We start from the raw sequence: 144,179 nt of genomic DNA, 5'->3' as shown, positions 1-144,179 counted from the left end.
CTCACAGGCTTAGCAGCCCTGTTTTCAAAATCAAGACACATGGTGGTTAAACAGTTTAATCATCTTTTGCCAGTGCTACCCCTAAACAGCCAAATTAATCTCCCCAAAGTATTTCTCATAAAATTTGGTCTGGTAGCTATAAAATCTTCAACATCTCTTATGGGTCTGCTGAATGGACTACAAGTAGCATAGTTCATCTTCACATTTCAAGTCCTTTTGAGAAGCACAGCCAAGTGACTTTGCAACGCTTTCCAACTCCACTCTCTAAATACACCTTACATACTACAGCCCTGCCATACCCTTATTTTTTTCTTTTTGTTCCAAGGCTCAGTCCCCCTCCAAAAGAAGCTCTGTCCATCACCATCTTTAACAGTTCTTACTATCCTTTCAAACACAACTCAAATGCCTTTATTTGACAGTCCAATTACCTCTCATTTTATGGACTAGATATTTTGTGGGAAGTGGGAACAGTGGCCTGCGGGCTCCTGATAACCTTTCCTCATCCCCGAATTCCAGTAAAATGTACGGGTTAATATGTCGGAGATAGATCTACACTGCCTGGGTTTAAATTCCAAATGCACCATTTACTAGCTTTGTGCTTTAGGGTAAGTTATTTAACCTCTTGTTACCTATCTTAATTTGCAGCTGCTTTAACAAAATACCAAGACTGTGTAATACCCAGTTCTGGAGGATGGAAGTCCCAGGTCATGGTACCAGCATGGCTGAATGAGGTCACACTTCCTCGTTCATTGCTAGACCCGTTTTGCTGTGTCCTCACATGGAAAGGGCCAGGGAGTTCTGAGGGTTTAACTTTGTAGTTATGGGTAACGACCACATGACAGCAGCTCTTCCTCCTGCCCAGCTCTGGTTCCTGGTGCCACCAGAGCCTGAGGGAAAGTGGGGTTATGTGGTTTGAAGTGAGAGTGGAGTGTGCCAGCAGAAACGCCCCAGGGCTTGTGTCTCATTTCTTCTTCCCCCGTACCCTTCAGACTCAAGACAAACGGCAACCTCTGCCAAACCTCGATGCTGCGGCTGCCACCTCAGGAGTGCAGGGCGATCTGAGGAAGGAGGCTGGAGGTGGGAACCCTGCCACCGCGAGACCTGGGGACATTTCAAAGCTAATCCCACCCAGAGGCTGCACCCTCCTTTGGGTGCGCTAGGCTTGCTTTAGCTGTAGGAGGGCCATCTGGATCTGGAGATTATGTTGCCAGCCAGAGGGGAGCAGGCACTCCAGGTCCAGTGGGGGCTCATTGCTGGCACGTTCTCCGCAGCTCCCTTAGCCCCAAGACCATCAACTCGTAGACCTCAAGTTTACTCAGGCTCCAGGGAAATGATATCAGCCCAGATTTTCGAGGCCAGAGGGGAACAGGGTCAGCATTTCTTTTTTTAATTAATTTTTTTTGGGGGGGGGCGTTATTCTACAATCGATTTCTAACGTTGTTTTAGTTCATGGTTCACAGCAACGTGATTCCCTTCTATACATACAGCTATCTATTATTTTTCACAATCTTTTCCCATATAGATTAATACAAAGTGATGAGTAGACTTCCCTGTGCTCTGCAGTAGGTCCTTGTTGCTTATCTATGTCATATATGTTTATGTGTATATGTTAATCCCAGCCTCCTGATTTATCCTCTCCCCACACCGTCCTTTCTTTCATGACCATAAGTCTTTTTTCTAAGTCTGTAAGGCAGTCTGTGTCTTGTAACTTAGCTTCTTCGACTCAATTTTTTTTTTTTTTTTTTCTTTTTGCGGTATGCGGGCCTCTCACTGTTGTGGCCTCTCCCGTTGCGGAGCACAGGCTCCGGATGCGCAGGCCCAGCGGCCATGGCTCACGGGCCCAGCCGCTCCGCGGCATATGGGATCCTCCCAGACTGGGGCACGAACCCGTATCCCCTGCATCGGCAGGCGGACTCTCAACCACCGCGCCACCAGGGAGGCCCTCGACTCAATTTTTGATTCCACCTATAAGTGATACGCGATGCTATTTTTCTGTGCCTGTCTGTCTTACATCACTTAGCCCTTGGTCTTCCTAGATCCATCCATGCATTGCAAATGGCAATACTGCTTGCTATTTTATAGCTGAGTAATATTTTTTTGTGTATATGTACCACATCTTCTTTAGGCCATCCTCTATCCATGGATATTTTGGTTGCTTCTGTGTCTTAGCTATTGTAAATAGTGCTGCAATGAACAATGGTGTGCGCGAATCTGTGCGAATTACTGTTTTGCGTGCATATACGCCCAGGTATGGGATTGCTGGATTATGTGATAGGTCACTTCTTAGTATTTTAAAGAACCTCCGTACTGTTCTGCGTAGTGGCTGTACCAATTTCCATTTCACCCAACACGGAAGGAATGCTCCCTTTCTTCCTGGGCCTCTCTAGCACTTATTGTATGTAGACCTTTTGATGATGGCCACTCTGACTGGTTTGAGGGGATCCCTCGTTTTCGTTTTTATCTCCGTTGCTCTAAGCTTAGCGATTTTGAGCATCTTTTCTTGGGTTTTCTTTTTTTAAACGGTTTGACTACAATGTACCTGTTGAAATGGGCTTCTTGAAAGTCGGCCCCCTTTTGAACTCCTTTTCGACTGCCTACCCCAGGGAATATATTGGCACCAGGTGTTGTTTACAGCCCTGCAAGCCTTGTGAATGAATATTCAGTGCCAAGATGCAGGGGTTTTCACGTTGTAGTTACTGGAAATGCCCACAAGATGGCAGCACTGGATCCTACCCTACCAGGTTCTTGCTGCCACCAGAACCTTTGAGGAAGTCTGGTGTTAGGGTTGTATTGGGTTGGCCAAATGTGTCATTCGTTTTTTCCCCTAAGATGGCTCTAGTAGCAGTTAGTTGTCTTTAATTTTATTAGAAACAATTTTGTTAGATTGTATGTGACAGCTGTCATATCAGCGTGCATTTAAAGAAGAACGTATCAAAACTGGTGACGTTTTGTGTAGCCGTTTTAATATTGAAGATAAAAAAGCAGCATTTTTGACATAGTGTGCTTTATTATTTCAAGAAAGGTTAAAACGCAACTGAAACACACAAAAATTTTGTGCAGTGTGTGCAGAAGTTGCTGTGACTGACCAAACAGGTCAAAAGTTGCAAAGTTTCTTCCTGGAGATTTCTCGCTGGACGATGCTTTACGGTTGGGTAGACCAGTTGAAGTTGATAGTGATCAAATTGAAACCGTAATTGAGAACAATCAACGTTATACACATGGGAGACAGCCAACATACTTAAAATATCCAAATCCAGCGGTGAAAATCATTTGTCCCAACTTGGTTATGTGAATCGCTTTGATGTTTGGGTTCCACATAAGTTAAGTGAAAAAAACCTTCTTGACCGTATTTCTGTATGCCATTCTGTACTGAAATGTAATGAAGACGTTCCCTTTTAAATACTGATTGTGACAGGCGTTGAGAAGTGGATACTGTAAAACAATGTGGAACAGAAGAGATCTTCTGGAAAAAAGCGAACGAACATTTTGGCCAACCCCATACACATATCTCTTCTTCTTTTTTTTTTTTTTTTTTTTTTGCATTACGTGGGCTTCTCACTGCTGTGGCCTCTCCTGTTGCGGAGCACAGGCTCTGGACGCGCAGGCCCAGCAGCCATGGCTCACGGGCCTAGCCGCTCCGCGGCATGTGGGATCTTCCCAGACCGGGGCACGAACCCGTGTCCCCTGCATCGGCAGGCGGACTCTCAACCACTGCGCCACCAGGGAAGCCCCACATATGTCTTCTTTTTCCGAATTTTTTCCCATGTAGATTTTGACAGGGTTGAGTAGACTTCTTTGTGCTCTATGGAAGGTCCTTGTTGATATTTTATTCCATATATATTTGTGTGTATATGTTTATCCCAACCTTCTTATTTATCCTTCCCCCACTCCCCAGTCTCCTATTTGGTAACCGTAAGTCTGTTTTCTCAGTCTGTGAGTCTGTTTCTCTTTTGTAAAGTAGTTTGTATCTCCATTGCTCTAATAGTGATTTTGAGCCTCTTTCCATGTTTTTTTCCTTTTTTTAAAGCAGTTTGACTACAATATCCCTGTTGAAATGGGCTTCTTGAAAGTCTGCCCTGTTTTGAACTCCTTTTTGACTGCCTACCCCAGGGAATTTATTAGGGTCAGGTGTTGTTTACAGCCCCGCAGGCCTTGTGAATATTCAGTGCCAAGAAGCAGGGGTTTTAACATTGCAGTTATGGGAAATGGCCACAAGATGGCAGCACTTCCTCCTGCCCATCTCTGGTTCGTGGTGCCCCCAGAGCCGGAGGGAAAGTGGGTTTTTGTGGTTTGAAGTTAGAGTGGCGTGTACCAGCAGAAACACCCCGGGGCTTGTATCTCATTACTTCTTCCCTGTTACCCTTCACTACCCAGGCAAATCTTAACCCTTCCAGAACCTCAATGCTGAGGGTGCCATCTTATGTGGGTGGGGTGACTCAGGAAGGAGGCTGGAGGTGGAAACCCCACAACTAGGAGATGCTGAGACCAGGGAACATTTCAAAGTTAATCCAACCCAGAGACTGCACCCTCCTTTGGGTGCACTAGGCTTGCTTTAGCTGTAGGAGGGCTTATCTGGATCTGGAGATTGTGGTGCCAGCCAGAGGGAAGCAGACACTCCAGTTCCAAGGGGGGCTCATTGCTGGCACATCCTCCCCAGCTCCCTTGGCCCCAGGGGAGTCCAGCCTTAGGACCCAAGCCTGGTCAGGCTCCAGGGGTGTGGCACCAGCCCCATTTCCCCTGGGCTGAGGGTAATAGAGTAGGTATACCTTTTTTTTCTAATTTAAATTTTTTTTGGAGTAGAGTTGATTTACAATGCTGTTTATTTGAGGTGTACAGCAACATGATTTAGTTCTATATATACATGTACCTGCTCTTTTTCAGAGTGATTTCCCGTGTAGATTATGACAGTATTGAGTAGAGTTCTTTGTGCTCTATGGTTGGTCCTTGCTGGTTTTCTAATTCATATATATGTATTGTATATGTTAATCCCAAACTCCTAATTTATCCTTCCCTCTCACTTCCTCTCCTAACGCTAATCCTCCTATCTGTCTTGTTGTGGTTACTTGCTTTGTGGTTTTTTAAAATTTTATTCATTTTTTGGCTGTATTGAGTCTTCGTTGCTGCGTGAGGGCTTTCTCTAGTTGAAGCAAGTAGGGTCTGCTCTTCCTTGTGGTGCGCAAGCTTCTCACTTCCGTAGCTTCTCTTGTTGTGGAGCATGGGCTCTAGACACGTGGGCTCAGTAGTTGTGGCCCGCGGGCCCTAGAGCGCACGGGCTTCAGTTGTTGCAGGGCATGGGCTCAGTAGTTGCAGCACGTGGGCTCTAGAGCACAGGCTCAGTAGCTGTGGCACACAGGATCTAGATCACAAGCTCAGTAGTTGTGGTGCACGGGCTTAGTTGCTCCGTGGCAGGTGGGATCTTCCCAGACCAGGGATCAAAGCCGTGTCCCCTGCATGGGCGGGCGGATTCTTAACCACTGTGCCACCAGGGAAGTCCTAGTGGCTACTTTTTTATGTCTTTATTTGTAGAAGTTCTTTTTTGCTCGGTTCCTGTCTCTTTCCTCAATGGTTGTTTTACAAATCGTTGTGTTTTTGGTGTCCAATGAGAGAAGATAACCTCATAGTCATTCTACTTCACCATCTTAGCTGATCTCCTGCTGAGTTCCTCTTCCTGGCTGTTCTCTTGCTACCTCTGGAGGTGTTAGGCAACTCCCTCTTTGGTCCTGGATCCTAGCTGTGCAGTTTTTACATTGTGAGCTTTCAGGCTGTTTGAGCATTTCTTTACCCAGACTGGGTCCAAAACTCCTGAACTGGCAACACTGATTCCAGGGTTACTGCATGTCTCTTAGAACACACACTTCAATAATATCCATAGTAACTCAATTTCTTCAGGAAGAAAGATATTCTGGGTCGTTTTCTCCCATATGGGGTTTTTTAGTCCAGGATCAATAATCTGGATGTTAATATGCTGTCGGGCCTTTGGAAGATTTTGAGCAGGAGAGTGATATGGTCCAGTTAATGGTTTCTTTTTGGTTTTTTGTTAGTTTGTTTTTGCAATACGCAGGCCTCTCACTGTTGTGGCCTCTCCCGTTGCGGAGCACAGGCTCCGGAACCACAGGCTCAGCGGCCATGGCTCATGGGCCCAGCCACTCCGTGGCATGTGGGATCTTCCCGGACTGGGGCACGAACCTGTGTCCCCTGCATCGGCAGGCGGACTCTCAACCACTGCGTCACCAGGGAAGCCCCTAGTTAATGTTTTTAAAAGTTCACCATGGGTCACTTTGCAAGTTAAGCCAAGGGGACTGCAGTGGCATGGTAGTGGGTAAGAGGAAAACCATTAGAGCGTGATGTCCTGGAAGGCAAAGAAAGAAAATAATTTTCGCCATTGTGATTACTCCTGAGAGGTCTAGGAAGGGCAGCGGCCTGCCCATTGGGTTTGGAAACATTAATGGCATTAATTATATTGGAAGCAAGTTTTGAGCAGTGGTAGGTATTTGAAGGATGACCGGAGTTGGAAGGTGATGAAGAAATTGAGAAAGTAAATATAGACAGCTATATTAAGAAGTATGGCTTTGAGAGTAGGTGAAGTTGGAAGCCCAAGGATGGAGTGTGGTTTTGCGTATGATATCAGTTAAGCCTGGCAAAGTTATGTTGACGTAACAAACAACCCTGCTGCTCAGTAGTTTAACGCAACCCTTATTTTTCTCCCATGCTATAAACCTAATCAAATTTTGCAATGGGCTTTGCTTATCATTCTCACTCAGGGACCTAGGCTGGTGAAGGCTCTACATTTGATGCCATGAACACCTGGAGTGAGGCAGAAAATGTGAAAAGTCCTGACCTTGCTTTTAGACTGGAAGCTCTAAAAGTGGTAGGTGACTGACTGTAGCAAGCCCTATGTCTGCAGCTAACTTAAAAAAGCATGAAAAGTACACTCCTAACATGTGTTTGCAAGGAGAAAGAAATGCTTGAAAATATACAGAAAGGAGCCTTAAAAACATCTGTAAGAACTTCTGTCATGAAATATTAGTTTCACAAATTCTACAACACAACTGCCCCAAGTAGTGAGAAAGAGAAATGGGTGATACAGGACAAAGGGGAATGGTGAAGATGGAAGAGGATGATACTCCATGTTCAAACTGAGAAAATATCCTTAATTCAATATAAGCAGAGATATTTGCTCTATTGTAACTATTGTAACAGAAGGCAATGCAGAAAGTTTGGAGAGATTGGTATATTTGATGGGACTATTTAAATAAACAATAGGACATCACCATGCTGACCTTATAAAAATGGATGAAGTTTATATATATTGATGAAGACAGTTATCTAAAAGATAAGCGTTACTGGAAAAAGAGTTGCATAAGACACTTACAAAATAAAATATTCTGTAAGAGGGCTTCCCTGGTAGCTCAGTGGTTGAGAGTCCGCCTGCCGATGCAGGCAGACACGGGTTCGTGCCCCGGTCCGGGAAGATCCCACATGCCGCCGAGCGGCTGGGCCCATGAGCCATGGCCACTGGGCCTGCGCATCCGGAGCCTGTGCTCCACAGCGGGAGAGGCCGCAACAGTGAGAGGCCCGCGTACCTCAAAAAATAATAATAAAAAAATAAAGAATAAAGCTAAATTTTGTCTTCCCCTCACTTTTACGTACCTCCTTATTTCACAGTGTTTGGAAATTGCTTTGCTTTCAAATTCCTTTTTCTGCCCTTATGATTTGGGATTTCCTTGACCAATTACTTCTTTCTCCATTTGTTTCTTTCTTGAGGCAGATATTTCCCCTTAGCAAATAATGTACAACACATGACTGTCTAAGCATTTTTTTCACAAATGACTTTTCTTTGTACTTGGAATTTTGCTATTTAGCTTTGGCGTGGAGACCCGTGTCTAAACAGTGTCTCTTAAATCATATGGAGAAATAGAAACATTTAAATTAGAAAGCCAAAATAGCTGTTACAGAGGTCACTCAATATTGACCTCCCACACATAATATTCATCGAGTATGAATAAATTTTTTTATAGGAAGGTTATAAAGTGGAATTATTGGTAAAATTCACAGATACACGATGTTGGAGCTGTGTTAGTCGTGAAGTCGGACAGGTTGGTGTGGATGAACTAATAGGGTGGGTGCTAGGACATGAAACATGAAAAGTTTTCACAGTGGGTTCTAGCGTGTAATTTTATTCAAAGAGATTCTGTGAATGTAACGACTAAAATGTTGTACACTAAAGTCACCATTGTATAATCTTGCCAGTTATTCTAAGGAAAGTTAAACTGATAGTATTTGGTCTTTTAGTATCCATGATTTACATCCTCTTACGGACTAAATGTCGATCTAAGAAAGAAAAGGAAAATTTTGTTTGACCCAAAGTTTGAGGATTGTAACCCAGAAAGAGCCATCTCAGAAAGCTCTGAGAACTGTCCCACCCATTAGAAGTCAAGGCACACTTACACAAGTTTTTTGAGACAGAGGGCTATACGCTAAATGACATATTATTGACAGTTTACACAATCCAAATCATCGTGGCCCCTTAAGAGATCAAGAAGAAATGTTACCTTTTAAGGAGTTGTCTTGTTGATGCTGGGAGAATGTTGCTCTTTATGGTTGAGCAGATATTCCTGCCAATGGAGGAGATTTGGTTGATGCATAATGCAGACACACAAGGCACCGTAGGGGAGAGAGGAGGCCAAAGGGCAGAGGAAAATGTTTATGTTTAAATTTTTCTTGTCTGGCCATAAAATTTGAATTTTATTTCACATGTATATGTCCCCTGAGAATTCCTGTGTTGCAACCCTCACCCCCAGGGTGACTGTATTTGGAGATAAGACCTATGAGGAAGTAATCAAAGTTAAATGAGGTCCTGAGGGTAGGGCCCTCATCTTACAGAATTAAAAGAAGACACATCAGAAAGTGCTCGCTAGTTCGTGCTCTCGCTCGCGCTCTCTCTCTCTCTCTCTCTTCTCTCTTCTCTCTTTCTCTGTCTCTGCCAGGGGAGGACACAGGAAGAATGCTGCCAGCTACAAGCCAGAGAGAGAGTCCTCACTAGGGACTGAATAAGCCAGCACCCTGGTTTTGGACTTTCCAACCTCTCGAGCTGTGAGAAATAACTTTCTGTTGTTTACCGCTCAGTCTGTTGTATTTTGTTAGCACAGCCCAAGCCAACTACGACACCCAGGAAGTAGTATTGTATCTATTAATGTTCACAGGGATGAGTACATCAATTAATGTGGGTAAGGCCACACATTAGTCTTGTTGAATTGTAGCATTAAATAAAACTGATAGGTTGATAATTTTGGAAAATTAGTTGTAGACCTATTCTAATATAAAGTTACTTTTGACTCTATAGCATAGATTGGTGCTTCCCTACGTACAGATATTCATGGTGACAATGTTGAATTTTACCTTAGCCCTGTGCTTCTGGAAAAAGCCAGGACTCAGAGATCCTCCCACCACTTTGTGTTCTGGAAAATGGCTACTGCAAAAAACACCTTTCCCCAAATGACTTAGGTAAGAATCAAGATACCCACCCCCCAATTTACATATGACAAGGCTAGAGACAGACGCCCCAAATTCCCATTCTTTGCCTTTTAAATGATTGGCTGAATCATTTTTTGTTCCCACTGACCAAGATAACAAGATACTTGTTAGAACTTGGTACAATATAGCTCAGTTTTCAGGTCTACAGAAGGTGCTGAACAACAAGAAACTTTATTAAAATACATAGAATTGGATTAGATAGAAACTTCTCTCCTTCCCCCAGGACTCAGTTTTGACCCATGCTCAGCCAGTGCCAGCATACAGTCCCTCCTTAAAGGCCCTTCCAGGGAATAGGCAGGAGGAGATATTAGGACAAAATATTCTTCTCAGTTATCCTACTTCCCCAAGCCTGGTGTTGCCTGAAAACTGGCTTCGCCAAAAGACACAACCAAGCCAAAAGGGGGGAAGGAAGGATTTATTAATTGTAGCAAGTCAGGAGACCACCAGGGATCTTTCCCAAAGCTGTGTCTCCCCTACCACAAAACTGGGGCAGTTTTAAGCTAAGGGTACATGCATGTTCATGAAGGAGCTTGGGGGCGTAGGCAGAGTCCAAGCTTTAGTTGATTGAAGTCATGAGGGTCAGAAAAGGTCAACACCATCCCTTGGGTTCCAGTTGATCTGGTGGTTAAGGGCCTGAGGGGGGATTTAAATTCTGTAAAACAGCTTTGTCATGGTCCAAAAGGCGGGTTGGAAAAGAATTTCCAGACACAAGGCAGAATGTAAAGAAGATAGAATTTATTAGAGAGAAGGGTCACTGCCAGAACAGCGGGACAGCTTTCTAGTAGCCTGGGAGAGTCGATCCGGAACATGTGCTATTGATCAGTTTGTATAGCCAGAAAGCAAAGGAATGGTCCGAGGTGAAAATTTTGTTTACTGACTGATCTAGGCACATATACCTCCCTTCTATAAGGTGGGAGTGGGCCGGACCAGATGCCTTTCCTTATTTGGGAGAGGTCTCCTCGTCGCCCAGGTGGGCTCAGGAATTTCATAACCATCTCAACCGTGGTAGGGAGGGCCATTAACAGTCCGGTAGGGGGTGTAACGCTGAACATTTTTCAGGCAGGGTCGTCCTTTGTCCTTGAAGCACCATTGTCCTTGGAGCACCACAAGCTTAAGACAGTGCTTTAGGCTTATCTTTGCCATTGAAACAGGAGGGAGAGTCTTTACAACTGCTTTGTTATTTTCGCTGTTGTTATTTTTCTTGCCTGGTAAGTTTGTCCTTTTGTTCTCTTAAGCTTTTGTTAGTACTGAGACCTGTTTAAGCACTGTGGGCCTGTTTAGATCACAAAATGACTTAAGCCAAAAATGGCTTCTCTTACATCAAGAAAGCCGTGCCTGATTCTCCTTCTCCAGAGACACCCCCCCACCCCCCTCCACCCCCCTCGAGCTTACACTGGTACTTCCTAGTCTTGTTTACTTGTCCTGAGAAAAGCTGCTTTTGCCTAACCTCTGAGACACCGGCTGATCTTGTGATGCCAGTACCTCCCCCACTGCAATAGTCCCATTCACCCCTCTTGTAATAATCCTTTAGAACAATCTCTTTACATCCAGATTTATCTTGCATTTGACGAAGGAAATACAGTTTTGTCAGAAGGCTCTGGGAACCTTAGATTATCCAACTCCTCAGACTGTTCTCTCTCCTTTCCCAGTGACTACCACTGTTTTGGTTTCTGCTCCTATAATTGAACATTGATGGGTAAAATAAAGTAATACATGACCAAACTGGGGGGTTTCACCTTCCTTTTGGGAAGATCTCCTCTAGAATATTTTCTGTCTCATCCAATTCTACATACTGGAATAAAGATTTTTGTTGTTCAGCACCTTTTGTAGACCTGAAAACTGAGCTATTGTACCAAGTTAGTTTTAGGGGATTTTTATAAGATACATTAGAAAATTTAAACCACCTTTCCTCTAGAGAGCGATGGATATGATTAATAGTCCTGTAATGTTCTGATCAAAAGGTTTGCCTATTGAAATGATGGGGGTTCTCTCTAGGAGCGATATGTTCTGCTTAGAAGTAAGTTGGGCTTGGATTTGCCACGTCCTGAGAAGAACTGTGGTTTAGAATCATGCAGAATTTGGCCCCAAGTTCAGTCTGCTGTTTTGTAGCAGCTGACTGACTTAGGATCTCAACTGTTTCATCTGAAAATCAGAAGAAAAAAAAAAAAACAAAAAACTCACATGGTTGTTGGGATGATTCATTGTGGGCAAAGTGCTTAGCACAGTGCCTGGGACCAGTTAAATAAAGAAATACTATTATTATTAATAAGGTACTTTTTTTTAGTCCTCCTTTGCTCAATGGAGGAAGTTCTCTTCCTGTCTCTGGCTGAAACATTAGGCAGTTCTATGACTCTTCTGGTCCATTTTAATATCTTCAAAGTCCTTTGTTAGTTTAAGTTGCAAGACACATCCTCGGTTTGGAAACTAGAATGTCTAGGTCCAGAAAATCCTGATTGTAAAGTAAGCCAGCGTATGGGGTCTGAATAAAGGATAGGTATGTACGTGGGATATCTGATTTGTGTCCACCTCTAATCCTGGCAGGTGTTTTTTGAAGATTCTTTCTCTCCTGGAGGATTTTGTTGGTTCTTTGGGGACCAACCCCATCCTATTGTTGGGGAACTCTTCCTCCAGCTCCATTGACTGGGGCAAATGGATTTTCATTTCTGCTGGTCACTTCCTTCTGTAGCAGTTCCTTTAGAAACCAGAAGTCTACTACTAGCTTTTCTCTGCTGTAGTTATTCCTCCTCCAGGAAAATCTTCTTGGATAAGATTTGACCACTAACCACTGACCCTCCACCCCACGCTGGATCTCACTCCCTCATGGTCCTCACAGGAAAGACCTGCCCATCCTTGCCCCAACAGACACTTGTAATACAAGGTGATTCCCAAGTGGCTCTCTCTTTTCCAGCTTCTATGCCCTAAATTATCCATCTTTTGCTGTTCAGATTTCAGATAGAAGTCAAGCACTAGTCTCGTCTCCTGTGTCCTTTCAACCTCAGGTGACCCATTTCAAGGTTTCTGTGTGATTCTGTTGAAGTTATTTTCTCTAAAGCAAAGGGAGAAACCCTTCCCTCAATGTTGGTGATCTATGCAGAGACATATAACTGGTTCTTGGCCATCTAAAGCTTGCAAGTTCCACCAGGCAGGCTCTTGTACAGCACTCTTAGATATCTGCTATCTGATATCTTATAGATTTGAGTCCATTTTAACACCCTCTTCCATTATTATTATTGGTTTATTAAGGCTCTTCAGCTCAAATTCATAGGTTATATGTGTAATTAACATGAGCTTAGCACTAGAAATGATTCACTCCCTCTCCAAGTACAGAAACCTTGGGCAGGTGATCTAAGAAACTTCCAAAAGGCTCAGGAGGGAAAGTAAATAAATGAAAAGAAAAGAAAAGGATGAGTTTTAATATTCAGCCCAAATTTCATGCCAACAGCAGCAGATGGGTGTTAGTGAAGTGCGTGGTACCAGCTTTAGTGGACATTTTAGCTTCCTTCTCAATTCATAGCCTCCCTGATAGAATAAAAACAGTAGCTACTATTTCAGTGGGCTTTATTAGCAGGCATTGTGCTAAACACTTTTCTATATTTTTTATGTCATTTAATCCTCAATGTCATTCAGAATGCCAGAAGAATTTAATAATGTGTCCAAGATCACATGATTAACAAACACAGAGGTATAAAGTTCATACCAGCTCTGTCTGGATCCATAACCTGAGCTCTTAGACACTGTACTCGTTGATGTTATTCCAGACCCTTTCCTAGGTTTTGCAGAAAATTTGTCCAAGATCTTGTGTCACAATCATGCCCTGGGCAGGCTCATTCTGTGAGGAGGAAAACATGTTCTGAGAGTTTATTCAATATTTTTCCTTGAGTTTGGCTGGAGAAGTATCCTGCCACGTATCAGTTTAGAGAGCTGTGTTTTCTTTAAGTTTCCAGATGGTCCACCAGCGACAATCAAAATCAATAATAATGGATTCAAAAGGTGCATTTTGTATGCATAAACAATAGAAAATGATGTCTTATTTCTTCTTTGGGAAATACCAGACAGCCTAATGTTAGCTAGAGGGGTAGAGATTATGCAATGAATGTATATACATCTGTTTATAGAAAGAAAAAGAAAGAGGGAGGAAGGGAGGGAGGAAGGAAGGAAGGAAGGAAAAGAGAAAGGGAGGGATGGAAAGGTGGGGGGGAGGAGAGAGAGAGAGAGTTGGAGAGGAAATGATTGAGATCATTAGTTCCTGAACTCTGTTTTTCACAATGTTAATGCAGATTCTGTGATAGAGTTCTAAGAACATGCACGTTTGTGAAACACTGGATTAAACAGGCTTCCATCCTACATTTTCTCGGTCTTTAACACATGTTTCAACTCTCTAAGAAGGGGACACAGTTGACCGTAGTTTCACACTCCTTTGATCATAGAAGCCTTTGTTCCCTCCATCCACCCACCTCTCAGAAGAAACAAATATTACAAAGTGTCAGTGCTCCAGGGAGGTTTCTTTGAGAAAGGATCGTCTTGGTGGTCACAGGAAGGAAGCCACTGCTCTAATCAAGTGTGATTATTGGAAGAGAAATAGAATCAGAATTGCAGGGGTCTTTTCTCCTAAAGAAACAAAGTCAAAATGGTTTTCTGGTGAGAAGGAAAGTGTCCAAGTCAGATGTTTCAGCAGTGGGAACACAGCGTAATGAGGCTGCACATTCAACGCCACCATCTGATGCACGTTCCCTGCGATGGATGGCAAGACAGGCTTCTCTTTGAAAATTTTAAGTGATAAATGCTTATTTTTGGCGCCAAATGTCACGGTCTTTCTTAGAGACTGATTTCCCTGCTGAAATAATTCATCATAATGATGTGCACAGACTGTACACTACAGATAAACTTCCTTCTGCTATCTGCAAATGGAACATAAACAGTAGGAGGGCCCCAAGGCTACAATATGCAGCTTCTTTTAGTAAAAACCAGAGAAGAGCAGATGTTAGTAAGGGGAATGTTACAGGGCTTTCTAATTTATTTACTATTTTACATCACACAGTGTTAAAGGAGTCATATTAACCTCATTTTGCATTAGAGGAATAGGAAGTAAGCTTTTCTGGTAGAAGGAAGTTATCCATGCTACTTTGGAAAACAGTGTAATGAAGATATCATTCACAGAAACTGACTTTACTGGATTCCAAGCCTTTCTTTGCTACTAGACCCTCTTTCCACATGGCTGAACCCAGCAAAATTGTCACCCATCGAGGATTCATGTTGACAGCTCAGAGACTGAACAGCCTTTTGCTGTGAACCTTATAAGCTAGCTCTGAAGTCACTTGGCCATTCCCCATCTTCTTGGAGAACCCCACTATTTTACCAAACCCTGCAACCATTACCTTTCAAATCTCTTCTTAATTCTGTATGAAAGTAGTTGCTGGGATTTCTTGAGAGCATAAATTCTTCACCCCTGAATCTAAGAGATTCCAAGCAAAGGAATTATGAGGTTATGTTTAAATTAGTAATTATATAGTCTGAAATAAGTGAGAAGATATTAACTCTGGTAATCTCAGATATTGGGTAAATGGGTGTGTGGTATTCCTTGTTGTTTCTGAATTTTTTAATGACATTAAAAGTCCATATTTTTACATATGTATAGAACTTTTTAATTTAGAAATTACCTTTGCTTGCAGTATCACAGATAAATCTTACGACAAGTTGGTGAGGAAGATGGAGTAAGAATTTGAAGCCCAGCCACGTGATTGGCCCAGGAGCACTGGCGAAAATGGGTCCCCCTTGATGCCATGATGTTTCAAAGGTCAGCTCACCCTCCTCTATGCACAGTGTCTCCTGCAAAGATTATGTTTGAGACGTTTAGTTTTGAACTTGTTTGAAAGGCATAAATTTGGGGGGGGGTTAGGAGGACAGATAAGGGATTGCTGTGTATTCTTTTTTTTTTTAATACAGCAGGTTCTTATTAGTTATCTATTTCATACAAATTAGTGTATACATGTCAATCCCAATCTCCCAATTCATCCCACCCCATCCCCCCTGCTGCTCTCCCCACTTGGTGTCCCTAGGTTTGTTCTCTACTTCTGTGTCTCTATTTCTGCCTTGCAAACCAGTTCATCTGTACCGTTTTTCTAGATTCCACATATATGCATTAATATACGATATTTGTTTTTCTCTTTCTGACTTACTTCACTCTGTAGGACAGTCTCTAGGTCCATCCAGGTGTCTACAAATGACCCAGTTTCGTTCCTTTTTATGGCCGAGTAATATTCCATTGTATATATGTACCACATCTTCTTTATCCGTTCGTCTGTCGATGGGCATTTAGGTTGCTTCCATGACCTGGCTATTGTAAATAGTGCTGCAATGAACATAGGGGTGCATGTGTCTTGCTGAATTATGGTTTTCTCTGGGTATATGCCCAGGAGTGGGATTGCTAGGTCATATGGTAATTCTATTTTTAGTTTTTTAAAGGAATCTCTGTACTGTTCTCCCTAGTGGCTGTATCAATTTACATTCCCACCAACAGTGCAAGAGGGTTCCCTTTTCTCCACACCCTCTCCAGCATTTGTTGTTTATAGATTTTCTGATGGTGCCCATTCTAACTGGTGTGAGGTGATACCTCATTGTAGTTTTGATTTGCATTTCTCTAATAATTACTGACGTTGAGCAGCTTTTCATGTGCTTCTTGCCCATCTGTATGTCTTCTTTGGAGAAATGTCTATTGAGGTCTTCTGTCCATTTTTTGATGGGGTCATTTGCTTTTTTAATCTTGAGCTGCATGAGCTGTTTATATATTTTGGAGATAAATCCTTTGTCTGTTGATTCATTGGCAAATATTTTCTCCCATTCTGAGGGTTCTCTTTTCGTCTTATTTATAGTTTCCTGTGCTGTGAAAAAGCTTTTAAGTTTCATTAGGTCCCATCTGTTTATTTTTGTTTTTATTTCTATTACTCTGGGAAGTGGGTCAAAATAGACCTTGCTGTGATTTATGTCAAAGAGTGTTCTTCCTATGTTTTCCTCTAGGAGTTTTATAGTGTCCGGTCTTACATTTAGGTCTTTAATCCATTCTGAGTTTATTTTTGTGTATGGTGTTAGGGAGTGTTCTAATTTCATTCTTTTACATGGAGCTGTCCAGTTTTCCCAGCACCACTTATTGAAGACACTGTCTTTTTTCCATTGTATATCCTTGCCTCCTTTGTCATAGATTAGTTGTCAGTAGGTGCATGAGTTTATCTCTGGGCTTTCTATCCTGTTCCATTGATCTGTATTTCTATTTTGGTGCCAGTACCATATTGTCTTAATTACTGTAGCTTTGTACTATAGTCTGAACTCAGGAAGTCTGATTCCTCCAGCTCCATTTTTTTCCCTCAAGATTGCTTTGGCTATTCGGGGTCTTTTGTGTCTCCATACAAAGTTTAAGATTTCTTTGTTCTCGTTTGTAAAAAATGCCATTGGTAATTTGATAGGGATTGCACTGAATCTGTAGATTGCTTTGGATACTATAGTCATTTTCTCAATATTCGTTCTTCCCATCCAAGAACATGGTATATCTCTCCATCTGTTTGTGTCATTTTTGATTTCTTTCATCAGTGTCTTATAGTTTTCTGAGTAGAGGTCTTTTACCTCCTTAGGTAGGTTTATTCCTAGGTATTTTATTCTTTTTGTTGCAGTGGTGAATGGGATTGTTTCCTTAATTTCTCTTTCTCTTTCTAATCTTTCGTTGTTAGTGTATAGGAATGCAAGAGATTTCTGTGCATTAATTTTGTATCCTGCTACTTTACTGGTTTCATTGCTTAGCTCTAGTTGTTTTCTGGTGGTGTCTTTAGGATTTTTTATGTATAGTATCATGTGATCTGCAAACAGTGACAATTTTACTTCTTCTTTTCCAATTTGTATTCCTTTTATTTCTTTTTCTTCTCTGATTGCTGTGGCTAGGACTTCCAAAACTATTTGAATAATAGTGGCAAGAGTGGACATCCTTGTCTTGTTCCTGAAGTTGAGGAAATCCGTTCAGTTTTTCACCATTGAGAATGGTGTTTGCTATGGGTTTGTTATATATGGCCTCTATTATGTGGAGGTAGGTTCCCTCTGTGCCCACTTTCTGGAGAGTTTTTATCATAACTGGGTGTTGAATTTTGTCAAAAGCTTTTTCTGCATCTATTGAGATGATCCTATTGTTCTTAGTCTTCAATTTGTTAATATGGTGTATTGCATTATGTGATTTGCATATACTGAAGAATCCTTGCATCCCTGGGATAAATCCCACTTGCTCATGGTGTATGATCCTTTTAATGTGTTGTTGGATTCTGTTTGCTAGTATTTTGTTGAGAATTTTTGCATCTATGTTCATCAGTGATATTGGTATGTAATTTTCTTTTTTTGTAGTATCTTTGTCAGGTTATGGTATCAGGGTGATGGAGGCCTTGCAGAATGAGTTTAGGAGTGTTCCTTCCTCTGCAATTTTCTGGAAGAGTTTGAGAAGGATAGGTGTTAGCTCTTCTCTAAATGTTTGATAGAATTCACCTGTGAAGCCATCTGGTCTTGGACTTTTGTTTTTTGGAAGATTTTTAATCACAGTTTCAATTTCATTACTTGTGACTGGTCTGTTCATATTTTCTATTCTTTCCTGGTTTAGTCTTGGAAGTTTATACCTTTCTAAGAAATTGTCCATTTCTTCCAGATTGTCCATTTTATTGACATAGAGTTGCTTGTAGTAATCTCTTATGATGCTTTGTATTTCTGTGGTGTCCATTGTAACTTCTCCTTTTTCATTTCTAATTTTATTGATTAGAGCCTTTTCCCTTTTTTCTTGATGAGCCTGGCTAAAGGTTTATCAATTTTATCTTCTCAAAGAACCAGTTTTTAGTTTCATTGATCTTTGCTATTGTTTTCTTTGTTTCTATTTCATTTATTTCTGTTCTGATCTTTATGATTTCTTTCCTTCTACTAAGTTTGGGTTTTGTTTGTTTTTCTTTCTCTAGTTCCTTTAGGTGTTTCTTCTTTCTTGAGGTATGATTGTATTGCTATAAACTTCTGTCTTAGAACTGCTTTTGCTGCATCCCATAGGTTTTGGATCATCAGGTTTTTGTTGTCATTTGTCTCTAGGTAATTTTTGATTTCCTCTTTGCTTTCTTCAGTGATCTCTTGGTTATTTAGTAATGTACAGTTTAGCCTCTGTGTGTTTGTATTTTTTACATTTTCTTCCCTGTAATATACTTCTAACCTCATAGCGCTGTGGTTGGAAAAGATGCTTGATATGATTTCAATTTTCTTAAATTTACTGTGGCTTGCTTTGTGACCCAAAATGTGATCTATCCTGGAGAATGTTCCATGTGCACCTGAGAAGAAAGTGTAATATGCTGTTTTCAGATGGAATGTCCTATAAATATCAATTAAATCTATCTGGTCTATTGTGCCATTTAAAGTTTGTGTTTCCTTATTAATTTCTGTCTGGATGATCTGTACATTGGTGTAAGTGAGGTGTTAAGGTCCCTCACTATTATTGTGTTACTTTCGTTTTCCTCTTTTCTAGCTGTTAGCAGTTGCCTTATGTATTGAGGTGCTTCTATGTTGGGTGCATATATATTTATAATTGTTGTATCTTCCTCTTGGACTGATCCCTTGATCATTATGTAGTGTCCTTCCTTGTCTCTTGTAACATTTTTTTTAATTTTACAGTCTATTATATCTGATATGAGAATTGCTACTCCAGCTTTATTTTGATTTCCATTTGCATGGAGTATCTTTTTGCATCCCCTCACTTTCCATCTGAATGTGTCCCTAGGTCTGAAGTGGGTTTCTTGTAGACATCATATATATGGGTCTTGTTTTTGTATCCATTCAGCCAGTCTGTGTCTTTTGGTTGGAGCATTTAATCCATTCACCTTCAAGGTAATTATCAATATGTATGTTCCTATTAGCATTTTCTTAATTGTTTTTGGTTTTTGTAGATTCTTTTCTTCTCTTGTGTTTCCCACTTAGAGAAGTTCCTTTAGCATTTGTTGTAGAGCTGGTTTGGTGGTGCTGAATTCTCTTAGCTTTTGTTTGTCTGTAAAGCTTTTGATTTCTCCATCGAATCTGAATGAGATCCTTTCCAGGTAGAGTAATTTTGTTGTAGGTTCTTCCCTTTCATCACTTTAAATATATTGTGCCACTCCCTTCTGGCTTGTAGAGTTTCTGCTGAGAAATCAGCTGTTAACCTTATGGGAATTCCCTTGTATGTTATTTTTTGTTTTTCCCTTGTTGCTTTCAATAATTTTTCTTTGTCTTTAATTTTTGTCAATTTGATTGTACCTCGGCATGTTTCTGCTTGGGTTTATCCTGCCTGGGACTCTCTGTGTTTCCTAGATTTGGGTGGCTATTTCCTTTCCTATGTTAGGGAAGTTTTTGACTATAATCTCTGCAAACATTTTCTTGGGTCCTTTCTCTCTCTCTTCTCCTTCTGGGGCCTCCATACTGCAAATGTTGGTGTGTTTAGTGTTGTCCCAGACGTCTGTTAGGCTGTCTTCATTTATTTTCATTCTTTTTATTTATTCTGTTCTGTGGCAGTGAATTCCACCATTCTGTTTTCCAGGTCACTTATCTGTTCTTCTTCCTCAGTTATTCTGCTATTGATTCCTTCTAGTGTATTTTTCATTTCAGTTATTGTATTGTTCATCTCTGTTTATTTGTTCTTTAATTCTTCTGGGTGTCTGTTCTTTAATTCTTCTAGGTCTTTGTTAAACATTTCTTGCATGTTCTTGCTCTTTGCCTCCAATCATTTTCTGAGGTCCTGGATCATCTTCACTCTCATTCTGAATTCTTTTTCTGGAAGGTTGCCTATCTCCACTTCATTTAGTTGTTTTTCTGGGGTTTTATCTTGTTCCTTCATCTAGTACATGGTCCTCTGTCTTTTCATTTTGTTTATCTTTCTGTGAATGTGGTTTTTGTTCCACAGGCTGCAGGATTGTAGTTCTTCTTGCTTCTGCTGTCTGCCCTCTGGTGGATGAGTCTCTTCAAACTCCAGAACTCCACACTCTGGAGGCCCGCTTTGGACGTGCTGCCTCTCCCCTTCTGCACAGACCTGTGAATTCTTAATATCTTTGCTGTCTCGTTACTTTTTCAGTGTGTGAGGAACCTGAGATAATGTTCTTCTTTAAAATATCATTAGTAGAAGTAGTAATAGTACTGCCTAATTTTATTGACTACATAGCTGTATGCCTGGTACCACTTTACATGCATTTAAAAATCATAACCATCAAGACAGAGACTGAGGTAGGAAGAGAGAGGGAGAAAGAGAGAGAATATTAGTTTCCTCAGTTACACTTGATGAAACTGAGTGATACAGACTCTGAGAGATTAAATAACTCCCTGGAAGCCATTTACTTAACTGGTTACTTAGCTGGTAAGTGGTGATGCCAGACAGTAAATCCAGGAATGTCTGACTCTGAAAACCTAGGGTTCATAACCACAAACCCAGGAAAGGCAAATACCCTGTGTATGTGCTGCCAGTCCCTATTCCTATGTCCATGGCAGACATTATTAATCGATTCTGGCACTTTCTGTTGAACTACCTTAGTATGCCTTCCTTCCCCACAGAGCTCTGCCAATAGCCACTACTATGTGATTGGAGCTGGCGTGTAACATGAGTTGCCATTCTTTCATCAACTATACTGACTTAAAAATTCATACTCTCAATCACTAAGATACACTTTGAGGAAAAAAGTAGCTAACTCATCAATTATTATCACACTGTCTGTAGTAATATCACATAGGCATGGTTATATATCTATTTTAGTTGATGACAGGTCGGAAAAGAAGTGAAGGATTGTTAATTTGGACTGCAGTGCATGCAGCCAAAGAGTGATGATCACAGACTTTGTTTGATATGGAATATGCATTTTTAATTATTTAGGCAAGTGACTCGTTGTTACTAGTTCCAAAGTATAAATAACACTTTAGAGACCATGTGTCCAACCATCTGCAGGATTCCAGTATAATGTGTGTTCTAATGAACTTAACTATACAATTGGGAGCTGTGCAAGCAATTAGTTGCTTTCTCTTTGTCCTCTGATTTCACCAAGGCCGGCAGAGAAAGGAAGAATTTTGTAAGGAAAAAGAATAAAGACAAATAAATACTTTTAATGGGTGGGGGGTCATGAATGCTATGGCCATTTTTGCATAGTCCCAAAGAAAGTATAAGGGTCCTGAAATCCTTAAAAGCAGGTTAAGGTCTTCTGTGTTACATTAGTTTCCTGAAAATCCTCAGACTATAGAAAATGGAGAACTACCCACTCAAGGGAAGCCCAGCAGTGGGCTACAATTAGAAGTGAGTCCATAGAATTTTTCACTACTTGTTTCAATTATAACAAGTCCCATACATTTTTCTGAGAAAGGCTGCAGACAATGATCATTTTTGATGTGATGATTTCAGCAAGAGGATGGAGAAATCCATGATGGCTGTTACAGAAGCTTAACGTCTAGCAGAGTAGAAAGATGCAAGACCTCTGGTGAGATGAAAAACTCAATAGTTCCTACTCAAAAGCTCTTTTCCTATAACTTGTGGTACAGATAGTAGTTAAGACATTAAGATAGTTTATAAAAATCCATAACATAAATTATAAGGGATTTTATATTTTATGTAAGCAGTTATGGGTGTTTTCATATCGACGATCATAGTCATTATCTTACTTGCTTTCACACATGAAAATCATTATATCTTACAAATACTTACATTTGGCTTAAAGTGTCCAGCAACTATTTGGCAAGAACCTATTTTGCTCCTTGTTAATTTACTTAAAATTTTCTTACTCGTTCCTACCCACAAACCTGAAAGGTATCATCACAGATGAGAAAACTGAATTTTGAGGGGCTTGCTAGGTCATACAACTGGAAAGTTGGGGAGCCAGCCTTTGAAATCTGAAATATTGGGTGCATATCTACCTAAAATACTGAAGGCTACCTTTTGGATTTCATCACTACAGATAAGCAATGTGACCTTAGGCAAGTCCCTTTTTCTGAATTCATCATATAAAATAATGATGTTAAACTAGATATCCTATTTTTTTCTGCCAAGGGATTCTAATGCTGAACAATGACAAATGTAAAAGCACAAACATCAAAGCACATTACAGAGGTTATACATACACACACACATTATATCCATATTTGCATACATATTATTAAATACAGATATATTTAAATACAGATATATATAGATATATGTATATAGATAGATGGTTCTAAACATAGATAAGAAACTATGCTATATCTATATACTTTTTCTTTCTTTCTTTCTTTTTTTTTTTTTTTTGTTAACTTTTTTGCTGCAACATGCAGCATGTGGGATCTTAGTTCCCTGATCAGGCATCAAACCCATGCCCTCTGCAGTGGAAGCATGGAGTCTTAACTGCTGGATGGCTGTGGAAGTCCCTATATCTATATACTTTAACCACATGCTATAACGAGCAGTGACTTCGTCAAACTTTTTTTTTTAACATCTTTATTGCAGTATAATTGCTTTACAATGGTGTGTTAGTTTCTGCTTTATAACAGAGTGAATCAGTTATACATATACATATGTCCACAAATCTCTTGCCTCTTGCATCTCCCTCCCTCCCACCCTCCCTATCCCACCCCTCTAGGTTGTCACAAAGCACCGAGCTGATCTCCCTGTGCTATGAGGCTGCTTCCCACTAGCTATCTATTTTACGTTTGGTAGTGTATATATGTCCATGCCACTCTCTTACTTTGTCCCAGCTTACCCTTCCCCCTCCCCATATCCTCAAGTCCATTCTCTAGGTGGTCTGCATCTTTATTCTCGTCTTGTCCCTAGATTCTTCATGACAATTTTTTTTTAGGTTCCATATATATGTTAGCATGCAGTATTGGTTTTTCTCTTTCAGACTTACTTCACTCTGTATGACAGACTCTAGGTCCATCCACCTCACTAAAAATAACTCAGTTTCGTTTCTTTTTATGGCTGAGTAATATTCCATTATATATATATGTGCCACATCTTCTTATTCATTCATCTGTCGATGGACACTTAGGCTGCTTCCATGTCCTGGCTATTGTAAATAGAGCTGCAATGAATATTTTGGTACATGACTCTTTTTGCATTATGGTTTTCTCAGGGTATATGCCCAGTAGTAGGATTGCTGGGTCGTATGGTAGTTGTATTTTTAGTTTTTTAAGGAACCTCCATACTGTTCTCCATAGTGGCTGTATCAATTTACATTCCTACCAACAGTGCAAAAGGGCTCCCTTTTCTCCACACCTTCTCCAGCATTTATTGTTTGTAGATTTTTTGATGATGGCCATTCTGACTGGTGTGAGATGATATCTCATTGTAGTTTTGATTTGCATTTCTCTAACGATTAATGATGTTGATCATTCTTTCATGTGTTTGTTGGCAATCTGTATTCTTCTTTGGAGAAATGTCTATTTAGGTCTTCTGCCCATTTTTGGATTGGGTTGTTTCTTTTTATGATATTGAGCTCCTTGCAAATTTGGAGATTAATCCTTTGTCAGTTGCTTCATTTGCAAATGTTTCTCCCATTCTGAGGGTTGTATTTTCATCTAGTTTATGGTTTCCTTTGCCGTGCAAAAGCTTTGAAGTTTCATTAGGTCCCATTTGTTTATTTTTGTTTTTATTTCCATTTTTCTAGGAGGTGGGTCAAAAAGGATCTTGCTGTGATTTATGTCAAAGAGTGTTCTGCCTGTGTTTTCCTCTAAGAGTTTGATAGTGTCTGGCCTTACATTTAGGTCTCTAATCCATTTTGAGTTTATTTTTGTGTATGGTGTTACAGAGTGTTCTAATTTCATTATTTTACATGTAGCTGTCCAGTTTTCCCAGGACCACTTATTGAAGAGGCTGTCTTTTCTCCACTGTATATTCTTGCCTCCTTTATCAAAGATAAACCCACGCACATATTGTCACCTTATCTCTGGGCTTTCTATCCTGTTCCATTGATCTATATTTCTGTTTTCGTGCCAGTACCATACTATCTTGATTATTGAAGCTTTGTAGTATAGTCTCAAGTCAGGGAGCCTGATTCCTCCAGCTCCATTTTTCTTTCTCAAGATTGCTTTGGCTATTCGGGGTCTTTTGTGTTTCCATACAAATTGTGAATTTTTTTGTTCTAGTTCTGTGGAAAATGCCAGTGGTAGTTTGATAGGGATTGCATTGAATCTGTAGATTGCTTTGGGTAGTAGAGTCATTTTCACAGTGTTGATTCTTCTAATCCAAGAATGTAGTATATCTCTCCATCTATTTGTATCATCTTAAATTTCTTTCATCAGTGTCTTATAATTTTCTGCATACAGGTCTTTTGTCTCCTTAGGTAGGTTTATTCCTAGATATTTTATTCTTTTTGTTGCAATGGTAAATGGAAGTGTTTTCTTAATTTCACATTCAGATTTTTCATCGTTAGTGTATAGGAATGCAAGAGATGTCTGTGCATTAATTTTGTACCCTGCTACTTTACCAAATTCATTGATTAGCTCTAGTAGTTTTCTGCTAGCATCTTTAGGATTATCTATGTATAGTATCATGTCATCTGCAAACAGTGACAGCTTTACTTCTTCTTTTCCGATTTGGATTCCTTTTATTTCTTTTTCTTCTCTGATTGCTATGGCTAAAACTTCCAAAACTATGTTGAATACTAGTGGTGAGAGTGGGCAACCTTGTCTGGTTCCTGATCTTAGTGGAAATGGTTTCAGTTTTTCACCATTGAGGATGATGTTGGCTGTGGGTTTGTCATATATGGCCTTTATTATGTTGGGGAAAATTCCCTCTCTGCCTACTTTCTGGAGGGTTTTTATCATAAATGGGTGTTGAATTTTGTCGAAAGCTTTCTCTGCATCTATTGAGATGATCATATGGTTTTTCTTCTTCAATTTGTTAATATGGTGTATCACATTGATTGATTTGCATATGTTGAAGAATCCTTGCATTCCTGGGATAAACCCCACTTGATCATGGTGTATGATCCTTTTAATGTGCTGTTGGATTCTGTTTGCTAGTATTTTGTTGAGGATTTTTGCATGTATGTGCATCAGTGATATTGGCCTGTAGTTTTCTTTCTTTGTGACATCTTTGTCTGGTTTTGGTATCAGGGTGATGGTGGCCTTGTAGAATGAGTTTGGGAGTGTTCCTCCCTCTGTTATATTTTGGAAGAGTTTGCGAAGGATAGGTGTTAGCACTTCTCTAAATGTTTGATATAATTCGCCTGTGAAGCCATCTGGTCCTGGGCTTTTGTTTGTTGGAAGATTTTTAATCACAGTTTCAGTTTCAGTGCTTGTGATTGGTCTGTTCATATTTTCTATTTCTTCCTGCTTCAGTCTCAGAACGTTGTGCATTTCTAAGAATTTGTCCATTTCTTCCAGGTTATCCATTTTATTCGCATATAGTTGCTTGTAGTAATCTCTCATGATCCTTTATATTCCTCCAGTGTCAGTTGTTACTTCTCCTTTTTCATTTCTACTTCGATTGATTTGAGTCTTCTCCTTTTTTCTTGATGAGTCTGGCTAATGGTTTATCAATTTTGTTTATCTTCTCAAAGAACCAGCTTTTAGTTTTATTGATCTTTGCTATCATTTGCTTCATTTCTTTTTCATTTATTTCTGATCTGATCTTTATGATTTCTTTCCTTCTGCTAAATTTGCAGGGGTTTTGTTCTTCTTTCTCTAATTGCTTTAGGTGTAAGGTTAGGTGGTTTATTTGAGATGTTTCTTGTTTCTTAAGGTAGGATTGTATTGCTATGAACTTCCCTCTTAGAACTCCTTTTGCGGCATCCTATAGGTTTTGGGTCATCGTGTTTTCATTGTCATTTGTTTCTAGGTATTTTTTGATTTCCTCTTTGATTTCTTCATGATCTCCTGGTTATTAAGTAGTGTATTGTTTAGCCTCCAATGTGTTTGTATTTTTACAGATTTTTTCCTGTATTGATATCTAGTCTTATAGCATTGTTGTCAGAAAAGATACTTGATACGATTTCAATTTTCCTAAATTTACCAAGGCTTGATATGTGACCCAAGATATGTTCTATCCTGGAAAACGTTCCACGAGCATTTGAGAAGAATGTGTATTCTGTTGTTTTTGGATGGAATGTCCTATAAATATCAATTAAGTCCATCTTGTTTAATGTATCATTTAAAGCTTGTATTTCCTTATTTATTTTCATTTTGGATGATCTGTCCATTGGTGAAAGTGGGGTGTTAAAATCCCCTACTATGATTGTGTTACTGTTGATTAACCCTTTTATGGCTGTTAGTATTTGCCTTATGTATTGAGGTGCTCCCATGTTGGTGCATAAATATTTACAATTGTTATATCTTCTTCTTGGATTGATCCCTTGATCATTATGTAGTGTCCTTCTTTGTCTCTTGTAATAGTCTTTGGGGTTTTTTTTGTTTTTGTTTTTTGTTTTTGTGGTACACGGGCCTCTCACTGCCATGGCCTCTTCTGCCGTGGCGCACAGGCTCCGGATGCGCAAGCCTAGCAGCCATGGCTCACGGGGCCAGCTGCTCCGCGGTATGTGGGATCTTCCCGGACTGGGACATGAACCCGTGTCCCCTGTATCAGCAGGTGGACTCTCAACCACTGCGCCACCAGGGAAGCCCCTAATAGTCTTTGTTTTAAAGTCTACTTTGTCTGATATGGGAATTGCTACTCCCGCTTTCTTTTGATTTCCATTTGCATGGAATATCTTTTTCCATCCCCTCACTTTCCGTCTGTAAGTGTCCCTAGGTCTGAAGTGGGTCATTTATTGACAGCATATATACACGTCTTGTTTTTCTAACCATTCAGCCAGTCTACATCTTTTGGTTGGAGCATTTAAACCATCTACATTTAAGGTAATTATCCATATGTATGTTCCTATTACCATTTTCTTAATTGTTTTGGGTTTGTTATCGTAGGTCTTTTCCTTCTCTTGTGTTTCCTGACTAGAGAAGTTCCTTCAGCATTTGTTGTAAAGCTGGTTTGGTGTTGCTGAATTCTCTTAGCTTTTGCTTGTCTGTAAAGGTTTTAATTCCTCCCTCGAATCTGAATGAGATCCTTGCTGGGTAGAGTAATCTTGGTTGTAGGTTTTTCTCCTTCATCACTTTAAATATGTCCTGCCACCTCCTTCTGCCTTGTAGAGTTTCTGCTGAAAGATCAGCTGTTAACCTTATGGGGAATCCCTTGTGTGTTATTTGTTGTTTTTCCCTTCCTGCTTTTAATACTTTATTTTTGTATTTAATATTTGATAGTTTGATTAATATGTGTCTTGGCATGTTTCTCCTTGGATTTATCCTGTATGGGACTCTCTGTGCTTCCTGGACTTGATTAACTATTTCCTTTCCCATATTAAGGAAATTTTCAACTATAATCTCTTCAAATATGTTCTCAGTCCCTTTCTTTTTCTCTTCTTCTTCTTGAACCCCTATAATTCGAATGTTGGCATGTTTAATGTTTTCCCAGAGGTCTCTGAGACTGTCCTCAATTCTTTTCATTCTTTATTCTGGTCTGCAATAGTTATTTCCACTATTTTATCTTCCAGGTCACTTATCGTTTTTCTGCCTCAGTTATTGTGCTATTGTTCCCTTCTAGAGAAGCTTTAATTTCATTTATTGTGCTGTTCATCATTGTTTGTTTGCTCTTTAGTTCTTCTAGGTCCTTGTTAAACGTTTCTTGTATTTTCTCCATTCTGTTTCCAAGATATTGGATCGTCTTTACTATCATTATTTTGAATTCTTTTTCAGGTAGACTGTCTACTTCCTCTTCATTTGTTAGGTCTGGTGGGTTTTGCCTCGCTCCTTCATCTGCTGTGTGTTTCTCTGTCTTCTCATTTTGCTTAACTTACTGTGTTTGGGGTCTCCTTTTTGCAGGCTGCAGGTTCATAGTTCCCCTTGTTTTTGTTGTCTGTCCCCAGTGGCTAAGGTTGGTTCAGTGGGTTGTGTAGGCTTCCTGGTGGAGGGGACTAGTGCCTGTGTTCTGGTGGATGAGGCTGGATCTTGTCTTTCTGGTGGCCAGGTCCACGTCTGGTGGTGTGTTTTGGGGTGTCTTTGGCCTTATTATGATTTTAGGCAGCCTCTCTGCTAATGGATGGAGTTGTGTTCCTGTCTTGCTAGTTGTTTGTCCGTTGGTGTCCAGCAGTGTAGCTTGCTGGTCATTGAGTGGAGCTGGGTCTTGGCGTTGAGATGGAGATCTCTGGGAGATTTTCGCCGTTTGATATTACGTGGAGCTGAGAGGTCTTTTGTGGACCAGTGTCCTGAACTTGGCTCTCCCACCTCAGAGGCACAGCCCTGACGCCTGGCTCGAGCACCAAGAGCCTGTCAACTACACAGCTTTAGAGTTGTGTTGAGTGACTGGGCACATGTAGTTCAGTTGAAGGATATTTTATCTGTGTGCTGCTGTAACCTTTAGTGGGTCCAGTCTCAGTCCTGTAGACATTTCTGAATCCCAGGGTAAAAGTCACTTGCAGTGGTCAGGTAGGGATCCATGCCATGTTGGCCAGGAAAAGGCCCTGACCTTCAACCCGGACTCCATCCAGGCTCTCCTACTCCCTTCTGGCTGCCATGCCCCGCTCCTCCTCAAACATTTTTTTTAGACCTCAGTTTCTTCTTAAATTAAACTTGGGGGTGACTAGATCAGGAGTTTCTAAGAAAGATGAATAAACTGGGCTTCAGCAAATTCTCCAAACCCCTGTTTAAATGGAAAATTGTGCATATGAGCAGCTTTGGGAATCTGATGAAAGCTATTACAGATTTTTCCCAGGAAATAGACATGTGCAAATAGATTCCAGGCTTATATATAGGCCAGAATAGTAACTCCTGGACTATGAACTCCAAAAGTTTTCATTGTGACATTCTATCACTATAAAGTGCTATCTTCATAACAGGTTTACTTGAAAATGACCGCTTTTAAATTTTGAGTTGTATTGCTATTTTTTCCCTTACAGTTGAATATAAATTGTAGGAAATACAGTGTTCTTAATTATATTTCTAGAGTATATTTTGGGACTTCTTCTACATTTTGATACATACTGCCAAATTGCTCTTTTAAAATGTTTTACCAATTAGTGTTACCAGGAGTTATCAGCAGTTGACCATCTATCTCCCTTACTAACCCTAAATACTATGATCATTCTTCCTCTTTACCTATCCTGTGAAGACTAATTGTGCTCTTTCTTTAAGTTTTAATTTTACTGTTACATTTTTTACACCCTGTTTGCGTGTCTCAGATTTGAATTTGCCACAGCAACAACCTTGGTTGTAAATATTTCTAACATCACGGCAAAACCTGAGAATGAAAAATGTTACCCTCTGAACAGTTATAGTTTCAGGAAGAAGTACGAACATAGATGCTTTCTCTCTGGAGTAGTGTGTTCTTGTGTAACTCTAGGAACGTTCAGTGTTGGTATAATCTGCATGTTTATTTCACCATGTACACTAGGCGTCCCCATTAACTAAAAAACTTTCTAAAGATCTGTGAAGCAGAGGCTTGGAGGATCCTGGGAAGTAGGATAATTTCGAAATGGTTTACAGTAATCTGTTGTAGGCATGCACTTCTGCAGCTGCTGGGAAGATAAAAAAAATGGCCGAGAGAGTGGGGTAGAAACTGATTAAAGGTTTTGAAGGATTTAAGAAGTGTTGCTTATTCCAGTGCAAAGAGACTTTCTGCTCAGACTTGGAGAGAACCAAGAACTGTGAGATTGCTCTGCTGCAGAACCAGAACAGACGCCGAAGCAATTTTCCAACCATTTCATAACTTCTCAGAGTCCCTCAAGAGTAGCTGTTTCATCTGCTTAATTAAAAAAATATATATATAGGGACTCCCCTGGTGGCGCAGTGGTTAAGAACGTGCATGCCAGGGCTTCCCTGGTGGCGCAGTGGTTGAGAGTCCGCCTGCCGATGCAGGGGACACGGGTTCGTGCCCCGGTCTGGGAAGATCCCACATGCCGCGGAGCGGCTGGACCCGTGAGCCATGGCCGCTGAGCCTGTGCATCCGGAGCCTGTGCTCTGCAACGGGAGAGGCCACAACAGTGAGGGGCCCGCATACCACAAACAAAACAAAACAAAACAAAACAAACAAACAAATAAAAAGAATCTGCATGCCAAGGCAGGGGACATGGGTTCAAGCCCTGGTCTGGGAAGATCCCACATGCCGTGGAGCAGCTAAGCTCACACGCCTAGAGCCTGTGCTCTGCAACAAGAGAAGTCACCACAATGAGAAGCCCACTCACCGCAACGATGAGTAGTCCCTGCGCTGCAACTGGAGAAAGCCTGCAGGTAGCAACAAAGATCCAACACAGCCAAAAGTAAATAAAACAAATTAATTAAGTAAAAAAAAATATATATATATATATATATATATATATAAAATAGGAAGTTGTGCAATTTATCCTAGAGCAGCATTTCTTGGGGTAAAAAATAAAACATCTGTCAGCTATCCCAAAACATTGAAGATTAATATTACTTTGTTGTGGATTTTAGTCTGTAAATCATCAAGGGGATACGCTATTACTTATCATTCTGGAAGTTAATTTACTACTTCTGTGAAAAGAATATTCAGAGAACTGATGGAATATAACTTTGTCCTTTCTAAATTTTTCTTTATTTTAATGGATTGCTTTCAAATATCGGCATTGTTGTAGGTCAGTTGTTCTCCAGGTGCCATCACCTGACCAGCAGGGGAAGCAGCAACATCTGGGAACTTTTAAACATGCAAATTCTTGGGTGCAACCCCAGATCTACAGAACCAGAAATTCGGGATGGAATCCAGCATTCTTGTGCTAACAAGCCCTTCAGGAGTTGCTGACAGTGCCAAAGTTAACTTTTATGTGAAGTGAAAGTTCAACTTGAATTTGAAGTTAATGTTTTATTTGTATTAGATGTCAACTCAGATTTCACCTCGTCACTTTTCTTAACAAAATAGTTTGCTTCAAATGGCACACTATCTTTTACTGCAGAATGATCAACATGATTATAACTACATCTTTTCAGTTAACAGTTTTTAAAAAGTGTTTCATTAATAATGGCATAATGTGTGATTAGCACTTTGCATATGGCTGAGTTATTCACATATTTGAACTCATTTTCATCTTTACAACAGGCTGATGATACATAGCTATTAATTTAGCTATGCAGATGTTCAGCAGAAAATATTGTATCCTTGTACCTATTGTATTTATAAATTACAGAAAAAAGGAAGGGGCTTCCCTGGTGGCACAGTGGCTGGGAGTCTGCTTGCCGATGCAGGGAACACGGGTTCGTGCCCCGGTCCGGGAAGATCCCACATGCCGCGGAGTGGCTGGGCCCGTGATCCATGGCCGCTGAGCCTGCGCATCCAGAGCCTGTGCTGCACAACGGGAGAGGCCACAACAGTGAGAGGCCCACGTACCGCAAAAAAAAAAAAAAAAAAAAAAGGAAGAATTATCAATTTGCTTAGAAATAGATAATAATATAAACAAATTGGAGGTCACTTCTGTTTCTACCAGAAAGGAAAAGTCGAAAAAGAATATATATTTTTTCATGTCCTAAGTATTACAACACTATTTCATCGTATATTAAGAGTTGAAAAATCCGGATCCCTTAGAAAAGACCTGTATAATTGACAAAACTTGAATTAATGAAGTTCAATAATGACCACAACTTAAGAAGTGAAAGAGTAAGAGTAAAAATCTCTAAGTGATATATACACGATACATGCTTCAATCTTGAAAACTGCCTTCAAGGAGGAAGACACCTTGACTGTAGAATGCTTTCTACAAAGGGTATATAATATTGTGAAACACTCCCATCTGGTGGTTGACTCTTGTAATTACATTTTTATTAAAATAGCAAAATTATAAGATACTTCTACTCTTTAACTTCATCAAAGAGGCATGTGTTGGTATTTTAAAAATTAATTGTAAAACATAGTAAATTTTTATACTCTATGATGAAATATATTATCTTCGAAGTATTTGCCCTGTGAAATTATAAACATAAATTATAAATATTTAATCATCAAAATCATTCTAATATACATTGTATTACAGTTAAGTTCTTTGTATGTAACTTGCTGAAATTTACCTCCCCCCCAAAAAAATGTGTATTGAATCTCATAAGTGCTTTCACTGAGTTAATTACTGAGTTACATAGTTGTTTTACAAAACATTAAAAACAACTTCTCCTGAAAGCAGAAGAGAGGGCTTGGCATCAGCTTTGAAAAAAAATTGTTTTTCCATGATTAGGCCTGCTGTATGTAGTTTTGTATTTTTATTGAGGCACCTGTATATTCTTTTTTAAAACTGAGATATAATTGACATACGACATTATATTATTTTCACATATACAACATCTGACTTGATCTTTATATATATTTTGAAATGATCATCAAAATAAGTCTAATATAGTCTAAATATATGAATACTTATAAAATGCAAAATTCAGGTCGAGGTTTTCTTTGAAGTATAGTTTTTTTTGAAGTATACAATATTAGTTAAGTTACAGGTATACAACATAGTTATTCACAATGTTTAAAGGTTAAACACCATTTATAGTTATTATAAAACATTGGTTATATTCCCTGTGTTGTATAATATATCCTCAAAGCTTATTTATTTTGTAAATAATAGTTTGTACCTCTGAATCCCCTACTCCTATCTTGCCCCTCCTCCCTTCCCTTTCCCCAAGGTAACCACTAGTATGTTTTCTGTATCTGTGAGTCTGTTTCTTTTTTGGTATATTTACTAATTTGTTTTATTTTATAGATTCCACATATAAATAATACCATACAGGATTTGTCTTTCTCTGCCTGACTCATTTCACTTAGCATAATGCCCTCCAAGTCTGTACATGTTGCTGCAAATGGCAAAATTTTGTTCTTGATTTTTTTTGTGTGGTTTTATGGTGGTGGTTTTTTTTTTGGCTGAGTAGTATTCCATTGTATACGTATACCACATCTTCTTTAACCATTCATTTCTTGATAAACACTTAGGTTGCTTCCCTATCTTGGCAGTTGTAAATAATGCAGCTACAAACATTGTATGTATCCTTTCGATTTAGTGTTTTTGTTTTTCTCAGCTATATACCCAGGAGTGGAATTGCTGGGTCATATGGTAGTTCTACTTTTGTTTTCTTTGAGAAACCTCCGTACTGTTTTTCACAGTGGTTGCACCAATTTACATTCCCAAGAAGAGTTAGGGTTTTCTCCACATCCTCTCCAATATTTATTATTTGTGTTCTTTCTGAGGATAGCCATTCTGATAGGTTTGAGGTAGTTTAGATCTGCATCTCCCTGATGATTAGCGATGTTAAACATCTTTTCATATACCTGTTGGCCAGAGTATTTCCTCTTTGGAAAAATGTCTATTTAGTTCTTCTGCCCATTTTTTAATTGTTTTTTTTTCTTTTATCTTGACTTATATGACCTGTTTATATATTTTGGATATTAACCCCTTATCAATGATATAATTAGGAAATCTTTTCTGTATTCTGTAGGTGTCTTTTCGTTTTGTCAGTAGTTTCCTTTTCTGTGCAAAAGCTTTTAAGTTTAATTGGGTCCCATTTGTTTCTTTTTGCTTTTATTTCCTGTGCTTTAGGAGACCGTTCCAGAGAAAGATCGCTGAGATTTATGTTTAAGAGTGTTCTGCCTGGGCCTCCCTGGTGGCGCAGTGGTTGGGAGTCCGCCTGCCGATGCAGGGGATACGGGTTCGTGCCCCGGTCTGGGAGGATCCCATATGCCGCGGAGCGGCTGGGCCCGTGAGCCATGGCCGCTGGGCCTGCGCATCCGGAGCCTGTACTCCGCAACGGGAGAGGCCACAACAGTGAGAGGCCCGCATACCGCAAAAAGAAAAAAAAAAAAAAAAAAAAAGAGTGTTCTGCCTATGTTTTCCTCTAGGTGCTGTATAGTTTCCAGTCGTACTTTAGGTCTTTAATCCATTTTGAGTTTATTTTTGTATATGGTGTGATCAAATGTTCTAGTTTAATTTTTTACATGTAGTTGTCTAGTTTTCTCAGCACTACATATTGAAGAGACTGTCTTTTCTCCATTGTATATTCTTGCCTCCTTTGTCATAGATAATTGACCGTAAGTGCATGGGTTTAGTACTGGGCCCTCTATCCTGTTCCATTGATCTGTGTGTCTGTTTTTGTGTCAACTTTGTAGTATACTCTGAAGTCAGGGGGTGTGATTCCTCCAGCTCTGTTCTTTCCTGGTATTGTTTTCTATTCAGAGTCTTTTGTGTGTCCATACACATTTTAAAATGATTTGTTCTAACTCTGTGAAAAATGCCATTGTTATTTTGATAGGGATTGCTTTGACTCTGTAAAATGCCTTGGGTGGTATCATCCTTTTAACAGTATTAATTCTTCCAATCTATAAACATGGTATATCTTTCCATCTCTTTGTGTCATCTTCAGTTTCTTTCATCAGTGTCTTACAGTTTTTGGAGTACAGGTCTTTTGCCTACTTAGGTAGGTTTATTCCTAGGTATTTTATTCTATTGGATGTGATGTTAAATGAGATTGTTTCCTTAATTTCTCTTTCTGATATTTCATTGTTACTGTATAGAAATACAACAGACTTCTTTATATTAATTTTGTATCCTGCAACTGTACCAAAATCATTTATGAACTCTAGTAGTTTTCTGGTGGTATCTTTAGGATTTTATATGTGCAGTATCATGTCACCTGCAAACAGTGACAGTTTTACTTCTTCCTTTTCACTTTGGATTCCTTTTATTTCTTTTTCCTGTCTGATTTCTGTGGCTAGAACTTCCAGTACTATGTTGAATAAAACTGGTGAGAAAGGACATCCTTGTCTTGTTCCTGATGTTAGAGGAAATGTTTTCAGCTTTTCACTGTTGAGTATGATGTTAGATGTGTTTGTCATATATGCCCTTTATTATGTTCAGATGTGTTCCCTCTATGCCCACCTTCTGGAGAGTTTTTATCATCAATGGATGGTCAATTTTATCAAAAGCTTTTCTGCATCTATTGAGATGATCATATGGTTTTTATTTTTCACTTTGTTAACATGGTGTATCTCATCACTTGATTTGTAGATATGGCAAAATCCTTGCATCCCTGGGATAAACCCCATTCGGTCATGGTGTATGATCCTTTTAATGTGTTGTTGGATTCAGTTTGCTAATATTTTGTTGAGAATTTTTGCATCTATGTTCATCATTGATATTGGCCTATAATTTTTGTGTGTTATACTTTTGTCTGGTTTTGGTATTAGGATGATGGTGGCCTCATAGAATGAATTTGTAAGTGTTCCTTCCTCTGCAACTTTCTGGAATAGTTTGAGGAGGATAGGTGTTAGGTCTTCTCTATGTCTTTGGTAGAATTCACCTGTGAAGCCATCTGGTCCTGGACTTTTGTTTGTTGGGAGCTTTTAAATTACTGATTTAATTTCTGTACTGGTAATTGGTCTGTTCATATTTTCCATTTCTTCCTGGTTTAGTCTTGGGAGATTGTACCTTTCTAAGAATTTGTCCATTTCTTCTAGGTCATGTATTTTATTGGCATATAGTTGTTTGTAGTAGTCTCTTATTATCTTTTGTATTTCTGTGGTGTCAGTTGTGACTTCTTTTCCATTTCTGACTTTGATTTGGGCCCTCTCTTTTTTTCTGTGTGTGATGAGTCTGGCTAAAGATTTATCAATTTTTTTTTTACAGGTTTCCTTGATTGATTGATTGATTGATTGATTGGCTGCATTGTATCTTCATTGCTGCATGTGGGCTTTCTCTAGTTGTGGTGAGCGGGGGCTACTCTTCGTTGTGGTGCGCAGGCTTCTCATTGCAGTGGCTTCTCTTGTTGTGGAGCACAGGCTCTAGGCACACGGGCTTCAGTAGTTGTGGCTCACGGGCTTTAGAGAGCAGGCTCAGTAGTTGCGGCGCATGGGCTTAGTTGCTCCACAGCATGTGGGATCTTCCTGTACCAGGGCTCGAACCTGTGTCCCGTGCATTGGCAGGTGGATTCTTAACCACTGCGCCACCAGGGAAGTCCCAGGTTTATGCATTTCGTTTATCTTTTTAAAGAACCATCTCTTAGTTTCATTGATCTTTTCTGTCGTTGTTGTTTTCTGTCTCTATTCCATTAATTTTGCTCTGATCTTTATGGTGTCTTCTACTAACTTTGGGTTTTGTTTGTTCCCCTTGCTCTCGTTCCTTTAGGTGTAAGGTTATGGTGTTTATTTGAAATTTTTCTTGTTTTTCTGATAAGCTTGCATTGGTATGAAGTTCCCTCTTAGAACTGCTTTTTTGTAAGATTCTGGGTTGTTGTGTTTTCATTTGTCTTCAGGCTTTTTTTTATTTCCTCTGTGATTTCTTCAGTGGTCCATTGGTTGTTTAGCCTCCATGTCTGTGTTTTTTGCAGTTTTCTTCCTTGTAGTTGATTTCTAGTCTCATAGTGTTGTGGTTGGAAAAGAGGCTTGCTATGATTTCAATGTTTTTAAATTTATAGAGGCTTGTTTTGTGGCCTAGCATGCGATCTGTCCTTGAGAATATTCCATGTTCACTGGAAAAGAATGTGTATTCTGCTGCTTTTGGATGGAATGTCCTATATGTATCTATTAAGTCCACTTGATATAATGATCCATTTAAGGCCAGTGTTTTCTTATTGATTTTCTGTCTGGATGATCTGGTCCATTGATATAAGTGAGATGTTAAAAATTCTCTACTATTACTGTGTTACTGGTGTTTTTCCCTTTATGCCCATTAATATTTGCCTTATGTATTTATGTGGTCCTGTGTTTTTAGATGGTCCAAGATAGCTGACTGCAGAACCCCAAGGAGCCCCAAGGCTAGTGCTCGCTCACTCGTGGTGGACAGAGTCACGGTCCAGAAGACTCCGGTGCAGTTGCCAGCCCAATGGTATGTAAAGCCAGGTCCTAGGGTTAGCACTGGCCTACTAGTGGGCAGAGCTGGGTCCTGGAGTCTGGTTGCAGGGCGCAGAGGTCCCAGAGCTGATGTCTAATTGCTGGGAGGGGGGTCAGTTCCTGACACAGTTGGTATGGGGCCTGGGGTGTCTCAAAGCTTGTGCTGGCCCGCTAGTAATGAGGGTCAGGGCCCAGCTGGTCCCAGGGCAGGGTCTGGCCTGCTGGTGGGCATGCTGTGCCACTTGCTGCAGGATTGTGGTTTTCTTATGTCTGCTGTCTGCCCCCTGGTGGTTGAAGCCGGTCCAGAGGCTAAAGCAGGCTTCCTGGAGGGCAGGGTGAGGGCCCAGGGGTTCTGGGGCTGGTGCTTGCCCTCTGGTGGGTGGAGCTGATTCCTGGGCTCTTGGGTGTCCAGAGGCAGCTCAGTGGGTCTTAAGGCAGCCTGCCTGCTTATGGGTGGGGCTGTGTTCCTGCCCAGTTATTTGCTTGGCCTGATGTATCCCAGCACTGGTGGCCTATAGGCTATTGGGCCAAGGTAGGGCTGGATCCTGGGGCTAAAATGCTACAGCAAGGATTCCACGATGGTGCTTGCCAACACCAGTATCCACATGGTAGAAGGAGCTCCCAAGAACGGTTCGCACAGGGTCTTTGTCGCCAGGGTGAGCCACATCTGTACCCTATCTCTCCACGAGACTCTCCAGGATCACCAGGTAGGTCTGATCCAGGCTCCTATCTATTTACTGCTTCTGCCCTGGGTTCCGGAGTACAGGAGAATTTGTGCGCACCCTTTAAGAATGAAGTCTCTATTCCCCCAGCCCTCTCGTTTTTCCAGAAGCAAGCCCCACCGGGCTTCAAAGCAAAATGCTCTGGAGGCTCTGCTTCCTGGTCCAGGACCCTTAGGCTGGGGAGCCTGATATGGGGTTCAAATGATTCACTCCTTTGGGAGAAGCTGTGCAATGTAATTATTCTCCAGTTTGTGGATTGCCCACTCAGGGATATGGGACTTGAGTATATCACCAGTCTACCCCTCCTACCTGTCTCCTTGAGGTTTGTACTTTAGTAGAAAGTCTTTTCTGGTAGTTTCCAGTCTTGCATCAAGGGAAGTTCTGCGAATATTTGTGATTTTGATGTGCCCTTGGGAGAAGGTGAGCTCAGGGTCTTACTACTCTGCCATCTTGTTTGATCTCTCCAAGGTCAGTAGGTTTTAATAAGCAGACTAATTTGGTTTTTCCCTTACTGTTATTTGTTGTTTCCCATTTGGTGCCTTAGCTCATTCATTTACCCAACAATTATCTTTTTGAGATCTATTACATGCTGGGGCTAATTCTGGGTGTCAGAGCAGGGAACAAGATAGGCAAAGTTGCTTTTCTCATGGAGCTTACATTGTAGTAGGAGCAGAGACGAAAAAAAATGACACAAGGATATAAATTAATACAGTAATGACTGCTTTGAAGAAAGAAAAGAATAAAGTAGCAGCCCGTGACTATTTTAGAGTTGATAGTCAGAAACATCTTGTGTAAAGAAGTGACCTTTAAATGGCCTATGAGCCAGTTTATATAAGATTTGGGAGAACATTTCAGACAGAAAAACAGCAATTGCAAATGTCATTAGGTAGAAATGAGTTTTCCTGGGCTCTAGAAACACAGAGAAGGTCAGAGTGGCCAAAGCATCGCTCTCTACAGAAAGAGAGTATGAGATATAGTCAGTATGGTGGGCAGGTCACTAAGATAGCTTGTATGCTCATGTGGTTAGGAATTTGGAATTTTGGCTAAGTTCACTGAGAAACCATTAATATAATCTGATTTATACTTTGTAAAGCTCCCTGGGATTGTTTATGGATTGAAGAGGAGGACAAAAATGAAACAAGAAAACCAGCCCTAGGGAAAAGATGTCTTTTGCTTGGTTTAGGATGGTAGTAAAAGTGGTGAAGAACTATGAAAGGGTTTAAAATGTATTTTGGAGGTGATAGGAGGTGATGTGAAACAATGAGAGAATGAGTGGATCCAGGAATGACTTTCAGGCTTTTGGCCTGAGTCATCCAGTGGATACTGGGGTCATTTATGAAGACAGAAAACCCGGGGAAAGAACAGTTTAGGGGTGCTAATGGAGATTCTTTCATGTTTCTGGACTCGCATTTTTCTCAAGTGCATTCATTAGTTGGGATATCTCCTTGTGATTCTCATTCTTTTATTTATTTAACAAATATTTAACAAATGTCCATCAGATGTCCTACGCTATACGAGACAGTTGATGTTTCCAGTAAAAAAGAAGATGCAGCCCCTACCCTTATAGAACTTCTAGACTAATCAGAGAAATAGACATGGTAGTTAAATAGCCATACTATACAAGTAAGACTGCAACAGTATTAGTGCAAAACATGAGAGGTAAGTAATGTTGTGATACGCTAAAATAGCATGACAACCTAGTTATAGTAGTCTTGGGAGGTCTCTCTTAAGAAGTGACATTAAACTTGAAAACAGATCAGTGATCTTGTGAAGAAGAAATAAGAACTGTAAGGGGCTCATGACAGGAGGAAATTGACCAAATACTTGGAGCTGATAAAATATGAGTCTTAGCCTGAATTCCTTAACAGCAGAGCCTGCAGCAGTCAGGATATGGGCTACTAATTTATTAGGGAGTACAGTCCTCATAAATTAGTATTAGGCATTAAGGGAAAGGGAGACTGAGGCAGGGAAAAAGTGAGCAACTATTAATAGAGGATGCGCTATTCCACTGGTCACTGTTAAATGCAAATGGCTGCTGTAGTCCGTGGGACCATCCTGTAAAAGGGAGGGGGGAGGGGACATGGGAAAAGAGAGGAGGTTGGAATCTATCCACCAGTTTCCCTGTCTTACTGTGTAAACCTTTTCTCCATGGGGTGTTACTTCCTCCACGAGCAGGGTTCCGTGGCATCTCATGCCATAGTAGCAAGGGAAAAAGCCTGCCGGCAGAGTTTCGTCATGAGCACCCCACCACCCCGCCCTTAATCTCCACCTGGTTTTAGTCAGCTCTAGTCCATGCAGAGCCGCTCACTCCAGCAGCAGTTGCTACAAGGCAGACAGCACCTATCCAGATACAGACAGCACAGTATCCAGAGTGGGGCATAAGAGGCATTTGATACAATCACTGTAAGGGAAGAATGGTATATGATGGGATCTGGGAGCTTAGGAGGAGTCTGACCATGCTGGATATTGAAGAACAATTAAAGATTTTTGTCCCTCTCTTAAGGGCACTGGAAAGTCATTTTGGGGGATCAGAACAGGGATGAAAGTCGTCCAGCTAACGTGTTCACAGGGCAGAGCAGTGGGCTGATCCAGGAGATACACAGGCAACAATCTCAAGAGAATTTAGTGTAGGTTGAGTATGGGGGACAGGAGAAAGCTGGGTATGAAGGATGATGTCTGGGTTTGTGGCTTGAGTACTTGGATGGATGCTGTTGCTTCAAATCACTGAACTGTACAGTTGCGGGGGGGGGGGCGCAGGGGGGAGGTGGGTGGGAGCTGAACAGCTTTGGAAGGGGGCAATTGGCTTTCGCTTTTGAAACACTTCTCCCCCAGTCATCAGAGAGCAGACATCAAAACTTCAGATATAAGAATTCTGGGATAAATATACCTTGAAGTCACTGGCCTGCACGTGACAATCAAAGCCTTGGATGGATGTGACACTTCAGGGAGACAACAGAGTGGGAAAGAGACTTGGAATTGAGTCTACCAAGAACTTCAGGATCCAGTAAGTTTGGATGTCATATTTTCTTCCTGGAGAATTGCAATGTAGTAAATTTATCATTCCATTTCAATTACTGCTTTTTAGGTTGTTCAGTGAGCCTTTTTCTAGATACAGTTTGCCTTGTTTTCCCCCATTATATGTTCTGACCACATTATCTTAAAACCAAGCAGTTTCTAAACACGATCAATAAGTCAGCTTTAAACTCAACCTCACCTTTCTAAAGCATTCCTAAGAGGAGTGAGGGAATAAGAAATATATACTGTATGTAAACTGCTTCGTACACAGAAAACACTTTTAAAACTCACAGTTGTCCATAGATTGTCTGCTGAGCCACAGGCAGTGCCCCAATTACCCACTAGCCTTATTTGAAAGTATAGCATATTGGATGTTTTCTTGCAAAGCAACACTTCTACATTGTTCTAAAAACCATCAGATGAATATACATTCATCTTAATTTTACATTATCACAGAGTTTATTGGCATATTAGTTTGTAGATGTGCATGATGTTTGATGGTCTATTTGTAAATATAGTCATTCAAATCAAAATACTTTATACCTCATTTACACTCTACTAATTTATACTTCATTTATAGATATCCCAGGATCAGAGGCAACTGAAGTTAAGGTTGGTATGTAAATTCTGATTCTTCATATCTGGGTAGAAAAGCATACAAACGTTTTTAGAGTACATGAAGGCGAATGTTTATTCAGAAAGTTGAATTTCTTGTATACTGAAAATATTGTTTTAAACCATACATATTCATAAGTGTAATACAAACACCACCAACAATACAAACACATTTTAAGCAAGTTCTACTATGAATATTAATCTAAGCCAACAGAAAATCAGGTAAACCAGTTTCTACATACCTTTTATCTGTTCTGGTGTTGTAATCAAACAATTTAAGATATAAAGAAAGCTTTGGCTCAACCCTACTTATTTCACTATGGGCACACTAGGATAGAGACGACCACAGATTACAAACCCAATCCCTTTATAATCAATGCAAAATTGTTACAAGAATCATATCTTAATGACATGTAAACATTTTTAGGGTTTCAATTGACAATTATGTTTTAAATGCTTAGAAAATCACACCAACATTTCTCATTTTTGTTCTCTCTTGAGCTCATCTCTTCCATGAATATAAAGTAGGAAAAATATTATTTGAGAATTCCAGCATAATTTCATTGTGCTTTTACACTTTTATAAACATGGATACATCTAAAATATCAGATGCCTTTACACCAACAGAATAAATCCCCCAAGTTCACATTTTCTTATAAATACACATGCAAAATTAGTGAAAAACACTTTTGTATAGCAAAGACCCTGCTTAATTATCTTCGGATTAATAATTTTTGATGGCATGTGCAAATCATACTGCTCATTGAACAGTAGATTTATTTCCTGCAGATTTGTTTTTCTATAAAAATATATTTATGTGTTCACAGGAAAAAAGTTGAGTTGGTATGTGTGGGGTGATTTTCGACATATCATTAGGTTATAGGTTTATGAAGTTAAAAGGCATCTTAGCTTTTATCATTTTCAAATTTTTCTTCATAAAAAAGAACACCCTGTGACAGAGAGAAGGTAACTGAGATCATCATTAGCACTTTAGAGACAGTTTGAAGCAAACGGGTCAAGCAACTTGTCTACGGTTTATGTACAAAATCAGTGCTGGAACCAGGAAGAGGACTTGGATTTTCCCAACCCTTGGACAGCTCTCTAGGAACTGTTCCCCACCCACAGTGCTTGAGATTATATACAACCTATTACATTGAAATCCCATTGACAGCAGACTAGAGAAAGTTAGTCATGGACCTGTTCCTTCTGTGAAGCTTCCCGGTAGAAACCACATGCTATTGAGAAAAGGTAATAGAGAGTGATAGCACAAGGCAGTCTGAAAGCAATCTCATTTTTCAAATCCATAAGTTTTGGCCATTCAGAAAATAGGAGCAGGAACATCCTTACTACTCACACAGTTAACAGAGAACTCTACGATCTAGGAAAAGCAAACATTTCATTATTTGTGTTTCCTTCTAACTTACAGGTAATTAAATTGATAATAAATCTAATCCTAATGCACTTCTGAGATTATGTCCATCCTGCACGATTCCGTTAAAACCTTGTTTAGCTGATGACAAAGAAGAGCAAGTGGAATACTAGTGGGACTAAACTCAGAAGTCCTACCCTTGGCCTCATCGATAGCTGAGTACCCGAAATTCCTCCCAGGTAAGTCAAAACACGATGATTCTTCCTTGAGAAAAGTTGTGCCTTAAAATTAGATGGGGATAAAGCTCAAGGGGCTGGATGGGTGGGTGCGTGCACCCTCAGAGTCAGGGTGAGGCACAGTGCCTTCCCACTTTGGGAATTCTTACCTCAGGGGTGTGGTCAAGTCCTGAGCCCACAAAGTATTGTTTTAAGTAAGACCTTCTTTTGCTGCCCATCCCTTTTGGAGGACAGACAGGGTTTAAAACGATAATTAGGTATTCCGTGGGGATTATTGCATTGACCATTATACACACTCCCTCATTTTGGTCCACAAGAAAGAGGGGGCTACATACATCAAAGTCAAGGGTTTAACAATATACACCGATGGGTACAGTTCAAAAAATAAAGTAAAATCTGTGAGTCAATTTCACTTAAACATAATTAAGAAATACACTTAAGAAGAATGTTGAGGTAAGGTTAAATTTTTTTTCCATAAAATGAGAAGCTCCACACTGAATTTTACTGACATGCATGCACCATCCTTCATAGTATTTCTAAACCGTTTCCATGTATAATTTTAGAAGGACTAGGAGCTCATGTGCCAGGAAATAAATTCCCTGAATTTGTACTGGATTTGACAGAAGGGGAACATAGAAAACTATCCCACCCTGAAGATGTTTAAAGTGTGACACAGGAAAAACCTATGTATAGGAATTTCTACTGTAAACAGTTTTTCTTTTGGGGGGCTGGGGTAGGAGTACACTCAACAACAAAAATTTACTTTGAAAAATATGGAATCATTCCCCTCAATATTTATATGAGGATATTTTATTTTGAGACAGTGGGAAAAGCACATAAGAACAACATCCAAATGCTTTGTACAAAGTCTTCAGTTTGGGAACCTCATGTGATTGGTTGGAGCTTTGGAATGATGAAACATGGTGTATTACTATATACTCCAGCTATACAGACATGCCTGTTAATGTTCTTTTTCTCACTCCAAAATAAAACAATCTCTATTTTAAATTGTGTAAATATTAACATAATATTTACAATGCATTCATGAAATATATGGAACATACCATTATACAAACAGAGAAAAGGTACAAGCAGTCAGTTTAGAAATGGAGCTATTAAATAGATACCAGTTATTAGACCACAGCATCACGGACACCTCCTGCCTGTTCTTTCATAAGATAACCTTCTGACCACTGCTTCTTTTGCAGCTGAATTGAGTCCAAAAAAACACAAAAAACAAAGATGTTTGTTTGTAGATGTCATAAGTGATAGAAATTACAAATTCACTTTGAAACTGAAAAAGGTAGAATTCTGTTTAAGCATGGCCGTCTCTGGGCAAAGAGTTAGGAGCTCAATAAATACTAGTTGATCATTCACCTAAGACTTCTACTACTTAATTTTTAAATAATAAATTTAGACTGTATATATTCAACGAACTGTTTAAGTAAGACATTCATTCTCTTTACATTTTAAATAACCAGTTTGCTTACCATCTTTTAACCTGTCAGGAAGCGAAGTCACTAAGACAGTTCTCCGAGACGGAATACACATGTGCATACACAGAAAACCCACAAGGTAGCAACATCTCTGCAAACACAGTGAAGAGTAAAAACCAGGCAAATATGGAGTTCACTGGATGGATACTTTGGATTCAGGTGAGGTGCATCTAAATTCAGGATTTGTTTTGTGTTCTGCATTTTGAGCACCTGAAAAAAAAAAACACAGACGTGTAGTGGTAGGTATTTTACTTTTTCAAGGCAGTGCTATAAGGCAGTGCTATTGTTCTCAACACAGCTGCAGGAAGTTCAGATTCTGGATAAAAAGTCTTTTGCCACAATGTTTCTATTCCTATAGGAAAAGTTCTTGCTCCCTTGAAGCAGATAAATATGGAAGGTTGGTGTACACCGCTGATGTGTTTCTATGCTCTGCGTTTACGCTCGGAGTGGAAATGGTGCTGTAGAACTTCCATTGCTTTCCACCGATCCTTTCTCCTTAGATCCAGCATAGGCTCCAATAAATGACCCATCCTCACTGAATAGACCATGGTCACCTTCTCCATACTCGACTAAGCTGTCGGCACTTTCTGTGGCCTGCATATCCCTGTTAAGGGAGCGAAGGCTTCCTTTGAGAGGTTTTTCATCGCTGTCACTAGAAAATAAAAAAGAAGAATTCGACAAAATCTAATGTGAGGTATTCATGTAAAGCAAGACTCATGCACAAGTGCTAATAGGTTTTTAAATTTTCCGGATATTCATATTAGCACTGAAGACAGGACAGGTAAATCCTGAATGACCCCTTTCACAAAGAAATGTTTAAATCGTCATTACCAAATTTGTGTCGTTCTGAGTAATTGAGAAACTCACGACACTCCTGCTTCCCTTTAAAACTGAGACATGCAGATATTCAATCTGTTGATTACATAGAGAACAAATGTTATTTCCTTCACTTTCATGAACTTCTGGAAGCCTAGTCTCGAACTCAAGTCTCGGTCTTCTGTCTTTCTTTACCTTTGATCCTGCACGTTCCTCCAAATCCCTCCAGAAATGTCTCTCTTGTTTAGGTTAATCAATCAAATTCTGTTTCTTGTAACCAAAGAACTTTCTTTAATATAGTTTCTAAACTCAGGTTTGTTAAATGGAAAAAAAAAAGCTGGCATTTTTAGAACAGAAATACTACAAGTATCCTACATTCATTTATGCTTTGCGTTCTATTCTTCAACAAAAGCAAGTCTGAGTTAGTAAAAGGTCTGTAAAATGATATAGTTTTCTTCATTTCTAGATGATGGGTTTTTTTAATATCAACTTCCATCACACTAGAAAGCTGTACACCAAATTAGAAGATTTTATAAAATTCTAGAAAAGGAAAATTTGGGAGAAAAATATAATTAGCATGCTATTAGCACTTGATAGTAGGTGGTAGTCACTGGTGCTCGTCATCAAATAGGTCCATAGCTCAGCCTTCTGGAAGCGTGGCAGGATGATACTTCACTGCCCTGAGTTATGCATTGCCATGTGACTTGCTTTTGGCCAAAGTGAGCAGAGGTGACATGTCACTTTCCAGCCAGTGCTCCATTTGCCATGTTCCATTTCCTCTGCTGACCCTCAGTGCTCGCTCACCAGCCGGTGCTCCCAAGTGACCAAGATGGCTCGAGCCATCTGTGTTGCACACGCAACTTGAGAAAGAAAAATATATGGCGTTGTTTTCGACAGCAGCATGACCCAGACTGTCCTGACTCATATAGTAATTGGCTCCCGAACTGGGATGCTACAGTTATAAAAGCAAAGACGAAGAAAACAAAAAGACAAAATGTGGCACTACCTTAAGGACCAGGCCACAAATAGCGAAGCAACTCTTACCAGAAGCTGGAAAGATGAGAATTCACGTTATGTAACTGTCTCCTTGAATAATTTTCCGGATAAACATGTAGTTTTGGGGAAAGATGATGGAAACTGTATTAACTAACAAGATGCCAGGTGAAAGCCTGCAGGGGATGATTGTACCTGTCTTTTTACAGCATGCAGCAAAATATGAGGGAATGGGTTTTAAATAAGGCATGGCTTAGCTTTTTCCTCATAAAATCGAACTAGTAATATCTGTCTTTCAAAAGTATTTTCAACAGTTGCCATAGGCTCTCAGTGACCCCTGCCTTGTGGGATTTGAGTCACAATTTCCTAAATTTGTATAATTCCAAGTTTTCTTTTTCTCTCTTTCTCCCTTCAGCCTTTAATGCTCCTTCTCCGTGGAAACTACCTCAGATGGAAGAAAGAAAAATAAGTATAGCACAAAGTAGAGCCTAGAATGAGGCTCAGAATGAGGCTCAGATGTACATCAGTTAATGCAGGATGGCTAATCAGAATACTCCACATCCCTGATTATAGTAATGATCCAGGGTGAGGCCAGTCAGAGCCCATCAAGTCCATTATTTGATATGGATGCAGGTCTTGTGTGCCAACAGCCACATATGCCTGGAAACTGTAATAGCTCCTTTGGCTGCAGTATACAGAGGACCTGACTGAAAACAATGGCATCCTAGAAAAGAACAGGTAAGAAAAGAAGAGGTACCTACCTCATACCAGATTTCTTGCAATTTCTCCTACGTGTGACACATTTTTATACCTTCGTAAGTTTGGTCTGGTAGTTAAGAGTAACGCCATCTTTTTCATCCTTCCCTCCTTTGGAAGGACCCTTCCCACAACTCCTCTTAGGTAGAAATGGTTGCTCCCTTTTCTGCTCTCTTATTCTCTTCGATTAATTACAGTTATTTGCATTGATACTTTTTTCCCTCTGAAGGCTAGGTTCATCTTGAAGACATGCTCTGTGACTCAGTCACCTTTTAGGTACACACCAGAGGTGCCCAGGATACATGTTTATGGGTGTAAACTGCATACAACCTGGGTTCACAATAGCCATGGTAAGGAGAGACTACAAGCTGTTTTAGCTACTCCAGCTGTGGATATTCAGTCTAAATAACAATAGTGTCCTCTGCATAACACCTTTCAAGAAAAGTGTCCTAGCACACATGCTACCTAGATAGCGGTTACATCCCCACCTCAGCACAGAGAAATTTGATTGGGCCACTTAAGGCCCTCTGTTTTCTTTTCTTTTTAAACAAACTATTCTTTATAGGAGTATTAAAATACACTCCTGTCATCATTAAGAAGAAACATTTTTTATATTTGTAAGCTTATAACCTGATGAATATGTGCTCTGGTACATTTCAATGGAACGTAATGTTTACCTGTATTCACCAAAGGTTTCGTCTTTCACTGACTGAACTTCTGGGTCTGGATGCAGATCTTCCTTCTCTTTTACTGAAAAAAAAGGGGGAGGGGAGTAATACAAGTGATTTTTAAAAGACATATTTAACAGTGCTGTTGACAGTGAAAGTCAGGTTGGTTGTGGTTGTACCTATCAATCACCCATCAGAGTTATCTCTGCGTTCAAATAAAAAAAGAAAAAGGATTCTCTGGCTTGTCTATTTGTCATCAGAGTTACAGGCTGCTGCAGATATGCACACAAGTAATGTAGTGTTATGTGGGCAACACGTCATACTGGAAGAGTCCATAACTTGGTTATGGTCTCTTAATGAAGACCAAATTACTGTATATACGTTTTATTATCCTAAACTTTTTGAAGATGTCATTGGCTGATAGATCTATGTCATTATAAACTAAGGGGAATTAAGAAAAAGTCAATCATCTGGTGGTTCTCTCTCCTACGCCAAACTGCCTCAATAATCAGAATATTCAAGTCTATAATGACATAGAATAAATTAGATTTATTCTGCCTACTGCGCTACAGGCCAAGGAGGCTCTTGCTTCACTTTATCAGGAAAACTCAAACTAAAATCCTTCTTCATAGCACCTTTTACCACTACTTGCAAAGACCTGAGAGTTTCTCTTAGTTGTCCTAAAAATGAAATGCTGACTTGTTTTTCTTTTCTGGGCACGATTTGAAGAAGCTTCTTCAGAATTTGGAGAGTGCAACATTTCACAAATGACATTTCGTTGGGACACTCAAAAGGAAATGCTCTCTGTCTTTAAAGTTTCCAGTTAATTACCTAGAGCATTCATTAGTCATTAAAAGTCTAATTCCTAACAAATTCAGTCTAAGCAAGAAAAAAACATGTATAATGGCATAAATTCTGTGTAACTTTACAATCTAATTTAGAAATTATTCTCTTGTTTGATTGTGCAATATACATAATGGGCTCCCCAAAATGTTTGCTGGATGAATCATAAGCCAGTAAAGAATTTCACACTGATCTGAACATCAACAAACGAATAGCACTAGGATCTAAGTCTTTCCCCCTATGTAATAAAAGCATCATGAATGCTAAGCAAAAATAATAATAATAGTAACAACAAACATGTATATCTGAAAAAGACAAAAGAAATTTGGAAATTGAATGAAATTAAAGCCAGATATTAATTAACAATTAATTAATTCAAGAGGCAGTGTATCCGATATATGTCATGGTAATAAGAAATGCATCCCCAGCACTGGTTAAGTTTAACACAGTTGACTAGCAGAGCCAGTACTATTAGAATGGACTAATACAAAACATCTCTGGGTCATGAATGTGTAGAGAGGCATACTATAAATGGGTCCTTCTTTAGACATTAAAATATATGAGTGTGACTTAGTAACAGGTCTTACCAACATCTGTGATACTTTACAGATAGAAAATAGAAGCTTGGAAGTATTATATGGCTCCCTAGAGCCTATTTTATATATTAGAAACAAGAAAACAAGCACCCAACTAGAGATAATATTCTAGACCACACGCATTCCCTTTGGTTAGTTAATATAGGAATTTTTCCCCCCTCTCAGTATACTGTATACCTAATGTGCTAATATCAATTTGACTTAAGTGTATAATTAAAAAATATTAAAATGTCTCTGAAGATGGCCTCCGAGAAATTAAAGAGAATTTAATAAAATTCAAAGTCATATTAAGAAACTTACCTGAGTACTTTCCACCTTTGTTCCTCTTCACAAAGCAAACAGTCAACAATATTAGCGTGAGAAGAGCAATCGCACACATCAATCCAATAAACCAGCCTTGCGTGGAGATGTCATCATATAAACCAGCATATTCTGTTGTACAAAGAGAAGTCACACGTTGAGCACTAGAAACGGTCTTTGGAATTATGCCCTTCTGGGAAAAATTAAACATCATTTTTAAACGCACAAAATATCATCAATTTTATATTTTCCTTGGAGTGACCCTAGAGGGAATGTGATTTGAAGGACATTTAATTGGGAGAATACTGATAAATCATTTAATCTTTTTTTTTTTTTTTTTTTTTTTGCGGTACATGGTCCTCTCACTGTTGTGGCCTCTCCCGCTGCGGAGCACAGGCTCCGGACGCGCAGGCCCAGTGGCCATGGCTCACGGGCCCAGCCGCTCCGCAGCATGTGGGATCCTCCCGGACCAGGGCACGAACCCGCGTCCCCTGCATCGTCAGGCGGACTCTCAACCACTGCGCCACCAGGGAAGCCCCATTTAATCATTTTTTAGAAAGGGCCCTCTCAAATTGCGTTTGATTCTGAGGATGAAAACCAAAGAGAGACAGTAGAGACAGATGCAGTTAAATACAGCAGCAACAGCAAGCAAGCAAGCAAAAGCACAAGCTGCCTCGGTTACATGCAGATTGCTATGGAGACGCTGGGGTTTTGGCTGTGGTTTTCTTTTTGGTTTCTGTTATTAACACACGTTAATTAGCAGCAGACATTTTTAGGCAACTACTCTGGTAAAAACAATAAGGGATAACTCGGACCTTGGTGAAACATTTTTCATTTTGACAATTTTAAAATGCTATGCCAAAACAAATGGAAACTACTGTTTTTATAGCTAACATACTTCGTATTTTTATCTTTAATATAGGAAGTATGTAAAATTAAATAATCTACAGAACACAGATGTATTGTCTAAGATGGCTCCAAACAGAGTCTCATTTCTCACCTCTCCCTCTTGTCTCAATTACATCTTCAAAAATGCTATTGTTATCAACCCAATTCTTAGTCAGTAGGCGAACTATATGTTCAGCTCCCGGCTCAAATGCCTCTACTGGGTGAATCTTTTGAGTAAGATTTACTCCTTCTGATATCTTCTCGACACGTTTACCTAAGAAACGTACACAGTTAAATCATACGAATGGTCATCACTGAAAAGTAGGACATGAAAAGTAAAAAAGTATTGTTATTTGAGATGAATAAGAGAGCCCTTTGTAGCATTTCCCCCCTCAGTTTCTGAATTATCAGAAGATCAAGAAAAGCAATGTTTCAAGATTTTCTTTTTTAATATGCTGATATGGAGTAAATGAAATGAACTGAATTCATGTCCTTTTAAGATGATGCACTTACTTATTAATGAAGCGATACTATAAATCCGCCTGGTCATATGAATGGTTTAAAACCAAACACAGACTTAAAAAACTATACAATGTCATCTGTTGCAATTTGGACTTTCACAAACCTAGCAGGGACGGAATATGGCAATTTTGGCTTATAAGTGAAAGCATATGGCATTAAAATCTTAACTCTGTATTATTACTTCTTTTTGCCTTGGTTGTCTTCATAAATATTGGTGGAATAGCATCACAGTATGCTCATATATTAAATATTTGAAAATTGTAGAAACTTAAGCTACATAAAAGTGCAGGTTTACAGGTACATTTAAATGAAATGCATTGAGATTTTCAAAGTGAGAAATTTATACTTTTCAAAAGAAACATGAATATGTCAATATATTAATTATAGAATACCAGTAGCAGATAAATATATGACTCAAGTTTCATTAAAATATACATTTACTGTCTAATATTATAACAAAATACCTAAAATATTTTCCCTTTTGATCCATACTTTTGCTAAGAATAAAATAAATGTAAACCAAGGAGTGTTAACAAGTTATATTGAAAATGAAATATATTTCCATGTTGAGAATATTAGGAGTTATTACACTGTTTTAAATGAGAATGTGTCACACGTTAAAATTTAGTTACAACTTTTCACCACAGAGTTAAAAACTGATTATATAGTTACTGATAACACAAGGAGCGTTAAAAAATGGCACCGTGGGAAAAATAAGACCAGTTATATTAGCTGAAGAAAGCCTTCAAGATTGAGCACCATTGAAACAAAACATAATTAATTTTGCCTTTGAAACACAGAAATTTAGTGTTACATTAAGTAGTGCAAGCTTTTGAAAAATAGAGCCGAGCAAGTGTTTTATTCAAACCAGTAATGACACAAAAACGAATATTTCTGATTAACTCCATTTTTTCCCCCAGTTAGATTATGGAATGTGAGCCACCTGAAACTCAGAGTGACAACCAGAAAATGAGAGGGAAAAAAATGCTTGTGTATCAAATCCCATTCTCTGATTTAATGCCAGATGACCTTAAAATGTGCCATCTATGCAAAGAGAAGGAAGATACACAGAAATTCATTCCAATTTGCACAGAAGTTATCATTTTTAGAGTATTTAGTGATAGCAAGATGGATTTCCTCAGTAGAAGTATATATGTATATATTTTTCTCTTTTTCTCAAAGATCATGCCGAAATTGAGTGGCAGAAGGAGATTACAGTTTCTTTCCTGTAAATATGGCAAGATAGGCCTATAGAAGAAAAATCAGTGTCAATTAGGGAAGGGGACAGTAGCTGAAAATGCAGAATCCTGAAAAAGAGCACAAACGTACTAGTAAGAAACATTTTCAAATTACAACACGAGAGTGAAGAAATATGCTGTAAAACACTCAAGCACATTAGTTATATCTTTAATTTGCAGAAAAGATGTAGCATCATTTATAAAACCACATAAACAGCATTTTCTACCCTCTGAAAAGAGTTTGTCAAACATAAACACAACCAAGCCCCAATTCTCCAAATATTTCCATAGATACTAGAATGCCTAACTATTGTAAGGCAATTTTGCGAATTTTTCTTACATGCTTCAAATTGTCAGGAATGGGATTAGCATTTCTGACACATACTATGGTCTTGGTCCTAAAAAACAAAAAACAAAAAAACCCTCTCCATGCCCTAAATTCTGTTTTAGAAAATACGAAAGTTGCATATTTACATTGCCACTATTCTGACTTATTTTCTTTGTGTTGAACACTTGATACCCGTTTGAACTCTTGAGAAATAAGAACCTTTTAGTTACTAGAAAGTTTTCAATCACCATCTTTAAATCTACCTCTTAGGAGTAAGTAAATGAGTTCTTCATTTCACTTGGTGTCTAATTCATCCTTGGGAATAACTTGTGGGTTTTGGGGGAGAAACCATTTTGAATATATACATATATATTTTTTCCCCATAAAAGGGAGTTTGGAGTATTTAGGGAGTCTGAGGAAAACAGAAGCTCTTCATTATTTAGCTACAGTAGGAACAAAATGAGAGGAAGAAACAAACTGACAATAAAGGTCACAGCATAACCATTCACACAAACCCATTGATTTTATACTGATTCGCAAATGTAAATACATTTCCATCTGTATCTTTCATAAGTGATAGACAATTCAATTTTCTTCATTATTATTTTCTCTTTTTCCATAGTCTAAAAATTGGGAAAGCATCCAGAACAGCGGACATGTAGTATATGACACATAAATGACTTATTTATATTTCCCTTCCTACCATCTCCCATTTCCTTCTGCCTGCCTCAAATATCCCTCTAAATCTGATGGACTTGAATTCTACACAAGGCCCTCTTTTTAAACTTATTAGTGTGTATATCCATTCCTCCAATCCATTTCCCTTTCTTGTTCTACTTATTTTCTCTCCTGATGCCCTGTTGATAACATAGAAAGCTTAGTAAAAATACCGCTAAAATCATAATTGGAGAAATAATTTGGGAAGGGAAATGGCCTGAGCTGGAAAAAAAGTGCAGTTGCATTAGGAGAATTGTACAAATGAAACCAGAGATTTATGAGCCATTTTCAAGCTAGTTACTTGGCATCAGCCAGTAGAGAGTAAACTAAAATTGATATATGAATCAATGTATATATGAGTCATGACATGGAGGTGAAATGTATTAGATCAGCGTTGCAAAATGTCTACCAGTGCAAGAGGCAAATATTTTCCCGTGTGGAAACATTTCCAAAAGAAAAATATCCCTCTACTAATCTTACAGGTAACTTTTTGACCTTATATCCCCCTATTTTAATTAAGCAAAATTATAGTTCCTGACCTTATATACACTAAAGGTATAGTTTGATTACTGATGTGTAGAAGTTCATACATTGAGTCAATGTGAACTTTAGAAACAAGATAAATAAATTCTCTACGTCAGCGGAAAACAGAAGGTCAGAGAGATTGAGATCACAATCATTTCTAATTTACAGTGATGAGCATGATGCAGCCCTTTCAGAGCAGTTTAAAACATAGCATGCGTAAACCTCCTGTACTTACTCCCTTCTCCTAACGTGGAGCTTTCCTCAGTGATGGGTTTTCCACAGCCCTTTGAAGTGCAAGCCCTCAAGTAGAATTTGTACTTGGTAGTTGCATTGAGGTTTGAGAGACGCCAGCTGGGCTTTGATGGAGTTGTAATGTTGATATCATTTAGTTCTCCAATCTCATAGGTGTCATTTACTAAAGAAATAAACAGGCATATCAACGGCTCAAATTTCACAGCCTTAACCATTCAAGTTATGTTGTCTCTTATCTTTGCGTCTATGTATGCTTGTAGTCTGCAAGATATTATCTTTTTTTTTTTTTTTTTTTTTTTTGCGGTACGCGGGCCTCTCACTGTTGTGGCCTCTCCCGTTGTGGAGCACAGGCTCCGGATGCGCAGGCCCAGCGGCCATAGCTCACGGGCCCAGCCGCTCCGCGGCATATGGGATCCTCCCAGACCGGGGCACGAACCCGTATCCCCTGCATCGGCAGGCGGACTCTCAACCACTGCGCCACCAGGGAGGCCCATGCAAGATATTATCTTAATTATTCAGAGCTATCAACTTACTTAATTCTCTGAGGTACATGTAACTATTATGATGTATTATACATGGGAAAATTAAGGTCTAGCAACAATAAACACCTTGCCTAGACCTAGAGCCACTAACTGGCAACCTGGGATTTGAATCCAAACTATAGCCTTTTAACTCCAGAGCCCATGTTTTTAATCACTATGCCATACTGGAAAATCACTCCAGCTTTACCACACCTATTTAAAATGATGAACTTTCCCCCATTATTATATTTTCATTGTATCCTTAAGTATTTTTTAATCTCCTTCTGGTGTGATAATTTGGACAATAATTTACATGAGTCTTCTATATTCCTGGTTTAATATGTGGCACCAAATAAGTACTCACATATGTAGACTCAAGAAACTGATAAATTACATATTTATAAATATCTACTGTATACTAAGCACTATGTAAAGTGATATATGGAAAAAGATGATTTAGATAGTGCCTTTCAAAGAATCTGCCACAGAGCAAGATCATGATATTTGTGCAAGAGCACAAAGTACTGTAAGATTGCCATAAGAATAATCCAAGAGATGAAATGGTATTTCCAAAACTGTGCAGCCATTAGTGGTAAGAAAATGGCTAGAATAAACACTCTTGACTCTCAGTCCAAGAGACCATAAAAAAAATACATTTACTCTTTAACATAAAAATGCCTCCATTGGTCTATATAATACAATGATATGAATGGAAATGAAAAAGAAACTAATAATCCAAACACAGGAAAGAAGAAAGTAAAATAATCACCATTTGTAGATTATTGGAGAGCATTCCTGTAAAATACCACCAATCAATTGAAAAACTACCACAATCAATGTAAGAATTCAGGAAAGCAGAGAGAGCTCTCATATACACACTCGACAACTATTTAGAATATATAAGAGCCACAAAAATATATAAGCCACCTAAAAATATTTCAATCACTTAATATTAATAGCAGAATAAGTATATAATATCATTTATTTAAAAATCCACATATCAAGTAGTACAGTAACCACTGCAATTGTTACTATTTCAGCCTTTTCTCTATCTATTCTAAGAACTTGTTTTAAAAATAAATTTATAGGGCCTCCCTGGTGGCACATGAAGGTTGGAATTTAATGTTGAGTTTCTTCATTATGAGGATAAAGATAAGGCATATCTTTATCAAGCAAAGTGACATTTGGAAAGTCTTCAAATATTTCTTTAGTGCTTTCTACATGTTTGAAATCCAGTTCATGGAATAGTGTAGGCTTTACAGTTCAGCATCTAGAATGACTGAGCTGGGTCTGAATCCTTGTGTGACACTTATTTTACTGCACAGCTTTCTGTAAGTGAGCTCTATATGCTTCTCATCCATAAAGTAGTGATGGTACATACCTCATAGATTTCCTGTTTTAATTTTTAAAAATGCAGGGAGAATTCTTAGTACTTACTGATCCTGCTACATACCAAGCACTCAAAGACGCTAATATGCTGCCTCTATTAGGGTTATGGCTGTATCCATTTAATCATAGGTACCTAAAACAGAATAGGCCATCAGAAGCTAAAGTTGGTACCTGACCTGAATTGCTGCAAGCCTTGAACTGACTGATGGCAGTTCAGGGCTATGATCAAGTTGACTTTTGCAAGCAGTGTAGACTGGGTTTCTATAGTCCTGGTGTTTTTTTTTGTTTTTTGTTTTTTGTTTTTTGTTTGCGGTACACGGGCCTCTCACTGTTGCGGACTCTCCCGTTGCGGAGCACAGGCTCCGGACACGCAGGCTCAGCGGCCATGGCTCACAGGCCCAGCCGCTCCGCTGCATGTGGGACCTTCCCAGACTGGGCACGAACCCGTGTCCCCTGCATCGGCAGGCGGACTCTCAGCCACTGCACCACCAGGGAAGCCCCCTGGTGTTTTTGTTGTTTAGGAATTCATGTCTTCAAAGTTGAAATTTTTTCTATGAGCTCAGTCCCCTAATTTCCATTTTGAGATGATGCCTAGATTTGAAAACTATTGAAGATGGGAGGCATTATGATTAAAAATGAGCTGATTTCATCTAAACATGTTTGTTTGATTTTTTTTAACCTAACGGCACAGCAGCATAGGGGGAGAGCCTACCGTAATGGTCCAAAGACGACTCCTTGGTTCTCTCAATATTACGTGACTGTACCACTGGGCTACCAATAGAGGATTCTCAAATACAAATACATGCAGGGTTGAGATTGGAAACATGCACCAGAGACAGAACAGGCAGTGTAGTGTGGAAGTTAGTGTGCTTTGAATCTCCACTACATCATTTAGTTCTTCTTTGCATATTTCCTAATGCTCGAGGCCTCTTATATATATACATATTAAATGCATGTTTTCTGGTACCTATTAACATACTGCTTTTCTTCTAAAACAGGAATTGGCAAACCTTTCCAAAAAGGACTAGATTGTAAATATTTTAGCCTTTGTGGGCTATGCAATCTTTGTGGCAACTACTCAGCTTTGCCACTTTAGTGAGAAAGCAGCTATAGACAAATTTAAGTGAGTGGACATGGCCGTGTTGCAATAAAACGTTCTTTATACAAACAGGCAGCAGGCTGGATTTGGTCTGCCAGCCAGTTTACAAACCCCTGTGCTGTAAAGGAAGTATGCCAGCTTACAAACCATGAATTGGATTCCCAGCATGGTAAACCAAATACGCAACCAGAAAAAAATGAAACATTACTAGGCAAATCCAGTTCAAATATGTACTTACTTATCTGGTACTGTAATAGATAGCCAGTTAAATTTCCATTTAATTTCTTAGGTAGTCCCCAGGATAAAGTGGCAGTGTCTTTATCAACTTTGATGACCTTGAGAAAAGTTGGCTTTTCAGGTACTGGAAAACACAAGGTCAACAACAGACACTCATAAATTGGTAAATTTCTTTTAAAAAATTACAGTTTATTAAATTGAGAAGCTAACTCATATGACTTAAGTACGGATTAACTAATAAGGGAGGAAATGTCTTGGCCATTGGGATATTTACTTTGTTATTTATTTTAAATTGTTATTTATTTAAAAATTGGATATTTACTTTATTAAATACATCGTTATTCTACATCGTTATTCTCTCACCTCCTTCTGGTGTTTGAAATATATAAGGCTCACTCTCTGGACCAGCTCCTTTGGAATTATAGGCTAAGACTGTTAAGTGAATTTCACTAAAGGCATCTAGAGAAGGAACCATTCCATAGTTTCTTTGTCCTGAAAATCTCAGAATGTTTACTTCTTTGGGATATGTTCTTCCATCCAACAGACTTTTTGTTTTCCACCAATTTACCTGCAATGAAAATAGGAACCCTTTAACATATCAGCCGTGGTGGCACATTCTCTTTTGGCTTCTTCTGGAATCAGTTCTTTTTTTTTTTTTTTTTTTTTTTTGCGGTATGCGGGCCTCTCACTGTTGTGGCCTCTCCCGTTGCGGAGCACAGGCTCCGGACGCGCAGGCTCAGCGGCCATGGCTCACGGGCCCAGCCGCTCCGCGGCATATGGGATCCTCCCAGACCGGGGCACGAACCCGTATCCCCTGCATCGGCAGGCGGACTCTCAACCACTTGCGCCACCAGGGAGGCCCTGGAATCAGTTCTTATTTACAGGAAATATATTAATTCCACAGTGAGAAGAAGAAAATCTATGATAAAAACCTGATATCCTTTCAAATGTCCATGTACTCTTTCCCTTGGAATTGTTGACCAGGTAACTTTAACTAATGTGCTGTTTATCACATCCACCCCATGGATCACTGGAGCTGTATCAGGATCTGTTAAGCACATAAGAAGGATTAGCTTTCAGTAATCTCCAAGCACAATCATTAGCATCATTTCCAAAAGGTGATCTTTCATGTTTTTTAATCTGAGGAAAACACTCGTCTCAAATCAGTTGCAAATGGAACCAAGAGTTGCTCATTACAGAAGAGTTTCAGGGTCCAAATAGGTTTCTAGAGAAGAGGAGAGCCTGGACCACACTGAGAAAAGCCCCCCTTCAGATGGATAGTGTGGGCAATGTAACTGGAAACAGTGGCCAGTAAAATCTTCTGTGGGCATCTGCCTCTGGAAACATGTGAGCTAGACTAATAATATAACTAAAATTACTTGGGAGTTCGATGAATCTAATATTCATAAGAGCTGATACTAATTGAGCATATTCTGTGTGTCAGACACTGTGCTGAGGGCCTATACTGGATTGGCTTACATCATTGTTAGAACAACCCTATAGAGTGGTATTATTATCCCCGTTCTACAGGGGAGCTAACTACAGACGAATCAACCAAACCCACTGCAGCCAAGACTAATATATTAGTTCACAGTGAGAAGTCCTGTGTAGTGAGAATTTAGGTAGTGGGTGAACTAGACCTTTTTCTATTCTTGGATCGAAATATTACTTTGGATACTGCAAGAACAATGAGAATAACTCCTACCGTGTACAGATTTGGAATGCAGTCTTTCCTTTTTCCAATAATTTGTTTGCAGCTATTATTATGGTATAAGTATTTAATAATAAGATCATATCACCAGTACCTCAAAACTGTGTGTGTGTGCATGCGCACGTGAGATTTCATATGCAAATCTGAGTGTGCACCTCATCTTCGTTAGGAAGGCTCCAGCTCTGAGGCAAGGGTGCAACAGCAGGCAGCTGTTAGGAAGTCCTTGACAAGTAAGGGCAGATGTGATTGGAAACCTTATGACAGTTATGCTGCTTAACTGTGGGCACTGCTGATTCCAAGTCTTTGATTTTCAGTACAGAAATAGCTTTTTTTGGAAACTGAATAAAAGTAAACCTTTCAACATTCTTCCTTACCACGCTATAATGATCAACTCTCCTGCAGTCAACCCTGGAGTAGAAACCGTGTATTATATGTCTTTTTATCTCCTACAGCTAGTACATCCACTTTGCATGCAGTAGTCACTCAAAAATATTCATCGACAGAGTGTAATATACTTGAGAGAAACTATTCTTGAAGTACTTGGGGTTTCAGGTGCGCCACTTACAGTCTTCTCCAGAATAGAGAATCACTGACTGAGGCTCAGGACCAGAGCCCAGGTGATTGATGGCTTGGACCTGCACATCATATGGAGCATAGACAGCAGACGTCATCACCCGCAGGGTGTGGTTTGTGACTGTTTCTTCCTCCCACTCCACCGGGGCTCCCTGTGGTTTCCAGGTCACTCTGTACTCCAGTCCAGGTCCATTCTGCTCCATGGGTTTCAGAGGCTAAAACAGAAGGCCACACTCACCCCGCGTGATCACAGACATGCTGAGTCAGACACAGAAGCCACCCTAAGTGGCCCAAGAAACGCTGCAATAAAGGTATCATTTCTTGGGAGATCTTCAATCCCCCTCTTTGGTTTAGAAATACTTGTGAAAAATGTTGTCATTCTGTAAATTTAACCTTGAAATTTGCTCCCTTACCTCCCCAAGTAGAGACTCTCACAATTTAGATGCCTGGATCATGCCTAACAGTTCACATATGAAAGAATTTACTAAGAGATTCCACAGAGGGTTTTAGCTTTATGTTTACACTTTGTTCTGTATTCTGTTTTTTTTTTTTTTCACTCTCAGAGAAGTTGCAGAAATAAAAAGAATGTGGCCATGAACTCCATGGATATAAATGGGATTTTTTCCATGGCTTTTCAGTCAGAACTCTTTCTACCCGACTCCATCCATCCTCCTCCATCTTCCTTCCAAGAGAAGAGAGCAAGTAAATATTTTTGGATAATAAGCATTTTTATACATTAGTACCCAGAAGATGTACTCGTCTCTACAATAAAATATTTCCCCAGCTCCTGGCCCATTCTCTTTCTATTTCTTTTGCGAGAAAGCGCTTCCCACCCTCCACTTTATTTTGCTGTATAGAGCTATATAGTGGAGGAATTTCTCATATAGGAAATTGGTTATTTCCACTCCAGTTTTTAATCGAACAGTACTTTAATTCCAAAAACATCAATGTGATTTAAACCATCTGTTTAATATCATAAAAATGGGAATGTGCATTTAAGTGAATCAGTTATATAGAATACATTAAAAAATGTGATTTTAGTCACAGATTTATAAGGGTCACATATATAAATAGTAGTTTTGTCTGTATATGCAAGTGATTCAATAATATCATATATAGTGTTCTTACAGAATTTACAATGCTTCTGGACTCAGTCTACTTTACGAAAATACTTGTTAGAGGGACTGGATGGAATTAAGTTGAAAGTATACACTAAATCAGCAAAATAATTTCAAGTCTATGCTTATTCCAGGGTGAATACTTAAATTAGCTAGTAGGAAAAAATATCAAAACAAACACTTTCTGAGATTTTCATAGTCGTTTATGTTTTGCTTTCCAAGTTTTCTCCCAAGATATTTTCTACTCTCATATAAATGTAAGTTCACTGGAGGCTTTAGCATTGCCCGGATAAATCAGTCCACAAGCTTTTAGTTCCATACTACAATCTGCAATTACAATTTCCTTCAGTCCCAACTGACAATAAATGTGTACAAATACTATTATTCAATTTACACATGTTTTGCTTCAAGAAAAATAATTACATTTGATAAAGCTCTCTGGAAAAATTTAAAACTAACTGTGCCACCACCATAGGCAACACTTTTAAGAAAAATCTTACCTAAATCGCCAGCCTCCTTGGTGCCTAGGCTCCCAAAGAAACTGCAGGAATACTTTGTATTTGGGCTTTCAGACAGTGGACAACAAAACCTCAGCAAACTCTCAAATAGGCCCCCACTAAAGATAACAGACCAGAGGAGCAATACGGAGCCAGGGATGTGAGTGGTGGGGAAAGACCACCAGCCTCCCCTCTGCTCATGAAGCTGCTCGGAAGGAAGGAATCTCTATAAAAGAGGTTCTTAACTTGATGGCTAGGCATCTCTAGATGGGGTCCACGAGTGCCCTTCAAAGGATCTGAAAAGCCGTGAAACTGTTAGGAAAACTTTCTATGTATAACTTTCTAGAGCAAAACTATACCTCTATCGTATTTTCAAAGAGATCTATGAACAAAGCAAGGTTATAATGACTCATCTAGAAACTGGACAGATTTTCTGTACTGCCTAAATTCATTTTAAAGGTGGTGGATTTTCTTATTATACTTGCAGTAGAAATAATAAATCCTAGGTCCTTTAGGAGTGAAACAACTTGGCTGTGATCATATAATCAGGTAACTGAAGCAGTTCCTATTTCCCAAACATTAGTGAATTGGGTTTTTGTTTGTTTGTTTTGTTTTTGTTCCTCTGTTTTCTGGAGTCTTTGAGATTAGAAATTTGCTATTTTATAGAAGTTCAAATTTAACATAAATACATTTACACCTAAGAACAAAGGGAAAAGTCAAGCAAAACTCATCAGGGTATAATTATTTAACCAATCAGGGTGCAGTGGGCTCTTTTTCTCTGTTTTGAGGGATAGGATATTATCATTTTTTAACACTTGAAACATGAGAGTGAGTCGTGACCTACGTAATACAAGAGAAGTGAATCTTAGAAGATAATGCTAACTAAAAAGACTAGTTCTATCCGTAAGTTCAAATTTAATACTTAAAAAAAAATTTTGTATCCTTAATATTTAATGTGACACATTTATAAAGATAATTCATATATAATAGAACATGAGCTAAATAAAATAAACTGAAATTCATTTTTGACTGTAATATAAGTTTCACCCATTCAGTGAGTAAATGCATATTCATTAACAAGCTACATACAAAAGTCTGTATATTATTTTCCTCCATTGAATTTTTCGAAATGGTATTGTTTTATTTCTCATGTATTTGCTTATTGTCCGTCTCTCCAACTAGATTATACATTCCAGGAGAACAAAGACTTTTTTTAATTGCCATAAATAAACCAAGGACCTCAAAATACATTACTTTTATTCATATTTAATGCTAAAAAGAAAACATAAACAAAAATTAGGAGCAACTAGTCTGTTCCTATTTAACCCTTTTGTGAAAGATTTTTTTTTTTTTTTAAACAAACTGCTTCTCTCTGGTCATTATCTTGTAGACAGGAATTATTCTGTGAGTCAGTCTTTGGATGGGATCTGGTAATATGTTCACAGTGTGCGCTTGTCAACTTGGGGAATTACCTGGCATTTAACTCCTTTTTACACAATAATCGATGCAAAACAGTAACTGATGAGTAAATGTACTTAAACTTCACCGGTTGTGCTTATAGTTGTTAGATCTCTGACATTCCAAAATGATATGAAACACAATGGAATATATTATGAATATAATTGTCAACATAGTTCCAAATCTCTCTGAGTACTTTCTTCCTCTGGTCAATTATTTACTAAATTACATGTCATTTACTCTTCAAAGACAAATTGTAAACACTTTCATGGTATAATCCCATTCTTCCAAGAAGAGAGCATTAGTAATCAGTCTTATATATCTTTGGGGGGGAGAAGAGTGATTTATGAATAAGATGATCAGCAAGAAGGACTGCAGATTCCTGCCCTCTTTTCATTACTGACTCGGGGCATGGCATCTGGATAAGGTCACTAAACTGATAGTCCCAGCTTCTCTGGACAGAATGTAATGCTGATACCATGGAGCTACTGTAGCCCTCCCAGAGGAGTGGTGAGGATTAAGGAGCTGATGTTAGTGGAAAATGGTATACTTCTTTGAGGATCTGACCTGGTAATTATACACTATTACTGTCATCTAATCGATCAGTTATATCATTTCTCTTACAGAAATTTCCATGGAATTTAAAAGAAGAGATACTCTAAAAGAATAAGATACTAACATAATTTCAAATTCTAAATTAAATAATCACCAGGACAATGTGGTAGCAGCTATTTTTGGCCACATATTCAAGAAAATAATGACATTCTTGAATATATTTAGTTTCTGTATATTACCTTTTTTTTCAAATTTGTAAAACTTAATTTCACTGAAATGGGAATAAAGGGTTAGTTTTGACATAAAATTATTGACTACATATTTTGCAGGTATGGGCAATGTTGTCGTATAAGACCAATATATGATGAAGAAAAAAGGAAATCAAACTTTGTACATTCTAAAATTCTTCAAAAAATCACATCTGAAATGAGGTGTGGAAATAAATTAATATATTCCAGCATACATTCAAAAATGTTTGTAAAATTCAATGAATTCAAAGTTGGAAAACTATTATTAATCAGAATCTTTGGATGGCAATCTACTTTCAAGTAAGTTAAAATACTTGTTCATCAAATGTCAAAATAATAGAGGGGAAAAACAGCTTTCCACTGTTACAGAAGAAATTTAGAAATGACATTCAAAAAAGTTAAAGTCATCTGAGCAGATATAAGATTTTATGCCAAATTCAAGGAGGAAAGTCTATTTTAGTAACTTTTAACGGAGATTTATATAAAGAGAAAATGAGTAGGGTTTGAAATCCAAAGATATTCATGTTGAAATCCTAGCTCTGTTGATTTCTAGTTGTGTGGTGATGGGCCAGTCTATCTATCAGCCTGGACCTCAGTTTCTGTATCTAGAACACAGTATTAATGATGCTCTCTTGACAACACTATTCTCAGAATTTGAAATGAGCACGCAAAATGCCTAATAGTGCTTAGTAAGTGGTAACTATTCCTATTCATATCCTTTTGATATGAATAATCTTTATTAGCCCATGTACCAAAATTTACTGAAAGACTTTCAGTATTTGTTTGAATGGGAGAGGATTTAGAATATTGGTAATAAAAATATTAGGAATTGTAAACTTTGGGGGATGGATTATAACGAAATCAACCTGTGTAACCTTTCTTAAATTATCTACCACTGTGAAACTCTATTTCACAACATTCTAATCATGATGATCTTTAAAATATGCAAATAAAATATACTTATAAAATATACAAATCTTAGCCCTTTGTTCTTAAAATATATTATTCTATCATCATACTTAGCATGTGGACCTAAAAAAAGGAAAAACACACAAAGGTAATAAATAACACAAAAAGAATCCTCACCTCCCATTTGATAATCATTTCCTTGGGTTGAGAAGCTTGAACCCTTATGTTTTGTGGATTCTTGTCTGGAGCTGAAAAATTACAAGTATTAAAATTACTTTTTCCCACTGTATGGTCCATAGATAAATCATCATATCATCCCTCCTCCCACAAAAAACAGATTTTTTAAAACTTTGATTTTATTTATTTATTTCTATCTGGCCCAGTTTGAAAAAAGATTTATGGCAGTTTTTTTTCCCCAGCTGTACTGAGATATAATTGACATATAACATTGTGTAAGTTCACTATGTTAAGGTGTACAACATGATGATTTTAGAATGTATATATATCACATATATATAACATTTATATGTGTATATTGTGAAATGATCACCACAATAATGTTAGTTAACACATCTGTCACCTCACATAAGGCAGCTTTTAAATATGTATTTTACTTCAGGGAGTAAAATCTGTTCATGGAGTGATATAACTATTATTCAATGGAGAGTGGAAGGTTTTCTTTACCTGTCTTCATTTTAACCCTGCTCTTTAAATTTTAAACCTGCTTTTAAAAATCTAAACCCACTATTTAAATATACATTTTTAGTTTTAAATCTGCTTTACTTTTTCTATTAGAATTATTGTTAGAAATTTTGTTCTGAATATTTGCCTCTAAGCGAATAAAATTAAAGATCATGTATTAATATCAACAGCCAAGTTTTAGGGGCATCAAATAGGAAACAGCAGTTAACGTGCCCACGAAATATATTCAGATGGATCCATTTTATAAAAAAGGGCTAAGTATGGAGTTTAGTGCCAAGATGAATTTATACTAAAATCACACAAGTATCTGATTCAGTTATTATCTCCCCTTGCTTTTTCTCAATCCTAAAAGGGAATTCTATCCTAGCATATTTATTTCAGCCAGAGGAAAAAAAACCAGGCTATGACCACATTGATAACCAATCCCAATTCAGTAATATAGAGGTCAGCGCTGTCATTATTTTCTTGGTTTATAACATTATATAAGTTTCATTCTTACAATATTATAGTTTGAATTCTGTATACACTACTATAGCATGCTCATTCTTGATAATTTTTTTTAAAAAGCATCTTGGGAATTTAGATAGGTATTAGATATTCATTTAGCTATTGAGATACAAAAATATACTAAATGGATAAAATTAATGACATTAGATGCAATGAAAATTTAACAAGCTGCCTATAACATGTCAAATGTTTTATTTCAGGAAGTTGAAATGAGGAGAAAAATAAAGAGAGAAAGTTGACTTTCTCCCTATATACTGAACTTCAATTTAGAACTTACTTTATGGTACCTGATTTTAACACAATACTTAGCTGTCAGAAATTACTCAGAGTAATGCTTGTCCATGTACCTCCTTGTAATATCCTGCTATCTATCAAACATTTACATACGACTTTTGAGACTGATGTACTTTAAATAGTTTGCATGCTGTTAAATTTACAGAACTATTCAAGCTCTCTACTGGGAGAAATCTAAAATCCTACACCAGGTTATCAATCCTTTTTTCCTCCCTCTATCTGTTCAAAGATGCGACAGACTAAAACTTGTTAGGAAGTTGAGGTGTGAACTTACGTACCTGCTGGGGGTGTTTCATGATGGTCTGATGGCTGGCTAGGCTGGCTTCTCCCTACTTCATTCACGGCTATGACCCTGAACTGGTATCTCACATACGGAGCCAAAGATAACATGACTGTTGTTTCCTCTCCTTGGACTCTAGTCAATTCTTCCCACCTTCCAGGTTCCTCTCTGTTTCCTTCAAATTCTATAATGTACTCTGGCAGTAGGAACATAGAAAAACACATTAGAATGGATTGAGAATGTTTAAGTTATACTAAGATTTATATACAATATTAAACATTTTAAAGGATGTTCTAAGGATAATCCACCCTTGGTGGTATTAATGGCTTTAATACTAATTTTAACTCTGGAAACTACAGTTACCCCAAGTCTTCCCTACCGCTAATATGGCTGTTGTGGTCATCTCCAGCCTCCCATGTCAGCCGAACACTTCTGTTCTGTCTTTCAGACAAGTGAAGGTTTTCTGGTGGATCCGGAACATCTGATTAATAATGAAAAATGACAGTGAGGAGAAGGCAGATCATTGCCTTTGTCGATCCCACTTCCTCACTCAGGCACATTGCAAGCCCCCTTCCCCTCGGGGCCCGTCTCCACTCTGAACTGCCAAATCTCACCAATCCTTCTGGTTCTATTTCAAATGGATAGGGTGGGTGGGAGGGAGATGCAAGAGGGAGGAGATATGGGGATATATGTATATGTATAGCTGATTTGCTTTGTTATAAAGCAGAAACTAACACACCCTTGTAAAGCAATTATACTCCAATAAAGATGTTAAAAGAAAAAACCCAAAAAACAAATGCAGCTTCCTTCACATCTGTATATTCCTTCCCTACTGTATTATCTCACTCTTTGGTGATTCCCAGTTCTCAAGGGGCCATCTTTGACCATCGGCATCAGAATTATTTTTTAGAAGTAGTTATTAACGATGAAGATTTCTGGGCCCTATTTCTCTGGCGTACTGAAAGAGCTGGGCCCAGGAGTCTGCATTTCTAAACAAATGTCCTGGTAGATATCATGAACAATGAATTTTGAGAAACATCAACTTGATCAAGGAGACAAGCATCTTCCAGCTCATACGCTTATTTATATGCCTGGTTCATCTCCTGTATGTGACTAAATGGATCTTCCAGAGTAGGAACCATAGTTTATTAATTTTTGCACCACCCACAGTGCCTTGCACATAAATGTTTTGTGACTAATTAAGTGAAAAATATATTATCACTTCAACCATGCATCTAATTATCATATTAGAGCAATAAATTTAGGCCCTATGACTACAGGAACATAAGAGAACATAAACTCAGGCTTTCTTTTCTACATGGTTTGGATTTTTATTTTAATTTGTAACAGTGAGTTATCAGTATGTTATAGCAACTTTTATATTCTGTTGGCCTGGAGTTCTAAAGAAGAATAGGAAGGGTGTTTATACTGGAAGAGGAAGATATGGCACTGAATGTTGTGACAAAGGCTAGAAAATTGAGTAGGTGATGACAAATTTTAAGTGTTAAAGTACATGGAAATGTCTGGTACTTTAAAAATAAAAGGAACAGTTTAAAAAAAATCTGATCCCTAATGATCCTGACTTCCAAACTTTGGTTTCAATTCTCCCATGTATTCAAGGACGTTTATCTTTTCTCAGAGGAGACAATGAAAGTAATATCTAATGGGGCCTTCTTCTGGGCTCTTTCTTCTCCAAGTGGAAAGCAACATCCACTGCTCCTGCTGAGTATTTGACAATTGTTGGAAATTTATACTGACAAAAAAATGTTTTTCAATTCAGAAGAGAATGTGTTTATTTTAAAAAATGTGGTCAGTGGCTGCGTCTACACTGTAGAGCCTTAAATAAGAATTTATTTCCTCAACAGCCTTGAGGATCTCTGAGCTCGGAGAACTTAGGCTCCTCTTCAGCACTTACTAAGGCCACTCATTTCTGACATTTTCTGAACCAACCGATGCAGCCTGTTGTGTCTGACATTAAAATCTGCTCTTTCCGAGAATCACATGGAGTTACAATTGATGGGCTGCAATTCAGACGTAAACGAATGATGCTCTTAAAGGATGTTTCTGGCAAGGCTTCTGAAAGTAACTTGTTTAAAATGGGTCAAGCATATACTTTAAAACACTGTTTTCCACAAAAAAGAGTCTTTTAGAAATTATACATGGATTTGTCATTTGTTACTGTCAGTTATGGGTCTATGCTTCTTAAAATCTGAGGCTGCCCTGAAAATTAGAATGTAAATGCCAAGAAGTGGTTAAGAAAATGCAGCCTGTCTCATAGATTATTTTTTATTATTTTCTTTTCATTCTGAAAACATTTGGTAATTACCTCATAAGTAAATAGTACATGTAATCCTGGCCACTATTTATTTAAAATGATCAAAATTGAACAGTTCTAGAAGATGGCAGCCCATTACAAGACAGATGTATTAAATTTCACAAGAAAATTTAGATGGCATGTACCAAGTGGCAGGGACCCCAGTCTCCTTGCCATTGCTCAAAATACTCGGGGGCAAAGGCCATGGATCCTGACATTTACACTTAAAATTGTCGTGCCTGGGATAAACTCCAGTTTACCTTAGGCTCAACTATTTGGTCTGGAGAATTACTACTGGAATGATTACTAAGGATTGAACCTTTCTGCCCCTGAGATAGCTGAAACATATCACCTAAAGGTTTCATTCTTTTGAACCAAGTCCATACCACCTACCACCTGGGAACTACATTTTTTTTTTTTTTTTTTTGAAAACCCAACATGGTGGCCATTCACTTCACTTGAAAGATGGTGGTCATTTATCTCACTTAAAATATAGTGGCCATTTGGTTCACTAGGACAGAACCTGCCTATTTACTCATTTTTCACCAGCCTACCTCAAAAGAGACTGAATTCTTTCCTCTCAGTCTGTACCCATGGTAGGCAACCTACCTGTGAATCCCGGCAACCAAAGCGCTAAAGATACAAATACCTGTTAATAATCAGGATTAATCTAGACATACGGTAAAGGTGTTTAGGCCAAATCAAACCTCTCCTAAGGACTATCAGCAAACTCAAGGAAAACTAAATGGTGCCCACTGAAACAGAATTATGAGAGAAAACTGTAAGAATGTCTTTGTCAGGGTCCCAGCACAGCAGAGAGTAAACAGTTCACACAAGTTAGGGTACTTCAAAGAGATTCTAATCAAGACTCTTTCAAAAGACGTGAGCGGGATATCCAGGGTGGGGGGTGAGGGGTGGGCAGGGCAGTTACTGGAATCCCATCAGAGAGAGCTGTGTGGACAAAGCCTCTGAGAGAATCAGTGACTTTGGCAGAGGGACACACACAGCCAGCCTGCAGGGAGGAATTATCCAGAAAAAACACATTATCCCCCCAACTGCCTCTGCTGCCAGGGCTCCCCGTTGGCTGAACCGAATGAAAGCTTGAGGGTAAGTGGTTTGTTGGTGTCCACACAGGTCAGGTTTCCAGATTCAGAGAGCTGGTGGATGGTGAAATCTGGAAGGGAAACTAGGAGAGCTATCCAACGGACGGTCTAAGGGTCTAAGAGCTATCGACATGGGTAACTGCAGGGGTAATTGCATTGATTACACCAGTGAGTTGTGCACATTGTTTTCTAATTAGCATTATTATTTAAAAAAATCAGAGGCCTTTCTTTGCAGAAGAACCCTTGAAGTCCCTCCCTTGCCCCCTTCCTGGGACCCTGGGAGCTGAGCTTGGTCTAGGCCACTGGTTTAGGGCAGGGCCACTGTTTAATCACCACTGGGCCCCTACCCTGACCCCTCCATGCTGGCCCATCTCCATTCCTTAGCCACATTTCTCCGTGCACTAGGAAAGTGTAACTCAAGGGTCCTGGGAAGTCAAGCATGCTTCAGTTTTCTTTCTGCTGAGAGCATCACCTACCTCCCACTGCTTCTGGCAACATTACCCAAGTAGAAAAAAGAAATTAAGCATCAATTAACTTCTTTAGAACCAGAAGAGGCAAAAGCACTCGAAAGTAGGGTCGCTCTTTAATTGAAAATTTCAAACTAACAATAAATGTGCATGGGCTTAAATAATCATTGGTTTAATTGCCTAAGAACAGTGGAATTTAATCAGTAATGGAAAAGAAATGAACAAAGATTTCCTTATTCGTTAGTGCACTTACCAAGGACGGTAACTTGAGTCATAGCAGCAGTGCTATCTAGAGCAGTGTGAGCTGAACACGAGTATACACCTTGGTCTTCTACGGTGACATTAGATATAGTCAAATTAGCTCCATCAATAATTATCCTACCAGGAAAAAAGTGAGTCTATGATGAGGATGAAACAAACAGAAACAATAGAAATGTAATCCTTTCAAAACTAAATATTCCCCATAGAAAGCAATTTAAGGAAGAATTTTAAAAAAAACTTGTCCCATAACGCAAATTTTATTAGAGAATGCCATACTTGAAAACTGGAAAGTATTATTCAAGCACACACAAATGTCTACAAGCCATGAAAGGGATCAGGTTGGTTGGTTGGTTGGTTTTTAAATTACCAAATCCAACCATCTGTGATTCATGGGTCAGTGATGGAGCCATCTTGCCTGGTGTGTCTGAAGAGTGTACCATACCTCACAATGGCTAAGATAAATTTGAATAATTCTTAAGGTATGTTTAGGGAACCACCTACATAGGATCAACTTGGGTGCTTCTTACAAAGGCAGATTCCTGAATCACACCCCAGTTCTACAGAACCAGAATATGTGAGATGAAGTCTGGCAATCTCTATTTTTGACAACTTTCTCTTTTCTCCATCCTTCCACCTCCCACACAGAATGCACTTTAAGATGTGATAAAAAGTGAACTGTGACTTATCTGAACAGTAGATGGCAGACTAGTACTTCTTTTTGCAAATCATTTGGTGCTGGCTTTTTATTATTTGTTCTCTTTTTGCCAATTTGTAATTGAGTTTACTATATGAATTTTTAAAATATGAATTATACCTTTACCCTATGCCTATGTATTGTTAGCGTAACTATTCAAGTATTTTTTTTTAAAATAAAGTTCCATTAAATCTGAGATATATTCACAGCATTGTGCTATTTAATTGAAATAAACAATGTCTTCCTTGTGGGGAGGGAGAGAAAATCTTAAATAATTTAGTTTCTTAATATAAAACTCATATAGGCTGCTGAAAAGTTCGAGTTATAGAAAACCAATTAAAACTGTAGTAAAGTCAAACATGGTTCTGCCCTTTGATTACAGACAAAGTCGGCCCCTTACCCCTCTACCAATCACTGAATGATTTGCTAATCAATACTACCTGGTATAGCTAGTCAAGAATCTCACTATAATTGTAATGATAAAGCTTTGACATAGTTTCTCAGTTCATGTTAGTTATGTGTCCATTTGGTACAAATATCAGAATATTACATACACTGATAATTTTGCAAAGTTTACCTTCTTAGATGAAGAAATACAATTTAATAACCTCTTCAAGAGGGCTGTTTGTGCCCTGCACATTCATGAGGGCCCAGTGGAGCTGAAATCTAGCCTACAATCTTCTTGCCAAGATTTGTACCCTGGTGTGGGGCTGCTTCACGCCAGAAAGAAACGGCAACTTAAGGGCAACTTTTCTGTAATGCACTGTCTTTTAAAACTCACGAATGTACCTCATTTTAATCAAGGTAGAATGACCCCCTGGTCCTTGAAATTTGGTAGGTATGATGTACCCAGGGAGGTTATTAAAAATTTCCTTTGTTGGGCTCAGTCCAGTTTCCAAATCAGAACTTTTGGGAATAGGACAAGGGCCACTGCAGTTGAACATGATACCTAGGTAATTCTGGCTCACATCAAAATCTGACAACTATTTGTGTTAGCAAGGATACACTCTGCTGTGCTGAAGTAACAAACAGCTCCAAATTCTCAGTGCCTAAGACCACAACTCTTTATTTCTGTCTTACACTGTTTCCATCATAGATCAACTGTATTCTGCTTGAAGAAATCCTTGTTAAGCACATTATACATTTTTAAAATGGTTTCTACTCTACATAGAACCTGTTCTCTGGCTTCATCTTCATCTCTGTTCCTCTCAGTCTTTTCCCCTGTTTTTACCTGCTTAACTACCTCCCTTTGCTATCATTCTACAACCTCTCACCTCCTTCATCTGAAATATCCAGATTGCTAGTCCCCGAACCATGTTAACCTCCAGTGTTTTCTTGCTCCATTCCATCTTGTAACAAATTTCGCTCCAGGCAATATTAAAAATGTTGCTTTCTTTGGAGACCTGTGTTTGAGGCTTGGTTCCACCAACTATGACTTGTATAATCTTGCACAAAACTTGGAGCCTAATTCACCTTATTTAAGAAATGGGGATAACAATATTTTCTTTCTTTTCAGGAGAAGTAAATGAGGGAAAACACAAAGTGATTTGTGTATAGAGCCTGGCTTAGTATGTGCTCAAAGAGTGTTACTAATAATATTAATCAAATTGATTTAATTCATTGTTGGCTTGTAACTAATCACATTTCTTAATGCCCCAACTCCCATTCCTCCTGCCTTTCTGCTTGAACAAATTACCTTAGTTCCTCTTTTCTTAGGAAGAGACCCTTCTCTATCCTTATAATCTCTGCCTAATCTAATGCCTTATAACCTCTGCATCCTTATCCCCCACCCCTGAGTTCTACCCCATTCATCTGCTGCCATTTCTGAGGGGAAAAAGAAGCCCTTCCTTGAGGCCAAGATAAAGCCCTCGCACTTGTGCTTTTGACACCTTTTCCCTCTCATCCTCCTATTCACGGACACGTGGACACATCCCACATCCCTCTGCCATCCCTCCTCTCCTTCAGGACTGGGTCGTTCACTCTGTCTATGGTCATGAACAGTCCCCATTACATTTGTTAAGGACAGTCTAAATTTTAAAAGTGTTTTGATAGCATACCCACACTGTATTTCATTTTTCATAACAATATTGTATTGTCTAGAGCCACCTGCAGGTTAGAAATCCACAGAAAATTCCTTGAGGTCATTTCAGCCTTCCTAATAAGTTTACTGTGAGGATAATAGAGGGAAAGCATGTATGGGAGGCACTAACATAGCATGAGGCACCCAGCAGGTATAATGGTCCAGGGTAGCAGTTTCCAACACTTATCATACCCCTGTACATAACAGGGGACAAAAGGGGAGAGCAGAAGGTGTTTTACTTCTCATTTTCCTCTATGTGCCTTTGGATCAGAAATTTAACCACTTTCTAGGTAAAAGCTTCTGGTTCCCAGCCTAGTGATAGGAGAAGGTGTCCCGGCAGAAGGTGAGAAATGGGAGCTTACTAATGGTTCTACAGAAATTTAGCTGATACCTGTGATCTCAACTCCCTGCTACAATTCCATGCCTGCTCCTGGCTCCAGTCAAGACCAGCCTGCAACAGTCATTCCCACCCCATCCCACCCCAAATATCACTTCTGTGTTAAGGAAAACTAGAAGAATGTCTGCATTACTTAGGTGACTCAGAGAGCCAGAGGCTCAATTGAGTGTCAGCCCCAGCATCCTGCAGAAGCTATAAAACTGAGTCACACAAAGAGGCTGGTTGGAGAGTCTGGATTCAGGGCCTAAATATGCAGGTCACATTACCAACAAGGCATGAGTCTGATTCCCTTCTTGGCTATAACCCAGAGGTTATACGGAAGACCCCAAATAACTACACAGTTGACAAAACGGAATTTGGGGGGGATCTGAGCAGTTGACAAATCAACTCACACCTAACCAAAGGCTGAAGATCTCTGTTGCAACATGTAGCCTGTTAGGTATCAACAGTTATTCTCCTTTTGTGTCACTGACAACTGGTTGCAGTATATATGCTGCCTTTCCACAAACATAAAATACAGAGGAGGGATGAGATAGAATAAATTAAGTACCCAGGCAGAGACCAATCAATGCCTTTATATAGAAGTGGCACACATACCCACAAATACCAAAAAAGACCAAGCAGGTAAAAGAAATGAGACAAGACTACCAGAGAAATGAGGAGAATGAGTCATCACAGCTAAATTGGACTGAGTACTGAGTATATTCTAAGTGCTTGGTGTTAACTCATAATAACCCTATGATGAAGTTACCTTAAACAATTTTTTTGAACTAAACTATGTTATAGAATATACAACTAAGGCACAGAAAAGTTAGGCAGCTGGTCTAAGGTCACAGACCCAATAAGTGACAAAGCTGGGATTCAATCCCAAGCCCCTGGGTTCCAGAGGCCATTCTCTTAATGATGACACTGACACCATCTCGCCTAAGGAATGCAAGTCCTGTCTAAAGATCTTCAGATTTAGTTTTTCAGAATGATGAATAACAAGACGGCGGGTGAGATCTGGAACAAGGATGGTCAAATTTTACCCCTAACTCAGCAACAATGCAAAAGCAAGGGGAATGTCCTCTGCTTCCAAAAGACAGCACACGCATTCGTTAAATATTGACTGTTTTCTCTTCCTTTGATACACTTAACAGTGTTTAAATATAGTACTAGTCAGCATCTAGTCACACTTACTCTACATTCTCTCTTCTACACTTTTACATATTCTTTACAAAGAAGCTGGAAGGCTCAAAACTATACTTGTCAATACTTACCAATAGGAAGGATCTGAGATATGATTTAGCTTCCACCCATGAGATAAATTCCTATGAGATTGGGAGGTAGAAGAGAAATGGGCACCATCTCCTCTAGGGCCTTGTGAGCAGACAGGGACTCTGGCAGATATAAGAGCTGGCAGTGCTGGACTCACCAGGAGAACCAGTGGGGTGAGGGGGGCAGTGAAGACAGCAGCAATTTCCAGACATGTGAATTGCAGCTGCAATGCCATATCACCAAAACCCCAAAAGCTTAGTAAGCAGCACCCATAGACCTATCTCCTCCACTCTTTCTAATGGTTTTGTGAGCACCCAAGCCCATGCAATAAATATTCCTCAAATAACAGGAGCTGTTTCTGTTGCCTGCACTCACAGGATGGTACATGTTCATGAAAAATTGGTAGCAAAAATAAGGAGAGAAACGTGTGGAAGTGAAACAAGTACACTGTTTGACCTTTTAAATACTGCCTTAAAGACTGAAATGTAATAAGCAGTTTTTATATTCTAATTCAGTGTGTATACTTTTACAACTATTTTTCTTTCAAATGCAAGGTTTAATCCCAAGCAAATATTATGAGATACTATAATAGTTTACCAAAAATAGGTGTTGTATTTTGTTAAATTCTTTTTCTGCATCTATTGAGATTATCATATAGTATTTATCCTTCAATTTGTTAATATGGTGTATCACATTGATTGCTTTGTGTATACTGAAGAATCCTTGCATTCCTGGGATAAACCCCACCTGATCATGGTGTATGATCCTTTTAACGTGTTGCTGGATTCTGTTTGCTACTATTTTGTTGAGGAGTTTTGCATCTATGTTCATCAGTGATATTGGCCTGTAATTTTCTTTAAACACATACCAATTGCCAACAAACACAAGAAAGGATGCTCAACATCACTAATCATTAGAGAAATGCAAATCAAAAACACAATGAGGTATCACCTCACATCCGTCAGAATGGCCATCATCAAAAAATCTACAAACAGGGCTTCCCTGGTGGCGCAGTGGTTGGGAGTCTGCCTGCCGATGCAGGGGACACGGGTTCGTGCCCTGGTCCGGGAGGATCCCACGTGCCGCAGAGCGGCTGGGCCCGTGAGCTGAGGCCGCTGAGCCTGCACGTCCGGAGCCTGTGCTCTGCAACGGGAGGGGCCACAACAGCGAGAGGCCCTCGTACCACAAAAAAAAAAAAATCTACAAACAATAAATGCTGGAGAGGGTGTGAAGAAAAGGGAACCCTCTTGTACTGTTGGTGGGAATATAAATGGATACAGCCACTACGGAGAACAGTATGGAGATTCCTTAAAAAACTAAAAATAGAACTACCATATGACCCAGCAATCCCACTACTGGGCATATACCCTGAGAAAACCAGAATTCAAAAAGAGTCATGTACCACAATGTTCACTGCAGCACTATATACAGTAGTCAGGACATGGAAGCAACCTACGTGTCCATCAACAGACGAATGGATAAAGAAGATGTGGCACATATATATAATGGAATATTACTCAGCCATAAAAAGAAACGAAATTGAGTTATTTGAAGTGAGGTGGATGGATCTGGAGTCTGTCATACAGAGTGAAGTAAGTCTGAAAGAGAAAAACAAATACCGTATGCTAAGGCATATATATGCAGTCTAAAAAAATGGTGTACTGATGAACTTAGTGGTAGGGCAGGAATAAAGACGCAGTCATAAAGAACAGACTTGAGGACACAGGGGGAGAAGGGGAAACTGGGATGAAGTGAGAGAGTAGCAATGACATATATATAGTACCAAATGTAAAACAGATATCTAGTGGGAAGCTGCTGCATAGCACAGGGAGATCAACTCAGTGTTTTGTAATGACCTGGAGGGGTGGGATTGGGGGGTGGGAGGTAGGCTCAAGAGGGAGGGGATTTGGGGATAAATGTATACATTTAGCTGATTCACTTTGTTGTACAGCAGAAACTAACACAACATTGTAAAGCAATTATACTCCAATAAAGATTAAAAAAATAGTTTACCTACCTGCCATCCTCTGTGCCATTAATTTCAAAGGCTTCTCCATCTTTACTCCAGGATAATTTTAAACTGTATTTCAAATGTGAGTCACATTTGCTCTCACAATGTAATTCAAGTGTATGTGATCTGGGGACACGAGGATTCTTAGGAGAAACTCTAAGTTTTGTAGCATCTGTTTTTACAAAATAAAGATACTAGTTAGAGCTATAGAACACAGCTTACTTTGCTATCAAGTGTCTGCAATTTAATCAACCAAAATGGTCAACACTGATAGTCAAATCCTCATGCAATGTTTGTCACACTGTTATTTCCTAACATCACATATCATTACTATTTTCATTCCTTCCAAGCCAGGGCACCTGGGTAGAAGTATTATATTAATAGCAATTTCCCAAGAGTGTAAGCAAGCAAATGCCTCTGGATATTGAAAATAATATAAATTGTCCTTCTGGTGCTTCTGGACATGTGATCAAAATACCATAAAGAGGAAATCAATTAATTTTCTATTAACTTGTTTATTATTAACTCAAATCTGAGATTAAATGGTGAAGCCAATGCATAGATAAACTAACAACATGAAGGTGTGGAATGCGAACATAAGCACCATGAACGTGGAGGCTTTGCTTGTTTTGTTTCATTCAAGTAACTCCAGAGCCCAGAAGGGAGCCTGCGTACAGTAGGTACTCAATACGTATTTGTTGAATGAGTTACAGTGAGTCATATTTGGAAAGTAAATTAGTAATATCAACAATATGGATAAAATACCTAGGAATAAAAATAAAATACCTAGGAATAAACATACCTAAGGAGACAAAAGACCTGTATGCAGAAAACTATAAGACACTGATGAAAGAAATTAAAGACAATACAAACAGATGGAGAGATATACCATGCTCTTGGACTGGAAGAATCAACATTGTGAAAATGACTATACTACCCAAAGCAATCTACAGATTCAATGCAATCCCTATCAAACTACCAATGACATTTTTCACAGAACTAGAACAAAACATTTTACAATTTGTATGGAAACACAAAAGACCCCGAATAGCCAAAGCAATCTTGAGAAAGAAAAATGGAGCTGGAGGAATCAAGCTCTCCAACTTCAAACTATACTACAAAGCTACAGTAATCAAGACAATATGGTACTGGCACAAAAACAGAAATATAGAACAATGGAACAGGATAGAAAGACCAGAGATAAACCTAGGCACACAAGGTCACCTTATCTTTGACAAAGGAGGCAAGAATATACAATGGAGAAAAGACAGCCTCTTCAGTAAGTGGTGCTGGGAAAACTGGACAGCTACATGTAAAAGAATGAAACTAGAACACTTCCTAACACCGTACACAAAATAAACTCAAAATGGATTAAAGACCTAAATGTAAGACCAGACACTATGAAACTCTTAGAGGAAAACATAGGCAGAACACTCCATGACATAAATCACAGCAAAATCCATTATGACCCACCTCCGAGAGAAATGGAAATAAAAACGAAAATAAACAAATGGGACCTAATAAAATTTAAAAGCTTTTGCACAGCAAAGGAAACCATAAACAAGATGAAAAGAGAGCCCTCAGAATGGGAGAAAATATTTGCCAATGAAGCAACTGACAAAGGATTAATCTCCAAAATATACAAGCAGCTCATGCAGCTCAATATCAAAAACACAAACAACCCAACCCAAAAATGGGCAGAAGACCTAAATAGACAATTCTCCAAAGAAGATATACAGATTGTCAACAAACACACGAAAGGATGCTCAACATCACTAGTCATTAGGAAAATGCAAGTCAAAACTACAATGAGGTATCACCGCACACCACTCAGAATGGCCACCATCAAAATATCTACAAACAATAAATGCTGGAGAAGGTGTGGAGAAAAGGGAACCCTCTTGCACTGTTGGTGGGAATCTAAATTGATACAGCCACTATGGAGAACAGTATGGAGGTTACTCAAAAAGCTAAAAATAGAACTACCATACAACCCAGCAATCTCACTACTAGGCATATACGCTGAGGAAACCATAATTCAAAAAGAGTCATGTACCACAATGTTCACTGCAGCTCTATTTTCAATAGCCAAGACATGGAAGCACCCTATGTGTCCATCTACAGATGAATGGATAAAGAAGATGTGGCACATGTATACAATGGAATATTACTCAGCCATAAAAAGAAACGAAATTGAGTTATTTGTAGTGAGGTGGATGGACCTAGAGACAGAGTGAAGTAAGTCAGAAAGAGAAAGACAAATACTGTTTGCTAACACATATATACGGAATTGAAAGGAAAAAAATGGATCTCATGAACATAGGGGCAGGACAGGAATAAAGACGCAGACGTAGAGAATGGACTTGAAGACATGGGGAGGGGGAAGGGTAATCTGGAACAAAGTGAGAGAGTAGCACTGACATATATATAGTAGCAAATGTAAAATAGATAGCTAGTGGGAAGCAGGTGCAAAGCACAGGGAGATCAGCTCGGTGCTTTGTGACCACCTAGAGGGGTGGGAGGGAGACGCAAGAGGGAGGGGATATGGGGATACATGTATACATATAGCTGATTCACTTTGTTATACAGCAGAAACTAACACAACATTGTAAAGCAATTATCCTCCAATAAAGATGTTAGAAAACAAAACAAAACAATATAAAGCTCAAACATTGGTACCGTGGCTGTCTTGGAAAATGTCTGTTTCTTTATAATTGTTTCAAAACATATAATCCTTACTCTTAAGGACCATATTAAAGGCAGATACACTTTACCCCAATGTGGCACTTGGTAATCCTCTCAGAAGCCAAATCTCATGATCTGACCTCCAACTCCACAATCATGTTCTAATATTTGCTATCTATATGTTACTCAAGAAACTGATTAAAAATTAAAGTGTTAGTAAAATTGAGTTTTTGATATTCCAAGCATGAAATCTGAAGAGGTTATCAAATTGACTTAATTTCAAGTGAAGTTCTAAACATCCTACTCCTAATTCTAACTTTAAAGGAATCCATTGAATAATAATTGATACCATTTAATAAGCACTTATTTCATTTAACTAGACTCTATGAAGAAGTTTATATTCATTGTGACATTTTACAACAATTCTATGAATATTCATATCTCTACCTCACCAAGAAGATAACTTAAGGTTAAAATGAAATTAAGTAAGGATACTAATATTTTCTAACTAGTAAGGGACTAAGCTGTGATTTGAACTCAAGACTGAAAGAGACCAAAGCTCATGCTGCATAGCCTCTTATTCAATTCCATTCTTGACATTCCTTTTTCATATGTAAAAAGTATGCCCTTAATTCTCATGGATATGATTCCTATATAACCCTTACATATAAAATGGACATTAGAGCAGACCAAAAGTTTATGAGCGTGGCCTTCTCTCTGGCCACTAGCAGTTTTGAGGTCCACTTTGGGCCAAGCACTGTGTTGGGCAATAGGAATGTGAAGGTTCATTTAGATTCCAGACTTCACTCTCATTATCTTTCACCTGGCAGAGTTGCTTATCTTTCATCTAGGTTGGTTTTATAAAGTATAAAAAGAATCATCTTCATTGATGTTATAAGAGCATTTAAAAAATTGCACATACCACTTGAAAATGCAGAGAGACATCCACTATAAGTAGACATCAATGAATATTAATGTGCCTTAAAAATATAGTCCATTGGGCTGGCATGTTGGATAACTTAGGGTATAGAAAAAAATACGATGAAAGAATAAAAGAAGGAAAGAAGGGTGTGTGTGTGTGTGCAGAGAGAGAGACAAATGTTAAGGTAGCAGTGAAAACAGATGATTAAAGAAATATGTACCTGTTATCTAAGCAGAGGTAGTAGCAGGCCATGAGAGTGACCTGTCACAGGAAATACAAATCCTCCCTCCATTTACTATAGAATCTTTCTATTCTTTGTGTTTCCCTGAAAAGGGTTCTCTGAGCAATTTTAAAATCAAAATATTGCTGGTGCCTTCTCTGAGCAATTTTAAAATCAAAATATTGCTGATGCCTGTGGATCTGGGTTCCAGTCAGCCTGAATCTAGGTGTTGACATGCCCCTCTTTGGGACACTGACATATCTTGGCACATACTTAACTACTGGGAGCAATTACAAATGAAACAGTCTGCTTGAACAAGAGAAAAAATACAGAGCTGTTTATGACTCAAAAAGAGGACAAAAGCCTCCTCATTTTGTCATTCTGGAGTCTTTACGAAACTGATCCTTTATGAGTTTATTTGTGAAATTTTTAGTTCAAAGAGTTGAATACTGGTGACATTACACTGAGTTGGTTATTGAAATAAAATAGAGTTACAGGAATACACCAAAATAGAGGACTTTTAAATACTGTTGGTCATCCATCACCAAGAACACCTAGTTCCCTCTTACAATTGTATAAAGCCATGGACACATCATCGACATATCCGAAAATTCTTGTGAGGGTCGTTTAGATGAAACCCAATCTAGGAGTTTTGAAACAGTCTAAAGAAATTTAACAGATGCCTGAACTTAAATCATATTGTTTCACTTGGGAAAATGAAAAACTGAAGCCATGTGACAATTCATGCAAAGTAAAAACAAAATAAAATTACTTCTAATATCCAAGTTGGCTGTGACTGCTGTTTTTCCTTTAGCATTTTCTACCCAACAAGAGTAGGAACCAGCATCTTCTTCTGTGGTCTCGTTGATCTGTAATGTGCCATTCTCATGGAAATAATACCGTCTGCCTTCAAGGGGTTTTGCTTCTTCCACCTTCTGCCTATAGAAAGTATAAATCAATGTGGGTTTGATAGAATCCTATACTCTTTTGCAAACTGGCCGCTGATGTCATTCAGTGTTATCCCTTCTTCAGGAGCTTAGCAGACCTTATGAAATGTTCCATTAGAGTTCACAATTTTTCCAATATAGGCGATAGGTATACATCTTACCTGCCCAAATAGACTGTGACTGGAGGAAATCTGTGTCTGAGCTCTATGCTTCTGCTGTATTAATAATAGCGCTCAGTACCACTTTGCGTCTGTCCTCAGAGTTTAATAAATAGTTTCTGCCTATTGATGGTGAGCGCTTTAGTTAGTCATTGCTTCAGGGTACTAAATGGGAAAGCTAGTAATTGAAAGAGATAATAAACATTCTGAACCTCCTGCTGTCCTAGAGGAACACTGGTCACTCAGAAATATTATAGGCCAGGAAGTCCTTCCTGTCCTGTGGACATGGATTACATTGACCCTCATCACCCAGAGTCATTTTCTCCTACATTCATCCATTTTCCAAGCATTTGCTGCCACAGCTTGATTCTCCCTATACATTTCACAGTAAGAGGCTACTGGAGAGAAAATATCCAAAGGACAAAGTCTGGCTGCTGTTCACACAAGATTTTACAGGACGGGCACTAGGGTAAGGCAAGTGAGGCACTTACCTCAGAGACAAAATTTAAGGGTTGGCAAAAAAAAAAATCTCAGTATAATCAAGATAAATATTTTAATGAGGTATTTCTAAAAATCAAAAATAATATAAAAGAATCCACAATGAACAAAATATCCAAATTTTAAATAAAGACAGAATCTGACCCTATACTTGGATGACCTTGCCTTGCTCTCCTCATTCTAATCTCAGCCCTGCAGAGCCCTGGGAAAAATTATTTAAGACTAGTTTAACCAAGTTTTTCTAGTGAAGGAACAAATATGGTAGATTCATACAATGATGTGTGGAGTTACTATACCAACCAATATATCGAACTTAAATTCAAAATACATGTTGACAAAGTTTTAAACATAGGCACTTGGAATGAAATGCAGACTTAACAATTATTTAGGTAATACCCAAAACAACAACAGTAATGTATGACCTTAGATATATCCGCAATGGAGACCTATAAAATTGTCTTAGCAATCACTTCAATTTTTTGCTTTCCTTTGTGAGCAAAAATGGCTCTCCATATTTCCCCATGTGAGAGAATACTACAAATCTAGTCAACAGTGCCAGGAAAGGTAGGTAAGTAAGTTTGCTACCTTGCTTCTCAGAGGCACTCGCTACATGTAATAACTTGACACAGTGCAGCCTGTCAAATGATGGATGAAGAAAAAAGACACAATCTACAACTGACATTCTCTTAAGAAAACCGTGTAACAGCTTACCAGGACACAATTGCCTCAGGTGAAGCAAAGAACTCACAATGTAAGAAAGCACTGTACCCAACCACCGTGGCATAACTTTCTTCATCTGCAGTTTGTATCAATGGACGGACATCTATTGGAAAACAATATAAATGCAGTTTTAAATGTTCATATAATACAAGCAAATTAATTTTTTTCTATATCCCAGCCATATTAATAAGGGAAAACAGTTGACTATCACAGTTTGTATTCTTGAATTAGAAAGTATCCCAATGCAATACATTTTTGCAAGTATAACTTTTAGTATGAGGCCTCATGCTCAAATGTAAGGTGAAAGGTACTTTGATTTTTCCCATGTTTTATGTGCCAAGAATTCAATCTACTTTTGAGTATGACCGTGAACATTTTCCTGTAGAAAAGAGGAGACAAATAGTCTGCTCCCAGGTATGCTTACCTACAACATCGATGTTGGCATTGGCAAGGATAGTGCCATGGACATTCGAGGCTTCACACTGGTACACAGCGGTGTGATTCGGTTGCACATTGGTAAAACTGATTTCCCTGGGGGAGATGACATCACCAGAAAATGGATTTCCTACAAGACATTAAAGACTGTCAGTGTGATAAAAAATAGAACCTAAAATATCTATACACTATTCATTAAACGTGTCACACAGTATTTATATTTTAAGACCAGTTTAGGGTGAATAAGAGTTCATTGAAGCCAATTCTTTAGAATTTCTTAACATCAACCATGATTTTTTCTTTCCAGACCCTTCTGCAATTTCAATTGTCCTTCAAATGAGTATTTATTGTCAAAATATGTGTTGATCTCTAGCTGTCTGCCTCTCCATACCCACACCCACAAGTAAGATTCCACATTTTCTGTTTAGCACTCAAGTCCCACTATGAACTGAATCTCACTTACTCTTGTAATTGAAGTCCTGACACTGCCCAGCATAAACCACATGATCAACCCAGCTGGATCCCCCCAATCCACCAATATTGACTGCTATCTTCCCCCTTGACATGTTGTTCCTCTGTTTCACTTCTCTGCCCTTCTGCAATTTTCCCATCTACACCATTCATTTCCATTGCCCTGCTTTGCTATTTAACCACTTCAGATAAATAGCTCATATATTTCATTTTCCCAGGAGGACTAAACTCTTCTTGAGAGCACAGATCAGGTTTTCTACCTTTTCGGCAATAAATCTTACCCCACTGCTTATCCATGTATAATTCTGGAAATATCTTTTGGAAGTGAGAAAGTCTAATATTTATGGTACTTTATATTAAGACTTATTTATTCATTGATTTATCTTGGCTGAGTTGGGTCGTCGTTGCTGCACTCGGCCTTTCTCTACTTGTGGCGAGCGGGGGCTACTCTTCGTTGCGCTGCACAGGCTTCTCATTTTGGTGGTTTCTCCTGTTGCAGAGCACAGGCTCTAGGCACAGGGGCTTCAGTAGTTGTAGCACGAGGGCTCAGTAGTTGTGGTTCGCAGACTCTAGAGCACAGGCTCAGTAGTTGTGGCGCACAGACTTAGTTGCTCCGTTGCATGTGGGATCTTCCCGGACAAGGGCTCGAACCCCTGACCCCTGCATTGGCAGGCAGATTCTTAACCACTGCACCACTAGGGAAGTCCCTATGGTGCTTTAATTAAGGGCCAGTGAACTCTTGGATACAGCACATGTGTTATCTCATTAACTCTGCTCAGAACCTGCAAGATCAGCACCAATATGGCCAGTGAGCAGGTCGGCGGGACTGTATTTCAGTCAATACCACATCCCACAGCATTTAAAAATAAATTTATTTATTTATTTATTTATTTATTTATTTGTTGTGGTGTGAGGGCTTCTCAGTGTGGTGGCTTATCTTTGTTATGGAGCATGGGATCTAGGATAACCAACAAGGACCTACTGTATAGCACAGGGAACTCTGCTCAATGTTATGTGGCAGCCTGGATGAGAGGGGAGTCTGGGGGAGAATGGATACATGTATATGTATGTCTGAGTCACTTTGCTGTGCACCTGAAACTATCACAACATTGTTAATCGGTTATACTCCAATATACAATAAAAAGTTAAAAAATAAATAAAAACAAGACAGATTCACAAAAGCAAAAAAAAAAATAGAAAATGTGAGATACATATATATATATATATATATATATATATCATACACACACATATGCACACAGTGGAGTATTATTCAGCCATAAAAATGAGAAAATCCTGTCATTTGGAACAGCCTGGATCAACCTTGAGGGCATTATCGTAAGTGACATAAGTCAGACAGAAAAAGACAAATAATGTATGATCTCACTTATATGTGAAACATAGAAAACAAAACAAAACAAGCTCATAGATACAGAGAACAGTTAGTGGTTGCCAGAGGATGGGCCAAATGGATGAAGAGGGTAAAAAGGTAAAAACTTCCAGTTATAAAACGAATGTCATGGAGATATAACGTACAGCCTGGCAGTAATAGTTATTAATGCTGTATTGCATATTTGAAAGTTGCTAAGAGAGTAGATCTTAAAAGTTCTCATCACAAGCAAAAAAATTCAGTAACTCTGTAAGGTGACAGACATTAACTAGACTTACCGAGGTGATCATTTTGCAATATACACAAATGACAAATAATTATGTTGTACACCTGAATCTAATATAATGCATGTTCGCTATGTATCAATCAAAAAAAGAAAAGAAAAAATTTTTTCAGAACTGTTCATTGTTTTGCCGAAGTATCTGTATTTTAAATAAGTAGGCACATTCTTTCTTCTGAAAGCTATAACGAGACAGAACTGAAAGTGATTTTGTGTTGTTATCTGCTGAGAAAGTAGATATGGTCATACTGTTATTTGACAATTTCTAGATTAATAGTCATAAGCTTGTGTGAGTAAGATATTTTAAAATAACTATCATTTTAATTTTCAATCTCATCACTGAATATGTTCAGTTAGTACCTGCTTGTCATTGACACTGTACCTATTGTCAAACGAAGAAAAATAAAACAGATGTGTTTCTCAAAAATAACAATGAGCACTAAGGCTTCCTGAGTATTTGCTATGTGAAAACAATAGTAAACAATACTTTGGAAGTCTTGTTTGCGTGGCAGTCACTGTGCTAAACATTCTCTATGTGTGTCATTTAATCTACATAAAAATCCCCAATGGTCGGTGCTATTTTCATCCCCATTTTACTGATGAGAAAACAGGTTTTAAGGGGGTCAGTAATACACCAAATCACACAGCTAGTAAATGGTAGAGCCTGAATGCAAACAAAGACCCTCTGGATCCAGAGTTTATAAACTTTCACAATGCTCTACAGACAAGTAATATCCTACTTGGTAGACTCCATTGGTCTCTTTCAATTACAACCAACTACCATTAGTTCCATTTTGCAGTTGAAAACTTAAGCTTCAGGAGATTCCCAGCTGTATGATCTTGAGCTGTTTAGTGAATCTCCCCAAGCTTAGGTGCACAGCCTTGTTGGGACTCCAGGTCTATATGTCACCAGGATGCCTACCCTGATACGAGTGGGTCTAGGGCAAAGGAACTAATAGAATCCACACACATATGTCTCCATATTGTAAATGCTCTAAATCAAGCTGATCAATTGACCAATAAAATCTGCTCTATTATCCTACTTTAACAAAGACATTCAAAATGACCAGGGACGGGGCTTCCCTGGTGGTCCAGTGGTTAAGACTTCGCCATCCAGTTCAGGGGATGCAGGCACACCCCTGGTTGGGAAGCTAAGATACCATATGCCTCGCGGCCGAAAAACCAAAACAGAAAACAAAAGCAATACTGGAACAAATTCAATAAAGACTTTAAAAATGGTCCACAACAAAAAAAATCTTAAAAAAAAAAAAAGAGACCAGGGCTCTAGGTTCAAATTGAGGATTTGGGACTTCTTGGAGCTCTATGCTGGAACACAGTGGAGGGGGGAGATTAGGCATTCAGCCCTGGTCCATCCCTTCTTTTCCACGCCCAGCCCATCTGGGAAGGGCTCAGAGCTGACTGCGCAGGGGATTTTTCTGGTCTTGGGTTACTGAAGCTTGGTCGAGAACCTGCAGTGAGCCAGGTTCAGGCTTTGCATGTCACTTTGGCCCTGCGGACTTCTCAAATCATGGAGATAGGCATGCCATAGCAGGTCCTTGTAAAGAGCAGAACCCAGTGAGAAGTCCCTGTTGCCTGGATCCAAGGGAAGTCCTAAATTCCAGACTGTGCTCTCAACCACTAGGTCCCTGTACCTGTTTCTTCTCAGGCAGAGGAACCTTCCTCCTTGGATACATCCTCTATGTCATTCAGTTGTCTTATTTTTTAAACCTTATTTTTATATAATTAACGTAATAGCCCAACAAATATTATTTATGGCTTTTCCATAAATCTAAGCATAAATCAAATTGCTTTGAAAGTTGTAATTTTGGATTTCTTGGTTAGATCTGTCTTGTCAGTCCAGCCACTTACCAACTCCACTTTAGCCATAATGAGGGTGTCTAAACACTGTGGTCCAGCAAACCACTGCCTTCAGCATGGCCTCACAGTTGGGGTTTTCACTTACTCTCAATTGGGAAACCATTGACTCTCCACTTGATTGCGGGCTCAGGTTCTCCTTCAGACTCACACAACAGGATACCACTGCTCCCAGTGCTATACACGCCACTCTGAGGTTTCTTTGTCCAGCGAGGGGGCTCTGGAAATAAACTGAAGAGCTCATCAACATTTTCTCGATCACAGAAGGTCCAAAAATGTTAAGGGCTGTATTTCTAGTATGCACCAGCAGATGGCAGACACAACAAAGTGTTTCACAGTAGCTGTTTTTCATAAATGTTCTCTAAGGCAAGACGGGCATTGTTTTTGCCTGGAATAGGGTTTGTGTGTGGTTATGTGCTTTTATGTGTGTGTGTGTGTGTGTGTGTGTGTGTGTGTGTGTGTGTGTTGCAATCTGGAATCTTAGCATGTGTAATAAAGTCAACACACTAAAAGTAGTTACCTACAGTCACTGTATTTAGCTACACAAGTATCTATCTCATTACAGAAAATGAAGGAGGGGTAAACGTGAAGTTTATTGAGTGCAAGACATCTAAAATGGCTGATATTCAAGAAATATATTTTGAAAATTTTTTAATGAAATTAAAATGTTCAGCCGTTATTTTAAGTATTTCTTAATTAATGACTCTATAGCATTTATCTGTCCATATGTAATTATCTATCTTAAGAATTTGGGAGACATTACTTCCTAGAAATTTTCTTTTGCAAGGGGGTGGGAGAAGGAATCCTAAAACCAATATTTACCTTTTTGCCTTCAAAACAATGGAGGAAAAGATAGATTTAAATCATATACTTGCATCTTTCTATGCCTTAATGCTCCAATCTTATAATTCTAAGTGGTGTGTTTCAGTATAGAAGGAGACATTCTTTAGTGCAAACATTACTGTCATGTTTTGTCACCTTAAGTATATTAATATGTCAGGAGTGAAGAAAAGATTCATATTAGAGCGTGGATGGTTTGGATAATTTGATTTCAGAGAAAACTGCACAATACCGGTAGGTAGTAATTCCCATCAAGTGTTCCTTATTTTCCCCAAGACATTTCTGGATTTCCATTTTTAGTCAGAAAGGAAAGTCTTTAAGATACATATATGTATAAAATGAAAAATGTCATTTAAACAATTTTTTAAGGAAAAGAGGGATTATGTGGGGGAAAAAAAAGTCTATAAACTCACCAGGGAAAACAAAAATATACAAATATCCCTGGCAAGTTTAAGTCCGAGCAAGAGACATGGCTTTGTAATTATTCAACAGGGTGTGGACTTGTTAAATTCCAAGTTATATATGTGTCTTCATAATCTACAATTTGTAAATATTTAGTCATTTAGTTTAAAATGCAGTAGTCCAAATTATAAACTGCACATGACCCTCCGAGGTGAAGGGCTTTAGCTTTTGTGTGTTTGTCTGCATTTGTTATGTGAGTGTTACTTTCTTTTGGTCTTTTCATACAACCACAGTGAAATTAAACATTTGAGTTAGAGAAAAAACATGAAATTTTTCTTATTCACAGTAGAAAACTAAGACTATGGCTTTCAGAACATGTAAAAATACAGGAGATCATGGGGATATAATATATAGCATGGTGACTATAACGGATAAATAATACTGTACTGTTTATTTGAAAGTTGCTAAGAGATTAGATCTTAAAAATTCTCATCACAAGAAAAAAAATTATAACTGTGGTAATGGATGAAAACGACACTTATTGTGCTGATCATTTTGCAATACACACAAATATCAAATCATTATGTTGTATACCTGAAACAAATGATGTAATATGTCAATTATATTTCAATAAAAATAATAAAGGATACCATGTAATTATGACCTTTCCCTAAATCTTTATGAATAATAAAATCAAGATTTCCATTTCTATTCTCATCCTACAAATTTCATTAATCCTTCGGTATATGTATTTAGATCTACTACTGTTAGATCTTAGGTAAAGGGTGCTTAAATGACCATCTTTTTTTTTTTTTTTTTGCGGTACACAGGCCTCTCACTGTTGTGGCCTCTCCCGTTGCAGAGCACAGGCTCCGGACGCGCAGGCTCAGCGGACACGGCTCACGGGCCCAGCCGCTCCGCGGCATGTGGGATCCTCCTGGACCGGGGCACGAACCCGTGTCCCCTGCATCAGCAGGCGGACTCTCAACCACTGCGTCACCAGGGAAACCCTTAAATGACCATCTTATCCAACCATTTCACCTTACACATGGAGTACTGAGCTTTGGAGAATCATCTAACTTGCCCAGGGTCACCAGGAAAAGAAGCCCCGCTTTCTGTTCTTGCCATTCCATGGACCTGCAAACCTACTGGGTGATCAGCACCGAGACGCCGACGTAAACGTGGTGTTATTTCTAACTCATTACTATTTCACTAATTTGGATCACAGATAGGAACCAAGCCTAAATAGCTTTACCAACTTTCACTCTGTGCTTCGAAATCCACGCTTCCACAACAGCTATCAACTGACTCGAGGTTTTGCATATCCACTAGAAATCATCGTTAAACTGTACCTGAACCCCTTCTCATAAGCTTTGTTTATAAATGTTTGGAAATTTGTTTTTATGCTTCTCATCCCTGTTTCTCCTGAAGAATGAAGCTGTTCCTGAGCAAAGGTAGAATTGGCCATGCAACGTGAAAGGGACTTCAAGCCTGTCTTGTTCAGAGCATTTTCTTCTTGGGCCTGTCATGACACTGCTCTCAATTCCAGCCCAGACTGAGAATCTCACAACTGGGATACGTAGTGAGAGCACCTAGACTAGATCACCAGATTAGTGATCTCTGAAGAGCCACGGCAGAATTGTTCTCTTTCTGATGACTCCTCTGCTTTGTATAGGGGAACAAAATCTGCCACCCCAAAATATTTCTTTGGCATGCAGATTATTTTGAGCTGAAAACAATCAAGGCCCAAAAGACTCAGGAAGAAACTCTGACCTCCCCACTAACCGCCTAAAATAGTTTAAATAGAAGGCCTGTTTCTGGAAGAGAGCTACTACAGAAATATCTGCCAAGAACATGGGCTAGTTGTGGTAGGGGAAGCTCTGCAGGGCCTAGAGATTAGAGTCCACTCTGTGTCCCACTGTCTCTGTCTGGCCCAGCAAACATCTGCGTACCAAACATTTGCTCTTCCATCTCCAGTCTTCCTTGGAGATGCTGTCCTGTCCCCTTCTGAAGTCCCAAACATCCTCTTTTGTCTTTAGCTGAAGATGGTATTGAAGATGAGGCTTTGGCCATTTGGGTGAGTTACTCAGTTTTTCTGGCTCTCTCCCATGTATACATATTATTACACTTTTGTTTTATTTTCTCCTGTTAATCTGTCTCATGTCAATTTAATTCTTAGATGAGCCACAACAAAATAGAAGGAAAGAGGAAAATTTCTTTCTCCCCGACACTGGCACAATGAGAACAGATGCACGTGGGGTAATTTTCAGTTGAACTGAAATGACTGATCCCTAAAGACTCCAGTGAAAAAGGCATAGAGAAAAAGGAAGGGGCCTTGGACAAGAGGGAATCACTGACTGCTGGTCATTCATAATCTCATAATTTCATACCTTGATTGAACATATTTACCTCGTTGCTACTTTGTTGACAATAGGACGCATGGTGAGCCTGAGGACACTGGTACAGGACAGGAAATGTCTGGTGGCTGAAGTGAGGCTAAGGGCATGCAGGGACAGAGAACAGATTTTTCCAGAGGTTGGAACATGCAACTCTATTCCTGACAGGTAAGATCTATTTGAAAGGATGAAAAAAGGGCTCAAGAGAGAAGAATGATTAAAATGGAAAAACTCTTGAGAGAAAACAACATCATTGAATCCCAGTCTTTTATCTATTATCCTAAAATCTATGGTAACGGATGAAAACAACTTATGTTGAAACTTAACTCATTTAGTCATAATTGTAAATTAAAAAATAAGATGATAAATTTCTCTCACACTGCTCAAAACTGAGATGCAAATGTCTGAACATTTAGAATGTGATAAGCAAGCTAATTAGAGATGTTTTTCACTAGACAGAAAGCAAAATAAAACAGGAAATTTGGTACCTATGAAACATACAACACAGGTTATTTTCTTATAACAGATTTCTATAAAACATCTATATCCTAACAAATCAAAAATTATTAGGTTCAGCAAACTTGAATTTCATTGCAACATTTTGGAAATAAATTTATTTGAAAATGAGCCTTTCTTAAATAGATCAGTGACTGAATTGCATTTGAGTTCATGACATCTTTTTAAAATGCAGCATAATTATGGGTATATAATTATGTATAAATACTTTTCTATTATACTTACTAAGTTTCAAAAGCCTTACATGATAATAATGTTTGTGCTGTAAACTTTTGTACCGTGACTTTATATAATCAGTGGAAATGCAACTGTGGTCATACTTTGATTTCTGGATTTAGAAAGTTTTAGATACCATTTTAATAGATCTCTTTTCATTGAATGTGTAATATTATATTTACCATGGATTCCTAGAAAGGATAGATGTGCCTCATCAAGACATCCCGGCTGTTGTTGCTTATACATATCATAGGATTTGAAAGTGCGGTTTGTTTTCCTATTTAGAATGTTGTAGCCTAAATTACAGAGTTTGATTGTGTTTAGTAATAAAGAAAAAGTATCACAGATATAGAGAATACAGTAAAATACATGCTTTTACTTAAGCACAATGAGTGTTTTTAGAATGGGCTAGATTTTCAAAGTTCACGGTAACACTGCTCTTTTCCTATATGGCTAATCCTTGTTATTTAATTTGAGTTTCCAAGCAAGAGACAAAGAAAGGGAACGAAGAAGGTGCAGGAAGGCAGAAGAAAATTGAATGAAAGTGAACTCAGCCGTCCATATGATTAATGAAGGATATATTTACTGCTTTCACACTTAACAGAAAAAAGACTTCTTGAGCTCAGTTTGCTTTTCACTCGCATGGGTGAAGAAAAACTCCTAAAACATACAACTGAGGGCACATTTAGTAGTTTCTCATTAAGGATAAAGGATTAAATGTTCCTCACAAAAACATTATTTACATCTCAATAGTGCTAATAGCTGTTTTATGAATAGTGAGGACAATTTGTTCGGGAAAACTATATTCCTTTGGAGTCCTATAGTCAACATTTTAAATTGTGTAATTAATTTTACATCCTTGATTTATTTTTTCCTTTTGCAACCTTTGCAGTTCTTTTGAAAGCTTCAGTCTTACAGTCAAGAAAACCATGGCCAGATTGTTAAAATATTCAGCTACCGTAGCAATGTTCCAGCCATCTGGAAGGATTTGTAATAGTCAGCAATTCGGAGTATGAGCAGCTAACAATGAGACCTGTCTGGTTCCTGGGTATGTGCTGGCGGAGGCGGGGTGCTGGTCAGGGGGTTACAGAAACACACCCCTGTTGCATGGTATAGCCATATTATGTAGAGGCATCAAACGATGACTAAAATTAAGAGAAAAAAATAAATCTCAAACTCTTCCTCTCTGAATTTCTTAGTGAACAATTTAATGTCAGAGGAATATGTCACTGTTGGCAAATGTTGCTATTTATCCACAATACTAGGCTTTCTCCTATACAGGTTTTGCTTGTGTTGAAGGGAAACGATCTTCTCATCTTTGGTTCTTCATTCCTCCTAACTTAACCAATCACACACATTGTGAGGGAGGTCTTGGAAATACACTGCTCTTCCAAACAGCGGCATGATTACAACAGTTATCTTCACATTTACTTGTGAATATAATTTGTGTCTGAGTATTTTTTTTCCACTAATTAAAACAGTGGGCGTTTACTTAGGCATTCCTTGTGCAAAATGAATCTTTAAGAGGTGAACTTTATTGGAATAAAAATGGAAGCCTTAGAGCACCAGTTCACTAAATGGAAACCTGAAGGAGACCATTCCTTTCAATAGTTAAGCCTACACAGCACTAAATAAGTACAAATGCAGTAATCACCCTATTAATTTGATCAATACAGTCAACCACACCATACACAGAAACCTCAATGTGATCAGAACCACAGAAAATAATCTGCTTCAATCAAATTCATAGGATGACTAGGTAACCTTTATATCTGCCCAGCAGGCAGAACCCTGCTATCTACATATTGCGGCTTACCTTCTTTTTAAATGGTGACATCATCACCTACTTATTTCTATGAGTACAACGAACAAGAGCCCAACTTCTATTGCTCAAAAGGCTTGTTTACAGAAAGATGATTTGAATATAACGTGTTTTTCTGGACCTTTTGACAGAGAAGTAACACGCCATACTGTCTATGTTTCTTTCCCCATTAGCAACATATTAAACATCATCTGAACCCAAGATATGGACCTCAAAATAAGAAAGAACTAAGACAATCATTTATCTGACTCCCTCAATTCATTGGTGAAGAAATGGAGGTTCAGAAAGGTGAAGTAAATTGGTCAAGGACACAGGACGTTAATGACAGGACTGGGAAAGTCCAAGGTCTCTTCCAGGCCCATCATCATACTTTCTCCCATGGTAAGGCTTACTTAAGATTTATGCAGTGTCACATGTATATTAAAATAAATTTTTCTTTTCATAATATGATGATATACGAGATTAGGTTTAGTGACTATTCAAATAAATAATGGAAGTCATCTGTGTTCAGTCCCTAACCAGAGACCTTTTCTTGTCATTTGTCCCTTCTATGTGGTTTTGTGGGGTAAATGACAAACCTGATTAATTGAAGTGTAATATATTCCATTGCTCTCTCTAGAATTTAAAGTTGAAACAGCTTACCTGTTTTAACATATATGCATTAGAGGTTGACTACATATGGATTCCTTTTTTTTTTAACAGAAGAAAAATAAATCAACGTGGGAAACGTACCTTCTACTATAACATGAAAATCATGAATGGCTGATCCCAAGAAATTGTTGGCTGTGCAGCGATAGTTTCCTTTGTCCCGGTAGGAGACATTCTCTATCTTCAAAGTTTTGCCATAATTTTCTTTTGTTTCTCTTCCCTTTGGTAAATCACCTCCCATTTTGTTCCAATCAATCTGTGGAGTTGGTCTGTGAAACAATACATAAATGATAAACATTTATTTTAAGTGAAAAATAAAAAGTAAAGAAATCCACAGGACACATCCCTCACTGTGGTGCTTTTAGGTCTGCACTCAAGAGTTCCACTGAAAAACATCAGGCTTCCCAGTGCACAGACCTGCCCACCACCATCCATGGTGAACATCAGGGTTGGATCAAGTCTCTTTCATTGCCAGCTCCTTCACTAAGTTGCTTCCTCAGAAATCCTCTATTTCCTCCACGGAGAGGGCTAACTCCATGTAAGTGTTGAATAGATATGGTTAGATGAATGACAGATTACTGGACCTGTAGAAATATTACAAGGCATTTTTCAAGTGTGCTATCTCCCTGTGGGTGGTTTGAAAGGGCCAGAAATAACGGCCTTCTTCCCTAGAAGAGTTTGAAAAACACGATAAAGTAAGGCCCAACAGCGAGTAGCGGGAAACTGTGGTACCCCCTTTAGTCCTTATGAAGCTGACATTGGACAATAAGACTCAGATGTACAGGCCCAACGTGCTGTCTGGAACAAGGAATAGCTCATTATAGGGCAAGGTGGGCTCTGCAACACAGACCTGGCCACCCAGGTAGCTTTCCACCCTGATGGGGGAATACACCAATAGAGGAATGAACCAAATCTCCCTTGCTTAGAAAGATTAGATCACCCAATCAAAACAAACAAGTGATAAAAGAACAAAACAAAAACCAAACTGATAACTTGTCACACACCAACACAGTAACATTTTTCCACCTTATTTGGGTAGAAAACAAGAAGGAGGAATCAAGCCAGCTGCATTTAAAACAGAAAAATCCCATCTCATGAAAACCAGACAATTGGAAGAAGTGGGACCCTCTAGACTTTTGGATTTAAAAATGATGTGGAAAACACTGATGCCTGATTTTAACTGATGGAGTTTTTTGTTTTTTGTTTTTTTTCTTTTCTCCTCTTCACTCGGGCTATATGACTGAGTGGAAGACACTTCTGTTGCTTTTATTGATGATTTTTTTCCTTCCCACTATATTTCTTTTTATCATTAATACCTGAAAGTTACTGAGTATGTTCTAAATGTGATCATTATTATCATCATTTTACCAGTGAGGATTCTAAAGTTCAAGAAGTTAATTTGTTTCAAGTCACTGGGGTAATAAATGACACATTAGAACTTGAATTTGCCTGACTAAACTTGTTATTTTGATCAATGTGTTCTATTTTATTTGTGCTTTTCCAACTCTTTTATTTTTTTCCTTTCTAACCGTGTATTCTTGGAATATAGGCTTGTAGGCAACTTAGTTACTAGTTAATAATTGAACAATTCATATTGTTTGTGTCAATTATCTTAAATTGTATTGTTAGGCAGTGGTTAAACTAATCCAGTTATTATGCAAAAAATATTAGAGGTAAAGATGAAAGTCTTTTACACACATCTAGTCTCTTCCCCTTCCCTCGAGGCTCAAGTACTTACCAGCCTTACAGATCTGGAACACTACCTTTTATTTTACCAGGCTTACAGTACATGACACACTTCTGCAGGAAACAGTAATGATGCTCAGGCAGGCAGTTGTGAGAGCATGTTAGCTGTTGGCTTCCTGAGCACACCACCCAACAGGATGCATAACCCACGCCTCCTAACTGCTTGCTTTGCACGCCATCTGTCAAAATGGCAATTTGCCAAATTACAGGCTGCTCTGGACCTCAGTTGCTCCAAATCAGGAGTTTTTCGTGAGTCCATGCTTTAATAGTACAAGCATCTCACTTGCTGTAAAATCTTTTTTTTTTTTTGGTTAGGCCTTGGAAACCAGTCTGATCCTCTAATACCTATTCTTTGAAAGAACGGGATAAAATGATTATCTGTAAGTATCATATGACTATGAGACATAATTCATCTCAGGACACATCTATACCATTGCAAGAAGGTCCAGCGATATTCTTGCTAATTTTTTTCTTTCTTTTTTTTAATTTAATAAGCATTTACTAACAGCACTAGAACAATAAATTTTTGAAGGAAAATATATTGCTTAATCCATTTTTATACATAAATATACACCATGTCATCATCTCAAGCTTTTGTTCAGGTCTTTGCCCAGCCAACTTTAATTCTTATACTTCCTTTGTTTGCAAAGGAATCGTACCTAGCTTAAACTCGTGAATTTACAAAACAGAGAGAAAAGAGAGAAAATTTGAGCCCAACAGTCAGCAGAGGGAATTTGCCTTTAATCCTACCGAAGCTTTCACAGGGTGTGACTGAGTGTGCACTGGCCCATGGATATGGTCTTTCCACTGAGGGACTCACTGTCTGCACTTCTTCTGGGGAGGGAACACCTTTCTTTTCTTTTCTGAATGAAATTCACAATGTCGTTTTAACTATTCTCAGTTTCCACCTTACAGAATCTGTAGAATCTGAACCCTTCAACCTTTCCCTGTGAAAGCCTTCCCATTTTACTTAATGGTATCAATATTTTCATTATTAATAGCCATTTTCTGAAACATCTACTATAACTCACTTCTTTAGATTCAGGGGTAATGCCATCCTTTGTTCACCTGCCTTTAACTGAACAAAACAGTTCATTTGGTTGAAATATGCCAAAGAAGTTAAATTTAGAGAGAGTTTAGGGTTCTGGAGACAAATAGGATCAAATTCCAGCCTCCACTTCATACTAAGTGTAGAGAGGTGAATTCAACTCTCTGGCCTACATTTGCCTAACCTGCAAATGGGAATAACTGTCATGAGAAACAGTGAGGATAAAATGAGCTAATGTACATATGTCAATGCCTAGAGGGGTGGGATAGGGAGGGTGGGAGGCAGACGCAAGAGGGAGGGGACATTGGGATGTAAGTATACGTATAGCTGATTCACTTTGTTATACAGCAGAAACTAACACAACAATGTAAAGCAAATATACCCCAATAAAGATGTTTAAAAAAAATGAGCTACTGTATGTAAAGGGCAAAACACAGTGCCTGACACATAATAAAGAGGACAATGTCCTCGTTATAATTATATTTGTTACAGCAGTTTAAAACTTCTAAGGAGAAAATTTTTCAGGTACTCTAAAAGTTTTACAATGTATCACCTTCACCTGAAAGGCAACCGGATCAGCCAGGATTCCCACCCCAAACCCACAGTGAGTAAGAAGAAACCACTTCAGATGAAACTCTTCTGACAAGGCATCAGGCATCCTCAAGTCCCCAAAGACAACACATATTGACGTTCACTTTCTTCTTCTATATTGCCTCATGACATTGCATTTTCCAAAAAGCACATGAGAGCTTTTCTATTATATTGAAGACAATCCATGCAGTTGCCGGCACACTCAAGAGGTAAGTTATAGCATTTGTGAGAGATAGGAAAAAAGGTTACTGACATATTCTCCCTGCCCGAAGAGTCAACCAAGAATAGTGATGAACCCTGAAAGAATTTAATTTCTACCACTATAAACCCATATGAATAAGAACAAAAGAGTAGGCAGTTACCAACATGATTCAAACTGAACCTGAGTCTTTCATCTCCTCACATAATACAGAGACCAAATTCCCAAACAGAGGCCATGTCCCTGCACGTCTAATTAATTTACGATCATACACTTTGGCAATTTAAGACAGGTAAGCAACCTGAATATCTCTGCTGGATGGAAAAAGAAATTTACAAAGCTTAGGGGTTGTAAAACCATTAAAATCTGCTCCTTTTCTTCATAATCCAATTTAAAACCACCCATTCAGAATATACACTGGATTATGAATGAGAATGAATTTCAAACTCTAGTTCATGAACCAGATGCCCAGCTGTGCAAAGCCCTTAGTTTACAAACTGATTATGTAAACTTGGGTGCTAGTATGGTGGAATGCATTTTCTCATGGTATTCCCAATCACAGGGATGGGTATGTTGTGGTAAGCATAGAAGGATGATGATAGGAAACAAGTGACCTTGTATGACCAAGTATTAACTAAGATGGCCCTTGTTTACATTGACTTACGGTAGTTACTCAATAAAGTCACAATTTCAAGAGGTGACCAAGCGAAGACTCATTAGCCTTTACTTGGAGGATTTGGAAGTGTACTTCTTCAGTCGTGAAAAAAGTTTGGTTCATTAGTTCTGATGTGAAACTCTCTTAAATTGCATGATCTGGACCTGCTTGTGTGCAAAGGACAGGTGGGTGAAATAATAGATAAATAGGGCTCCGTGGAACCTGAAAAGACATTAACAAGCAGGGGCAGGACAAATAATACAGCAGAGAGACACAAACCTTGCACTAATAGTGATGGGCTGACTCCTATCAACCTCATGCTCTAAGGATGGCATCCCACTGCTGACTGAGCCAAGGAGAATGCTGTCACTGACACCTCCATTCACACTTTCACCAACTGACAGAGAGATCTAATTATAAATCAATCTCAGTCACAGCCTGAAATCTGTAGAGTGAAGTGCAGATTACTTTCTCCAGGGATGTAGTAACAGGATTTTTTTTTTAAGAAATCAGTTTTAAAGATGCATGCAGGCACACCCTTCACTGCTACCTTATTCTTTACAGAACAGAATGGAAAAAATCAGGAACGGGGTCAAGTTACTCACAGGCCTTCAGCAAAACACTCGAGCAGCAGGGTGTCCCCTTTGAGGATGGTAACCGAAGACTCACTGCCACTCTCCGGAGAAGGCAACAGTAGTCTGGGTTTCCTTTGCTTGATTGAATTCGCTACAAAGCAGAACAGAAAAAGCTCAGATTTTTTTTTTTTCAAACTAAGAAAAGTAAACTCCTTTGGCACTCAATCTTTGTTAAAAGATATTTAACCATATGGACCTATGTGTGTGTATGTATATTTACACACACATTTCAATTTATTTTCACACATTTACTTCACATGTATTTCACACATTTTAATATATTCCCATTTAAATAGATTCCACTCATACCACGAAGCATGGGTTGCCCTTCAGATGCATTAAGTAAGTGTTGCATCAAGTTTTATGAAGGTTATTATTTAACCCACATCTTCAAATTCAGAAGTTCAAACACTGTTCAAGATAATTAGTTTCTTGATGAAAGCCCTTAATTGACAGTCAATGGTTTTATATTCTACATTTTAATCATACCTATTCATGTTTGATGGCCGTGTGTATTTTTCTTGAATTTAAATGTGCCTAAATATTTGACAAGCTTCCTGGGCCCTGCACCCAGAAATTCTGATTCATGAAGCCTGTGGTGCACACCAGGCATCTATAAATTTATCAAGCTCTTTAGGTGACTCTATTTGCAGTCTCAGGCCCTCAAAGACAAACACTGTTGTAGGAAAGATTCAGAAGCATTCTCAGTAACTGGGTAAGGAATGTTCCACTTCTTATTTTCCTAAGAATACTTTCAAATACAATGGAAAATGAGGAAACTTCCATTTTCAATGCAAACTTTGATTTCATTTCCAAGTGTTCACACAAATTATGTTTCACATCCAATATCAATGTAATTTGATGTGATATGCAAAGAGTAAACAGGTGACGTGCTGTTATCAGAGTAGAAGAATGAAAGTTACTGGCAGCTGTGTGTACCTTGCTATAGCTTCCTTCCAAGTGTTTATTTCTTGAAAAATAATTTTGCACATGTAGTATGTGCAGTGATTTTTATTGAGTGCTGGAAAGATATGACAATATATGTTTGTGTTATTGACCTCAAAGGAAATGATGTTGGCCATATATACCTAGTCAGTCCATTTTCAAACTGAGGGTGTACCAAGAGGAGCCCTCATCCAGCCCTGCCTACGTTACCAGTGTATTAGATATCTAAGTAAGCATGGAGGGTTCAATGCTGGTGCCAATTTTAAAAGGAATATTTGTCGCATTCAAACAAATGATTCTTTTCTTTACAGAAAAACAGCCTACTATATAATTCAGGTTTACTCAGGCATCTTCCATAGAACACTACTGTGGTAAGTGTTCTATGGGAAACGAAAAAAAATAAAAACCTTTTCATAGAAAAATGAGTTTGGAAAATGCTGCAACCTATATTCTTTCTCAGTGAGTCACAATGGACAGTTGTATATTAAGTACTCCAAGAGGTCTTGCAAAGAAAATAACCATTTAACTTTCTTACACCCAACGCTTTCCCTATGTCTGTTACACTCAACCAGTCCTTTTTCCTTTTCTTCGTGTAACAGCTCTGAACCAAACTGCTGATCAACCATGAGAGACATTTTGGGAGACCTATACTAATTACTCCATTAAAAATTGTTATATATGTGTATTTACTTATGTTAATTATATCATCTATAAGTATATAGGTGTATTTATATAGTTATGCATTTATAAATATCACTCCTTTTTACATATATTTAATGGGGACGGGAGAAAATAGAACCCTCTACGCTAAGGAGTTTCCTTACTAAAAGTATTAGTATTTTAATAAACTCACAACGGTATTAAAGGAAAAATTCAAATTCTAAGATGACAATGAGCTACCGTAGGTGAAAATAAATGTCAACATTCTGCACGTCATCAACTTACCCTTGGAACCAATTTCTGTGGATGAACTCGAGTCATTAGCATGCTTTACTGAAATAAAAAAATGGAAGAAAAAAACTCACAAACATAATGGTAGATGCAGATATCAAAACAGAATGAAAAGCCATAGTTTTCTCTTAGAAAAATTACAAAATGAGATATAACCATGCTTCACTAGAAAAGCACCTTTGGGGATATAGTTGAAAATATTTATAATGAGCTTAATCTTGAACTATTACAGATGAAATCCAGGTGGAAAAGATACAAATTATAGCTCCATTAAAGAGAACTGAGGTTGCCAAAGGGATGCTATAGTGAAGCCCTGGCATAGTGAATCTACACACAATGATGAAAAAATTATGAACCAAATTAGACAATGGAATGGTCATGCCAACTTTTGACTCCACCAGAGCCAATTACTCAGTCAGTGAACTGCTGGAGATTATCTCCGCCCTTTGAATCTATGGTTCTTTCTCCCACTAATAAGGACTGTTTTTAAATGTAGGAACCCAGACTGGCATCTGCAGAATTAACTAGGAAAGAGGAGCAATTCAAGTAAGTTTGCCAATTTGGGAAGGACAAAAAAGCTTGATGTGATAAAAATTGTAATACTGCTTCTTTTTATTTTTGACTCTATTCTTTTCTCCCACATTGTCAGCCTGCCGGTTTATCCAAAATCACAGATCCAGAGCCTGAGACTTGCTTAGAAAACCCTGGAATTTCCTTGTGTATTTCACCCAGGGGAAATGACTAGACCTTCCAGACGTCAAGTGAAATACATTTGTACTGTGAATTGAGATTTGATTTTCTGGATGCAGGAGACAGAGCTACTGTCGATGTACAGCTGCAGATGCCTCTTTCATTGGGATGACATGTCTAGAGTTGAACTAAACACTGGTGGAAAATATCAACCCAGCTCTAACTGGCTTCAACCAGAATAAAATTATAGACACATTTGTATCCCCCATTCATGCTGGCATGATAAATTATTTGGACTTACAACTGTTAACTGTTAGTTTCATAGGCATTTTCTGCACAATAGTCCTTAATCTTGGGAATGCAGCAAAGCAACAGTAATCATTCCGACTGTCTTTTTCTTCCACATTTGCGAAGTACAGATCTCCCTTTTGGCTCATGTATACTCTTTCATCTTGTTCGATGTGTTCCAATTCTGGAAAAGAAATATCTTGTCATTAAAAGGGGCAACTGTCCTTTATCATGTCTCATCTCCTTTTTTCATTATCCTTTCCTTTATATGAATTTTATTTTATTTTTCATGTCGGCTCTTCCTAGTCCTCTCAAGTCTGGTCTTACTATAAAAGCAATTAGTGAGTAAGAAGTAAAATACAAAAAATAACAAAACCCTCGGGAGTGCACTTATCAGTCTGGGCATTCTACCTCTCCTGATAATACATGACTCTACCTGTGCTTTATGGGTCTGCACTGGCTTATCTGAAAACTGGTCCAATTCAGATAATGGCCTTATTATTACTCTCATTTTATTAGGATCATATTTCTTCAAAACAAATTTCCACAAAAGTGTGTCTGAGATATTAATCTCTCTTCCATGGATACAGCCTGGAAAGTTCTAAGATGAATGGAATCTGGAACTTTGGCTGCAGCCAAAAGTAGCTTCTTTTGCTTTCTTTCAAATGCTGTATGATTATTATTTTTCTCTGTGGGACACAATGGGAAAACATTTAGAGAGCCCTGCTAAGGCAGATGCCAGAAGTAGGCTTTACAAGAAGCTGGAATTCCAAATCAAAAATTGGTAAAAGTTTTTGACAAATTAAACACAAAAGTTAATACTAATTTCTATGTACGTCACTGTATGAAGTGGGCACAACATTATTAACAGAGAAATTTAAAGCTAGCAACACAGATACAAGCCATCCTCAGTTTTGACATGGATAATATCCCAAAGGTAACTAAGTTTTTTGGAATACAAAAAGCATTTCCTTCATAGACATACTTTATCATATCAATAAAATAAATCCTCTACTCTTTCCAGATATGACAAAATCAAGAAACATATTTAGTGGTTTTCTAGTGCTTTCATGTATATTTAGAACTTAGAGAAGACAACAGATAGAAATAGTTTTTAAAATCTACTTGATTTCACATTGACAACCATATATTAATTTTTTATCTTTAATTCCAGTATGTTATTTTACATGATGCATGAAATTAAAATGTCCCCTTATGCATTCAACAGAACATTACTTACCAATATTCATCCAATAAATGTGTAAAGGTGGGAGGCCTTTGGGAGGGTTGCACGGGAGGACAATTGGATCGCCCTCCTCCACTTCAAGAGGGTCAATTTTTTCTTTTGGGAATTTTGGAACATCTGGTATAAAAAATCATTTAAAGACATTATTTAAAATTTATGTTACAAGTAATGTTTTAACGTTACAAGTAATATCTTAAAGCATTCTTCTTTTTAAAAATTAGAGCATTTTTAATAAATTCAACACCCCAAATCTTGGTTCTCGTATCTCTCCTGCAGAGGAAAATACTGTTAAAAATATGTGGTGCATCCTTATACAACCTTAAAAATATTTCTGCATCTGTAACTGTAGACAACAAATATTTTTTTGCTCTGACATCAATAAGGCAACAGTTTGCTGGTGCATATTTCTCTGTGCAGACATGTAAGCTGTGAGTCACAGGAGTTGCTCGTTTTAAGTTTTGATAGATAAGGAATCTTTTTTCTCCAAACACTGTGATTTATTTTTAGGGAGATACTTATTTTCTGTCTTTTGCTTTATTGTGAAGCCCTTGAATGTGATTGGCAAATATTCCATTCGGAGCATAATCAAACTAAATAAACAATTCAAAGCCCACGTGGGGAATGGTACGAATGCAATGAAAAGCCAAACATGATCACTATATGTTGCAAAGAAAGTCATTCACATTGATATCACTCCCAGTAAATGAAATATTAAGTGAAATGGAATTGATGTAGGAAAGGAGAGTTCGCAGTATTTCAGCATATTGTTTCTTTCCCATGCTGGAATCAATGTCCTAAAAATCAGTGCATTGGGACTATAAGTCACAACTGGGCAGAAGTTGAAATCCGACACCAATGTTTGATATTCCTATGAAGTTATTTATAAAATAGTTTTAGGAATATTCAAAATATATTCTGCCTCAACATTATTTGTACCTTTCAACTTTGTTATGGGAATTTGCATTATAGAATTACTCAGACTCTGATGGACGAGAAGGACCTTAAGAAGGTATTTATAACCTTCCTGACCTCATGGAATTTATTAGCAGGTTTTCCATCTCTGTATTTCATTCTTAAATTATGGTTCACAAAAGATTATCATTATTCTTGGGAGTCTAAAGATATACTCATTTATTGTAAAATTTCTTCTTGAGAAGCTTTGTGCAGTTCCTGTATATTTGTTCCCTTGCCCCTCACCCCCTAACCTAACTCCTTAGTGATTGAGGGAATTTGCTGACATTTCTTATCGATGCACTAGCTGGTTACAGTGAATTGCTTTTTGTCTAAATTGAAGGACCTTTCAAGGCTTAACACTGCAGGGGGCAGTGTGGTTATTACACTGCTTTTGCCAGTTCAAAAGGCAGGCATCAGTCATGTGACAGTCCTCAGTGGATTCCCTCATGGTCAACTCATTGTAACAGATTTCTCCTGGTGAGTCTGGAAATACATCTGAGATGGTAAATATTTTGGAATCATCCTTTTGCTCTAGGTAGCATGAAATTTCCAGCAAAAAATGGGAAAGAATGCTGAGTACATTCCCTACCTTTACCTTGTAGATAAAATATCATTACCACCTATTTGGTAAAGACTTAGCTTTGACTGACAAATGTTATGCAAGTCATTTTGCAGAAAGTGTACCTTATGCAAATAAAGTAGAGTAACTTACAAAACTAGTATGTACCCTAAGCTCCAAATTCAAATCACCTTTTACCGAAACTTGCTATAACTGAAGCCCAGTGTTTGTTGGTATTGAAGTTAGCTGTGTTGCATGGCAGTTATTGAATCTGTTTATATACAGATACAAGCAGCAAAAGAGGAAGGGAAACATAGATTAGGAAATGGAAGGAGCATGTAATCCTGTTCTATAACCAGCAAACTTTACAGTGCCAAATATGAATATACAGTTTTCTGGGTGGTATCTATTGTAAAGTAGCTAATGAAGTTGCACAAAGCCCTAATTGGAGAGCCTCCTCTTCAGTAAAAATTTAATAATTCAAACAGACAGTATTGCCAGTGAAGCACTATCATCCTTGCATTAATTAAATCTACATTATAAAATTCTAATTACAAAAATGTAACTATGTTATTCAACTGGCTTCCAAGGCATCAATAATAAAAATAAAATAAAATAAAAATTAGAAGTCTACAAAACCTTTATCACCTACCATAAATCTTTGGAATAGCTTTAACCAAAGATGAAATTAATACCTGGAAACAGGGAAGAATATTTATATATTTAATAATTTCAGGTCTAAGAATAAACACTGTAAAGGACATAAATTTGTCAGGTTTTCTTAAGTCTTACTCTTTGACTCTGAAACTATTTAGCGAGTCTGATGCAAAGCTAAAAAGTGAACATGTTAACATCCACAGATAAATGTGAAATTTAATTACTCCAACTTAACAGCAGGCATGAAGTTGACCTTAATTCAAATAAAGAAATGAGTCTATTTAAAAATAACTCCAACCAATGACTGTTGCTAATTGTGTTTCTCTGGTATAAACATTAGCATTGTTGAGTCTGGACAGATGCAATACTTTAAAAAATGAATTGTAAACAATTGTTTTTCTTTTGCGTGAGCCAACTACCCTGCTTTAGCTTACCAAAACATTTCAAATGAGTGCTCCATCATCACCAAAAACAAAATCATTTAATTGTGTTTCAGTAAGACTGGACTTGACCATGGAATGATCTCTTTGCAAAGGGATCAGAACCAACTTCTACATAAGCATCTACCTAAGTAGGACTTTAAAAATGTTTGGAAATCCCATAATAATCAAGTCTAGATGAAGCTATGAACATTTTGTTCCTATCAGTCTACCTGCATCAAAAAATCAAGCAAATCATAGCACTCATATCTTTACTGTTCTCCAGTAAGTTTCCACATTTACTATTCAGTGTAGCAGACAGATTTCTAGTAACAACTCCAAAGGTACAATTTCCTGAAAACCCATCTAGCATGAAAAACCTTTCCTAGAGACAAAGCAGCTGCATGCTAGTCTTCTTATTGGAGCTATCAACACATGGCAAACCTGCAAATACAAAATCTCTAGGGGCTCTACAACTTGAGGTGCTGACAATTGGTTTTGAAACTCATCATCTTAATTCTTTCAACTTAATATACTGAAAAAAATAACATCTCTGTACTTGAAATACAGAAGACTTCTGAAAAAGGTATTTTTTATCTATAGGATAGCCTACAGGATAAACTAGGCTCTAGCCCAGACACTAAAACTAACGACTATGTAGCTTCAGACCAATATCTTTACCCTTCTGTGCCCCCTTTTACTTTTCTCTGGCATCCTAGAATCCTTTCATCTCTCTGGGGTCCTCAAAAGTCTCACTAGTTTAGAAATTTCTTAAGAGCAAGCTGTAGAGTCCCACCATTCCAACACACTTAACAGTAAAGAACTGTAATGAAATGGCATCAGAGTAATTTAATTAAATACAAATCTTTCTAACAAATCACTTCAATGAAAAGATACTGGTGACTTAACCACCATCAAGTTATGTAAACTACAGATAATCTTTCTCTGGCACCCAAAGAATAAAATCAAATCTCCCTATATTCTCTACCTCTCTGTGAGTCTGATAATTACTGCCAAGGTATGTTCAACAAAGAAGTAAAATGCTTTCTGACTCATCTAGAAGATGTGTCAAAAGAATGATCAAAGCATAGGCAACACTGTGTAGCATCGCGTTATACACGTGCTCTGGAGCCAGCTGCCTAGGGCTGAATCCCGGCTTCATCACTTACTATGTGACCTGAACCTGTTACTTAATGTGGTTCAGTTTCCTCACTCATAAAATGGAAACTGTCATGACACCTAATACATTGATTTGTGTCAAAGTTTAAATAAACAATTTCATATAAGTCAATTAACATAGTGCCAGGCACTTAAAAAACACTCAATATATGTTGGCTCTTATTCAAATGTTTTCACTTTGCATGGTACACCCAGCCACATTGTATGGAGATGAGATGGGAAAAGGGACAAAGGGCTTTCCTTTGCTGCTGTTTCCGATTTTTCGTGTAGCCTATATCATAAAAACTTTTGCAATTTTATGTAACTATTTGGAATTAATTTTATTAAAGAAAATAGGGAGGGGGCCAGAGGGAAGAAACACTATGTATTTCATGGAGAACCTATGATTTGTTTAATGAATTATTCTGTACAACCCTTCCTATGCCAAAAAACTTTATCTATTTTGACTTCTCACTGTTTACAGGACTGGCCTGGGGAGCTTTTGAGTGCCTTTCATTTCCCTTGAATGTGCTCTCGGCAAATTGCTTACAGTCTGGCACCATTATCATGAATGCATGCTACTGAGCTCACATGCTGTATCACCCTTAACTCCAGTTTCTGTGTGCAAAGAGATTTAATTGATTCCCATTTCCTGTGGTGTACCCCATTAACCCACTTAGAAGTACAGAGAAATAACATTGCCTTTCAGTCTATGAACTCACACTAAGGAAGGACAACCAATTCAGCCCATTTCATTCTAGTCATTCACATACTCTGATGGATGAGAGCAAAATCCCGGGCCTTAATTAAACCTTTAAAACTCTAAGTTGCACTCTCAACTGAACAAATTGATCTTCTTTGGTTGGTTTGCATATATTAGTAGAAGAAGTTAACATATGCTACTGGACCCCTGCTTTTGCTAGCCCTCCCAAATCAGAGCAGTAAATAGCCAAGATATGTCTTAAGGAAATTGACCTGATGAATCGGAGGAAGCTGTACAAATGTAGAAACCCAGCACATTAAAAATTCAAGTTGGTTTCCATTAAAACAGTATACAGATGATTTCATCCCTAAGCCTGCCATTTCTTACATTACTTTAATAGTGTGTAGATATTGCATTATTACTTTTATTCATTCTTTTATTCTTTAGTCTATGAACTAATAAGTCAATCACTGATAATATGCATTCATGCAGCATCAAGACAATGTAGAGGAGGAAGAATAAGACAGGATGCTATCTTTCTCACTTTTAAGCATCCTGATTAATCACATGACAGTCAAAACACTCTCCCAAACAGTAAATAATGCTTTTAAAATTCCATAGAATTTACACATGGATATTCCTAACATTACTAATTATTGCTAACATTTCTTCTTGTAATAGTCAAAAGTTAGAAACAATCCAAATGGATATCAACTGGTGAATGGATAAACAAAATGTGGTATATCTGTATCACGGAATATTATTCAGCCATAAAAATGAACACACTACTGATTTATCCTACAACATGAACAAATCACAAAGAACAGGCTAAGTGGAAGAAGCTAGATGCAAAAGATCATATATTGTATGATTCCATTTACATGAAATGTTCAGAAAAAAACATTTATAGAGGCAAGAGTCAGACTGGTGATTGCCTGGGGCTGGGGGTGGAGAGAGAGAGCACCTACAAATGGGCACAAGGAATCTTTTGGTGATGATGAAAATGTTCTAATACAGACTTTTAATGATAGTTATACTAAAAATTTTTATGAAAAAAAAATCACTGATTGTGTACCTAAACACATAAAATTTATGATGTGTAAATAATACTTCAAAAATTATTTAAAGAATCCAAGGTAAGGAAAATTAGTATAGGCTAAGATGGATTAAGAATGCTAAGTGGAGAAGGCTGATCTGTGCCCTGAAGGATGGATAGTACTGAACAGCCAACAATAATGATTACATCCTTTTAACTCCACTGACGTCTGTCATAACGGAGGCAAGAAAACAGCTCACCTTCTCCCCAGACCCACTCACCACACCCACAGGATTTAAGTTTCTTGGTACAGTCTTTGTTTTGTTCACTGCTGTATCTCAAATTACTAGAAGAGTGTCTGCCACATGAAGGGAGCTTAATAAAAATCTGTTGAATAATTCACTAACTCTCCATGCCATATCTTGGAAAATCCATTTAGTTAAATGATTTTCCCCATGTTTGAAAATAGCACGTTGTGTTTGGTTGGTTGTTTTTCTTTTACTCTTTCTTTTTCCAGCAAACTCAACTGCAATTTTGTTAAAAGCAGAAAAGTAAACATTGTGTATAAAGGTCTGTTTGTAGGGAGAAATAACCAGATTTTTAGCTACTGTACTTGTGTTCAAACTTAGGTGGATCAAGCCTTTAAGGTTGGTCTAAAGAAAAGTTTAAGGAAAGAGAGATACAAACTCTAAAACTCAAATTACAAAGTTTAATATAAAAGAAGAATCAATTCTTTACAGCTTAAGAGAAGAATCAACTGATAAAGGTCGTAGGAAGCTTTAAATGGTCTCTGATTTATAAACTCCTAAGAATTGGGGTGGCAGTCCTATTCAACATGTAAATGATTACAGAAAGCTGTTAGATGATGAAGTAATTTCAGGAGGGGCTGGAAATGATGCATAAGAAACCTAATTTATTTTGCTCTTTTCTATAGCAGAAAAGATGGAGCAATTATCCACTACATAGCTCAGATTCATCTCTTAACTACAATACTAACAGATTCTGGCCAGAATTATCCTTACATTGTTCATGTCTTCATTTGGTCTGCTTAGATAATGAGAGAAAACACTTTTTTAAATCTTCATTGTAGAATCTTACACTAAAGTGTGCCATTTCTTTCTCTGCAATACATCTAGCAACTGCCTTTTTCCTTTGTGTCTCCATAGCAACCACTAGAATTCAGGTTAGGGATCACCCTCATGCCTTGTCTTCTACAACAGATTTTTAACATCTCCCTTTCTCTCCCTCTCTCCCATCTTATTTCAGTCAACTAGATATATATTGTATAGTTACAGTTCTATGTTATAGACTATAGTATAGTTATATAATATAGACTGTAAGTATAGCTGTATAGTTACAGTTATATGATTTTATGATTCTCAACCAGTTTTCTGACCCAGAATTCATGAACATTTCCTACTATCATTTCAAACCCAAACTCCAGAGGCCAATTTTCAACCCTGTATGCCACTGCTCTGTCCATTATTATTCTATAATATCACACTTAATAACCCAGGATATCTAATTAAGACAAATCAGTATGCTACATACTTATTAATTTTATATACATTAAAAGACCATTTATATATATATATTTTTAAACATCTTTATTGGAGTATAATTGCTTTACAATGGTGCGTTAGTTTCTGCTTTATAACAAAGTGAATCAGTTATACATACACATATGTTCCCATGTCTCTTCCCTCTTGCGTCTCCCTCCCTCCCACCTCCCTATCCCACCCGTCTAGGTGGTCACAAAGCACCGAGCTGATCTCCCTGTGCTGTGCGGCTGCTTCCCACTAGCTATCTATTTTACATTTGGTAGTGTATCTATGTCCATGCCACTCTCTCACTTTGTCCCAGCTTACCCTTCCCCCTCCCCATATCCTCAAGTCCATTCTCTAGTAGGTCTGTGTCTTTATTCCCGTCTTGCCCCTAGGTTCTTCATGACCTTTTTTTTTTTTTCCTTAGATTCCATATATATGTGTTTGATTCCCTATTTGTAAGGGTGGTATCTTACAATGAAGGGAGCCTTTAGGTGCCAGGGAATGCATTTAAGGGAAAGTCATCTCTGAGCTGAATCTAAAAGAATAAGTGGGCATTATGAGCACTACCTAAAACATTAAGTGTTTCCTCCTATTACAGTACCTCTTCTGTTTTTATATTATAGCCAGAGAAGTGAAAGCTTGAAAAGATTCTTGAAAACAGTCACAGGAAACAGGGAGGGTAGAGCTTTTCTCCCTGAGAAGGTTCAGTGTGCCACATTTTATTTTGAATAGCAATTTTAGTCAATGTAATGATTTTTTTTCATTTTTTAAGATGAAAATTTGAAGTATTACAGAAAACTTGAAGGGATTGTGCAGTGGTACAACCATATATCCACCACCTAAATCTTACTCTTTATTACATATCTCTCCATCCCTCTATCCATTTATTGATATATCTTTTTTTTTTTTTTACAAATTTAATCAGTTATACATATACATATGTTCCCATATCCCCTCCCTTTTGCGTCTCCCTCCCACCCTCCCTATCCCACCCCTCCAGGCGGTCACAAAGAACCGAGCTGATCTCCCTGTGCTATGCGGCTGCTTCCCACTAGCTATCTACCTTACGTTCGGTAGTGTATATATGTCCATGCCGCTCTTTCACTTTGTAAAAGACCATTTATAAAATAAATGTAAAGAAGAAAAGAAAAGAAATACAACACTCTACCTACCACCCATCATAAGAAAAACATAAAATCACCATCAGCTTTCTGTTTGGTGCAGATCCTACCCCTACCCCATTCCATCAGAGGTACCTACCCATCCTAAATTTTGTTATCATCATTTTCTTGCTTTGCATTATAATTTTACCACATGAAATGGTACTCCTAAACAATATGCTATTAATTTTTACATATACTGACCTTAAATAAATAAAATCACCCTTTTTTTCTAAGATTTACTTTTACTGTTCAACATATTCTTAAGATTCATCAATTTTCACTGCTGAGTAGAATTCTTGTATGACTATACCACAATTATTTCATTCTATCACAAATGAACTTAAGTTTTTTCCAGTATATTTTAAAAATACAAACAATGCTACCACAACTATTGCTGGTGCAGGTGGGTAAGGGGCATGTGCACGTGAACAAAGAAATGGAATTTCTGGGTCATAGGTGAGAACATCTTTAATTAAGGAGGCAGTGACAAATATTCTCCACAGTCCAAGCAGTAAACTATTCTCATCAGTGGTGGATACGTGTTTTGGTAGCTGCATATTCCCACCTAAAATTGTTACTCTCAGACTTTGTTATATTTCCCAATTTTGTGGGATCAAATGCTTTTATTATTTGAGTTACAGTAGATCTATTTCTGATTACTAATGATATTAAAAGCATTTTCATATTTTTATTGGTCATACCAGTCTGAGGTGCAAGTTCATGTCTTTTACCACTTCATTTTTTGTTTTTTTCTTAGAGGATGGTAAAATTATTTATAAATACATTAGTATTATCTTTAGTTATATTCATTGGCCATGATTTTTTTTCTGGGTTGTGGCTTACCTTTTCCCTTTCTTCCTAGGGTCTTTTGATGAAAAGGGAATCTAAAAATCAAATGTAGTCAAATTATCCTTAATGGAGATTTAATTTGTCTTGTTTAAGAAATCTTTTTCTACCCTGATGTCATAAACACATTGTCCGAGTCACTTTCTAAGTTAAAAAATTTTTTTTCCTTGCAAAGTTAAGCCTTTAATCCACTTGGGATGTAGGTTTTTTTTTTATTACTTTTTTTTTTTTGCGGTACGCGGGCTTCTCACTGTTGTGGCCTCTCCCATTGCGGAGCACAGGCTCCGGACGCACAGGCTCAGCGGCCATGGTTCACATGACCAGCCGCTCCGCGGCATGTGGGATCTTCCCGAACCGGGGCACGAACCCATGTCCCCTGCATCGGCAGGCGGACTCTCAACCACTCCGCCACCAGGGAAGCCCGGGATGTAGTTTTTATATGATGTGACCTAGGACTTGAAATAAGTGTGTCTCTATGTGGATAATCAGTTGTTCCATACCATTTAGGTGGAGGGAGGCAGGGAGGGAGGGAGGGAGGGAGGGAGGGAAGGAAGGAAGGAAGGAAGGAAGGAAGGAAAGGAGGGAGGGAGAGAGGGAAAGAAAAGAAAAAGAAAAAGAAAAGAAAGAAAGGGAAGGGGAGGGAAGGGAAGAGGAGGGAAGGGAAGGGAGGAAAGAAAGAAAGAAAGAAAGAAAGCCCATGCCAGCTCTTTCACACTACTTTCACATATATGAGGGCTGGTTTAATGGGTCCTCCATGCTGTTCCACTGGCCCATTTTTCTAACGCTGTGCAAAACCATAGGCTTCATTACTGGAGCTTTACATTGAGTCTTGTTATCTGATAAGACCAACTCCTCCTGACATTCTCCAAGTTTCTACCAAACCTTGCACCGTGTTCCTCAAATACATTTGGAAATCAAAGTGGTCACATTTCACAAACAAAAACCAAACTAGAGAGTTTTGACTTTGATTATTCTATACATCAAGTCATGAAGAATTAAACTTTTAGCTTTACTGAGTCTTCAGATCAGTGAAAATGGTATTTTTTCCACATCTAGATCTTTTAAAAATGTTTTTCAAAAAATATGTGTACTTTTAACACCTCCTTCTTGGATTTATTTTCTGCTTCTATACTACTGTTCCCCTTCGCCCTCTTTTGAAGTTTAACCTGTTATCTAAAGATAACTTATTAGGTAACAATTTTAAGATGAAAATGACTGAGCTAAGATCATTAATTTCCATCCTTTCTTCTTTTCTAAAGTATTTTGAAGATGAAAAAATCTCCTCATAATACTTTAGCTGCCTCAAGTCTGTTTTGTTAAGCATAATTTCTACTATCATCACCTCAAAATACATTCTATTTGCCTTTGCCATTTCTTATTTGGCCTTTGAGTTAGACATGTTTTAATTTTGAAAGATATAAGACTTTTTCTAATTTTCTTTTTAATACTGATTTCTCCATTGTATTTTGGTCATATTGACTTCAGAGCTAATATACCATCAAATATTGAAAAACATTCTGCAGTTTTAGGTATAATGTTCTATACATGTTCATTAGCTAGAGCTTGTAAATGGGTTCTTTAAATCTTCTATGGGTTTTCTAATGTTTCCTCTGCTTGAGCTACCAAATAATGAAACAGATATGTTAGCATCTCTCATTACTATGGTAGATATTTCTCTTTCCCCTTGTAGTTCCTTTTCCTGCTTCAAACATTTTCGTATTATATATGCCTAGTACATTAATCTCCAGGAAGCCTTTATAAAGTCTATTTTGACTGATATTAATATAGCCATACCTACTTTTCTTTTGAATAGTATTTACCTAGTCAAGATATTTATTCAAGATATCTATTTATGTTTTCAAAAGATGGGACATCTTTTCCATCCTTTTACTTTCAACAATTCTATTTTCTTGTGATTTAGATGTGTTATATGGTAAATAGCTTATAGCTTTTAAAAAATTTTGGAGCATTTAGTCTATTTACTTTCACCTTTAATTAGTGATATATTTAGATTTATTTCTATAGTATTTTTCTTTCTTTTTCTCTCCTTTCTTGCCTTATTTTTCCTCACACCACATAGTTTGATAATCATTCACATTTGTTCTGTACATTTAATGTAATTATTCTATAAATTTTAAGATGCATATTTTACTTGTCAGAGTCTAAATTTGAGCTATATTCTCTCCTCTAGAAAAATATAAAAAACTTAAAGAAATTTAAACCCAGTTCCCTGTCCCAACTTTGAGGATAATGCACACACATTTTTCATTATTTGTTTTTCCAACGTTTGTGTACATTCTGCTCCCCCAGCATTAACTGTTCATATCCTGGAAGGTCTAGGACTTTGAGTCTCTTCAGTGTCTAGAACTCTGCAAGAAGAAATTTCCAAATAGCAACTCTTGATAGTTTTATAACTAAGATTTTTTTCTGTAAACCCTTTGGTTAGAATCAAGTAGTGTTGGATACCTTAAAATCTGGGAAAATAAATGACCAAACTTGGAAGTCAGTCATCAGAGATCCCATGCTGCAGAGGCCAGATCTGATAATGAAGAAGTTGCTTATTCTTTGGGATAGTTATTGATAAATAACACTCTTAAGAGTAAAGGAGCTTGCAGTTTTCCATGATCATGATTTATGGAAAATATTACTACTATATACTGATCACTGGTTCTCCTCTCCTAGGGGGCACCCACAATATTGAACTTAAGTGGACCCATGCCATTTGCTCTGCCCCCACCTAACAAACTGTGAGTAGAAGCTGCCTGTGTAACTCCTTGTTGGAAGCAATGTTCTCTGTCCTCCACTCTTTGACCTAGATGGCACAAGTTTCACATGGTGCTGACACAGGATGATGGGTATCTCCATTAGCTTGGATCGCCCAGTGGCTGCAAGGAGAACAGCTGCCCTGAAGAGCTGCCTGACCCACAGCAAACTGCATCATCAAGGAATAACCTTGTGTTAACATGAGGGCTTGGGGATTACTTGTGACTGCAGTATAATTTAGCCAAATCTAACTAATATATTTAACTTTATCCTATGAGGCAAAACAAATACTATTTTTTCCCATGTTACATATATTATTACTGAAACACAGCAAAATTATGTTGCTTTCAAGGTCATCCACTTCTAAGTATCAAGATCTGGAAGACAATTCCCCTTATAAATAAAATATAAGGCCTATATAAGCTGATTAAAGGAATAATCTGTTATTTCACTGCAGCCCAGTATAACGTGTGCTAAATTCATTAAAACATTAAATGAAATCTCCACTGTAATACTTACTTGGAACTATAAATTCCATTTCTTCTGACATAGCAATTCCCAGTTTATTAGAAGCAAAGCAGCGGTATTTCCCTTGAAAGTGAGATATGTGCCCCTCATTCGGGATCCTGAATGTTCCCGAGTTGTTGGATACAATTATCCGAGGGTCAGAGAGATCAAAAGGCTTGTCATCCTTACTCCACGAAAATCTGTAAGATAAAACTAAAATTAGTAATCCTGCAAAATCATATTTTGTACTCATAAACAAGTGTACAGAAATGAGGAAACTGAGATATGTTATAGTAAAAAAAAAGCATATATTTACATATTTAATTGAATATAATAGAATACAAAAAAGGGTCTCTGAAGAATCTGAGAAATCTTACAAACTCCTATAGACTGAATGTTTATGTCCCCCTAAAATTTGTATGTTGAAGCCTAATTCCCATTGTAATAGTATTTGAAGGCAGGGCCTTGGAGAGGTGATTAGGTCATGAGGGTGGATTCCTCACAAATGGGACTGGTGTCCTTATAAAAGAGATCCCAGAGAGCTTTCTTGCTCCCTTCCATCATGTGAGGTTACAGGGGAAAGACCGCTGTCTGTGACCAGGAAGCAGGTCATCACCACACACTATATCTGCCAGTGACTTGATCTTGGTATTCTCACCTCCAGACCTGTGAGAAATATGTTTGTTTATAGTTTAAGCCACTCAATCTGTGATATTTTTATTACAGCAGCCAGAATTGACTGAGAAACAAGCCATGAAAAAGCTGTGATAATTGACAGGAAAAAAAGGTGAAAATAGGTTTTGTTCTGTTCTTTTTAAAGTTATATTTTAAAACTTTTCCAATTAGAAAGATAATGCAGGATCTTTACTAGTATTTTAGAGGCTGCAATATTTGGAGACTAAAAAATATAAATATACAATATGTCTCCGTGTGTGTGTGTGTGTGCACACACGTGTGAAGAGCTCACTCAAAATTCAAAAACACACAAGTAAGTGCTATTAAATTTGGTCATATATGATCAACATTTTGGACATAGCTGTAACATATTTGAGACCACAATGGATGTATAATTTTTCCATGTGAGTTTTTCCAATTATTACAATGCTACTAAAGACAGATTTTATTACATTATCTTCTCTCTTACAGTTACTATTTAACTTACTTAACCATTTCCATTTTTCCCTTTTATCAACAATACTGTTACAAAAAACCTACATATTTATTTTTGGGGGTACCTATCCAAATATTTCATTAGGTTAATTCCTTAAAAATGAAACTGATAAACCAATAACATAAGAAATATTTTATCACTTTTGATAAACATTGCAGAATTGTATTCCAGAAAAAACATACACAATTAAATTCCTACCCCCATACGTAACAGAGTCAGTTCTATGGACAATGCTGTATAAAGCCTTTTTTTTAATCTTTATCAATCCAACAGATATATAATGACTTCCCAATTAGATTTTATTTAGTATTTTATATATGAACTACCCATGCAAATTTAGATTTGCTTCAGGACAACACAGTCTTACATAATCTGATATTCTTTCAAAAAGAATAACAAAATTTCATGAGACACATATTTTTCTTCGGAGCATGCCTCTCTCCTGACAACAACTTTTACTTCTTTTCTCTCTATATGTTTTATATTTTACTGTTTTTACTTACAAAAGAACACATAGAATCTGTTCTTTAAAATTCCAATACATTGACTAGGATAACTCCACATATTCAAAATTAAGCATTTCCAATTGGTGACATGTTATATCTTTCCATTCATTCAAGTTTTCTTTTATCCTACTCTGCAATGTAGATGCTAAACAGTTCATGTTACGTAGTTTTTGATATCAGTTTTGTTGATATTGCTGTTACTAACTATTGAAATTGCTGGATTTGCTCCTTTTACTATTGTGATGGGATATTTCTTTCTTTCTTGTTTTCTAATATTTTCTGTTCTGTATAGGCATTTACTTACACCTTGAAAAAGAATAATGATTGACTGCTTAATTTGTATTTGTAAAATCTTGTTTTTTGCCAATGAATAATGACAATTTAACATGTTAATGATTCACTAATAATTTTTAAACTATCCAATTATCAGGCAATAAAAATGTTATTCACATTACAATTTTAAATAATCATGATCAGGTAAATCAATAAAGGTATGTAGGTTTGCTTCCCAGAATCATTTAGAACTTTAAAATCTTTTTTTTAAACTTTTATTGGAGTATAGTTGCTTTACAATGTTATATTAGTTTCTACTGTACAGCTAAGTGAATCAGCTATACGTATACATACATCCCCTCTTTTTTGGATTTCCTTCTCATTTTGGTCACCATAGAGCATTGAGTAGAGTTCCCTGTGCTACACAGTAGGTTCTCATAAGTTCTCTACTTTATACATAGTATCAATAGTATAGATATGTCAATCCCAATCTCCCAATTCATCCCACCTCCCCCACCTTGCCCCCCTGGTATCCATACGTTTGTAGAACTTTAAAATCTTGAATTCTCCCCACATCTTTGCCCTCCTCAATCTCAATACACACACATTTCTTTCTCTCCAAACTGGGAGGTACTTAGAAAAAACTTCATCAGTGATTACAATTACCTACAGTAATAATTGTTTCACTAATAATAAAATACTAGATAGTAATATCCCATGTCATTTGTATTCTGCCATCTAGGATGAGTCGACATTTCTATGACAACTTAAAATATATCAAGTAACAACCTATTCACTGAATACAATATGGTTACATTAAAAGACATGCAATAATAAATATGTATAGAATATCATTTATAAATATACTAACTTTGGCTTAATAAATGCTACCTTTCACTCATCAGAATAAAGTATCTTCTGTTTTCTAGCTATCTTGTTCACTCATAAGGTAAAGAATTGTTTAATATTTCCACAATGCCAAAGCCTATGCTAAGTATTTAACGTTAAGACATTTTATGATAAAAGTAATTTTAACTGGCAAAAGAACATATGTAAAATAACCAAACTTTATTTTATAGACATGGCTATCATTCATTTGGAAGTCTTTACTTTCAATTAGAGTAAAAATTAATATAAAGGATCGTATACATTTAAACAATTATTTAGTTTGAAGGAAATACTCACGTTGGTTCTGGATTTCCCTTAGCTTCACATTCAATTTGAAAATACTCATCAAAAGGAAAGGCAACTTGTACTTTTGACTGTTTTATGATTGTTGGAACCTGTTGAACTAAATATTAAAATATGTATTTAAATAACATGCTCTCCAAAAATTGGGTGAAGTTAGTTTAGCTACAACAGAAATACTTTGAAATAAACATGCTTTCTATATTGGTAAGTACAAGGATTATAAAAGAATGAAAAGTATAGAACAAATCTCACTTCCTCTTTGCAAAATGTATTTAGCTGTAGGGAATATACTTCACTGCCATCAATTCATGTTGCCATATAATTTATTTAATGCCAGAATAACGTAACAGTGTAACAACTTTAAAACATCTATGTTTAAATTATTGGCATTTCATCTATGTTGATGTGTTTATACAGTTTTACTTGGTTCAGTCATTGACAATTCTGTTTTTTCTTTATAGTTTTGTAAGACATTATATTTAATTTACTACTTCTATATGATTTCTTCCATTGATATTTGATAATTTGTTTAATAATTTTATTTTTGGACATTAGATTTTTTTCCATTCAATAGACAGCCTCAAGCATACGGATTTTTCCTTTATTGAATTAGTGACATGATAAATTTCCAGGCATGGACACAAATGGTAATGACTATGGATAAATGTTAATATTTCACAAGGGGCTAATTACCACAAACACAGGTACATTGGTTTCCCACATTCTTGCTGCCAACGAACAATATAGCATTTTATAAATCTACTTATTTATTTATTTTTGGCTGCGTTGGGTCTTCGCTGCTGTGTGCAGGCTTTCTCTAGTTGCGGTGAGTGGGGGCTATTCGTTGTTGTGCGCGGGCTTCTCATTGTGGTGGCTTCTCTTGTTGTGGAGCATAGGCTCTAGGTGCGCAGGCTTCAGTAGTTGTGGCACGTGGGCTCAGCATTTGTGGCTTGCGAGCTCTAGAGCGCAGGCTCAGTAGTTGTGGCTCACGGGCTTAGTTGCTCTGCGGCATGTAGGATCTCCCCAGACCAGGGCTCAAACCTGTGTCCCCTGCATAGGCAGGCGGATCCTTAACCACTGTGCCACCAGGGAAGTCTCAAGAATAGCATTTTAAAACAATAAGAGACTTCATTAATTATTAGTGAAAAAAAACCAAAAAACCCCAAAACCCTTCTCTTCTTTATTTTTATTTCCATTTATTGCTTTTGTTATATTTTTCCCTGAGCTTGTTTATTATTTGTAACTTCCCATTTACACACATTTTTTGATATCTTTTTCCTACTTGGAAGCTTGAGGGTACTTTCCCCCCTTATAGAATTTAACACTAATAATCATTAGGATAAAAATAATAGCTAATAAATGATGGTTTCTTTTAAAAGGATTCCACATATTCAAATATCCCCTCATTGTGATAAACATTTTTAGTGTTTGACGAGTTAAGTACCTTCCAGACAAATTTACACAGTAGGGGGTGACTTTGTCTCTCACCAATTCAAGCAGCTGGATGGCATTGCCAAGAATTATGATTATAAAATAAATGTACTAACGCTGAAGATACAAACTTGGATTAAGTTTTAAAATAGGACACAGATCATGATATATGTTAAGATCTACTGTCACGGAACACTCAATAGTTTTCAAATTAAGACATTACAATCTTAGTACAGTTCTAACAACCTCTGTCAGGGGACAGGATTGAATTCACAAGGAAATATAAATGGTTCAGTAGCAGGAATCTGATTCTGGCAAACATACTTAGAGAAAAGCAATTTGCAGAAAGGCCCTGAGTGTGATTCACATGGGTAATATTCCACAGTGGAGCTACAAATAGGCCCTAAACCCTGTGACACTGAGCCAGGCCCTGAACCACTCTGTTTTCTCATTTGTAAAATTAGAGATTCAAGCCAGGTAAATAGATTTTTTGGTCACTGAATCCCTTTACATTCTTAAAAATTATAGGAAATCCCAAAGTACTTTTGTAAACATAGGTTATATTTAATAATATTTACCATGTTAGAAATTAAAACTGAGAAATCTTCTAAATATTTATTCATTTAATACTATCATTTGTTAAAATAAATATTTTATCAAAAATACTAAATATAATGAGAAAAGTGGCATTGTTTTACATTATTGCAAATCTGTAATACTTTAGTAGATGGCAGCTGGATTCTCATATCTACTTCTGTATTCCACATGTTGCTGTAAGTTGTTTTGTTGAAATAAATGAAGAAAATCCAACCTTATACAGACATGTACTTGAAAAAGTGTGACATATTTTATAGTCCTTTCTGATTATTGTGGGCATTGTTTTTGGATAGTACACCCAAACTCACCAAGTGGCAGTTTCTTAAAGGTTTATTGCAATATGGAATCTGAAACCATATGGATACATTTTCATATTCTGTCATTAAAGTGTTTTATCCATGGGTGCTTTTTAATTCATGCATGATTTTGTAACATCATACAATATTCATCTGGAAAAAAACATTGGTTCACTGAGTTATGCAGATCTTCCAAATACTGATACACATCACTATACAATGTTAAACATTCACATCTGTTAATATCATCACTGATCTAAGAAAAGCCTTAAATGTGGGGAAGCTGTCAATCTCACAGCGTAGGATACAAGTTTTCCACAATTCTAATTTTTGCTTCAACACCCAAATTTTATCATTGACAACATGTATTATCAGTTGTTTCTCTTGAAGTGACAGGCTCACTTGGTTCGTTTTGGGGAAAATATCCATCAAAGTAATCAAAGTTTGTCTGTCAGTTGTACTTTTAAGTAAAAATGGTATTTGGCTTGGCACTCAAATAATGACACAATCAAGGAACAGAGACTGTCATAGTACTTTGTTCCACAGCAGAATTATTTTATGTATATTTCCCAGTTCATCCCACAGAATATTAAGACAAATGTACTCAAGGATGAAGATTTTAAAAAATCAATAATGTTTAACTGTTTCAACAAGGACAATCTTAAGCAAAACTTTGGTTTATGTTTTTTAGATGTTTTGTTGTTTTAGTGTGAGTATACGGTCCTGAGGAAACCCATGAGTTTGGTGTCAATGCCTTGATGTATGCTGGGCAACTGCAGTTTTAGCACCACTGCTTTTGCGACATCAGTGCAAATGTCAACATGATGGAAAAGGAAAAATGACACTTTAGTATTATTATGAAACATTTGATTGCATGGACTGCCTGAACAAATCTCTGTGACCCTGAGGTGTCCATGAATCACATTTTGAGTACTGATGGCCAGCCTAGAATCATAACTCAACAGCCATTTCCCATTTTAAACTTCACTTTTCTTTACTTTTGCCTAATGAATCTAATACTTGCATTTTACTAGTTTAGTGACAATGCAAGTGCAGGCTTCATATTCAGAAACATCTTAATAACATGCAAAAAACATTCATATCTTCATTGACATTTACCTTGTTTCTGATTACCACTCTTTCTCAGTAGAGCAGATCTTGAACTTACTGCAAATTCACACTGTTTAAATGTCATTACAGCTATAAATGGTGAGGGATGATGCACAATAGCAACAGTCCCTAAGATATCAGCTAATAACTTGTGAACAACTTGTTTATTAGAACATTATTCTTTCTTAAATTTGCTAAGGTTGTAAAGTCTCAGCCATAACTAATTATTCAGGGAGTGGAGCTAATAACCTTTGGGTGTTTATAAGAATATGTATTCTACATTATAAATCCTTTCCTCCATAATTAGGCCAATTACAGAGACACCAGACTCATTGACATTCAAATTGAATACCTGCCTTACTTGCATTTGCTAGTGAGAGCTCTAGAGTACTGAAATAAATGGGTAGTATTCAGATGTTCTGAAAACCTGTCATTAATATTTTACAACAATTGTGGTCTAACGACATTAGAGTGTGAAAATGCATAAGTAACTGAGACAACCAGAATAAAAATGTGTCTTATGTACTAATACAAAATTTCCAATCACCACTGGTGAACTAAATGAGAAAAGATGGAGGGAAAATGTACATGCTATGGTCAGTATGTATATTCTATGGTCAAGAATCTGAATCAGGAATTCCAGTGCATCTTTGGTGCTACTGGGAAGAAAATGTAAAATTATTAACCCCTTTTCCCACAAGGATTGCCAAGAACTATGCTCTTAATTTGGCATTGCATACTCAAAACCCAAAGAATGTACTTAAGATGAATTATTTCAGGCTCTTGACCAGTGTTTGTACAAATAGGCCAATATATGTGGTGTGTAGGCTAACAGATTTCACCTTGACTAAAGCAGAAGTTTAAATCTGTACATCTGAGAACATGTAAGTGAAATTGCTTAAAAGGGTGAATATTGACACAGAGACTTGAGGACAGTAGAGAAAAGATTCTTACCTTGGGGATGAAATACAAATGCAGGGCCACCCAAAGTGTGTCATGTGAAACTGCTACATCAAGTATTTAAGGCAGCCCTTAGAAAATGGTTTTAGAACATATTATATACTCAGAAAATTATTTCTTTTTCTAGTCACACTCAGACTGTCCAAGTACTTCTGAAGAAAAGTTTCAGTTGCGTTAGCACCTCTCTAACATTTATTCAACTTTCTGAGGTCAAGACTAGTCCTTTGAAATTTAGATGATCTGCACAGATCATTTCCAATGCTAAGGTTCTAATAAACATTCTTAGCTCTTACATTATAATTCTAATTAGGTATGGAAGAAATAGTAGGCATTAACACTTGAACTGTATGGATAAAAATACCTAAGTAATCTCTCAACAGTCTTTTTTTAAATCCTATGTGCTTATAAATAAGAGAAATTCCCCAAACCTGTACATTAAATAGTTAATACACTATTACATAAATTGTGTTTGCACATGTACTGTTTTTTGAACTTCTAATTACTATAACTTGTTGAAACTGATTTATGATAGAGTTATATCCATTTTACCAATATATGTTAAGATATATCACGACTAACATTTTGATATGAATTCACCCTATTGAATGCTCTAAATTTGCAGAGGTGGTATCATTTTACACTTTTAGTTGTGTATATGAAAACGGCTTTTGAATATTGTCCTGATTGTTTTCATTCTTAAATATATAATTAAAAATTTTTTTATTGGAGTATAGTTGCTTTACAGTGTTGTGTTAGTTTCTACTGTACAGCAAAGTGAATCAGCTATATGTATACAAATATACCCTCTTTTTTGGATTTCCTTCCCATTTAGGTCACCTCAGAGCATGGAGTAGAGTTCCCTGTGCTATACAGTAGGTTCTCACTAGTTATCTATTTTATACATAGTATCAATAGTGTACCATTCTTAAATATATAATCATTTTGAAAAACAATACAAAGTTTAATCAGTTCCTTTTTTGTCCTGATTGGTTGAATGCCAGTAACTTCTGGAGTCATACTTCTCCCTAAAATAAACTAATCTGATACATAAAAGTAATAGCTGTTGCTAATATTGCAGATTATCTTATGTGGTGAAATAGCACCTGATCTATAGTTTATATTTCTTGTTATGTGCCAAGTTTGCCTAAGAGGCTAAAAGCTGCAAAATAATTAATTATAGCAAGCGGCCAAATATAAGTCTACTGAAAAATTTAAAAGGAGAACATGAATTCTGATGATATATTGCTGTAAAATCTGTAGAAATATGGTAGAAAAATCACATCCTTAACATATAATTATTCTACTTAAAAATCAAAATGCAAATATGGACTTTTATAAGTAGGTATTGAATGTTGTCACTTTACCTGAAAGTGGTATATCAACAGCTGTTGAGAATTTTAACAAGAAGAAAATTAGAGATGTGATTAATCCTCTTCCACTTAACAGCATCCCCATTGTTCTTCAGTAAGGAAGCAACCCAGAAAGAATGAAAACCCTAATGTCTCTTCTTACTTTTGGTTGAAAGCTGAGAAGAACGTGGTTAACCTGGAAACAAACAAACAAACAAAAGACTAACAAATTCATGTACTGTAGGGATTCTAAGTTCATGTACTGTAAAAGGTCAACATAACAGCAATTGAATACATTTTTCTGTTGGTAATAATTTCCTCCTTATGAAACTGTTCTCAAATAATTCCATACAAATCTTAGTTGTTCCTCTTTGTATTTAAAAGACAGTTGATAAATGCTATATGGTAAACCAATGAATCGTATTTTTTTGGTCAGAGGAATTTTTACTTGGAAGGTACTCTAATATACTCTAATGAATGTCAGTGGCTATGAGAATAACCTCATTTAGGTCATTTCATTCAAAAGGTGACTCTTTCAATCAATTCTTTATATCAAGCATTCAACCCCATCTAAGTCATTCATTAAGTATCACAAATTTAACTTTTAATTTTCCTGGCAAAATACCTTTTCATGTTCAAAATTATCACACTAGGGCCTCCCTGGTGGCGCAGTGGTTGAGAGTCCGCCTGCCGATGCAGGGGATACGGGTTCGTGCCCCGGTCTGGGAGGATCCCATGTGCCGCGGAGCGGCTGGGCCCGTGAGCCATGGCTGCTGGGCCTGCGCATCCGGAGCCTGTGCTCCGCAACGGGAGAGGCCACAGCAGTGAGAGGCCCGCATACCGCAAAAAGAAAAAAAAAAAAAAAATTATCACACTAATAGATGGTGAATAGCAATATATAGGGAAGGGATAAAGGAAAAACAAATGGATAAGGACCGGCCATGTCAACTAAAATTTACAAATCTAGGCTTTACTCAAGCAGAAGATAAGAGCATCACTTACTTTCTACTTCGGCAGAATGCTTATTCACTCCAATGTTGACATAAATAGAGTAAGGATTAAAATATCAATTTTCCCTTACTTTCTCTTATGATTTTCCTTTTCTTCTGAAACATTATGATAATAGACATCCAAACGTTGTTTATAATATATTGTTTTTTAATTGAATGAAAGATTCTTTAAACTCTAGAGTAATTTACAATTTTTAAAAGTTTCACATGGGCTTCCCTGGTGGCGCAGTGGTTGGGAGTCCGCCTGCCGATGCAGGGGACACGGGTTCGTGCCCCGGTCTGGGAAGATCCCACATGCCGCGGAGCGGCTGGGCCCGTGAGCCATGGCTGCTGAGCCTGCGCGTCCGGAGCCTGTGCTCCGCAACGGGAGAGGCCACAACAATGAGAGGCCCGCGTACCGCAAAAAAAAAAAAAAAAAAAAAAAAGTTTCACACACATGATTTCATGTAATCCCTTAATAACCCTTTTATTCCCCTATCCCTAGATTACCCTTCCCCCAGTGATAACCATTAGTTTGTTCTCTATATCTGTGCATTTGCTTCTTTTTTGCTTTATTCACTAGTTTGTTGTATTTTTTAGATTTCACATATCAGTGATATCATACAGTATTTATCATTCTGACTTATCTCACTTAGCATAATGCCATACAAGTCCATCCATACTACTGCAAATGGCATAATGTCATTTTTTTATGGCTGAGAAATATTCCATTGTATATACAATACCACATCTTCTTTATCCATTCATCTGTTGATGGATACTTAGGTTGCTTCCATACCCTGGCAATTGTAAATGATGCTGCAATGAAAGTTGGGGTGCATTGTGTCTTTTGGGGTTTTTTTTGGATGTATACCCAGGAGTGGAAAGCTGGGTTCTATAGTAGTTCTATTTTTAGTTTTTTGAGAAACCTTCATAGTGTTTTCCACAGTGGCTGCAGGAACTTACATTCCCACTAACATTATATGAGGGTTCCCTTTTCTCCACATCCTCTCTTATTTGTGTTCTTTTTGGTGAAAGCCGTTCTGAAAGCTATGAGGTGATATCTCATTGTGGTTTTGATTTGCATTTCCCTGATGATTAACTAGATTGAGCATCTTTTCATGTGCCTGCTGAACATCTGCAGTTTCTCTTTGGAAAAGTATCTATTCAGTTGTTCTGCTCATTTTTTAATTGGGTAGTTTGGGTTTTTTTAATGTTGAGTTGTATGAGCTGTTTATATGTGTTGGATATAAAGCTCTCCAGAAAGTGGGCATAGAGGGAACATACCTCAACATAATAAAGGTCATATATGACCATCCCACAGCTAAATTCATACTGAGTGGTAAAAAGCTGAAAGCATTTCCTCTAAGATCACGTACAAGACAAGGATATCCACTCTCACCACTTTTATTCAACATATTTTTAGAAGTTGTAGCCACAGCCATAAGAGAAAAAGAAATAAAAGAAATCCAAATTGGAAATGAAGAGGTAAAACTGTCACTGTTTGCAGATGACATGATAATATACATAGGAAATCCTAAAGACACCACCAAAAACTGAGAGCTCAGCAATGAATTCAGTACAGTTGCAGGATACAAAATTAATATAAGATATCTGTCACATTTCTATACATTAACAATGAAGTAACAAAATGAGAAATTAAGGAAACAGCCCCATTTACCATAGCATCAAAAAGAATAAAATACCTAGGAATAAACCCACCTGAGGAGGTAAAAGACCTTACTCAGAAACCTAAGACACTGATGAAAGAAACTGAAGATGATACAAGCAGATGGAAAGATATACTGTGTTCTTGAATTGGGAGAATTAATATTGTTAAAATGACCATAGTACACAAGGCAATCTACAGATTCAGTGCAATCCCTATCAAAATGCCAAGGGCACTTTTCACAGAACTAGAACAAATGATTTTAAAATTTGTATGGAAACACAAAACACCTCGAATAGCTGAAATGATCTTGAGAAAGAAGAACAGAGCTGGAGGAATCATGCTCCCTGACTTCAGAGTATACTACAAAGCCACAGTAATCAAAACAGTATGGTACTTGAACAAAAACAGATACATAGATCATTGAAATAGGAATAGAAAGCCCAGAAATAAACCCACATCCTTATGGTCAAGTAATCTACAACAAAGGAGGCAAGAATACACAATGGAGAAGAGACAGTCTCTTCAATAAGTGGTACTGGGAAAACTGGACAGCTACATGTAAAAGAATGAAATTAGAACATTCTCTAACACCATACAAAAAACAAACAAACCCTTAAAATGGATTAAAGACTTAAATGTAAGACTAGACACTATACAATTCCTAAAGGAAAACATAGGTAGAACAATCTTTGACAAAAATTGTAGCAATATTCTTTTGCACCTATCTCCTTTAGCAAAGGAGATAAAAGCAAAATTAAACAAATGGGACCTAAGTAAACTAGCAAGCTTTTGCACAGCAAAGGAAACCACTGACAAAATGAAACGACAACGTACTAAATGGGAGAGGAAATTTGCAAATAATATAATGTATTCATAAAAATGAATTTGCTTCAAAATGTGATAATTAGTTTTTTCAGGTACATAAATTTTTCTATAAAAATAATTTACTTATTCACTTACAACTAGTAGAAAAAATTAATTCCATACAGTCAGATAAGACATTAAATTTATATTTAACTCCAAATATTTTGAGTTTTTTATTTCCCTCAAGTTGTACCTAAAGATATTATGGACTGGAACTTTTCATATACTTATGCAAGTAGGTAAAATTTAAAATAGTAACTAATGCTGCTGTTTAGCTGTTTTAAAATTTTGAGAGTCTGAAGAGACAACAATCTCATTTATATTTTAATTTAAGAAAAGTTACATTGAGCACTAAGGAAAATACTGTCATCCACCCCACAAAACGTTGTGAATGTTTGTTCTTAAATTAGACTAATGCCATTACTCTACTTTGTTTGACATCAATTGACCCATTTTTAAAATGGGAATTGGAAAAAAAAAAAAAACCTACCCTTGGGCTTCCCTGGTGGCGCAGTGGTTGAGAGTCTGCCTGCCGATGCAGGGGACACGGGTTCGTGCCCCGGTCCGGGAAGATCCCACATGCCGCGGAGCAGCTGGGCCCATGAGCCATGGCCGCTGAGCCTGAGCGTCCGGAGCCTGTGCTCCGCAATGGGAGAGGCCACACCAGTGAGAGGCCCGCATACCGCAAAAAAAAAAAAAAAACCTACGCTTGTGTGGTTCAGAATAATTCCTAAAATAACAAATAACTTACATTGGTAATTAGAAATATTTTCAAATGTGTCATTATGTTAAATGACACCCATTTTCCTGGTGAAAGAATTATTCCAGTCAACAAAACAAAATGTGAAAAAAAAATTGCTTTCATTATAAAAAGCAGAACATTGCCTAAGGACAAAAACTCAGTTCTGAGTATTTGTATAAACTTGGGGGATACTGAACCATTTAGCTATTTCTAAGATGAAAAGTCAGAAGGAAATATTAATGCTGTGGGCTTTGAATTTTCCTTTTCCTTCTCTCTTCTGAAACACTCTGGTAATAGTAATCTAAATTCATTGTTTATAGTTATATATCACTCTTTACCTGCTATCTATTAGTTAATACTCTGTTCCCTTAATATTCAATGCTGATTTAAGGGCATTTCATGTATTTGTTTAATGAGCTGTCCTCTATCTGTAAGGAATAAGGCTTTCAAATGCTATTAGGAGACCATATGTCCAGACTAACATATCATCCTACCCAGAAATAGAGAATAAAAATACCAGACAGTCAAATATGTGAGAACAGGCTTAATTTCAATTAACCTACTGATTTAGGCTAGTGAGCTCAACAGTTCCTAATTGCCATAGTAAATAGCTTATAGATATGAATTGTTCAATAGTGATGATATGACTTTTGTAATTTTAACGATTTTAACTACATGGTCTTGATGCAAGAAATTCTCTCCCATAAAAGTATGTCACATTGAAGCCTTGGCTTAAAATAAGCCTGAAAATTAAGTGCCATAACAAACACTGATGACACCATCAGTTTCCAGAATATGGATAATGGTTAGTTTGATATCTGACTTTATCTCCTGCAGGGAGTAGCTTCAATTTACCTGAGACTTATATGTTAAGAGGCTGTTATAGAAAAGTCATTGGAAGTTAAAATGTGACCCCCTACAAGCAAGACTCCATTATGTGATGATGATGACAGCCCAAAATAGCTTTCCTATTGAAAAGGAAAAGTCAGTCATAATCTCATTGTAAGAATGCATAAATGACATACTATTTAGTAACTTTTTACAACAGTAAGATAGCAATAAAATTATGTTCTCATTTATCTTTCTTCCAAGAATATGAATTTAATGCCTCACACCAGACCTCAAGATAAAAGCCACTATTGGAACTCAGGATGGAGCTGACACTTAGACAAGAAAAAAATGTACTAAACTATTTTTGAGGCACAGTCACATAAAACTGATGTCTGAATGACATTAACTGAGATCCAAAAAAGAATCAATGCATTTTCATGAATCTGCACCAATTGGGTTACATCTTCCTACTATGCCAGCTCATCCTCAGGAAGAAGAAAATCATCCCTGACATCTCACTCAAAAGGAAATAGATGTCTTCTTGTCATTAACAACTGACCCTTCCTGACTGCTTCAGCTTCTCTTCACAAGAATTAACTTTGTGACTAGAGTGACAATGATTAAGAACACATTGGTTTCGAGACAGCAGCTGAAACATGGACAGGCACGCATACCACATGAGACACTTCCAATACAACAATAAGGAAATGAAGCTCTTCGTTTCTCCAAAACAACAGCCTCTAACATACACACATCATCTACATTAGAAAGTGACCTCATAGATCCTTCTCATGTTCTTAAAATAGCTCCACTGTGGTAAATCTAGAAACAACTTACTCCCTTAAATTCATTTTCTGCTTTAAGAAATGGAAGAGTGTTGGCTTAGCCTTTTCATTCCACCTGGCCTCCATAAGTAAATGTCAAGAGACTGTGGCCTGCTGACCAGCCACAGAAGAGCGTGGTATGTAGTAAATAAGAACATGGAAAACGGAGTCAGTTTATCATGACCTCAAAGCCATTGCTCACTAATTATGTGGCCTTGGGCAGTTCACTTAACCTTTCTCATTCACCTCTATAAATGAATATGAGTTGCTGCCCTGTAAGCATATTTATGAGTGTTAAGTGAGGCAATAAATGTTTAGCATACATGATAGGAGAAAAAATGAAACTTACTACTAGTGATAGCGATGGTCACTTTGTTGTTAGTGGTAATCGGGATATAGCCTCTAGTAATGATATTCTGATTCAAAGAGTATAGATAACTTGTATGGCTTCTATTTAAGTAATAAAATTTTAATGACCAAAAAATAAAACACTTTTCACTGAAGTTTTTTTTTTTTTTCTTTTTTTTTCTTTTTGCGGTATGTGGGCCTCTCACTGTTGTGGCCTCTCCTGTTGCGGAGCACAGGCTCCGGATGCGCAGGCCCAGTGGCCATGGCTCACGGGCCCAGCCGCTCCGCGGCATATGGGATCCTCCCAGACCGGGGCACGAACCCGTATCCCCTGCATCGGCAGGCGGACTCTTAACCACTGCGCCACCAGGGAGGCCCTCACTGAAGTATTTAATGGTGAAATGATATTGATTTTAAACACTCTAAAAAAGATTTTTTTTTGACTATGATAGATTGATAACAAAAAGTCTTCAATTCTCCTGCATCCACATGCATTGCAAGATGACTTTACAGGTACTTCCTGACTTCTTAAATCTGGCCAGCCTTTGACCAATAGAGTGAGCTCTGAGCTAGGGCACTGCATGTTTTTATTCTCTCTTTTGGAACTCTGCTCAATGTAGACTGCACTAGCCGGCTGGAAGATGCACGACATCACCCATCACCCTCTGAAATCCTGGCCAACAGCCAGCCAGCCACCAATGTAAAAGGACAGCCATCCTAGACGAACCAGCCCCAGATACATCAGTTGGACACATATGCAAGAGCCAGTCTGATCACTATCAGTCCAGACTGGCCAAGATCAGCAGAACTGCTTGACAGGTTTCAGGACACACTACCCCAAAACATGATACTTTGGCATACTGAATATTTTAAGCTGGAGGAATTTTAGGAATGGGAAGACTCTTTGACCCTCCCCTGAAGCAAATCCATAAAACCCTCATGTAAGAGTTGCTCTCCCTATACAGAGAGGAAAAGAAGCATCCTTATCTCCAAAGATGGAGGGATGCTGTCAAGAATCTAAATAAACAGAGCTTGCCAACTTTCTTGCAGTTTACTATACTTAGCTCAGACCCCTTTTGTTCTACCGTATTTCCCCATGACTTTCCGTTCTTTCCCAAACCTAGCATGAAAAAAACTCAGATGTAACCACCTTTTCAGGTCTTCCTTCACTTCTTTATGAGGGCTCCCATATCACATAAAACTTACAGGACATAAAGTTGCATGTTTTCCGTTCATCTGTCTTTTGTTACAGAGACCCAGCCAAGAGAGTAGGAGGAAAAATATATTATTTCCTCCTCCACACACCCAAACAGACAGACTTAGAAACAATAATAAACGTTTCTTGTATGAAATCAATCTGTTTTAGCATGGTTTGCAATGCAGAAAGAGCTAACTGATATAGTGCACATAGAATAAAAAAATTGACACAATATTGCTAATTGTTGAAGCTATGCAATAGATATACATGGAAGTTCCTTACACTATTCTATTTTGGGGTATATTTTAATATTTCCATAATAGAGATATTTTTTAATGTTTATTCAGTTTGTGGAAATCAGAGATTAGCCTAAAATATTCCAACAGCAATAAGGAGATTACTTTAGGCAAAACAAAGTCATGAGAACTTCCACTGGCGTACTTCTTTGACAAAAACAAAATCATAGGCAGAAAGATTCCTTTAAGGCTACCATGCTAACCAGACCTCTTTTGTTTGAACTAGATTCAGAAGAATTTGGGTGCCTTTAACATAAGTGTATCTGTTCCACACATCTTGCACAACAAGTAAATAATGTAACACAATGTCTGTTCCTTATTGTTTTATGGGTTTGGAATGTCACAGTCCAACAAAAGAAAATATAAGCCCAATATATAGTAATTATTTTAATCTGGGTAGCTGTTAGTATATATTTGATGTCTTTTGATATTTCTTTCATGCTTTCAGTCTTACCTCACTGATTTTGCATTGTTTCTGTTGGAGTCTGCTTTAAATTCCATTAATGAAGTATAAGAAAGGCAAAAAGGAATAAAAGAAGTGAAGATTACATTGTCACATTGGACTATTATATGCTACCTTTCTAAATCAAGGAGAAACACAAGTATGTTAAAATGAAACGTCTCAGGCTATTGTTAATATATTCTGAGTATTAATCGTTCCCTAATAACCACTTGGTTTTTTTTTTTTTTTCTTTTTGCGGTATGTGGGCCTCTCACTGTTGTGGCCTCTCCCGTTGCGGAGCACAGGCTCCGGATGCGCAGGCCCAGCGGCCATGGCTCACGGGCCCAGCCGCTCCGCGGCATATGGGATCCTCCCAGACCGGGGCACGAACCCGTATCCCCTGCATCGGCAGGCGGACTCTTAACCACTGCGCCACCAGGGAGGCCCACCACTTGGTTTTTACACTTAACAGTAATGGTGTCATGTTTACTCAAAACATTTGATACTATTGTTCTCCAAGTTCCTGTTGAATTATAAACACTTTTTTTCCTTGAAGAAAATAATGTAACACAAATTCATATACTTGAATTTCAAAATAAAGACATTTGTACTTCATTTTAAAAGGAGTACAATCTGACCAGTGAGGTGAATGAATCAAAAGCAGCTTAGGAAGGCAGCTAGTTCAGGATAGTAAAATTTATCTTGGTGGTATTTTTCACATTCTTGGCATTTTCTGTCAATAATTATTCACAAACATGCTCAGGTCAAATTTCTAAAGAGAGAATATTATAAAGCAATTCCAAAGGGAAAAAAAAACTCTTATGATCACTGTTTCTAAAAGCCTCATTTCTACTGCAGCAGTTACACAAAGCAGCCGTGTCAGCGGCAGTCCACCTGCCATTTCTAAAGAAGGCATAGAAGGTAAACAGCCCCAAAAAGTGCTGTGCTGACATTCCTCTTCACTAAGACACAGCATTGAGTTCTTGTAGCCACCGTGATTTCTAGAGATCAGAATTAAATTCGGCACGCTAAATCATTAAACATTTTTCTACTTGGGAAGCTTGAAATAGATCAGCAACTTTTATTATAGTCAGCAGGAAGGGATGTATTATGACACTGGCGTCCAAATTGTGGTTTTAAAAATAACTCATTGGATTTGTGTAATAGTCTGGAACAGTGCCATAACATAGAATTGTTTAAATTTTATTTTCTTTTCACACAATAAGGGCTTACGAATCAGTGAGCTGCAACAGCAAGCATCTTATATAAGGCTATCTGACATTTTCATGATGGGGTGGATGTCACCCTCACTTCCCTGTGACCTCAAGTGTCCCTTTATGAAACTCCTTTTTACGTGCTTGTCAAGCTATGGCAAACTATTCCCCTGATTCAAGAATTAGGTCTTATGGGGAGGAAGTCCAGCGTACTTTGGTAAGACTAAAGTGTGATCTGAATCACTCAGCACCTTGAAACTGGGAAAGGATAAACACAAAGAAAATGAAAAGGCTTTTTTTCACTGACATGCTTGGCTAATACCATAAATCAATTTACAAGTGTCATAAACATGTTAATCCTGAAATAACTGCTAATGGCTTTTTGCTCTGAAAACAAAAGAAATATTGTACATTATGGCCAGATCCATTCAAATTCTGTTTCATGTCACTGAAGTGACAAGACAAAAGAATTGCTTGGAGTGGTAATTCATCCTCCCTACAGAAAATCAAAGAAATGTAGATTTTTATTATAAGCAAATTGATGTTATTGGAAAAATGTCAGCATTAATAATTATGTTGAATAAACTAATACCATTAATAATACCAATTGTTTAATTAAATAGCGAAATACTGTGCTTGAACTCTGACAGGAATATAACTGACTCTAATATTTTTTTGTTTGTTTTCCCCTTTATTTACCTACAGATCCAAAATTCTTACCAGGCAGTATTCTGAAATGATATCTAATTCAAATTCTTTCAACATGGAGAAAAACAATACCACCGTATTTCAAGGTCACTTGACTATAGGGATGGAGAAATTACGCTTCCACATGTAAGTCATTTCTCACAAAACTCATATATCAGTGATGATCACCTAGTGAATTTTTTAAAAATTGAGGAATAACACATGTACTAAAATACACAGAACTCAGGCGTACAGCTCAGTGAATTTTTACATATGTATAAATTCATGTAACCACTTCTCAAACTTTTTAAGGAGTTCTAGGGACACAAGGCATTACATTAGCTTCCTTCCTAGAGGATTCCAGATGGCCAGTTCACAAGAAAGCAAAACCAGTTTGTGTTCCTCTAGCCTACTGGATCCAAATGCGGGCGGCATCTGGATTATGTGTGTGTGCGTGGAGGGGGGCAGTTTTGGTTGTCACAATGACTGGGGAGTGCTGTTAGCATTCTCTGTGCAGGAACCATGGATCGTAAATGACCTGCATTGTTCCATGAAGTCCTGCCCAATGAACAACTGTCTAGCTGAAAAGCTCCCCTCCACCCCAAGCTATACTCGTGTTTATTGTGCTTGGTGAAAAGAAGGTTGTGTGCTCAATAAATTAGGGATATGCTATATGTGCTATTATATGCACCTGTGAAAATTTTCAGTGCATATTAGCATATAAAGGCTGAGAACCTTATTTTGCTAAATTCAGGGTTTCACAAACTTATTTGACTATGAAAATCTGTTTGTGTATTTGTGTGTGTGTTTGTGCAATTTTCATCAAAATCCACACATGGCAGAAACTGCTTCATGAGTCATCATCAGAAATAATAACTGTTAATGATGAGATCAATAATAGCTATCAGCCTTTAAACTTTATTGAGCAGTTTTTGTCATAATTCCTTTTACGTTTAATTCTCATATCCGCATGATGTAGATATTACAATGACAATGATATCTTATTTTATATATAAAGAAACTGAAATACAGAACGCCCAAAGTCTTACAACTAAAATGTTGAGTTGAAGTTAAAACTAGTGGATTATGTTTCTAGAACTATTATTCTTAACTATTACATCTACAGCCATTTAGAAATAATCTTCAAGATTTCAAGACATTTACTGACTATCAGAATAAAACTAGAAGAAAACACACCAAATTAAGTAAGAAATATTTGGAAAGCTACTATGGAAAGTTTGTTACTGAATAATTCCATCAGGTCTTGAATAATATCGCCTAGAAAAATTGGCTAAAATACACTAATAGAGCATTTCCTTCAGAGAAAAAATTATCTCCAACTAGACAATCTAGAACTTTATATCACTCTAAAATTATCTCAACCAAGAAGAGTCCATCACTTCTAATTTGAGTGAAAGCATTTGTGGATTATAGTCTCATCTAAAAAAAAAAAGAAATCACTTTTCTAAAATAAGAGAATCGAAATACATAAAAGAAAGAAATTACACAGATTTCTGAACTATAATCAAAGACCAACTCAGGATATAAGTTCATAAATTAAAGAAAGCATCCTTACAACTCCATTTCCTTTTTCTATCTCACTTATAGCCCCACTTCACAATACCTAAAATTCCAGAACATTGCTAACAGCTTTTAACAAACAAACTATTGATATCCAGCTGTCAATTAGATCAAAGCTCAAATTTAAAATTTTTATCCTCCCCTACTTTTCTCCTTTCATTAACTACTATCCCCTCTATTTATTCCCTCTTTATTTATTCCTTATATATTTCAACTTTGCTCAGTATCAATAAAGACATTTTCAAAAAGGAAATGGTCTACCCCCAGGTAAGTTAAAAACTCTTTTCCTTATCATTTAAGACCAATGACACAAACATATGTGAAAATAGGTTTCATTGAGTCTGGAAATCAATGCTAAAAACCAACCATAAGCAAGAATTTTATAATTTTTTAAAAGGATAAATTATATACATATAATATTTGATTACAACTAATTATTACGTTTTTTAAAAAAAGAAAACTGATTAAAAATATCCTTAAGTTTTGGATGGTTTTAATATGTTTTTCACTTTTCTGTATTAGTCAAATGTTTTTCATGTGCACAGTCTACTTATAAAACTAAAAAACGGTTCTCAGGTTGTTTTTGCACCTGCCTCGTGCACGGATTTGTAAGAGACTGTACATTCCTCGAGGCAGGCACCAGATGCTATCTGCCCTTATTTTGCATGTCTAAAATGTAGGAGAGGGACTCCCCAGATGGCACAGTGGTTAAGAATCCGCCTGCCAATGTAGGGGACACGGGTTTGAGCCCTGGTCTGGGAAGATCCCACATGCCACAGAGCAACTAAGCCCATGCACCACGACTACTGAGCCTGTGCTCTAGAGCCCGCGAGCCACAAGTACTAACCCCACGTGCCACAACTACTGAAGGCTGCACACCTAGAGCCCGTGCTCCGCAACAAGAGAAGCCAATGCAATGAGAAGTCCGCACACCACAAGGAAGAATAGCCCCTGATTGTGGCAACTAGAGAAAGCCTGCGTGCAACAACGAAGACCCAATGCAGCCAAAAATAAAATATAAATAAATAACTTCAAAAAATAAAATGTAGGAGACACTCAATAAACCTTTCTGAATAAATGAATGAATGAATTTCATACACATGTTCACAAAATATATTCTGCATAAACATGTACAATGTTGATAAAACCCTAAATACACTTTTTTCTTGTTCACCCAAAGACAACTCAGAAATAAAATTTTCTGAATGACTTATTACAGTAAATATGGATTTGTGTATGTAAAACATTGATCTAAACATTGCTAGGCTTGTTCCAATAATAACAGCTAGTAGAAATAGAACTTCCAATGAATATCAATTTTATCAGTGTCACCTTGAGGCCAACTATATTCATAGCTTTTAGTGGTTCTGACCATTGCCAACAGAAGTGAAATATTTTACTTTCTAAAATTTACTATAGAATACTTCAACATAAACTATGTTAGAGCTGCATAGATATGATGTAATTTTAATCTATCCCATGGTGAGTTTAGATAACATTTGAAAGGTTTTAATCATAACTCTTCTCAATTTCTAATCAACTGTAGCAGAATTGGCTACTACAAGAACTTCAGCTGTCTTTGTTTTTTTTAAATATCAGATGGCTTGTTAATCACCAGGAAAGATGTTAGAAGAATGTTCTACAGTAAAACAAGTGGTGTTCAAGATACAGGTGGCCTCGCTAGAAATGTCTGTCCCGACACAAGTGCTGTTGCATAAATGGGATATAAAAATCAAGCAAGCCCTACAGCCTACAGACAATTTAACTGCACTCCAGGCTAAGGATCCTACTCATTCCTGCATGGAGAGTGTTTTCCTCACTCTCCAACTTGAAGGGTAGCTGAATCCAGCAGCTAGAACAGCAACTCAGCTGCCTCTACAGAAGCTTTCTTGCAGAGTTCTATCACAATGCCTCAAAGGTTTAATGGCCAGGACTGCACTGAGCTGAGTAGAGGGTATAAGTGAGTGTAGTGTGCATGTGTGTGAGCACACATATGTATGAGCATGTGTATTTATTTGATGGTTAATAAATATTGGGTTGGCCAAAAAGTTCATTTGGGTTTTTCTTTAACAAAATTTTTTGGCCAACCCAGTATTTATTGTCCTGGGAAACTTCAGCCTAAGACAGTCCTTGCCCCATAGCACCTGATAGCCAGGTTACGAGAGAGGACAAAAACCCTCTTCTTCCTCTAAGTCCTGGAAATTACCAGTATCTAGAAAAATAACTAATGATGAAAAAAATGAATTGGATTAGGTCAAGATGCTAACATCAAGAAATTATTAATATGCTGTAAACTTTCTATATGGAGGCACTTTCAACAAAGATACTTATAAATCTGAAGAAGTTATATACCATTAACCTTAACCTTATTCTATTTCAAACACGTTAAGGAATAAATTCCAACAATTGGTACTTGAGTGTGGTCTTATTTTTCTCTAATCTTCGAAAGGCACTTAAGAATCTTATAGTGACTGGGAGGGTCATCATTGTTATCAACTTCTAGTGACTATTAAGCACAGGAACAGGTCACTACTAGGTCTTTCAGGGAGGACAAGGCTGGATGATGAAGATAACAGGTCCATGATTTGGGGTATCTTGCTTCTGATTTTCTGTCTGTACTATTTCACAAGCACTTGTTAATTTTTTTCATTTTTTCTGTTTTGTCCCATTTTCTGAGGCAAAAGCATCCAAGGCAATTTATTGGTTAAAAATGCTAAAGGCCATATAGTAATACTAAAACTTTCGACTTATTTTCTCTTTAAATTTGCAGCTCATAAAAATATCCCTCTTGTCAATTCAAAACTTTTAGGTGGAATATAATGAAGCAAATCAACTATGATTAATGAGATCTGGGGTATATTAAAGAAATAATATTTATGCATTATCACAGTCTACGGGTTGTCAAAATGGGATTTCTTTATTTATATTTATAAAAAGGTGTATTTTTTTTGCAAATAGTCTGATAGATGTGTGAATGCCTAGTTATGCTAGAAATTTTAAGCTTGTCACCAAACAAGTCCTAAAAAGCAATCCTATTCAATTCAAGTCATAAGATTCAAAGAATGATTTCTAGGTACTTAAGAGAAATTTATAAATAGGTTATAATTTCCTTTGGCTCATCATTACTCTTTTTTTTCCTTCACCCAAAAGTTAGCTATTTTATTTTATTTTTTATTTTTTTAACATCTTTATTGGAGTATAATTGCTTTCCAATGGTGTGATAGTTTCTGCTTTATAACAAGGTGAATCAGCTATACATACACATATATCCCCATATCTCCTCCCTCTTGCATCTCCCTCCCACCCTCCCTATCCCACCCCTCTCGGTGGTCACAAAGCAATGATGGCATTAGAGCTGACAAAGTTCATTCATCATTCTTTGTACTTTTATGAGAAGAATTAATGCAGAATCCTGGGCCCATGACCTAGATCTCTAAACCCTTTATATCTTGTACTCACTTTCCATGAATAAGAAATAAGAACAAGAAAGCAATATCACCTTATATGTTGTTCTGAACTGATTACCTTGTTTTATTTGTACAGTAACCAGTTAGATACAACTTTCTGTGGTAGAGTTATACAGCTTTCTTAATATTATATTAACAATATGAAACAATCTTATACCTTTTGATTCTAACACTAATAATACTTTCAAAATTGTACTCGGTATTATCACATACCATTTTAAATTTTTTGTTGTTTACCTATTTTATAACAAAAACATAACCCTGTGAAATTCTAACAGAAAATAATATATTAATATATAATATTAGAATAACAATTAGATTAATATTTAATTATAATAATTAGATGAAAAGATTACATACCTCCCTTCTCCCTCCACCCCACCCAGGCAACAATTAAGGTATGACCACTTCCAGACATTTTTCTATGAGGACATATATACTATAAGGATATAATTTATCTATTGTTACATAAATGCTATCATATATCTATGATATTCTGTTAAGTGAAAAAGGCAAGCTGTGAACAAAGAAGAACAAAAGAATGTTGGTCTACCACTCAGTTCCACGAGGGTTAAGTCATAATCCACTGTCTTTGCCCACCCACTGTGTCACCTGAAAGGAATTCAGGATGAAAAACAGGATGGGGCCCTTAGATAGTTAGATGCATCTCTCAGGAAGAATTTTAATGACCCCAGATTCTTGCATCTCCCTATAAATAGAAAGGCACTAAAATCATTAACTTGAGATATCTGTTCTTTGTGATTAGCAGTAATCATTTACCAAGATGTATTCTTGACTGCATTTATTTCCTAGCCAAAAAAATACATACGTACATACATATACATATGTGTGTGTATATATACACATATATATATATATACATACGTGTGTGTGTGTGTGTGTGTGTGTGTATATATATATATATATATATATATATATATATATATATATATATATATAGGGAGAGAGAGAGAGGCTTCTCTTCTACCGCTTCAGAGCAGCTTTCTCACAGCTAAGTGAGTGGCTACCTCCCAGGCTACAGTCACCAGTAAGGTCCCTGAATAAAACTTAAATCCACAACTCTTATGTTGTGTGTCTTTCTTTAAGTCAACAAAATTATAGAGTGATATTTATAGAACTAAACAACTGCAGACCATGGGGCTCTTCCTGGGAAAGTCATTTCTTCTCATTTCAGTTTAGAAAAAGAATGACTAAAGGAAAAGCAAACATTTTAAACTTCTCCAGCTATAAATTATAATTAGGACATAGGTTGCTGCCAGTATTATGAAAGTTTTTAAGTTCATCAACATTCCCAACATTATTTCATTCATTGGATATTTCTAAGTACAAAGAACATTCTCTCTAAGTACAAAGAACATTCTCTCTACTATAGAAATTTTTCTTTAATATTACATTTTGTGACTCCAAAGACAATACTATATGCATTGTGCCAACTAAAAATTGGCACTTGCCATCTGCCTCTACAAGGATTAAATCACAAGCTTCCTTGTAACTGCTGACCTTCAACACACCCTGATCTCCACTGCAGGGTGGAGATCAGGAATGAGGCACTTGGTGCTCTGGGAAAAACTGGCAGAACAGGACTTCGGATAGTTAGATATTTTCGGTAGACGATTTTATGAGCCTAATTCTTCATCCTCTCTTATCTAAAAAAGTACTAAAATCATAAACGGCGACATCTGCTCCTCGTGACTAGCAATAACCTTCTGCAAAAGTGTGTGTTTGGCTGTATGTATCCCCTCTTCACCAAAATCACGTATGCACTGACCTCCTCTCCTCTTCGAAGCAGTTTCTCAGAGGTATCTGAAATGCTGTCTCCTGGGCTATAGTCCTCATTTTGCCCCAAATAAAACTTAACTCACAACTCTTACATTGTGCATTTTTTTCAGTCAACGATTGGAATATCCTGAGTCACTCTCAGATGACAGTGACAAAGAAGGTGTCTCGTAAATGTTTTGATGAAACTTGATGTGAACTAAAAGTGACTTTTAGCCATGACAATATCTTCCTTGTTAGAGATCTTTCCCTTGAATGAGAGATCTCAAACTATCATCCTTTGCTACTAACATACCATTAGCCTTAATAAATGATATGCTAGAAGTATGCTTCTTTCATTAATGTTGTGGTTTGTCATACAGCCTGAATTCAACAGATCTAAAAGAGTCAAAAAGGAAGTAACATTTATCCATGATCAGGTATAACTACCATGTAATTTATTAGAGAGTAATTGATAAAGCTGCCATCCAACCACCCGAAGAGGGACTTCTTTGTGCAAGAAGATCCCCAGGCAAGGAGGCAATTTCCATATAGTAATCACACAACAAGGGTAACTACTGTATGGCAATGATGTATCTTTTTACAAGTGATTTTCACAGCATGATTTCTGCATTTTGCTCCTTACACTTTTAACTAGACAATGCTGAGTCTCTGCAAAGAGCTCGGTAATTGCAAAGGAATCCATTCTCTGAGCAACCAGAAATCACCTCCATTATGTATTGAATCATTCAACAGAGGATAATGGTGCTCAGAAGATAACTGCTGACTCTGACAAGTCACTTTTGCTTATTTCTTGGGTTAGAGTTGCCACTAGAGGCTGGCAATCAATTCTCTGAAGCAGCAAAAAGTGTTCTTTTGCATTCTCCTTATTTTTTTTGGGGGGGGGGCGATGTATAGCTGGAACAATCTAGTTTCTCCAGAGATGTGTCATTTGCCATATGAAGCACTAGGTGACACAAAAACGTGGTCTGTGGACTAAGCCGGCCATGCCTATTCGCGCATGCAGAAAAAGCCGTGGAGAAAGCTTTATGAGACTCCCCGTCTCCTAATGCAGACCCTCTGGGGAGATGATGATGTCGTTCTATTTTTGCTCTGGTTCCACAGCACTCCCTACCTGGGCTGTATTATCCAGGTAAAGAAGATGAAGGTTAACAATTGTTTAGATAGGAAAACCTTAAATGGTATCTCACTCTTAGGAAACATACAAAAGTCTTACCTTGTTCTCTTAGGAAACTGTTGACGGAAACCGCCCGCTTTGGCCGGGCACAACGGTAACAAATTGCATGAGTTGTCTTGCAACAAGAGGTCCCAATAAGAAACAAGGTGCTGCGACCAAAAACTAACCGGGAGAGTTCAGGAGGGGCCAAAAGGAGGAGACAGGAGACAATACACCCTGCCACCTCCCAGAAACCCTCTCGCTGGAATCCGTCTTGGCTGAGAGATGCACACACCACCAAGAAGGACGCTGAGACAGAACAAATACGGGCCAAGCAAGATGACTGGCGAGAGACAACCAGGAAACTAATCCTATTACCATAAAACCTGAGACCGAGAGCCACATGACAGAGCAGTTCTCCTGGCTTCCCTTACCCTGCTGCTCTCCACCCGGGAGCCCCTTCCCAATAAAGTCTTTTGCTTTGTCAGCACGTGTGTCTCTTTGGACACTTCATTTCTGAGTGTTAGACAAGAGGCCACTCTTGCGCCCTGGAAGGGGTCCCCTTCCTGCAACAGTCCCACAAGTTCAGAATGGTCTAGATCCTGCACACATCTCTCACTGCTCTCTCTTTTGCTCCTAACTTCCCAAACACTCCCAACTATCTCTTGCCACAAGCCTCTGCCTCAGTCTGGGGCACTCTTCACTTCCATCACCTTTTTGCAGAGACAACTCCTTATCTTTCATTTCCCAACCCGCCTTTACTTACTTAGAAAGCCTTTCGCTATCACAGGCTTCAGTTACACTGGCGTTTTTTCCCCCCTAGAAGCAAGACTTTTCCCATCAGAACATGTATACAAATTTGTAAATACACATTCACTGGCATGATATCTGATGATATTTATCTCTCACTAGACTATAAACTCATGAGAGCAAGAACCATTCAGTCCTTCTCGTTGAATGTGCTTTCCCCTTCACTCCCGCGAAGACAACTGAACCACGTCACTGAAATCCACGTCTTCTCCCCCAGTGACTCTGCTTCAGGTCAAATTCCTGCCTGCCTATAAGCTATCTCCACCTGAAAGACCCAAACCTCAACCTTTACCTCAACCTTTTAGATTCCTCAAACTCAGCAAATCCAGAGGTGCATTTATTTTCCTCTCATGGCAGTTTATATCTCAGCACTGTCACCCCCCTCCAAGCCTGCCATGATCAGAGCTAAAAGCTTGAGTCCCCTCAGTGTCCTAAACAAATCGTATTAGTTTTCATTTCTGCCAGTTGATCTATGGTTGCCTCTCTAGATTCTCTCTTACTACCTTATTGCTGTCCATTATGGCAGGCTTCTAACAATTTTCTCTAACTTCATGTTCTCTAAGTTTCCCACTTTTCCCCTTCAAATTCTTGACCAGTTTGTCTTTCTGAAACCCAGTAGTGATCTTGTCATTCCCCTACTGAAATCTTCTAGGTAGATGAGGTTAAACATTTTGTGTTAAAGTGGGACCAGGT

At 37.8% G+C, this 144,179-nt stretch overlaps 1 protein-coding gene across 3 annotated transcripts; it reads right to left on the bottom strand.

The window, feature by feature from the left end:
• Positions 1-45,248: 45,248 nt before the first annotated feature.
• Positions 45,249-124,674, bottom strand: CHL1 (cell adhesion molecule L1 like). 3 transcript variants are annotated; one of them, XM_060109948.1, is made up of 26 exons: positions 124,584-124,674; positions 118,820-118,925; positions 115,697-115,884; positions 103,367-103,489; positions 102,140-102,310; positions 101,143-101,190; positions 99,223-99,343; positions 94,463-94,647; positions 87,627-87,758; positions 83,512-83,652; positions 83,079-83,190; positions 81,537-81,703; positions 76,944-77,109; positions 70,491-70,615; positions 66,733-66,834; positions 66,352-66,549; positions 64,748-64,818; positions 59,778-60,000; positions 58,434-58,549; positions 57,865-58,069; positions 57,503-57,625; positions 54,239-54,418; positions 50,786-50,947; positions 49,786-49,917; positions 48,056-48,128; positions 45,249-45,465 (listed from the first exon to the last, which is right to left on the bottom strand). In XM_060109948.1, the coding sequence occupies exons 1-26, from the start codon at positions 124,672-124,674 to the stop codon at positions 45,249-45,251; spliced, it is 3,678 nt and encodes a 1,225-aa protein (XP_059965931.1). The 3 variants fall into 3 exon arrangements, with proteins under 3 accessions (XP_059965931.1, XP_059965933.1, XP_059965932.1); XM_060109950.1 differs by lacking the exon at positions 50,786-50,947; XM_060109949.1 differs by lacking the exon at positions 101,143-101,190.
• Between the last annotated feature and the right edge of the window lie 19,505 nt (positions 124,675-144,179).

The sequence above is a fragment of the Mesoplodon densirostris genome, chromosome 10 (genome assembly GCF_025265405.1).
Source record: "Mesoplodon densirostris isolate mMesDen1 chromosome 10, mMesDen1 primary haplotype, whole genome shotgun sequence".
In the NCBI taxonomy this organism is placed as follows: Eukaryota; Metazoa; Chordata; class Mammalia; order Artiodactyla; family Ziphiidae; genus Mesoplodon; species Mesoplodon densirostris.
This window is presented reverse-complemented; position numbering and strand designations above follow the sequence as displayed.

Excerpts from the sequence above, each read along its gene's own strand:
- CHL1 (XM_060109948.1), bottom strand. The coding sequence starts at position 124,674 with ATGGGGATGCTGTTAAGTGGAAGAGGATTAATCACATCTCTAATTTTC. Across the intron at positions 102,311-103,366 it reads CATTTATTGGATGAATATTG|AATTGGAACACATCGAACAA; the intron begins GTAAGTAATGTT and ends TTTCTTTTCCAG. Across the intron at positions 48,129-49,785 it reads CAAAGGTGGAAAGTACTCAG|TAAAAGAGAAGGAAGATCTG; the intron begins GTAAGTTTCTTA and ends CTTTTTTTTCAG.